Consider the following 144,179-nt stretch of genomic DNA (forward strand, 5'->3'; position numbering starts at 1 on the left):
CTGTCTTCAGAGTCTATACAAAAGATTCTACAAAAATTTCTGGAAGTAATGAGTGATTATAGGAAGGTCATAGGAGGCAAAGTCAGTTTACTATAGTCAATTTCGCTTTATATACAAGCCACAAATCATCAGAATTTGAAATAAAAATGATTATTTTATAATATTACACAAAATGAAATACTCAAGTGTAAACCTAACAAAATATGTACAATATCTGTGTCAGAAAACTATAAAACATGATTAAAATTTATTTTAAAATTAACTAACTAGAAATATATTTTGTGTTCATGAATTGTACAATTCAATGCTCTTAAGATGTCAGTCATTCATAACTTTGTCTATAGATTCAACACAATCTCTATCAAAAGGACAGCAAATTATTTTGTAAATATCAACAAATTGACTTTAAAATTTATATAAAGAGACAAAGAACTAGGAGAGCCAGCACAATACTGAATAACAAAGTTAGATGACTGACTCTATTAGATTTCAAGACTTACCATAAAACTGCAGTAAACAGGACAGCATGGTATTGATGAAAGAATAGCCACTCCAGGAAGAGCAAAAAGCCTGGAAACAGATCCACCAGACCCATACAAATGTAGTCAACTGATTTTTGACAAAGGCTCCATGGAATTTGAATGTGGAAAGGCTGGTCTTGTTAAAGTGCTAGAAAATTGTGCTAGAAAAATCGGACATCCACATGCAAAGAAGAAGAAGGGGGAGGAGGACAAGGAGAAGCAGAAGGAAGAAGAAGGAGGAAAAGAGAAGAAGAAGGGGAAGAAGAAGAAGAAAGGAAGAGGAAGAGGAGAAGGGGGAGAAGGAGAAGAAGAAGAAGAGAAGAAGGAAGAAGAAAGGAGGAGGAGGAGGGAAGGAGGAAAGAAGGAATAAGTTAGAAGAAGGAGGAGGAAGGAGGAAGAAGAGGAAAAGGAAAAAGAAGAGGAAGAAAAGGAAGAAGAAGAGGAAGAAGAGGAAGAGGAAGAAGAAAGAAGTAGGACAAGGAGGAGGAAGGAGAGGAAGGGACCAAAAAAAAAAAAACCATGCCTAGACAACAGAGTTTTCACTTTACAGAAAATTTAAGTAAAAATAGAACATACAGATAAATGGAAAATATAAAACTACAAGACTCCTCAAGGATAGTAGTATCTGGGAAAATCTAAGTTACTGTAATTATGTTGATGACTTTTTAGACACAGCACCAAAAACATGATCCATGAAAGAAAAAATTTGATAAGTTGAACTTATTTTTAGAACTTCTAATTTTCATCTGGTAGCATGTACCTTTAGTCCCAGCTACTAGGGAGGCTGAGGTAGGAGGATCACTTGAGGCCAAGAGTTCCAGGCTGTAATGCACTAAGAGCATGCCTATTAATAGCAACTGATCTCCAACCTGGGCAACATAGGAGAACCTATCTCAAAACAAAATAAAACAAAACAAAAAGAACAAAAGAGCCTAGAATGGGAGAAAAATCTTTGTAAATCAAATATCTGATAAAGGACTATACCAAGAACCGTTAAACTGCAGTTGAGGAACATTCTACAAAATACAGTATGCCTCAGACAACTGCCAAGGTCATCAAAATAATAAATGTCTGAGAAACTGTCAGAGCCAAGAGGAACCCAATGAGCCATGGTGACTAAATTTAATGTGATCCCATGCATGGGATCTTGGTATAGAAAAATAATATTTTATAAAAAACAGATAAATTAATAAATTATGAATTTTAGATGATAATAATATAGCAATATTGTGACAAAAGTACCATATCAGTCTAAGTTGTTAATAGTATGAGAAACTGGATATGAGGTGCTATAGACTGAATTTTGTTCCCCCAAAATTTGTATGTTGAATTTGATGACATTTGGAGGTGGGGCCTCTAGGAGGTAATTAGGTTTAGATGAGGTCATGAGGGTGAATTCTCCATAAGATAATTAGCACTCTTATAAGAAGAGATCAGAGAGCTTGCCGTCCCTTTGTCTCCACTACATGAAGACACACCAAGAAGCAGGCTGTGGCAAACCAAAAAAAGGACCCACTTCAGAGAGTGATTCTATAGACACCTTTATCTTTGACTTCTGAGCCTCCAGAACTGTGAAAAATAGATACATACTGGCCATAACCATTCCTTATTCTCAAAATTCTGGAAATTTGACTTCTCTTATTCTTTCACTAAATTATTACAAAATGTTGAGTTAAGCTCTAATGATATCTGTTTTTCAAAAATAAATATATGATTCAGTGAAAAGAGCACAGATCTTATGGTTGTAGATCTTACAGCTGTAGTTGTAAAATTTAGAATTTGAATTATCAAACACCTGGTTCAAAGATGTCACTCAGGAGGGGCAACCAGGAAAAGCAGAAACCACTTATTGCTTGCTACATCTCATTCAACAATTAGATTGAGCAAGTAAGCAATTCAGTCGGGGTTTCTGAAAGAGTGGTACCTAAAGCAACTATGTCAGCATTACCTAAACATGTAGAATTGTAAATCCTCAGGCCCCACTCAAACCTACCATCTCAGAAACTGTGGAATTGGGACCCAGAAGGTGGTGTTTAAACAAACCCTCCAGGTGATTCTGATGCTTGCTCAAGTTTAAAAACTACTGAATTAGAGTAGTAAATGAGCATGTGAGCTAACAACAACGACAACAACAACGAAGGCTTTAACTTACTATGAAGGTTTGGTCAGTCACTTCTTCTCTCTGCCTTCTGTTGTCATTTACTCCAAGGCAAAATATCTGTTGATCTTTTTCTCACAAATACCCTTTACTCTAGGAAGAGCAAGAAGGTCATAGTAATCATCAGCCCTAAGCAAAATGATTTGTAGACAGCGCAGTATACTCAAAAGAGACTCCGGGAGATGGTTGTTGTTTGCAAATAAACACATCTTACATTCTTTTGTATCATCCTCATTGGTGCATTTATTCAAAAAGTGTCTATTATTTACATCCTCATTGGTGCATTTATTCGAAAACACTTATTTATCAAAAAGTGGACAGATTGAAATAAAAATACAATGAATAAACATATTTAAATGTTCACGTTATGTTTCACATAAACATATTAAACATTTCAGATTATTTAAATAAAGGCTATATACACAATGCTGTTTATCTCTAAATAAAACAGCCTGTCTTTGAGCAAAGTAGCACAATGATCCAGCAAACACATTTAGAAATTTTAGGAAAAAAATACGCTTGCCAATGTAGTAGTGTTCCCGACCAAATCGAGGGTTGGGCTGCTTTTTCTCGTGGCCGAATAATGAGATGCAGATAAACTGAAAAAGAAGGGAGTTTATTTCTGCAACCAGGTACAAGGAGAAGGCATGGAAATTATCACCAGACCAACTCAAAATTACAGTGTTTACCAGCGCTTATGTACCTTTTAATCTATATGTCTACATGTAAGTGTGCATTCATATAAAGACATAAGTGATTAAATTATTCTAATCTGTAACTAAGATATGAGTCCTGAAGACCTTCCTCTGGAGCCTCAGTAAATTTATTTAATCTTAATGGGTCCAGATGCTGGGGTGAATACCCTTATCTTGTCTCTTGTAAAATCATGGAGGTTTGGGGAGTCCCTTCAGACCCCCAATAAACTTGTTTAATCCCAAATGGGTCCTTTTAAGAATTCCTGCATTATCTTGTGATGAAAGCTCCAAGGCCCAGCAAAGCCTGGGCAAAACTCTTGGAGGGCTTTTGTTATAACCCAGCGTTTGTAAAAGGTCACTGTTTCTCTCAGCTTTTAATATTTAACTTAACCACTCAGTCAGTGCTGAAACAATTGTTACAGAGGCCTGTGTTAGTGAGACCTGGCCTGCCACAGTAGGTCACTGATAAAACACAAAGCAAATAACTAAAAGGAGATATCCTTTACATGATCTATTAATTACACATGTCACACTATATTTCCAAACTGCTCAGATTGCTTAAGCCAATATCACATTCTCCTGATCTGCCAAATGGAAATGTTAATGATCACTCTATCATTTAGCATTGATAAGAGAAATAATATAACAAAGTGCTACACACATAGTAAATAATAAATATTTAAAGGATATAATACCAGTTCCAGCTCTGCTACCAAATTTTGGAGTAATTATGGAAACTTACTTGATCTTGTGCCTTAAGTGATTTAAAAATTAGTGGGTGGATGTAATAATCCTTAGGACCATTTCTCTATAACTTTATTTGTTATACTTCAATTAAATTACAGATTCTGCTTGATTTACAATAGGCTTACATCCCGATAAACATATTGTAAGTTGGAAATATCATGTTGAAAATGTGTTTAATACACCTGACATACTAAACATCATAGCTTAGCCTAGCCTATGTTAAACAGGCCCAGAACACTTACACTAATCTGCAGTTGGACAAAATCATCAAACACAAACCCTATTTTATAATTAGGTGTTAACCTCTCATGTAATTTATTGATATTTATTGAAATTGAAAAACAGAATGGTTGTTTTTGGTACTCAAAATATGGTTCTTACTGAAAAACAGAATGGTTGTTTTTGGTACTTGAAATACGGTTCTTACTGAAAGCTGTATTGCTTTCACACAATACTAGAGTCAAAAAATCGTAAGTGGAGCCACTGGAAGTTGGGGACTGTCTGTACTAAAATCATTTCATCTATTTTGCTTTGTATGTTACCAATAACATATTTTAAAGAAGTACATAAAAATTATTTCTAACCAATATTTGCATTTTTCAAAGAATGATTAGTGACATCTTAGTTAATGAAGGTGTATGTAATGGACAGTAATCTCCAAAGCACAATTCATAAAACTTTGAAATGTGAGAATTTGAGAGCATTCAAAAGTGTCCAGTTATTCAATTCAGCATGACATTAAAAATAAAAAAAACTTTTGACATTTTCTATCAAAAAAATTAAGGTATCTATTTCTTCTTGTTTTTCTTTTTTTGTGGCATGAGTCAGTATTGGGAAGATTTTAGAACATTTGCCATTGAAAACTACATTTAAGAATTTCAGCTCAGAATGCACTGGTCAGGCTGTTATTTCAGAGCTGAAAAGCATTTAAGATTTTATACAATCTTCACTGTGACACTGACATCTAACAGCTATGTTTATTTTATATTTGAAGTGAGGATGAAGGGCAATGAGGGTATTATGGTAAGGGTGGACGGATTGGTAGAAAAACATAGTGAGTAGTATCTAACACATTCATATTTAATATTTTTTCATTCTGAAAAGCCATGATAAAAGACATCTTATTAAATATACATGCTTCTGTCCCAAGATTTTTTAAAATTCATGTTCTGTTCTATTCGTTTGGGTTATTTTGACACAGCAAAGCTGTATTGTTTCCCCAAGTTGACAATTACACTTTAATGAAGTGTAGTCTTCATTATATTTCAAGAGAGAGAATATTGCCTTTACCCTGAGAACTCAACACTTTGTCATGTTACATACTGTTTCTCAGATAGATTTCATAAGCAAATCTTACATGATATCACAGAATGCTGGTATTCAGGAGACAGTGCGTAATATTGCTTAAAGGGTCTATTACTACATTTTCACTTGCTTTATCATATCATTTTTGAACATTTTTATATACTCAAGTTATACTCTGCAGGGGAATTTATTGTTGTACTAAGGGACTGAAAGAGACTTTAAAGGGACATATATCCAATTCTTTTGCCTTCAGGCAACAGAGCGCCTTGGTTGTCCTCTTCCTTTTAAGCATATTTTTACTGAATATTTAAATTTTCCTCCATAATGTTCGTAAAATATTCACCATGCCTTGGAACATCTGGCTATGTTCCAATAACCCATGTAGAATTTGTTTAAATTTATATTATCTAGGGTGAAAAACTACCATAATGCTATTTTGAATAAATTTCTCATATATAATTTTATTCAAAAATTATCATTTTTTAAATGTGTCTGGAAAAATATTCAAAAATAGATCATTCTGGATTATCAGAGGTGTTAAGGATTTTCTACAGCCTAGGCACATTCAACAGAATGTTGATTGATAACTACAGCAAAACACTATGATGTTGGCATATTTATTTGCTTTTTATATATTAAAAACAAACAAAAAAACCTCTTGCAATTGTCCGAGAGCATTGTGACAAGGCACAGGGTGATCCTATAATCTATCATTCAAAGCAGGACACTTTTGAGAAAAGCAACACTAAAAGTATCCTGGATTGGATGAAAATAAATAGATTAAAACAGGGCACCAGGTGTAAACTGGAATGCTGTGCATACATCTAAATAAAGAGATAGTTAGAACTTCACTACAAACTTTATGGATATTTTAGGGACTCCATATCCTAGACCCCATTCTGGGACCCACGAAATCATCTGACCACTTTTCAGTAATGGAATATGAATGTGGTAATTAGTGTTACATTTGTTAGAATAAAGAAGAAGATGAGCTTTCTTACCTGTTTCTCTTTCTCTCGGCTGACTGCAAAGCACTCAAAGTAGGCCCTAGAGAATGGGAGAGCCACATGCTGCATGGTGTCAGTGGGCCTCGATACCCAGGTGGAAACCTACCAGTATTTGTTGGTGTAGGAGAGCAACAATCAACTTTAATTGGGGTAAATCTTTCAGTTTGTGAGTTGGTTTGTGATAGCAGCAGATATTATCCTAACTGATCCAATCATAAAATAGAAAAAGGTGGTGATATAATTTGGCTGTGTTCCCATCAAATCTCAACTTGAATTGTATCTCCCAGAATGCCCACGTGTTGTGGGAGGGACCCAGCGGGAGGAAATTGGCATCATGGGGACCAGTCTTTCCGGTGCTACTCTCTTGATAGTGATTAATTCTCATGAGATGTGATGGGTTTATCAAGGATTTCTGCTTTTGCTTCCTCCTAATTTTTCTCTTATTGTCACCATGTAAGAAGTGCCTGTTGCCTCCCACCATGATTCTGAGGCCTCCCCAGCTATGTGGAACTGTAAGTCCAATTAAACCTCTTTTTCTTCCCAGTTTCAGGTATGTCTTTATCAGCAGTGTGAAAATGGACTAATATGGATGGCTTATTTGAAAATCTTAGGATTGGATCTCAGCATTTTTAGATTCTGATGCAGACTTTTACAATATGTAGGACTTGAACAAATCACTTTAATGTCATGAGGTCACAATATCATTTGTGTTGTGTTAAGTGTGACAGTTGTCCCTTATCAGGGCTTCCTGAATACAGATTGAGCCCCATTCCATTTTTACATATATTTTTAAATAAGATTGGCCTACAGGTTTTTTAAAAATTTATTCCATCTTACTGGTTTGATGTTTGTAGCAGTGTTACACTAGCCTCATTTAAAAGAATAAATAAATAAAAAATAAAGGCATGTGAAGCTTCCTTCTCTTTTATCTGAAAAAATTTCTGTTAGATTATAAGTTTTTTCAGTGTTTGACAAAACTTGCTATAGAAACAATCTGTCTGAATCTTCCATATTGTAAAGAATATGTGGCCTCGCAGTTTTGAATTTATATTTTTTACAGTAAATTTTATTTTGCGTGTACAGTAAGTTCTCAATGTTGCCTTGGAAACTGCCACTTTAAGCAAAACAACTATAATTAAACTAATTTATCATAGGCTAACTGATATAAACAAGAGTTAAGTTACTATGACATATTTCTGATCACAAATGATCACCACACTTTTACATAAGGATGAAAACACTTCTAATATTACATATTCAAATAAATGTGATCTATATATATATTTAACAAAGATTAATAAAAACAAGTAAGGTATTTATTTACCTAATTATTCCAGGGTCTCAGATTGTCAAAGCCCATCCCAGCAGTTTGGGGAACCAGTTGGGAGCCCACATCAGACATGCTGGCTCACTCACCCTGGGATCCTTTAGACATGCCAATTCAGCTCTCATGCACAGCTTTGAAGTGCTCCAAGAAAACCCACGCAGACATAGGGTGAACATGTAAACTCCAGACAGACAGTGGACCTACTGGGAATCATTTTTCTTTTATCATCAACGTTATAAGGAAGTGATGTTGAATCAAAAGATGGTTATTCAAGATCTGACTGTATAGTAGTGTTCCCCTTATCTGAGGTTTTACTTTCTGAGGTTTCAGAATATTACATGAAAAATTCCAGGAATAAACCATTCATAAGTTTTAAATTGTACACACTCTGGTAGCATCATGAAATCTCACCTGGGCCATGCATCATTCCTTTGTCCAGCGTCTCCACGCTGTCTACAACTCCCCACCCATTAGTCCCTTAGTAGCCATCTTGGTTATCAGATTCACTGTGGAAGTATTGCAGGGCTTGTGTTCAAGTAACCCTTGTTTTGCTCAATAATGGTCTCAAAGTTCAAGGGTGGTGATGGTGGCAATTCAGATATGCCAAAGAGAAGCCATAAAATGCTTCCTTTAAGTGAAAAGGTGAAAGTTCTCTTAATAAAGAAAAATAATCATATGCTGAAGTTGCTAAGATTTGCTATAGGAACAAATCTTCTCTTTGTGAATTGTGAAAAAGGAAAAAGAAATTCATGCTAATTTTGCTATCGCACCTCAAACTGATAAAGTTACTGTCACAGTGCATCATAAGTGCTTAGTTAAGAAAGAAAAGGCTTTAAATTTGTGGGTGGAATACATGAACAAAAACGTGTTCTGATTGACCGCAATTGGTTTGGTACTATCCTAGGTTTCAAGCATTCCCTAGGGGTTTTGGAACACCCTTGTGGATAAGGGGGAACTATTGTATAATAAGGTAAAAAACATAAAAAGTTTGTCTTAATTGATAATCTAACATTAGATTTAAATCTATCATTTATATGATTATTTCGACTCACTAACAAAAGCAAAATATGTAGGTAGTTATTTATATCATAGAATGTTGATCAAGTCTATTTTTACAGTATGCAAGATAAACACTTTTCGGCATCACAGGAACTAAAAAGAGCTAAAACAAGGTCATTTGAATATGCAGAGAATATGCTTCTGTCCCCTATATCAATAAACATAGATACACCTCTATTTGTGGGGAGAAAATAGCCTTTGGTTGGTAGCTTCAGTGGCAGGATAAGAAATCACTTAAGTGAGGCTGCATTACTCTCCTCTGTCTCTAAGCTGCTCAACAGCAAGGGAATACCTTGGGTTATGTTAGATTTCAATGGGTCATAGTAATGAATCCCATTATTCATCTCCTGAGCAATTCACTTCCATCCCCAAGGGCACTCCAAAGCTAAAATATACTTTAGGTTAAATTTTCCAGTTTTCAAAATATATCTGTGTATTCAAGTTCCTTTATATAACTACCATGGCTGCTGACAGGAGAAACCCTTGAGATGACAAACAGAACCAAACTTTAAGAATAGAATAAAAAGGAATGCTTTTTCCCGTTGATGGTATCAGCACTCTTAGAAATAAAAGGTTCTTTAAACTCAATCACAGTCCTTTGATACTATCTTGTTGCAATAGAACACTTATCTTCAACATATTGCCTTTTTTTTTTTTTTCTTGAGGAAAACTCTACCCTCTTCCACTATGTCTTGGTCACCCTGAAAGGCTATGAGTTTCCCAGAGTCTGGTCCCAAGCACTTTTTACCATCCTCTTTCTCCAGTCTCCGCTAATCCAAACTCAGATGCACACCTGATCTCGGTATTGCACCACTTGGGCAAAGCCCTAGTTGATGTTTTCTGCATTCCTCCATCCCTGGCAACCCACAGTCTTTTCCTTTCCTTGTGAAATCCCCACCTGATTCTAAGGTGTGGTGTAGATTCTGGAGCCTACTGTGCTTGTCTTGAATGTTTATTTCCCCATTTCAATGTCACTTTTTATGTATGGATTCTGTATGATTGTAATTAGTTTCCATGTTTTCTTGCATAGTTTTTGGAGTCTGTGTAGACCGGTTCATATTTCAACATTTAGCATTATTTTATGGGAACCTGGGTGGGCAGGAGATGGGGGAATTTCAAGTAATGCAAACCATAGCAAGTTTTGCATTACAGTGGGGGAAGAATCATAATATGAGGTCAATTATAATTTTGGCTTAGTCTAGTCACTGTTCATGTGGACTTCCCAAAACATTTATGCACAGCAGCAAATTAACTGGTAAGGGCCTCAGGAAGTTCATAATCATGGTGGAAGGTGAAGAGGGAGTAGGCATATCACATGGTGAGAGAGGGAGCAAGAGAGTGAGGTGGGGATGTGCCAGACCTTTAAATAAGCAGAACTCTGAACTGAGCGAGAACTCACTTATTACCAAGCAGATGGTGCTAAATCATTCATGAGGGGTCTGCCCCCGTGATCCAGTAACCTCCCACCAGGTCCAACCTCCAACATTGGGAATCACATTTCAACATGAGATTTGGAGGGGACAAACATCCAAACCATATCAATAACCTATTAACTGATAGTTTTGTGTGTGTGATTTTGTTTTGGGCTGTCCAGTGACTGGGGACCAGAGATGTTAGTATGTTGGGGTCAAGGACAATACACAACATGCAGTGTGTGAGACAGTCCTACACAGTAAAGAATTATCCCACCTAGGACCGGGCGCAGTAGCTCACGCCTGTAATCCCAGCACTTTGGGAGGCCAAGGCGGGTGGATCACGAGGTCAGGTGATCGAGACCATCCTGGCTAACATGGTGAAACTCAGTCTCTACTAAAAATACAAAAAATTAGCTGGGTGTGGTGGTGGGCACCCAGCTACTTGGGATCCCAGCTACTTGGGAGGCTGAGGCAGGAGAATGGCGTGAACCTGGGAGGTGGAGCTTGCAGTGAGTTGAGATCGTGCCACTGCACTCCAGCCTGGGCAACAGAGGGAGACTCCATCTCAAAATAAATAAATAAATAAAAATTATCCCGCCTAAAATGCCAAAAGTGCTCTCACTAACAGATACTGATACCAACATGTAGGGTACAGTCTGTACTATGAGGGAATGACATTCCCAAGACAATAAAATGTGTTCCTGTTTCAGAGACCAAAAGTGTGTAGTTAAAGTGTAGTATGCATTATTATCCTCATTATAACACTGGGACCTCCCAGGGAACAAAGGAATTAATTGTGGAAAATGAAAAATATGTATAAAAGAAAGTTTCTCTTATACTACTGCTCCCCAGAAATTAAATTTCTTATAACTCAACCCCTGTCATGGAGGGTGCTTTGAGATTCCTGCCTGTTTATGTCACTAAGCACACTACCCGTTTCAAGTCATATTTCAGAGTGTTATGACTCAGGTCAGTGTCCTGACTGTAGTGATCCCATTTAACGTAACACATTCACACCCTCTGTGGAAGGCAGAATAAAACATCCCCCAAGTATATCTTTAGAACTTAATTCTTGGAACTGTTATCCTACATGGCAAAAGGTACTTTGAACACATAATTAAGTTTAAGGACATTGAGTAGGGAAATTATCCTGGATTATCCAGGTGGGCATAATCTAAATACATAAATTCTTAGAGGCAGAGAATCTTTCCAGGCTGTAGTCAGAGAGATGTGAAGTGAAAGGGGCTTTACTTGCCATTACTGACTCTGAAAATAGAGGTTGTGATCACTATCCACAGAAGGCAATTGAGACTTAAAGCCCAGCGTGATGGTGACTTGAGGGTAGGGCTGATGCCCTAAATTTTGATCAGGCTCTCATCTAAGTGAGAACCTGACAAAAAGGGGAGAATTGCTAAGCAAAATTTATAGGCCATTGCTTTAGACTAGGCTTTTCTGCACTAGGTTCCGGCAGACCAGACCAAACCAGAATGGAATCACTCATGCAAGGTACCACATCAAACTCAACTTTGAAATGGGCTAGTTTTCACAACAGATGCTGGTGAAGTTATAGAGAAAATGGAATGCTTTTACACTGTTTGTGGGAATGTAAATTAGTTCAACCATTGTGGAAGACAGTGCGGAGATTCCTCAAAGACATGGAGGCAGAAATACCATTTGACCCAGCAATCCCATTGCTGGGCATATACCCAAAAGAATATAAATCATTCTATTCTAAAAATACATGCATATATATGTTCACTGCAACACTATTCACAATAACAAAGACATGGAATCAACCCAAATGCCCATCAATGATAGAATAGATTAGGAAAATATGGTACATGTAAATCATGGAATACTATGCAGCCATAAAAAGGAAGGAGATCATATCCTTTGCAGGGATGTGGGTGGAGCTGGAAGCCATTATCCTCAGCAGACTAATGCAAGAACAGAAAGCCAAATACCACATGTTCTCACTTAAGAGTACAGTTGAATAATGAAAACACATGGACACATGAGGGGCAACAATACACACTAGGGCCTGTCAGAGGGTGGGGGGTGGGAGGAGGGATAGCATCAAAAAGAATAGCAAATGGATGCTGGGCTTAATACCTAAGTGATGGGATGATCTGTGTAGCAAACCATCATGGCACACATTTACCTATGTAACAAACCTGCACATCCTGCACATGTATCCCTGATCTTAAAAGTTGGAAATCAAAAAGAAAAAAGAAATGGGCCAGTTTTTCAACAAAACAAAACAAAACAAAAAAACAAAAACAGGAGATTCACAGCAACCAGACATAAGGAGACGAGTTTACCTAAGTTGGCAGGATAAGAAAGTCCTCTCTGTTTTAACACCACAAGGAAGGAAAATAACTTTGAAAGGACCTATCCCCTTTTTATTCTGTTTCTGCTTTCTTCAGCCTTTTTCTCTCTATAAAGCCAAACTTCTCTGCTCAGCTCATTGGAACACCTATTCTATTTTATAGAATAAGATGTCACCCAATTGTAGAATCGCTAATAAAAGCCAATTAGATCTTTAAGCTAAATTTGCTGTAATTTTGTCTTTTGACAGTGTAAATTACACAATAGCTCATTGCCTTCTCAAGCCTAAAAAAAACAAGGAGCCTCTGGGTTATTTGTGTGCCTTAAAACTTTCTATTCTTCCAATTAGATATAGTTATCCAAATTATAAAGTTATTCTTAGAAGGCTGCACACATTTTACTTGGAATTGGATTGTCGTATCATATTAAACACAGGGTATAACAATTCCTGTTGAATTTGCTTATATATAAATAGGAAATAAATGCCAATAATAATACACAGAGAATGTTGACAGGCATAAGTAAACCTTAAAAGCACATTATTCTTATTTGGAGGTCTTTGGCTGCTTATAATTTGAGCTGAGCAAACTTACATTATATTTTTAGTGTCTGTTATCACCAAGTACTAGCATCATACACCAAATACTGTGAGAAAATTCCTACTTCCTATAGCTAAAACTACAGATAGGAACAGGGACAATATATTTTGAGGAAGCTTTTCAGCACAGATTGCAGCAGCAGGAGTGTTTTTTCTCATTGTCATTTTATGTAACAAGATATGGTAATGTTGTCATAAATTAAAAGAAATAAAATTATTTGCATTTTATCATAAAAATTTAGTCCAAAGGAAACAAGTTGCTTTTTAATACATAGTGGAGGGCAATCTATTTATCATTAAAGGATATTTATCAAAGTGAATCTCAATTATTCTCATACGGTTGACAGTTTAAAAAATCTAGTAATTGAGACAATAATCTTTTGATATTATTTTTTAAAGTTAAGTGATTTGAAAACCTTTCTAGCAAGGTCTCCAAATGAAAAGATTATTTTTGGCTGTTCTGCCCAAGAACAATGATCAAATATTATAAAAATGCATTTTATTTACCATTCAATTTAGATAAACTTTGAGATTTGTGGAATATGATATAAACAACATGAAAAAGTATAATCTCTAGTGAGAAAGCTGCATAATTGTAGTTACTCCAACTAATCCACCATTAATGCCCACATACACTGGCAAAAGCCAAAGCATTTGGCAGCAAAAAGTAACAAGAGTCCAAGAAAGTATGGGCTTAATCCTGAAGGTTAACATTTCTGTCATTAATAGTGACATCTTACTTACCATATGATTGATTTTACACCTAACTCAATTTCTTTCACACCCACTGCAGGTTTCTACTAATCTGCATTGCTGATGATCAGTCTTTTTAATTCCAATTGAGCATTATTAGTACTTAACATTTATTACTCAATAGTGCTCTCTATCATATCTGTGAAGAGTTTCCTATTAAGCTGATATTGTGCAAACACCACTGAGTAAGATAGAGGTAAGAGAAAGTGAGTAAAACGGTGACAAAGAGAGGAAAATCAGAGAGAAAGAAGGAGAAGAGGAGCAATAGGAAGGAGAAGATATAGGAAAAGCAATATTATTTGAGGTGGAGGAAGACATTAATTTATTACAATAAATAGAGTAAAATGACACCAAGTTCCATGGAGGAGAGTGTTTTTGGGTACATCACTAAATGTTGCCTCTATAAGAATAGCGTTTGCTCATTTAGTACTTAATATGTGCCATATACTCAACTATTACGAAGGTTATTCTATTTGTTTCTCATGTTAAGAGACTTAGACTTCTCCCTGCATCCAGTGGAATGCCATATTAAATTAGATGATCAATTCAAATGTATGATTTTAAGAAGATAATTTTGCAATATGGGCATTAGATGAATGGAGAACAAAGGCAAATTGGAGAGATCAAGAAGATAGCTGTCAATAACTTACAAAGAAAGAGGTAACAGGAGTTTAGTTATGCATTTAAAGAATAGAGAAGAGGCAAATGTAACTGTAGTAAAGATAGGGAGAGAATAATAGTAAGATATAATGCGAGAAAAGAAATGGGGGAGGAGCAGGTGATCTAGGGCAATGCAGCCCATTATAAGGTTTTTGTTTTGTTTCTAACATGGAATGCAATTGATGGTTTGGTGTGGAAAAGTGTCATGATCTGACATATATTTAAAGGGGATTACTATGTATGATACGAGGATAAGTTAGTAGGGTTAATGTATTAGTCTGTTTTCGTGCTGCTGATAAAGACATAGCTGAGAATGGGCAATTTACAAAAGAAAGGTTTAATAGACTTACAGTTCCACATGTCTGGGGAGGCCTCACAATCATGGTGGAAGGTGAAAGGCACATCTCACATGGCAGCAGACAAGAGAAGAGAGAGAATTTGTGCAGAGGAACTGCCCTTTTTAAAACCATCAGATCTTATGAGACTTACCATCACGAGAACAGCACGAAGAAGACCCACTCCCATGATTCAATTACTGTCCACCAGATCTCTCCCAGGACATGTGGAAATTGTGGGAGCTACAATTCAAGATAAAATATGGGTGGGGACACAGCCAGACCATATCAGTTAAAAAAAGACAAAAGCCATTTAGGAGACTATTTCACTTAAGCTTAGAAGAGAAACTTCTGTTCTAAACTCTACTCTTGTGCCTTTCTCAGTGAGAAATCCATGAAGCAAAGAGAATACATTCCCACCAACCCAGATCCCACCTGTCCTCTTCCATTCTCTAGTCATCTGGAGCCCTGGATCTTGATCCATCATGACTCTGCTCCAGGTGTGCCTCTCCAAGAGCAGAACACACCAGTAGTGTATGCAAGGCTGGCTTGATGGGCGCACATCCTTGTAGTCACATAGGACCCCATATTCAGAAGGGACCCCAGTTGGCTGAATGCATTTGTCATCATTTTAGTAATTTTATATTTGAATTTCTGCCTTGTAAATGAGGTTCAGTGAAGTCCAATCAAGCTTATGCATAAGCAGAGGAGGTATAGGCAAGATGCGTGTAAATCATTTCTTGGTACTTATACATAAACACAGAAGTTGATATATATATATATTTGTCATTCTGATAAGTGTGTAGAATGATATTAAATAGCCAACAAAAAACATGATGACAAGGAAAAAGACCACAGAAGAAGGGACATTTGTTTATATTTAGTAACTTTACAGGCATCCTTTTTTATTCTGCCTTTTAAACAAAGGGCCCTGTTTTAATTTTGTGCTGGGCTCCACAGATTATTTAACCACCTCTGGGTATATGTATCCAAGTCTAAAGGGTGGTCAAAAACAGGTTGTTCTCAGAGGCTGGGAACTAAACTTGAATGTACAAGCCAAATGGTATGTATTTGTATGAGAGATCTCATATATGGAAGATAGCAGGGTGGGGGTGGGGGGTAAGTGGTAACAGAAGGACACAGGCTACAAACAGGCACGTGGTGCCCAAGGTCAATAACGTGGCTTTTCCTTTGCTGCCGTATTTTAATCATTTTTGGGATGTTTTATTTACACTTTTACATATTTAGATATATGATATGTCAGCTTCCATTTCTTCTCTAACCATTGGCCCCATAAATGTTCAGGGTTGGATCAATTGCTATAGTCCAGATGAGAGATGATGGTAGTATAAACTAGAGATGGGACAAAGGGCCTGGATGTATTTTCATTGTAAAACTGTGGTCTTTGTTTAGAAGTCAAATGTATAGTGCCCAAGAAAAAGTGGTGTCAACAAAGATTTTAGCCTGAAGCATGGAAGTACAAAGGCATATGAATATACCAATTTGTTTATAGACATTTAGTCTATTTCCAATTTTTGGTGATTATGAATAATGCTGCTGTAAATACATAATTTTTGTAAATTTTTTTAAAAAAATTCTTATGGGTAAATTAGAAGGAGTGAAATTGCTGGGCTATATAGTAAGTATACTTTTAACTCTATAAGAAATTACCATATTTCAAAAAGGGCTGCATTATTTTATAGTCTCACCCACAAGATGTAAGCATTCTAGTTGTTCAACATTCTTTCCAGAGCTTGGCAATGTCCAGCTTTTTATTTTATTTTTTTAATCATTTTGCCATTCTAATAGGCATGAAGTGGTACCTCAGAATGGTTTTAGTATTCTGTTATCTAATGACTAATGTGATTGAGTATATTTTTATGTGTTTATTATCCAACCATATATATTTTTTGATAAAATATCTGCCCAAATATTTTGCCTATGTTTTATTGATTTTTATTTCTGTTACTGAATTTTGTTTGAGAGTCCTTAATATATTTAGAATGCAAATTCATTGTCATAAATGAATGAACATGATGTTGCTTCACCTTCTATTTTGTGGGTTGTCTTTTCATTCTCTCTTATATGGTCTATCAAAGACCAAAAGTTTTAAATTTTGAGGAAGTCTAATTTTTTAACTTGTTCATTTATAGTTGCTCTTAGTTCACCTCTTAGGTGGATAGTGTTTTGGTTTCATATGAAACGTTAGAACTACAGATACTATTTGAGAATAGTGAACATAAAGATTGCTGTAAAAATATAATATTACATTAGGAATATTACTTAGGAAATGAGCAGGAATAAAGAATAGTATAGATCTGTTAGTTCCCTAGAATACTACAAATTTTACAGTTGAGAAAGATGAGAGATATCCAGCAGAGAGATTGGAATAGAGCCTGTAAGACAGGAACATAACTAGGAGAATACGATGAAAGCCAATTGGTGAGATTATTTCAGAGAGAAGGGAATGATCAGATGTGTCAAATCTCACCAAAAGTCAAGTGAGCTGAAGCCTAAGAGGTGACATTAGAATAGCAATGGGGTGACCATTGGTGAGTTTCAACAAAAGTAGGTTTATATAATAGTGGAAAAAAAATCCTAGTTAAGGATCAATTCAAGGAGGCAGTCAAGAGAGGTAAAGTAGAGTCAATGCATCTGAATTTTTTTTTTGCCTATTAAAACCAGAAAAAAATGCTTAGGACAGAAATTGTAGGTTGAATGGGATTGAAGAAAGTTTTGTTGTTGTTGTTTAGTTTAAGATGGAAGACATTATATCATGCTCATATGCTGATGAGGATGGTATAGTAGAGAAAAATATAATAAGGTAGATCACAGAAAATTTTGATGAGGTTCTAAAAACAAAGGCGGCAGGAAATAGGATCTATACACAAGTAGAGAGTTTGATCTTAGAAACAAGGGGACCAGTTCACTCATTGAAACATGAGGGGAAGCCGAGATTGGGGGAATAGATACACAGATAAATTGGTGGATGTATTGGTAAAGAAGCCTGTGAACAAGTTCTGTCAACAAGTTCATATAGTTTCTGATTTCTTTGGTTTTGGAGTAAAATGAGAAGCAAGTAATAAATTAAATAATCTGCTTTTAATGACTATTATTGCCATACTATTATGTATCTGTATAGACAAGTCCCCTTTTTTGTTATACTCTTTCTTGAAATCTTCAAATAGTTGAGTGCTCTGTTTTCAAATATTTTACAGTTAAGAAAAGTGCCTATCATTTCCATGCATGGTTTGGATTTTAAAGCATTCCTGAGGCTAGTTGAGGCATTATCTGGGTCCTAACTGTGCTTATTTAAAAGTAAAATAACTTAGTTTTCCCAGTCCCTTCTCACCCTTCTAGTAGATTTATTGTATGAAACTCATAAAATTTCTCCTTCCTGGTTATATCACTGTTCCAGTTCTAATAACAAAATTGCCAGTTTTCAGGAGTTATAAGCAATAGAAAATAGTGGTGCCAATCTTCAGTACCATCACTCTGTGCTAGTTTTGTCATTGTTCTGACGTTGCAGTATGCAGAAATAAATCACTGCCACTAGGATGCATGCAAACCACATCTGGAACTTCCAGATTGAATTTCTGTCTATTCCCTAGGCCACACCCCTTCAATTGCCTTGTAACAGTGATGACTAATATAGCAATATAGTACTTATTTACCTGTATACAAAACAGGTTTAGAAAACTTTTGTTATATAAAAATTTGTCCAAATGACAAAAGTGTGACTGTGAAAACAAGATAACATCACTAAGACTTTATACTATCTGCCATGCAAATTATTTGATGGCTGCTTGGAATATTGTTGCTATTTAAATATTTGCTAAATGAACTGAGTTCATCATACAAAAAATGAATTGTTAGTACAAAACCCCAAATTTTGATTCAAAATATATGAGAAATTTTTTTTTATTTCTTCTAGCAAAATGACATTATCACAATGAATCTGATTGGAGGACACAAAAACACAAAATATAGTTTTTAAAAAAATTTAAAAAGTTAAATTTCTCAGTTCTTGGGATTTGCCTTATGCTATGTTCCTATCTGGGAAATTCACAAGTCTTATAAATATATTAAAGTTCCTAATAAGATGTTTAGGAAAGAAACGTATTTGATTTGTTAACTAAGTCCTACTCCAGTTTATTAGGCTTTATTTTTCATTTGTATTATATATATATAATATTCCATATATATGTATATATATAATCCATATATATGTATATATATATTCCATATATATGTGTGTGTATATATATGTGTGTGTGTGTGTGTGTGTATATATTCCAAAGAATAGGAGTTTTTTTTGGCCTACATATTACAATTGCTGACATAAAATTGCCAATTTTGTAGGACCAGTTAAATATTTTAAGATTAGTACTTTCCATCTTTCTTAACAGTGTCTCTTGATATTTAAATGGTCTAAAATGGAAGCAAAACAGAATCATCATTTACACACAATCCATAGAATTAAAGTTGTCAATCTAAATTAGAGCGCTATCCAACTATATAGCTAGGGAATAGGAAACATTTAAAAATTGCTTTTGAGGAAGTTAATGCATTTGAAGAAACTTTAAAGGGTAAATGGAGTAAACCTTACAGTTAAAACCAAAACAATACTAGGGTTTTGCCATTTGTGATGAAAATAGACAAAAAATTGTCCCATCTAGAACTTGCCAAATACAAAACACGACGCAGAAGTTATGAGCATATAGAGAAGGTGTGGGGTGTTTTTGTTACCATTAAACTTGGTGGCCCCCCCCCAATAGCATCTTTCCCTCTTCAGTGCTGCAGAGCCAATACATGAAACTGAAAGTGAGCATCAAGCAGAGCAAGTTTTGTTCCATGAGCAGGGGATGGAGAAGTGGGAGCGTGGCTTGGAAATCCACTTCTTGACTAGTGAGAAGTGAGGCAGTTAAAATATAGGGTTTCTCTAATGAAGGGATTGGACTTTAAAAGTGAGGGGAGGAATTATTCAAGTCTTTTCTGGAAATGAGTGGTGAACTCCTCTGAACTGGTAGTGGCACCTTCCTTTAAGTCCTTCAGTGGTTTCTTCTAGTCATTGTCATGACAATTCTCAACTGTCATGGTGCTGATGGGAGTGGAAATGAGATTTTATTTTATTTTATTTTATTTTTTTGAGACGGCATCTTGCTCTGTCACCCAGGCTGGAATGCAGTGGCGCAATCTCGGCTCACTGCAAGCTCTGCCTCCCGGGTTCATGCCATTCTCCTGCCTCAGCCTCCAGAGTAGCTGGGACTACAGGCGCCCACCACCATGCCCGGCTAATTTTTTGTATTTTTAGTAGAGACGGGGTTTCACCATATTAGCCAGGATGGTCTCGATCTCCTGACCTTGTGATCTGCCTTCCTTGGCCTCCCAAAGTGCTGGGATTACAGGCTTGAGCCACCGCGCCCGGCCGGAAATGAGATTTGAATGAAGCTTTAGGTTGGCTATCCTGGTTCTAACCAGTCTCAGCTGGTCTGACTATAAAGGGAAATTCTTATAGCAGACATCCCATTTCTTAAAGATAAGCAGAAGTTGAGTGGGGTGGAAGTTCAACTATGTCATATAGGCATTACATTTGGTAACATTTTTATAATATATGATATCATGTGACACAAGGGGAAGCAGGCAGTAGAATAAGGTTCATCTCCCACTGCACTTCATAAAGTCTTCCTAGAAAACAAAGAACTATATTTGTGAATCAATGTAGTACTGTCTTGCTCTCCTCTTGCTTTTAACTTTTAAGATCTTCATCCTTTGAAATTATTAGAGATTAATACATAGATGAGGCTCTGGTATATTTTCTGGGGCACATTAACGATGACAAAGGCATATACATATACTACAACACGATGTCCAAATAATGATAAGAAAACTACGGTCATTGAAGTGTTCCTTATGAAGTAGAACTAACAGTAATCAAGAGTTTTGGAACTCTTAATTCAAAATCAAAATGAAAACAATGATTGCTTCTCTATATTGAATGGGTGGCGGGAAAATAAAGAGACAGAAATGAAAGAAGATAAAGCGGCAGAGGCAATAAACTTTCCTTATTCAGAATGTTATCTGTGCTTGATAGCCCCCAGTCTCTCTTCCATTAAATACACTATTCAATCTGGAACACAGTCATAACCTAATAAAACTAAAGTCATCTAATATATAATTGAGAAATGAAGATTGTTTCAAGGCTTTCGAATATCCTTTCTGATTTAAACTTTCAATTTTACTCAGATTGACATTGGATTTGGCATACAAAAGAGAGTAATATTAAGGACAAAAAAGAAATATTGACTTATGTCATCAGAAAAGTAATGTTCCAATCTACGTAAAAGTAATACAGAACATAAAAAAGTTTTTTTTTTTTGAGTCGAAGTAGATTGTGATGCACAAGAAATATCTTGTAAGTTAACGTCTAAAATCTTAACAGGGCTTTCAGGTCAAATTCCTCTAATTACAGAATGTATTTTTTGTCAAATTAGATAAATAGATTTAATATAATTTTTGTAGTTAATATTTTTTACTTCTTTTTATAGATAAAAAGATATATTGACAGGCACTACCAAAAACTGTAGTATCAGTAGAAAACCCAACTTTGCAACAGTGAGAGTCTTCTACAACACAAGGTAGTGTCTTCAAACAGATGTTAGATCTCTCCTGGTTGTGAGAACTTAAAAGCTCAATAAACTCACAAAGAGTTTATTGAGTGGAATGTGGCATCAGCAAAGTCATTCAACTGCTAGGCATACTGTATATTTTCTCACAAAATAGAGATTATGTATCAGGCAGTGCAGCACAAAACCTTGAAGGGCTTCATTATTGCTTTTGATTTTGCTGATTGCTTATTAACTGGCTCTCTTCAGCCACCTGGTTGTTCTAAATGAAAAGAATCCACTTGTATTCTAAGTGATTATTGGCATAGTGATTGAAAGAGGGAATCATTCCAAGAACATGTTTAATATGACCTTGACCATGTGAGAAGCAACCAATAAAGAAAATAGCTTGCTGAATAGAGCCCATTACACATGATACATCTGCATAACTGCAAATTGAAAGATTGCAAACTAATACAATGACTACAAGGGCACACTAATGAAGCATTTCTTATGTTAACTTCTCATTGGACATAAATATGGAGAAGATGCTATAGTTATTTGACACCTGTCAAATTTTTTAGATTAAGATTTCCATATCACTTAAAGTGATTTCAACTCTAGTAGAATACAGTTAAGTAATTACTGGAAAACAAAATAATTTTTACTTCCTGTAACATACCTAAACTTAAACTTGCATGCCTAAACTGTTTTTAAGTATCCTAGTGTTTCTGACAGACTTCATCCTTTTATTATTTAAATAGCTTTCAAAAACGTATTTGGATACAATAAATAATAGTCCAGAGTGATTTCTTGGATATCCTTATTTCAGCAGCACCACTGTGTCCTTCATATGTGCTCTTGCCATTTAGGTAAACACCTGGGTTGTTAAAAATTTCTCCACACCTAGCTTTTACCTATGAGGAAATATAGTCAGACTATTGCTAGGGCACTGTCAAGTCCATGTATCTTAACTTAAACCACTCCCATGACTTGCTTCCTGCCAAAGTTTTTAATGTAGGGAGGCAGAGAAGAAGGACACAAGCATTAAGATAGGAGTTTGTAACACAGTTAATTGCATGGTAATCTCTACATAGTCCGTTTGTAATTGCCCTACCCTCTTCCCAGTGAAACAAGTACCCTATTTATATGTAGGTCCTCAGTCCTCTTTTCTAGGTCCATGGTCCATGGTAATTCTTAAAAGTTAATAGTCCCATTATTGAAAATTATATCAATGAATCATCTCAATTTCAATAGGTCAGCTATGACTATATGCTGTTGCATTATCTACGAAAGCAGACTTAATGTTGCCAAAATGGCAGTCTTCCCAAAAAAGTACACTCTGCCTGCAGAGGAAAATGCCAAGCCATTGACCAAATTGCCTTTCTTACATAACCTTTAGCTTTTAATTTAAACTTTAGTCATCCTGTTTTCTGATGAGAAAATAGCCTTAAAATGAAAAAAATAAATAAAAATAAATAAATAAAAGGAAAGGTTTAAAGAGGGCAAATGAGTTTTAGATCCTTCTTATTTTGTGTTGCTTTCTATTGTAGAGGCTTGCAATTTTTAACAAGTTGTCAAAGGTAGCACATAAGTTTTAGTGTAAAATAAAAATCTCAAGAGAAAAACGTAAGGTAAGTTTAACCATATATCTTTCAGAGAGTATACTGTTTAAAATACAGATAGCATTCAAAAAGTATAGTAATTTTATAGGCTTGGGAGTAAAAGGCTATAAAAGAATGTAAAACTGCAGGTCTCAAAGTGTCATTGAAGTAAAATATGATGGATTATTCCTACCAGGATACTGGAACCTATATTCGTTTTTAGTGAATGTATATTCTTAAAGTCTGGCAATCAGACTTCCATAAGCTTCAGTGTTCAAAGGTGGACACAGTTCAGCTGAGAGCAACGATTTTGCATCATCTGCCTTTAGCCACAAAAATATTTAAGAGTTATTCTTTAGTTAAGTGACTACAAATGTGAGGGAGATGGCCTGAAAACTAAATATTAGGTTAAGTCTTCAAAAAGTTATGCAAATGTTGCAATTGGTATGTTAGGGGAAGTTTGGTCATGTGATATCTTCATTTTCCTCCAGGTTCTCATGTCTTACCAGGAATTAAGTGTGATACTATTAACATTTGTAATTTCATCTTTTCAAAGTTAGTATAAAGCAAATGGTTGATCTTTCTTCTTTATTTTCAGTAAACACTACCTTAAAGCTACAGTGTAAGAACAATCAATTGAATATGCATGTTCTACACAAGGTAATGGATTGAGAAGGTGGGCCAAATAACTAATTGATTATGAAAGATATTTTTGTAACGAAACAAGGAGAACAAAGTTTCAAATACGTAAATTACAACTTGTCTAGCCAAGAAATGAACATTCAACACGTTTTAATATGGAAATTTAACTGTGTTCTCTTTCCACCTTTAGCTACCTGTATTGTATAATAATTCATTTATCCATAAATTCAACAAGTATTTATTGAGTTACTACTACCTGACAGAAACTTCTAGGCACTGAGGATCCATTACTGAACAGAGCAGACAGTGCTCTTGTCCTAATAGGCATTATAATTTAAGAGTTAAACTCATTATAGGAGGGAAGTCTTCTCACACAGATGACACTTCCAGCATGAGTTGCATCATATCTCTCTCGTCACCCCAAGGAAGCGTTTGAAGATTCAGCACAATCGAAACTAAAACCTGTTTTTCATGTGCTGATGTTTGGGATTTTGTTTTTTAATGCATCAATTTTTATCATGAAAGAAAATGAGAATGGAATTTCTGAAGGCTCAAGGAAAAAAACCCAGGATAGAAATATGTAAAGGAAAGGAATATAGGAGTCAAGGAAGAATGGAGCGCCGGAAATCAGGGTCAATGGGAGGCTCCGGGGTGTGACCTTGGCTCCAGGACCTTATCTGTCTACCGCTAACAGCGTTGGTCTATGCCCAGGACTTTCATCTGAAACTGCTGGTAGGACCAGTATTATAATATTCTGGGTTGCTTATATGTCCTCATTTGTTATTGGATAGAGATGGACAGAATAATTTTATGAGCACTGAGTTGTAACAGTAGTTAATAATGCTTCCATTATAATTTCAGTAGAGCATAGCTGTTAAGTTGTGAGGTTCAATTTATGGCCCTGCAGATGTTTGATGAGTTACTTAACATCCAGTTCTTCAGTCTCTTCAAGTGTAAAATGGAGATAATAATATTGTCTTGCTAATAGGGTTGTCTGCTGCAAAGAATAAATGTGTTGTTATGTATACAGCACTTCCAATGGCACCTGTGCCATAGTAAAATCCAGTAGATGTTAGTATTATCTTCTTGCTTTCAAATATGTATATTGATAAAAGCATTGATTTCCAGAGGCTGATGTTTTTTATTAAAGTTCTTACCTTCATTATGCATTTCTTTTCTCCTCCAAGCTTCTGCATCTAATCCATCATTGACATTTTAAGTCTTTTTAACATTTCTAGCTCTAGAACTGCTGATAACATATCAATGGAATGAGTCATTCAGCAGTAAGTTGGAAGTTTAACAGAAGGGACAAAATTATGATTGACCATTCTCACAGATCAAAAATACACTTGTATTAATAGTGTCTTCTTAAAATCTTTTCAGGAATTTTTTCACATAAGGACATAACTTGCAAAGCTCAGTGGTTGAGTCATTTTGAGACAGAATTTCTGCATGACGTTTCATTATTTGTGCACATTTTAAGGACTCAAAGACTGATCATTATGTGCTACTTTTTATATATCAGGTATATTTCCCAGAATACTATAAACCTCTTAATTGATGATAATGCATAGGTGATGCAGATGCCATTAAAATTACTTACATTTTGAGTGTTATTTTAATAATTTGCAATTAAAAGTAGAAGTCTAAAATAATAACATTTGAAACCTGCAGTATTTCTCATTTATGGGGCCAGTACTGTTATTTATGTATATTGGCTTTGGAAGGTATACCCAGATGGAGCTGTACGATTGTATGTGTTCAGTGTTAGCATAAAATATATGTTTACAAAATCAATTGCCATTTAATGGTTTTATATTTAAAAAATGCATTCTTCTATTCGTTGTTGTAGTCAATCTCTTCAAATAAACTGAGAAATGAAATTTGTTATTTTAAAAATGAAAAACTCAATTTGTTACTTATTGTGGTAATACATGATGAAGGCTGCAATATTATGGTTTACTTCATGAGACTTACTTTTTCTGTAAAACTGAGGGTTAAAAAAATTTAAATTTAAGTATCTCTTCCAGCCATGAGGAAATAAGATGGTTTAGAATTATCCTCCCACTGTAAACAATTGGACAAATTGACAAGATACCTAAAATAAGAATTTTCACATTAGAAAACAGGCATAACAGGACTGTGATTACTGAGAGAAAGGAAACTGAGGAGGAGAGCCCTAAAATCTTCCCAGCTTTCTGACTAGGAGCAATTTCTGGAACACAGTTCAGGGAAGAGAGCTCAAATAGAACCAAGAGATGTTCATGGCTTGAGGTGACACAGATCAGGGTTTAGGGAGACAAAGTCACCTAGATTTTGTAGGGCAGAGTACAATACAGGAGCATATAGACGAAGAGCCCAGAAATTTGCATAGATTTTTCCTAAGGTCTCTGGCCAAATACCAATCTTCATAGACATGAAGTGTATATCCAGGAGGCCAGGCAAAAACAACTCAATGGAGTCTTGACTCATCAAACTTCCCAGAGTAAAAAGACCTCATTGAGGTCAGGAGATACTCAGTAAAGACAATAGAAAGGTTCTTGAGCTTCTTGCCTTTGTAGATGTATAGTTTTCACTTGATAAATCTTTATTCGTTTTTTCAATTTTGTTTCTATTCCTCTTCTTTCTCTCTTCCTGGAATTTTAAACATAACTATGTATGAAATGTTTGATGTTGTCCCTCCGTTCAATAAGGTTGTGTTTTTTTCTTTTTGAGTCTTTTCGCTCTGTGCTTCACTTTGCATAGTTTTATTTCTCTGTAAAATGTCAGTTATAAGAAAAAAAAGAAAAAAACAGAAAGCAAAATAATAATATAGCAAATCAAATGAGGATTTTCCCAAGTAATATATGGTGACAACACACATAATGTATTAACATAAATTCATGTATTAACCAATTAAAAACTATATAGTCATCACAATGGCAATCAACACAATGTAAGCATAAAAAATGATTTAGAATTTATTACCAAACATTCCATTTTAAATCTTAGCAAGATAGGTAACAAGAGAGCAGTTACTATATGCAGGCATTCGTCTACCTGCTATTGAACACAACTGAAAAGACAGAGAGCAAGCCAAATGGAAAGAAAAGCAGGAAGACATACATTTAAAAAATTAAAAAAGAAAATAAAAGAAGAAAAAAAGAAAAAGAAAGAAAGAAAAAGAAAAAGAAAGAGAAAGAGAGAAGGAGGGAGGGAGAAAGAGGGAAAAAGAAAAAGCGAGATAGAAAGTAAAGCAGAAAGAAAAGTAGAGAAGGAAGGAAAGAAAAAAGGAAGAAGGAGAAGGGAAGAAATAGATGAATTCTTGATATGAGCAACAATGTGGATAAATCTCAAATTAATTATAGTGGATAAAAGAAGCTAGACCCCCCAAAAATGTGCATACTGTATACTCAGTATAATTAATTTGAGATGTATCCATGTTGTTGCTCATGTCAAGAAACTAACATAGTGACAGGAAAGAAAATCAGTGGTTGCCCTGAGGATGAGGGGTTAAGAGGGTTGGACAGGGTTACAAAAAGGAATAAGAAAACTTACCGCTGGGCAACATTCCATTATAGATCATAGATCTATACTACAATTTGTTTATGCATTCACCTTTTGATTAATATTTAAGTTGTTTCCAGATTTGTGTTATTGCAGGTAAACTTGTGATGAACATTAATGTGCAACTTTTTGTATGCATATTTGCTTTCAGTTCCCTTGTGTAGTTAGAAGGAGAATGACTGGGTCACATGTTAGCTACATATTTAATGTTTTAAGAATGTAAGAGTTTTCAAATTGTAGCATTTTATAAGCAGTTCTTCCACATCCTGTGACACTTGTTTTTTAATTTTAGACATATTAATAAATATGTAGTTGTAATCATTGTAGTTATATTTTGCATTTTTCTAATGAATAATGATGCTTAGCATCTTTTCATTGCTTATCTGCCATCTATATATCTTCTTGGTGAAGCAGCCATTAAAATACTTTGTTCATTTTTGGGGGTTTGTTTGAAATTTTTTTTTTTTTTTTGTGATGGAGTCTTACTGTGTCGCCAGGCTGGAGTGCAGTGGCATGATCTCAGCTCACTGCAGCCTCTGCCTCCTGGGTTCAAGCAATTCTCCTGCCTCAGCCTCCCCAGTAGCTGGGACTATAGGCACTCGCCACCATGCCCAGCTAATTTTTGTATTTTTAGTAGAAACGGGGTTTCACCATGTTGGCCAGGAAGGTCTCCATCTCTTGACCATGTGATAAGCCCGCCTTGGCCTCCCAAAGGTCTGGGATTACAGGTGTGAGCTGCCACGCCCGGCCTGTTTGATTTTTTTAAATAATTGAGTCTTCAGTGTTTTCTGTATATTCCAGATAGAAATTATTTATTAAACTCTTTGATTTTCAATATTTTTTCAGTTGTAAGCTTGTCTGTTCATTCTTTTAACAGTATCTTTTGCAGATCATAAAATATTAATTTTAACAAAGTCCAATTTATCATTTTTTCTTTTATTACTTTGCTCTTTGCGTTCATATCAAAGAGAGCGTTACCTAACTCAGGCTATAAATAACTTATTTTATATTTTTTTCTACAAGTTTTATAGTTTTAGGTTTTTCATTTAGGTCTATGATGCATTTTTTCTTTATATTATTATATGGTGCAAAATATAGATTAAGTCTTATTTTACTGGATACTCAATTCAATCACCATCTGTTTAAAAGATTATCATGCTTCCACTGACTTATTACCTATATTAGTCAGAATTCTCCAGGGTTTTCCAAGAAACAAAAACAATAGAATGTGTGTGTGTGTGTGTGCGTGCGTATGTGTGTGTGTGTGTGTGAAGAGATTTACTATAAGGAATTGGTTCACATAATTACGGAGGCCAGCAAGTCTAAAATGTTTAGAGTGGGCCAGCAGGCGGGAGACCCAGGAGAACCAATGCTTCAGTTTGAGTCTGAGAATGCTCTTCTGTAGAATTCTCTCTTGCTCAAGGAAGACTGGGCTTTTTGTTATATTCGGGTCTTCAAATGATTGAGTGAGACCCATCTGCATCATGGAGAGCAACCTGCCTTACTCAGTATTCATCAATTTAAGTGTTAATCTTATCCCAAAACTACCTTGCAGAAACATCCAGAAGAATGATTGATCAAATATCGTTTAGTCAAATATTTTGACCAAAATAATATTTGACCAACTTGGGCCCCCAGTGGCGAAAGCCGAGTTGAAAGTTAAAATTGAGCTCCTTTGTTAAAAATCAAATTACCATATAGGTGTGTGTCTATTTCTAGACTCTCAGTTTTGTTCCATTAGCCTAGTAGTCTATCTCTATTTCATGATTGTATAATGGCTTAGCTTTATAATAATTATTGATATCCAAGTTGGTGTTTCTTCTTCAAAGTTGTTTTTGGTGATTCTAGGTCCTTTTGTAGCCATATTAATTTTAGGCTAAGCTTGATAAATTCTACAAAAAAGTATATGAGATTTTGATTGGTATTATATTGAATACAGACATCAAGTTGGAGATAATTGATTCTTTAACAACATCTTCATGTCAGATTTATTTCTAACCATTTTATTTTTTATGTCATTATGAATCATATTTCAATTTAAATATTCATTTATGAGTATCGGTGTGGATTTGTGGAAATACTTTGATCATTTTATATCTATCTTGAATTCTGCAATCTTGCCAAACTAGCAAATATTTGGAAATTTTCCAGAGGTTTTTTGTTGTTGTTTGTATTTTTGGAGCTGGGCGGGGGGGAAAGAGTCTCACTCTGTTGCCAGGCTGGAGTGCTTGGCACAATCTCGGCTCACTGCCACCTCAGCCTCCCGGGTTCAAGTGATTCTGCTGCCTCAGCCTCCCAAGTAGCTGGGACTGCAGGCACACACCACCACACCCGGCTATTTTTTTGTATTTTTCGTAGAGATGGGGTTTCACCATGTTGGCCAGGGTGGTCTTGATCTCTTGAACTTGTGATAAGCCTACCTCAGCCTCCCAAAGTGCTGGGATTACAGGTGTGAGCCACTGCACCCAGCCAAGATTTTTTGTAATTGATTTCCAGAGATCTTGTAGTATTCTCATTAATTCTATTTTTCTTAGGTAACATGGAGACTCATCTCATGGCCAAGATGATGGTCAATTTTGGTAAACGTTTTACATGTATCTGAAAAAAATGCATTGAGACAAAAACAAAATAACAAAAACTCTGCTGTTAGGTAGAATGTTCTATAAATATCAATCAGATCGATTTGGTTGTTAGTATAATTCACTACCCTTATGGCTTCTATCATTTAAAAAAATTTTCTACTTTTCTATCACTTATTAAGAGATGAATTTTGAAATTCTTCACTATGAATGTGAATTCATCTTTTTTTCATGCAATTCTTTTCTTTTCACTTCATGCATTATAATACTACACATTCATTGATGCTCTATACTTCTTCTTTCATTCATTTTAGAGATTCTCTCTTCTAGGTCTTTGCAAATCTTTAATCTTGCCTTGTTGAATCTGCTGTTATTCCCTTCCAGTGTATTTTTTAACCTCAGACATTGCAGTTCTCATCTATGGAAGTTGAATTTTGCCTCTTGTAAAATATCTTCCATATGTCTACTAACCATACTCCATATTTCTTCTATTTTTTTAACCTATCGAGTATCTAATAATGGCTGCTCTCATTCCTTTGTTAATTCCCTCACTGGTGTCATTTCTGGTTCAATTTTCGTGGGTTGTTTTTCCTCCTTATTTCGGGTCTATTTTTTCAGCCTTTTTTTCCCCCATGGATGGTAAGTTTTTATTAGATACAGCCATGCTTGGTTGCTGTTGAATATTTTTGTATTTCTATAAATATTCTTCAGTTTTTTTTTTTTTTTCTGGAACACAATCAGTTGGTTGGAAATAGTTTGATACTTTCAGTTCTTGCTTTCAAATTTTCTCAGGAGAGCTCATAGCAGCCTTTAGTCTATGGCTAATTTTCTTCCATTACTGAGGCAAAGTAATTCTGAGTACCCTACTTCATGTTTCATGACTTGAGTGGTTTTCTACTCTGTCTGTTGAGATCAGGAATTATTCCTCCTAGCCCTGTGTGAGTTCTGAGAATTGTTTTCACAAATTTTTCTGTGTTTTTGTTCATAGACATGGTAGTTTCCTCACATAAATACACTGATCAGAACTCAACTGAAGGCTTCAGGACTACTTTCTGCATGACTTTGGATTTTTTTTTTTCTCTCTCTCACTCTGTCTGTCTCTTTCTCTGTCTCTCTCCCTCTCTCCCTCCTTTGGTAGAACTAATGTCTCTGATGAATTTCCTCTAAACCCTAGCCAACTTGGCCTTTCCCTCCTGAACTCTCAGCCTCACTTCCTCAACTTAGAGAAACTTCTGGGTTCTGTCAAGATTCCCATTATCCACACCACATTCTGAGAACTCTAACCTGGTGTTAGAGCTAAGAAAACTGTAGGACTCACCTCTTTCATTTTCAATTTCTCAGGTATCAATGCCCTTAATTACTAGCTGTCTAATGTCTTTAAAACTGTGGTTTTATATATAGTATTTTGTACTTTAGCTGTTTAGGGGGACTGGTAAATTGGTTCCTGTTATTTCATCTTTTTTCAAAAGCCAAAGTCCTCTGAATTATCTTAACAATTTTTGACATAGATATTGATTTTGGCTTTAGATTTGCTCTATACTATAATGTAGTTTGATTTCTAATGAAGAACATATTTTTAAGATAAAAGTATAGAGCATCTGAGATGCTCCATCGTGTAGAAATGACATTAGTCACTTACTTAGGATGTAAGTTAAATGCAAATAGAAAAATTAAAACATGGCTTTTTCAGGTGAATACTCTGCTCCGCCCTGATGATAGGAGTCTCAGAAATGTCTATTTAAGCTTTATTTATATTATACAGTGGAGTACGCAATAGTAGACTGTATGGATTTAAAAAAAAAGAACACGATTCTCTTTGTGGCACAAAAGAATACTATAGTTGTTCAGCAATGTACAGGAGAATAAGAAGAAATTGTCCTTTGTCCTTCTAAGCTCTTATTTCACATTTTACAGAGAGAAAGGGAAACAACTTATTCTCAGTTGTGAGAAACACACATTCACCCATCCAAACCCAAAGAATGGACTGGGAGACACAAAGAACAGTGGAAGCAAGACTTTTAATGGTGGTCTTGCAAGATCGGGTGTCTAGTAGGCAGGCACACCTGGGGCAGTTACAGCAGGTAATTTATCTCCTAGCATGCGAGTCCCTCTCCCAGTTCGTCACTGGTCAAATACTATAGGGTTACAATCTTCCCAGACATTTCCTAAGTTTCATTATCCCCCTCACAAGGTTATATCCTGTCTCCTTCCCTGCTTAAGTTTCGATTTCCCAATAATGGAGCTTTCTTCCCTCTTATGGGCTGACCCTTCCTCTACATTCTGTTCGCTTATCATGACTTTCTAGGAGCATGAGCCCTGTGGTTTGTTACATCTGCAGGCTGGCTGGCTGCCAGTGCTCAGATTTATCATGCCTTGAAGATGGACTATTTAAAATGTTTTCTCACACAGTTAAGATGTAATAAATAAAAATATTCAAGCTCATAGTTCAAGAGATAAAATTGTATCCATCAATGAATGACAAGGGTTTTTATGCCTGACTTTATCTATATGTTTAAAGTCATGCATGTGATAACTCCTGTGCCCTCTGCCACTGAGTATCATGTCTTCCTATAGTCATGGAGTCATTCATCCTCCTGTATTATTCACCTAACACAGGCTACCAGCTAAGTAAATACTGGGGCAATCAGAGCAATTTACCATTCATTTTTTCTTTTATTTATTCATTTATTTATATATACAGTATATATTTATTTAGCACTAATGTGCCAGTCATTGTGAGAAAATGCCCCATATATTACTTAATATTTCATAAAATAACCCAAATGAAGAACAATTAATTTATAGGTTTAGAAAGGTTAGGCAATTTCCCCAAACCCCCCAACATGATATGTACTAGAGGTAAGCTTTGAATAGACTTTTGTCTAACGTTAAGTCTGACTTAACGTCAATACTGCTGCTTACAGAAATTGCCTATGAAAAGTAATCTGAAACCTAGAACAAGCTTATTAATTAGCATGTGACAATATCCTATGTGGATGATTCTGGCAAATACTTCCCCTTTACAAACTATTATGCATTGTATTATTGTATATTTTACTATATGATGGAAACATATTAATTTCCATTACAATTATAAAACTGACAAATTTGAATTTGATAGAAGAAAGAACATTTTATGTAAATAAATGTTTTATAAAACTCAGTAAGGTATAATTTATATGCTATAAAACACACTCATATTAAATGTGAAATTAACAAATGTATACATGTATACACCTGTACACCTACCACTACAAAGAAGATATACAATATTTCCACCACTCTAAAAGTTTTCCTTCTCAATAACCCCAACAGCCAGCACCAAACAGTCACTTCTGCTTTATGTCAATATATATTTGCTTTATGTTGTCCTTCTGATCTGTTATTGGATTACATATATATCATATTGGATCACATATACATCTGAAATAATATCACATATTCTCTATTGCGTTTGGCTTCTTTCACTTAGCATATGGTTTGAGATGCATCTGTGTTATCACATATATCTGCAGTTCCTCACTTTTTAATGTGAAGTAGTACTTTGTTGTATGATATATCACACTTGTTTATTCACTCTCCTTTTAATGGACGTTTGTATATTATTTCTAGTTTGGGGCTATTATGAACAAAGTCATGATGAAAATTCTATGTTGGTTTTGTGTGGTGTGATGTTTTCATGCTTGTTGTAGACTAAATGTTCATGTCCCCTCAAAATTCATATGTTGAAACCTAATCCCAAATGTGATGGGTATTTGGAGGTGAGGTCTTTGGGAGGTGACTAATCATGGGTGGTATTAGTACCGTTATAAAAGGGACCCCAGAGAATTCCCTCACCCCTTCTGCCATATGAGGACACAATAAGAAGTTGGCAGTTTGTAACCTGGAAGAGGAACCTCATTAGAACTCTAACTGCTGGCACCCTGATCTAGGACTTCCAGCCTCCAGAAGTGTGAGAAGTAAGTTTCTGTTGTTGATAAATCACCTAGTTTGTGGTATTTTGTTATAGAAAACAAAGCTAACTAAGACAATTCTCTTTGGTAAGTAATAGCGTGTTTCTCATATTTTATGGTAATCACATGTTAAAGATTTCAAGAAATTGTCAAACTTTTGCAAATTGGTTATACCAATTTACATTCCCAAGAGCCACAAAGTTGAGAGGAAGTTCAGTTACTCGACATCCTCATTGATACTTCAGTATTGTGAAACTTTTTAATTTTAGCCATTATAATGAATATGCAATGATATCCTCCTGTGGTTTTACTTGGAGTCTCTTTGATGACTAGTGATGTTGACCATCTCTTCATGTGCTTGCTGACCATCTGTATATCTTCATTGTGAAGTATTTGTTTTAAATCTCCCATCTCTTTCATATTGCAATGTCATATTTTTGAGACAACATAAATATTTTTTCATAAACTGTGTTTTTCATTCATGTTTTAACCAAACATGGTAAATGCACACTTTTGTGTACAATTATGTAAATTTTGTCAAATGCATACAATTATATTATTACCACAATCAAAGTATGGAACAGTTCCATTGTATTAATTTGCTAGGACTACCCTAACCAAGAACCACACATTGGGTGGTTAACCCTAACCCTAACCCTAATAAAACAAAAATGTATTGTCTCATGGCTTTTGGAAATAGAAGTTCAACATCAAAGTGACAGCAGGATTGATTCCTTTTGAGGCCTGAGGAATAATCTGTTCCAGGCCTCTCTTGCTGGCTTGCATCTGGTCATCTTCTCCCTATGTCTGTTTATCTTGTCTTCCCTCTCTGCATATCCCACTGACCAAACTTCCCCTTTTATCGGATTAGATCTACAGTTATATTGTTAATATGGTTTGGCTGTTTTTCCACCCAAATTTCATCTTGAATTGTAGCTCCCATAATTCCCATGTGTCATGGGAGGGACCCGATAGGAGGTAAATGAACCATGGGGGTGGATCTTTCCCATGCTGTTCTTGTGACAGTTAATAAGTCTCAAGAGATCTGATGGTTTTATAAAGGGGAGCTCCTCTGCACATGCTCTCTTGTCTGCCACCCTGTAGGATGTGACTGTGGTCCTCATTCACCTTTCTGCAATGATTGTGAGGCCTCCCTAGCCGTGTGGAACTATAAGTCAATTAAACCTCTTTCATTTATAAATTACCCAGTCTTGGGTATGTCTTTATTAGCAAAGTGAGAACAGACTAAGACATTGTATTAGAGCCCACCTTAATGATCTTGTTTTAACTTGATTACTTCTGTAAGTGAAAGACCCTATCTTCAAATAAGGTCACATTCTAAGTACTGAGTATTAAGACTTCAACATATGATTATTTTTGGTAAAAGAGGCATAATTAAATCTATAACAGCTACTAAATCAAAAAGTTTCCTTGTGCTGCTACTGTGTAGCCAATACCCTTTATAACCTCCAGCCCTTTCTAACTATTGATTTCTTTCCTTTCCCTAAAGTTTTGTCTTGTTCAGGATGTCATTTTATGAGAATCATAAAGTATGTAATCTTTTGAGTTTGTCTCCTTTCATTTATCACAATGTTATGAACATTCATCCATTTTGTTTCATGCATCTGTATTTTTTCCTTTTTATTATTGAATAGTATTATATTGTATAGGTATATAACAGTTTGTTTATCCAATAAGCAGTTGAAAGGTATTTGGCTTTTTTTATAGGTGTTTGGTGATAAAAATGAAATTGTTAAATTTTTAGTAATGTTTGATACTGGGTAAAATATCCCATTCTTATGAGTATGGTATAATAATGTAATATTTTCTGTTATCTAACTGTAGTTGTTTGTTATTTAATGATGTATTAAGTGCCAATGAAACAACCACTTACATGGAAACTAAATGTTTAAGAAAAACTTACTTTTGTGGCCCTCTATTATTCTATGCCTTGGCTTTCCACAATCTGAAGGCACTACTATGTCAGATGATCATTCCCTTGAGTAACCAGAACATTCCAACATTCTGAAATCATCCCACTACTTACCTCACAAGATATGTGATTTGCATCCCAAGACACAGCATATGTCAAATGGAATACATGCCCCACTACTACAAAACAAGACTCATCAACGTTCTAGCCTATAGTGGCAGGATTCTCATTTCCTGATATACCCTACCTATTGCATTTCCAGTTCCACCATTTAGATTCTGTTTTGTGCATAATTCCATGTCCACATAACTTATACAACTGTGCATTGTATAAGTTAACAATATACTTGCCTACCAAAATAGAAATCCCTGAAAAATATTTTAAGCAACTAAGGTTTATTTATTTCATGCAATAAAATATCTAGCAGTAGAAAGTTTGGGGCTCGACAATGCCATTAAGAAACAGAGATCCTTATATCATTTATCTCTGTTATCCTTAGAATAAAGTGTTGATTACAAGATGATCACTTCTTCAAGGTGTCAGTTTATATTCTAAGCCTGGAACAAGAGAAAGAATAAATAGCTTTTAATAAACAGCACCAGCATATTTCTGCTAAATCTTATTTGTTAGAACCATGTAATATGGACATCATTACCTACTAGATAAATTGACGAATTGAGTTCTTAGCTTTTATAGCCTCTAAGTTTCAGGCAGGAAAATAAGAATGGGGTGTGAATGACTTTTATGTAGGCACCCGAGTGATTGTCATAGTGATAAATAACTGATAATCTATTCTCTAAACTCTTAAATAACCCCAAATATTTTTCCTTATTCTTAGCAAGGAATTAATTCTTGACTGAGTATGGTTCTTGTGTTGCTGTTAAGTTTAGTGTTCTGCCGAAAGTATTCCACCATCTTCTAGCTTCCAGTGGCACAGATGAAAAGTCCAATACCAATTTGATTATAATCTGAGAGATAACTTATTCTTTCTGCCTGGAAACATATAAGAATTTTTGTTTGCCGGAAGAGTTCAATAATTCACCAATGTGTGAGTACACAAGGGTAGGCATTAGTTTTATCTCATATAACAGCTGATAAATTAGTTATTTTTTCCCTCTGCACACTTTATCTCCAAGTCAAGAAGATATTTTCTATTATGGTTAAAATATTACCTCTTTCCTTCTGTTTCATTTCTCCCTGGAATAGCTGTTGTTTATACAATGGGTCTCCTGATCACTCTTCAAAATCTATTATATTTTGCCTTTTGATTCTCTTATATTTATATGTTATCCTGTATTTCAAAATGATTCTCACTCACCAGAGATTTTATAGGTTACAAAACTGAGTCTCAATAACAATTGTTTTCTTCCTTTAATTCCTCCATAATTATTTTTGTGAATTTTTCTCCTGAATACCAGAAAATGCACATATTATTATTGTTTGTTCACAATGTCATTTATATCCCTCTGCAGCTTTATTTCACAATTTCCCATCTCTCTCTCTCTCTCTCTCTCTCTCTGTCTCTCTATTTCCTCTTTGCTGTCCTCTATGGTTGCAGAGCTTTCTGCTTTTTGGGTCAAGATTTGTTATTAAATGATGAAAAACAAAGCAATATCTGCTGTCATAGACTGGGACATAGTGCCTGGCCCTTGAAACAAGCATCTGTGTTCCAAAATTGTTTTGTATTTTTCAAACTTCAGTAGCAGGGTAGACTCAATGTATCCTTCTAGCTCTTTCTTAGACTTTAGAAGGCTAAGAAGATGTGAAGCTCATTCACATATTATTCCAGAGCTCCAAACATCTCTGGGTACCACATCTTCGAGGACTTGATACTTTCTGATCTTCTCCCAGGCTCATACCTCACTAAGCTGGATTGCAGTCTCCCTTGGAGGGGTTGGGAGTGGTAGAGTTAGGTAGGGAATAAGAGGATAGGAAGGCTAAAGGGGAAAAACTGGAGAAGAAAACCTTCCTTATATTCCTCTGTTGGAAACCCATTAGAGGTTAGCACCTCTCTTGAACTTACATGCCTGTTGTCTATATGCTACTTGGCTCATAAAGACTGTTAGCTTGGAGTTCAGATTAGAACTGGGAACTGTGTTTGGGTTGCCATGTTCCCAGCGCACCATTCTTCTACAACATCTTTATTTTAAGGTCATCCTTATCTTCTTCTACTGTTTTTATTAGATCGAAATCAGTTTACATTTTAGTTACAGTTTTTTCTTGTTATCTTTCTTAGTTTTGGCTTTTCTCTTGCAATTGTAATTTTAATTTATAGTTTAATGTTCAGTGGGAGCTTGTGTTGCTTTTGTTATTTTTGTTCGTTTCTTGTTCTCTACACTCCCCCATGCTACTCTCATGGTAAATATTCTATCCTTGAGGCTCCACTGGCTCCCAGTCCAGAAACAGATATATGACGCAACTATAATTCTTATCCTACAGTGATAATGTTGATCTCATAGATATCCCTACTAAGAGGAAGTTGTATTTTCTGGATTTCCTACAAATGTTTTCTACTTACTTTTGTTTACTTCCTTTCAAACTATTTGATGTATAGCAACAGAAAAAAATCAATTTTTTTCATTTCTTAATGTGCATATGTACGTATTAGGAAAAGAAACCTTTATGAAGCAAAACGTGCAGGTTTGCATGTGATGCACTGTAATATTCTTTATTTTAATTTTTTTATAAAAAATACTTGTTATGCCAGTCTAGATTGATTTCAAATCCAATAAAGGTTGCAACATGTAGTTTGAAAAACACTGATCCACATTCTCTGAGTATGAAGCTTTATTAAAACTTATCTCCTGAGTGTTTCACCAGTTTTTATCAAATTATTTTTTATGGCATTAGAACCGCATAAAATTTTCTGATGTCAGTCAGTGAATCCGGCTCAGGTACTTTGCTTCTCAAAGGATATGTGACTGTATACTAGACACATCTGGAGTCTAGAAAGTTTGAAGCACCAGTGCCTGCTGGTATTATATTTTTCTATTCTGCAATGTTCCATAAAAACCTTTGCCTGGTTTTTAATGTGAACCTTTGCCTGATTTTGAATGTGAACATCTTATTATTTTGTTTATTTTTGCTGTATGCTTACAGATCAGAGAGATGTTCACAGTATAAACTTAGGATATCTATCAAGATCAGAATTAATGAATTTGATTAACTTATAAAGACTTGAGAAGCCCAAATATCAATGACTGTAGTATGAAATCTATACATAATTATAAACACATAAAATGCTGACTACAAAAGCAATGTATTAATGGAAAAAATATATATTTATTATAGGGCAAGAGGTACATAAACAAAAAATAAACACACAGTTCAAATAAGTGATTGAAAAAATAATAAAAATATCTGCCATCTTAAATTTGTAAAATAATTTCTGTGCATTTTGTTTACTGTGTTTCCAAACAAAGATAACTGGAAGTTAGTCCTTTTTTTGTATTGATAAATACCTTTCTTCTCTTTTGATTATCTGCCCCGCTCCCTTGTCTATATTTTACATCTATTACTGTTACATGTACTTGTATAACACACAAGAATGTCATCAAAAGATGAATAATATCAGTTTTGTGAAAATACTTCCAGCACAGCAGAATAAATATGTAAATGTAGCATATCATTACCTTTAGCTTTATTATTTTCCATTAGAAGGCCAAATATACTTTATCTAAAAGCTATGTAAATAAATGACTCTTTAAAAAGTCATTTAATGTTTTACTTAGGCAAGCATTAAAGTTGCCCATACATATTTTTTCTATAACTATGAAATATATGAGCATCTCAGATTTTTACTTGTTTTCTCTTATCCCAAAAATGTTTCCATGTTCATTTCTCCCTTTCTATATAATGACCTAATATGTATATCTATAATGATTTTCCTTTATGAAGTGTTTCATAATCATTTATTTTAAATGTAACATTTCTTTAACATACATAATCATTTACTCAGTACATGTCAATAAGCTTTATCTGCAGATAGTGGAATAAGAGTCCTTTTCTTGGCTTACTTATAAATATACAAAATCACAAGGAATATAAGTTAGTTATTGCAGATTGCACAGTCGGTGGCAGAGCTGAAATTAGCACTCGGATTTCTAGCTTTCATCATCTGCACCAGTGCTTCTTAAACTTGGAATTTGGAAACCCTGCGGGAAATTTTTTATGCTTCAGAACTTCAACTTTTGTGGTGGTATTGAGACATAGGCTAAGGTGACAGATCAGATATAAATTAAACATGAAGAGAGTGATCATACTTTCTTCCCTGAAAACCAAAGAAATGTCTCATAGAGTCCTAATGTTCTTTCGAACATGGTTTGAAAATGATTGTTCTAAGCTAATGTATCTAAAATTGTGTTGTGGGCAAAATCTGAGTTTACTTAAAATAAAATTTTATTGGCATGAAGATAAAAAAGAAATTCATACATATTTTTAAAGTTTTTGTTTATTATGTTAACTGAAGGAAATCACAGAGACGGTGTTATGTTCATTTGCAATAGGACTATCCAGATGGTGGATTGGGTCTGTGGTATTTCCCCAAAATCTTTGGCCATAGAATTATTTCATCAAAAATCACAGAGACGGTGTTATGTTCATTTGCAATAGGACTATCCAGATGGTGGATTGGGTCTGTGGTATTTCCCCAAAACCTTTGGCCATAGAGTTATTTCATCAAAAATACATCTGTTTTACACAAATGGCTTTCAGAACACAGCTTAAACTAAAGATTGATATATACACTGTATAATACATTTGTAAGATATCAAATATATATTTCACTTAGAGTAGATTCTAATATAAAGTTATAAGTACTAAAGTTGCATTTGTCAATTGTTACATTAATTATTTTAAATATTCAAGTTCTCTTATTTTTTAGAAAAAACAACGTAAACATGTTTAGAAGTATGGTGGCTTCTGATATCCTTGCTCACAGTCTATTTCACTGACAGTGATCAGCAAAGATTCCAAGAGAGCGATCCTTTTACACATCATTTGCTGTCTTATTTGACCATTTGTTCCCAATCACAGACAGTGCACCAGAATCATCTACAGATCTAGTAAAGATAAGATCTTCTGATCTAGTGTGGTAAGAATAGAAACTAGAAATTTCTTTTTTATAAAACAAATGTCCAAGTAATTCTATTGAATTTAGAAACCACAAAATCTAAATTAAAAAAAATTATTTGTCAAAATTTATCAAGTGGAAAGCCAGACAAACTATGTTCTACTCTCTACTTCTGTCCTTTCTCTTCCATCACCCTTCAGGATTTGAAGGGTACATACAGAGGCATGTCAAATGAGAGTTGGATCATTTTCACTTTTAAAACCAGCTTTTTTTCCTACAACTTCTTCCTCAATCAGAAAGTCTTTCTTTAACTGTCTGGAAAATACTGCCTATATGATCTCAATTTTTTTGTGTGATACTGTTTGCCCTCCTGTCTCTTTATAGGGTCATAATATAAAAAATGGTTGCTAGAAATGTGACTTACACTACAGAAATGAAAATCGATAAGGTTAACGTTTTGAAGTATTATTTTCTTCACACCTTAATTTTGTTCCCACATTTATTGAACACCTACTAAGTTCTATGCTTAATTCTAGATACAATGAGGACAAATATATCTTGCCTTAAAAATTTAGGTCCCAAGAAAATAGTCATAAACACATTCTAAGGTCTAAAAAATAATTCATTTATCATGAGACTTTGACTTATTTCAGTAGATCAAGTGCAGTTGCCTAGATGTTTCCACTAAAATAGAAAGAATTTCACTTTTTAAAAAAACTAGGCTTTAAAAGTACTACCCATATTTTATTATATTCTTTGGATATTTTTGTACCTTATAACTTAATAAAATAACTAAGAATTTATTTTTAGATTAAGGTGCTTAATTTGCATAATAATAGGACCTACAATTTATTTTTTTGAAGGAAGGGATGAAGAAACTAGTATCATTATGTTTAGCTTTTCATAATTTAAAATTTGGTTATCATTGTATATGTCTCTTCTCTCTCTCTATATATATACACACACACACAGACACAGACACAGACACACACACACACACACACATACACAGACTCATGTCTTTCAATCCTAATTTTAATCAGCTGTTTCACAGAGGATTTGGAATTGTCTTCTAGATCTCTGCTTCCATTATACGATGCCTGCTTTATACTTTTAGCATGGAATATTACTAACCAAATAAACTTCTGAACATTAAGGAAACATTCCAAATATTGATTGGAAAACACAGAAAGATGTTTTCTTCTGATATAATAACAAAAAATAATAGCATGAACTCAGATTTATATATTGCTACCCATGTGCCAAAATGCAGCACTAAAAGTTTTATATTCTTTTCTCATTTAACTCTTAAAACAATCCCATATTACAGATGAGGAAACTGTTTTACATAACAATTACAGAACTACCTAACAATGTCTCATACTTGTTACGTGACAAAGCCTGAAGCCTGTATTCAAATGAGTTCTATCAGGTCACAGAATCTGCATCTTAAACAATGAGACGAATAGTCTCTTTAAAAAAATCATCAGTTGAATATGCTTTGTTTTTAACTCCTGAAAAAAATACAGCACTTTGGTTTTGCAGAATATACTCTGGTGCCATAAGTGTGTGTGTGTGTGTGTGTGTGTGTGTGTGTGTATGTGTGTGCACGCGCCTGTGTTTATGCTTTTCAAACTACGTTGTAAAATAAGTTCTAGAAAAGACTAACAGGTAAATGGACCTTTCTTTGAAAATATAATCAGGAAGAGCCTTCTTTTTCCCCCTCCAACTATTTCTTAAAAGAGTAGCTATTCTTCGCTATCAAACAAATTCAATGTCCTCTGCAAAGTCTTCCATAATCACTCTGGATATGAGTAAGTATTCATTTCCTTTGGAACCTGATAGCAAGCTGTATTTTGTTTTACCCCACATTTCACCCTCTGTAGCTATGTCACTAAATAAATGTTGAGAATCTAACCTGTATCCGTATTTAATTTTTACCTGGTTCCATATGATGTATAATTATTTTTTTATATATATCAACCACAAGAACACATGCAAATCGTTCTACTTTTAAGTGACAGTGAATGAAATTAAAATATCTCTTTTCACTTGTCTTCTTGCATCTATCCTATCTCGTTTAACTTCAAATAAGTCAATTTTTTGTAGATCTTTGTGAACCAAGTACTTCAAACCCAATATTACTTACATTCATTGATCTGAGCCTTCACTGAACATCCTAAGCAAAGAGAATAAAAATTTTTATTGTGTTTGTTGCCATAGTTTCTCTTATTGAATTCCACTTGGCTTTTCTGCCTAAAGAGATTTTCTGTGTAATGATCACAAGACCATGCCTGACATGGTTAGAAAGATAGAACATTGAGACTTAAGACATATTCAGCTTAATCTCTGACTAATTAATATTAAAGTCTTCACACTCAAACTCAAGAGTTTGAAATTCAAATAAAAAATTATTCCGTTTTTAAGTACATGAAGCATCAGCATTTGTAAATGTTGAAAAATATATATCCAAGTAACGTTCTAAAAGGAAATGCAATGTAAATTTTTATTTATAACAATATGATAATTTACTATTTAAATACATTTGATTTGCTCCATATTCACTGTATCCAGTCAGTATAAGTCCTTACATGTCGGCTCTTTACAGGGCTTTAACAGGTGCAGAGTCTGAGGTGACAGGGAATTTGGTTTATTGATCTACTAAAATATAAAACAGATGAAATATTATTCAATGAATCTTCATAATAGTTATTAATTATAATTTTATTTTGTGAGAATTAATTTTTTATGAAGGGAAAAATCCAGTACAAACATTTACTAGGTGCTAAGTAAAAATGACAGTACTTTTCTGTTACATATGTTTTCCATGTACCTCTTCTGAAACAGGACTTACTTACCCTCATTTTACAAATGAGAAAGTGAGATAGATAAAAGTGTTGAAGTACACAATTGATCAAAGATTGCAAACCAGGCCAGCCAGGATACAAAACCTACATACTGCATTGTCCCATTCAGTGCATGTACTGTTTAGTACATGGCCAGCCAGGATGCAAAAAGGTCAGCCAGGATACAAAACCTACACACTGCATTGTCCCATTCAGTGCATGTACTATTTAGTACATGGCCAGCCAGAATACAAAAAGGCCAGCCAGGATACAAAACTGACATACTGCATTGTCTCACTCAGTGCATGTACTATTTAGTACATGGCCAGCCAGGGTGCAAAAAGGCCAGCCAGGATACAAAACCTACACCCTGCATTGTACCCTTCAGTACATGGTACTAAATGGTACATGCACTGAATGTTTCAAGTGTCATTCTAAAATATTCATATAATAACATATTTATATAATATTTTGAAATTTTTATTGTATAGTTATATATTATTTACTCAATCATCTATTCTGCTATTATATCATGACTGCAATAATGCAATGTAGTGGATTCTCTGCTCATGAACTAAATAAATGTGCATTTATCTCTCCATATATGTTTCATGAACCAAGGTTAAAGCAAATTTGCTCAACTGGCAAATTATCATACCAATATGCCCTGGGATATTAGAGAGAGCTTGTATCACTTCACATGTAAGAAGGGTGAAAAAGATATCTCTAAAATGGAACACACTAACCACACATGATGTTATTCTTTCACAGTCTTTCAATCAGTGATGCAATTGGTTAGAAGTCATAATGAATAAAGCTGTGAACTTTTACAAGTTTTTTTTTTTTTTTTTTCTCACATAGCAAGCAGTTTTAAGGAGATCAGGTCAGATCTGTGGTAACTTAAGTGTATTACCAAAAACCAAGACCTCTGCCTGTGTTCTATGTATTTAGGTGTGTTTTGCGTCATCGCTCCATGGCATGAAGCTTGCAATATTGGAACTATTTAAGGCAGGAAGGAAGAAAACAGCAGTCCTATCAGGAGTAGTCTTCAACTATATTTCAATTACAAAGCCTAGGCAATTCACAACAATTTGCTGGGAAAAAAATCAATGAAATAAGCAAGTTGTGGGTTTGCCATATATGTTTAAGCATAATACAAAGATGATTTGGGGTAATTTTTCTTCAAGGCTTATAAATTACTTTTGCTTGTATGCAAAAATCAATTTTTTCTTTATTTGGATTCTTGATACTCACTAAAATCCATCCATTTTCTATATGATTACCAAAAATTATAGCTTTAGAAGCTTTAATTTAGTTGGTAGTTGCCTTAAATTCTCCTAAAGTCTAACTTTCTCTATGATCCCCGACCAGAGATCACAGTCAGCCTTTGCTACTATCCATTTACTCCCAACATTGATATTTGAACATTTGTTCTTTTCTTTCTTTATTTTTTAAATGTAATATGACAGTGTAACTTATAACTATCTGTCCAGATATAGATATTGAGATATATGTGCTGTAGTAACTCAATTGAACTTTTCATTTTCCTTTTATAGTATGTAAGCATGAAGCAGGTACTTTGCATATGCTTTCCTCATACTTTTTCGTCAGTGTCTAGTTGTGCCTGTCTCTAGGCAGGAGCTTAATAAATATTAATTGAATACATAATTATATTTTTGTTTTGATTTTTTCTTCATATATTTTTAAAGAAAGCAAATTCCATTGTGAAACCAAAATGGTTTCCTATGTTATGTTTAATATACACTTATAAAGAAAGTATACGGTTTTTTATATCAGTTTTAATTTATTTAAAAATTCACACTTAGGATATAGTTCTGTAAATGCTGAGAAGTTTGTCGTTAAATTCCTCTTCCTTTTGAAGTGAAATGTCAGGTATACAAATATGAATTAGTACTTAAAACAGAGTGATCTTTGTTTGTGTAACTATTTGAATACTAAGACTAAAATTGTTGGTTTGCTGAAAACAGATATATCTTCTCAGTTATTGGTGAAATACTCATATATTTAGCTTAAGATTCTTATTTCAGTGAACATCTGATATTTATAGGCTATAAAACAGGGTAACAAGAAAATAACTTGAAATGATGACTAGCTTTTTCTATCAGTTTTTACAAGTAATCTTGATATAATTGATAAAAGTAAATAAAGTTAATATAAATGGGATCAATTTTATAAATAAGCTTTGCATGTAATTTGAAATTTTAAAGTTATATAAGTGATAAATACTCAAATGGCTAGGTTATTTTCAAATAAGAAAAAAACATTGAAATGCAAATTATTGAATATAAACATAAGTTTGTTTTCAGCTTCTTAAATTTTACAGGAAGAGTAAAAATATTTGGGTCTATTAACATACATAAAATCGTGTTAGGGCAAAAGATGGTTCTAAAAATTAGAAACACCTAGAAGATTACCATGTAGAAAATACTGGTATGTGGCAAATCAGTTTAAAATTCCTTATTTTCTAGGTTGCCACTAGAAAGTAAGGTTACTAAGAGTTAAAATTATAATTAGTATATAATTCTGTATTGAAAGAATATCAAAAAATTAAGATGAAAAGCATAAAAATGTGTTCTCTATTAAAAAATACAAAATTTTTTTTCTAAATTTGAGGTTATTTGTATTAGTCTGTTTTCACACTGCTGATAAGGACATACCTGAGACTGGGCAATTTACAAAAGAAAGAGGTTTAAATGGACTTAACAGTTCCACATGGCTGAGGAAGCCTCACGATCATTGTGGAAGTCAATGAGGAGCAAGTCACATTTTCGTGGATGGTGGCAGGAAAAGAGAGGACCACTTGTACAGGCAAACTCCACTTTTTATAACCATCATATCTCATGAGACTTATTCACTATCACAAGAACAACATGGGCAATACCTGCTCCCAGTTACCTCCTACCAGGTCCCTCTCACAACACATGGGAATTCAAGATGAGATTTGGGTGGGAACACAGAGCCAAACCATGTCATTCTTCCCCTGGCCCCTCCCAAATCTCATGTCCTCACATTTCATAACCAGTTATGCCTTCCCAATAGTCCCCCAGTGTCTTAACTCTTTCAGCATTAACTCAAATTTGACAGTCCAAAGTCTCATTTGAGACAAGGCAAGTCCCTTCTGCCTATGAGCCTGTAAAATCAAAAGCAAGTTAGTTACTTCCTAAATACAATGCTGGTACAGGCATTTGGTAAATACAGCCATTCCAAATGGGAGAATTTGGCCAAAACAGAGGGGCTACAGGCCCCGTGCAAGTTTGAAATCTAGCAGGTGAGGCAAACCTTAAAGTTCCAAAATGATCTCCTTTGATTACATGTCTCAAATCCAGGTCATGCTGATGCAAGAGGTGGGTTCCCATGGTCTTGGGCAGCTCTGCCCCCATGGGATTGCAGAGTAGAGCCTCCCTCCTGGCTGCTTTCACAGGCTTTGAGTGTCTGCTGCTATTCCAGGCGCATGGGTCAATCTACCATTCTGAGGCCTGGAGGATGGTGGCCTTCTTCTCAAAGCTCCACTAGGTCATGCCCCAGTAGGAACTCTGTGTGGGGGCTCTGACCCTACATTTTCCTTCTGCACTGCCCTAGCAGAAGTTCTCCGTTGAGAGCCCACCCCTGCAGCAAACTTTTGCCTGGACATCCAGGCGTTTCCATACATCCTCTGAAATCTTGGCAGAGGTTCCTAAACCTCAATTGTTGACTTCTATGTACCGGCAGACTCAACACCATTTGGAAGCCGCCAAGGCTTGAGGCTTGCACCCTCTGAAGCCATGGCCCAAGCTCTAAGTTGGCCCCTTTCAGCCACGGGTGAAGTGGCTGGGAGGTAGAGCACCAAGTCCCTAGGCTGCACACAGCAGGGGGGCCCTGGGCCTGGCCCATAAAAACACTTTTTCCTCCTAGGCCCCTGGGCCTGTGATGGGAGGGACTGCTGTGAAGACCTTTGACATGTCCTGGAGACATGTTCCCCATTGTCTTTGGGATTAACATTCAGCTCCTCATTACTTATGCAAATTTCTGCCACTGGTTTAAATTTCTCCTCAGAAAATGGGCTTTTCTTTTCAATTGCATTATCAGGCTGCAAATTTTCCAAACTTTTATGCTCAGCTTCCCTTTAAATCTGAACTCCTTTAACAGCACCCAAGTCACCTCTTGAGTACTTTGCTGCTTAAAAATTTCTTCTGCCAGATAATCTAAATCATATCTCTCAAGTTCAAAGTTCCAAAAATCTCTAGGGCAAGAGCAAAATGCCTCCAGTCTCTTTGCTAAAACATAACAAGGGTCACCTTTGCTCCAGTTTGCTCCAGTTCCCAACAAGTTCTTCGTGTCCATCTGAGACCACCTCAGTCTGAACCTTATTGTCCATATTGCTATCAGGCTTTTGGTCAAAGCCATTCAACAAGTCTCTAGGAAGTTCCAAAGTTTCCCACATTTTCCTGTCTTCTTCTGAGCCCTCCAAACTGTTCCAACCTCTTCCTGTTACCCAGTTCCAAAGTTGCCTCCACATAGTCGAGTATCTTTTCAGCAGCACCTCACTGTACTGGTACCAATGTACTGTATTAGTCCATTTTCATACTGCTGATAAAGACATACCTGAGACTGGGCAATTTATAAAAGGAAGAGGTTTAATCAGACTTACAGTTTCATGTGGGTGGGTAAGTCTCACAATCGTGGTGGAAGGCAAGGAGGAGCAAGTCAAATCTTACATGGATGGTGGCAGGCAAAGAAAGGAGCACTTGTGCAGGCAAACTCCCCTTTTCATAACCATCATATCTCATGAGAGTTATTCACTATCACAAGAATAGCATGGGAAAGGCCTGCCCCCATGATTCAATTACCCCCTACCAGGTGCCTCCCACAACATGAGAGATGACATTTGGGTGCCAAACCATATCATTATTTAAAAGCCATTTCAAAAACTAAATTTAGAAAAGAAATAGAAACAAGATAGAAAGAAATCAGTAACTAAGAGGGAGAGAGATGTAAAGTAAGTTATAAGTATGAAGATGCATTTGAGTTAACAAAAGTTAAAAAGCAAAGAGCAAAAAGTAAGAAGTGAAATTTATTTTCCTTTTTTCTTGAAATGATAAGGGAAAAATAAAAGTAAATTTTGTCCAAATGTAAAATGACTGGTTTTTAAAGAAAGAGGAAATACAGGACAAAGCAGAAGGTATAAGTATGTTGTGGATGGCCTAAGTCATGAAAGATTTCTGAAGGATGAATTTATGAAAAAAAGATGTTGTGTTTGATCAAATTGAGTATAAATAGAAGGGAATCATTTATAAGTATTTTAAAATACTGAGCTCTAATATTAAAAATATACACTAATATAAAACCAGAGTTTTAGTCCTCTATGTTAGAAAAACAAGGTTTTCTTGAATTATTGATTTGCTCTTTGTAAAATTTGCAAGAGGTTTTGATTTAATTCTGAAATCACTTTCTTTAACTGTTCAACCATTTTCTAAAGCATTTTTTTCTTCTCTTTTACAGTCTCCATTTAGTCTCCCCAATTCCTGACCACAAGTGTTATCTTCTTCATTTAGAAGGGTGATTTTATTTATCAAGGTAAGGTTTTGCTCTTAAAACTTCTCAGCTTCATATCTCAGAAGTTCAACTTTTGCCATATCTCACATCATGTAATTTGCAGGTCATGCATCATTGTCTCAGGTCCTTCTTTCCTCAAGGGTATACACATTTTCCTTGGTTGGAGTAATAACGTTTTAATGTGTTTGTTTGTTTGTTTGTTTGTTTTTGTCAGCTCTTGTAACTATTTTCTTTAGTTCCAACTCTGTAGTTAGGGCCTGACACTAAAATGTTCATTCTTGAAGGAGTGGAAAAACATTTTCCTTCAGTATAATTTTATTTTGTACTCTACTTTTCTTGATTTTTGTTGTTCCATGTAACTAGAAATCTTCCTGTGGGGTTTATAAGAGCCATGTATTCCCCTGCTCAAGGTACTAGTTTTTGTGTTTAAATTCTTCTATTATTTGGTGGACACTTATAACTTTGGACACAAACTCTTCCTGTGTCTGATTAAGTTCAAGTACATTTAATCAAGTTTGACTTCCAGGTTATCTAAATGGACTTTTCATTAGAAGAATCAATTACACTTCAGGCAGTTTTTCTTTACTTTTTTTGTAACTGGTCAAGGAAACAGATATTTTACATTTTAAACAGGTAATTTCTTCTTTTCTTTATTAGAGTTTTTGATTACTTAGAAAAAATAAGCTTTGAAAGGGTTAAGGTTTTGTGTGTGTTTGTTTGTTACACCTGTGTAGCATTTTGATTGCTTTTGAAGTCTTTGATTATTGCTCTGCTTAACAGCATTACTATTATGTCATAGTGACCTGTGATCCTAGTTTGATCAAGTGTTTTGAATCCTTTGACATATTTAGTGAAATTCCCCAGAATCAAAGTCTCAATTAAGTATTCTTGACCTCAAATAACTTTGGGATTTTTTCCCAAAAGGAAAATCCAGGAAGCCCTAGAGCTTCTCAGAGGTTTCTAAAATAGAGATATTCAGCTAAAACAGCCTTATTTTAGGCTGGATGCAGTGGCTCACACCTGTAATCCCAGCACTTTGGGAGGCCAAGGCATGTGGATCATGAGGTCAGGAGTTCAAGACCAGCCTGGCCAACAGGCATTTTTGTACTAAAAATACAAAAATTAGCCAGCTGTAGTGGTGGTCACCTGTAATCCCAGCTACTTGGGAGGCTGAGGCAGGAGAATTGCTTGAACCCGGAAGGTGGAGTTTGCAGTGAGCTGAGATGCTGCCACTGCACTCCAGCCTTGGTGACAGAGCAAGACTCTGTCTCAAAGAAAAAAAAAGGGGGGGTTATTTTAGATGCTGAGTAAAATGTAAATCATTGTCAAATAATAGATGATGTTAGGTCTTTCACTTACGTTTATGGGTAAGTTAAAAAATGAATGTTCAAAAATTGCATAAAATTTCTAAAAACCTTGTAGTTACCAGTCTTGATTTTGTCTATTATTTTTTATGTCACAAAAATAGCCAAATTTCCTTGTCAGTTTTTGGTTATAATAAGCTTTCAACACATTCTTAACCATGGCTATTCTGTCTCTGCCACCTACTATTTTGATAGTTCTTTAAAAGCACTTGCAACCAGATTCATAGAAAAAGACTCTAACAAGTGCTCTTAAATACAAGTTTCTAATAACTTTAATATTAATGAACTAAATAAAGATGCTTCAAAACTCTAATGAAGAAACCGATGAATTCATTAAACTACTAATCAAGATAAAACAGGGCAAAAATTAATTACAAGAGATTAAGTATCTGATGAAAACAATGTTTCATGACTTTTTTTAGAAACATTTTTGGTTGTTCACTTCAATGCTTTGTTTTCCACATTTAGGAAGAAAAAGACTTTTTCTCTTAAGCTTTCCACAGTTTAACAGCAATTTGGTAAAGTAAACTTTTATGAGCAAATGTGAAAACATGTATATTTTACTTTATTTCTCCCCAGTCTGAAAGCTATTCATGAGTATACTTTATTTTAATGGCAATATGGTTATTTGTGTAAGTTCAATAAAAATTTGCCTTTTCTTCATAATGGGATACAATTTAAAACATTGGTTATATTACCAAAGCTTCAACATGAATATCATATTTGAGAATGTGCATAGAAACACTGGCTTTCATATTTCACAGCCTTATAGTAGGTAATTATCACTTCCTAACAGGTACAGAATCCTCAAGACTGTAGGTAAAATCTGAATTCTGCCTTGGTTTTGCTGCCTAGCCTCAAGGAGATTTTTAAAACTGAAATTACGATATGGCAAATTGGTATTCTGGATGCACGTATGTAAATAATAAGAAAAAAATTGATGAGACCTAACTGATTTTACAAACAAATTTGTCTTACTCTGATTATCTTTGGTAGAAATCAGGACTACTATGGAGAAAAAATAAATAAGTTTCTAAAGAAAAGCTATAACACCTGTTATCTACCTGTCAACTTGATTAGACCCTGAATTCTTCTAGATTCCTCCAATCCAAGTTTCTTCCATGGAATTACTAAGAATGGGAACATCTCTGTTCCTAAAGACGTATATGCTGAAACTAGATATTATATATATTAAATCATATAAATATATATTTATGTTACATTAAATTTATACTACTATATTTCCTGTACAGCCTGCAGAACCATGAGCAATTAAACCTCTTTTCTTTATAAATTACCCAGATTCAGTTATTTCTTTATAGCAACACAAGGACAGCCTATCACAGGAACTCAAACACTTCAATAGCAAGAAAAAAAAATAATTGAAAAGTGGGCAAAAAAACTGAACAGACATTTCTCAAAAGAAGACATAAAATTGGCAAATAGTTACATAAAAAAGTACTCTGCATCAATAATCATTAGGGAAATGAAAATTAAAACCACAAGATATAACTTTATACCTGTTAGAATGGCTGTCATCAAAAAGATGAAAGATAACACATATTGGAGAGGATATGAGGAAAACTCTTATATATTGTTGGTCAGAATATACATGGATACAGTCATTATGGAAAATGGTATGAAGACTCCTCAAAAAAGTGAAAACTGAAGTACCCTATAATCCAGTTATCTCACTTTTGGACACACATTCAAAGGAACTGAAATATTACGTTGAAGGTATATCTGCACTCCTATGTCCATTACAGCACTATTCACATGACTCAAAATATAGAATCAACCTATATGTCCATCAATGAATAAATGGATTAAAAATGTGATACATTATACATGAGATACTCTTCAGCCTTAAGAAATAGAAAAATTCTATCATTTGTGATGAAATGAAAGAATCTAGAGGACATTATGCTAAGAGATATAAGAACAGAAAGAAATATTGCAGAATCTCACTTATTTGTGGAATCTAATAAAGTTAAACTCATAGAAGTAAAAAGTAGAATGATGTTTACCAGAGGCTGGGGGCCTAGAGAGAGAGGAAAAGGAGAGTTGTTGATAAAAAGGTATAATATTTCAGACAGGTGAAACAGATTTTGAGATACATTTCACAGCACAGTACTGTAGTCAATAATAGTGTACTATATATTTCAAAATAACTGAGAGTAAATTTCAAATGTCTCATCATAAAAAAATCAAAGGTAAGCGAGGTGATATATGTGTTAGTTAGCTTGATTTATTCATTCCACATTGTATACATATAGCAAAACATCACATTGTATCCTATAGATGTATATAATCATAATTTGTCAATCAAAAACAATTATTTCTAATTATTTAGAAGAAATAATATGCATCACTTGGAATTATTTAAAAATAAAGTTATTTAATTTTAGAAATTACTGGCAACTGAATAAACAAACATCTGCTAATGTACATATTTCAACTTAGCCTTTCTTTTAATATCTTTCTTTACCATCATATCAAATCTGTTAGTAAAAATTGATGATATATTCAAATTAGTGTGAAGAGCAGGAAATTTTTAGGCAGGTTTCCTACCATTTATTTGATCTCAGTTTTGCTATAGACAAAGTAGTTCATGTAGACAAATGATTGCTAATGAGCTTTAATGTCTTAAAATGGCCAAGAGCTAAAAGTGTCTATTCAAATTTCAGATTTGTGATCATCATAGATTGTAAGATAGTATAAAAATATTGATTCCCAGAATACATCACATTTATTTAAAACACATGAAAGCAGAAGGGAAAAACACTCAATATTAGAAAATTAAACACTAGTACTGAATGTGTTATATCATGTATAAAAATATAGTACATTCAGTAACAAAAATACAAGACTAGCCAGTAAGATATCGAAAATGGAGAATTTATATCTTGTTAGTGAAGCTTTCAAAAGGGAGTGGGAAAAATTTATTCAGAGTCAACCACATAGAGCAACTCTTTTTCACATAAAGTTTCCTTGAGCCATTTCTAAAATCATCAATATTGTTGGCAAAGTTGAAATGGAAAGGCAATAGTGTTAATTGGTACTTAAAATATATAAATATACAGTGTATTTTAATCACAGGAGAGGTGATATTTTATTAAAAAATTAGCTGTAGTTTTATTACTTATTTGTCTTATTTTTTGCCATATTTGGAAGAAAAAATAGAATACAAATTGAAACAGGACTGAAAAAAGAGAAAAATTATAGCAGGACTGAAAACCTTTAGGAAAAGGTTAATTGAGAAATATAGCCATTTTAAGAACTATTAAAACTAAATTTATGAAATTATTGAATGTGTAGTTTTATTCATATATGTATTAAAATTATTCTGCACATAAAACAATGCAATATATATTGATGGTTCATTCTGTTTTCATTTTTTCTCTATATATCTCTTTTTTAGAGATTAATATAGAGCATACCTAAGACTGTATATATTAAAAGTATCTAGTTGATGGATTTCTACAAAGTCAATATTTATTTATATAATACCAAACTCAAGAAATAGAACATTACTAGCATTTCAGAAGCTCCACTAGATTTCTTTCCCAGTAATCCCCTCCCACTCACCAAATGGAAGCATTATCCTAACTTTCTGTATTCATTTTTTATTTCTGTGTAACAAATTACAATAAACTAATTGATGTTAAATAAGACAAATTCATTATCTCATAATCACTATGTGTTGGGAGTTTGGGTATAGTTAGTTTGATCCACTACTCAGAATCTCACCAGGTTAAAAGCAATGCTTTAGTCATGGCTGCATTCCATCTGCAGCTCAGAGTCCTCTTTCACGTGGTTGTAGGACTAAAGTTATTGTTTATTGATTGGCTGTCCACTGGAGATCACTCTTACTTTCTAGAGGCTTCCTTCAGTTGCTTGTACCATGGCCCCCTTCATAGGGAGTTCACAATATTGTTACTGGTTTCTTCTAGGGCAGTGGGAGAAACTCTACTTTCAAATCTTTCTCTACAGGGAATGTCTGGATTCTCTTTTAAAGAGCTCATCTGATTAAGGTTACCCAGTATGATCTCCTTTTTGATGAATTTGGTTCACTGCAAGCTTCGCCTCCCGTGTTCACACCATTCTCGGGCCTCAGCCTCCTGAGTAGCTGGAAGTACAGGCGCACACCACCAAGGCTGGCTAATTTTTTTGTATTTTTACTAGAGACGGGGTTTCACCGTGTTAGCCAGGAACCGTGTTAGCCAGGATGGTCTCGAACTCCTGACCTCGTGATCCGCCCACCTCAGCCTCCCAAAGTGCTGGTATTACAAGCGTGAGCCACCACGCCCAGCCAAACATATGTATGCATTTCTAATGGATATATGCCTAAGAGTTATGTTTGGCTTTAAAATAAAAAAAAAATGAATTTTCCCAAAGGTTGTAAAACACTTTGCTTTTCAGTCAACACATTATGTTAGCTCTAGTTGTTCAACGTTCCCACTGAAAAATTATAGTAACTGCCTTCTTTTTCATTTTTGCCATTCTGGGAGTATATGTTGGCATTATGTTATGAATTTGTATAACGATGAAGCAGTGCATTTTTTTTTTCCTTTTTGATGTCTGGTATAACATTTCTGTGTAAGTCACTTGCACATTTTTGTATTTGGCTTTTTCTTATTGATTTGTAGGACCTCTATATTTTTTCAATATAATATCTTTATCAGGTATATTTATTGCAAATATCTTCTACTATTTTGTGGTTTTCCATTTCATTGTCTAACTGGTGTATCTTTAGGTGAAAAGAAATTATAATCTTAATATAGTCTGTTTTTAAAATTATTATCACTTTTTGTGTCAAACACAAAACATTGCTTTTCAAAAGTGCTTTTACCACTTCACATTCCCACATGAAGTGTATGAGTTCCAATTTTCTTCACCTTATTACAACCTAATATCAACAGTCTTTTAACTTTTAGCTTCTCTAATATGTGTGCAGTACTATCTCACTTTGTGTTTAATGTGTATTTCTGTAATGACTCAGCATCTATTAATGGCTTATTTGCCATCCACCTGTCTTTATGATAAAGAGTTCATTCAAATATTTTACTCAATTTTAAAATAATTTGTTTTCTTTTTATTGAGTTTATAAAGCTGTTTTTAAATTTTGAATATCAGTTTGTAATGAGATATATTTTGAATTTTTTTTTCCAAGGTGTGGCTTTTCTTATTATTCTCCTCATGCATGTCTTTGAAAGAGCAGAAGTTTTTACTTTGATAAAGTCTAACTTATTCACTTGTACGCTCATGCTTTTATCATACTATCTATTTCTTTACCTAACAAAAATACATTTTTACCATATTTTCTCTTAGAAAATGTATAATTATGAGTTACTTTTATGTTTATGACACATCTTGCTTTAATGTTTTATGTGGTACAATGTTATGGATTCAAGCTCACTTTAAAAACATATATAGATATTTCATTGATTCAGAACCATTTGTTGAAAAAACTTTTTTCTCCACTGTGCAACCTTTGCAGTTTGTCAAAAGCCACTATTTTTAAAAAATACAATGACAGTCTCAGTTCTCTGTTATGTGTCAGATTTGTCCACTTAAGTGTCCAATGTTGTCTCTCCAGTCCCACAAGACCTTCAAATACTCTAATAAATTTTCTGATCTCCATCAATATTTCTCTGTCTAGACAAGATGTTGATCCTATAAAATCAGCAAATGACCACATTAAAGAACCCTATCACTTCACTTCTCTTATTTCTTTTACTCTCTCAAAACTCAGCAACCTTAGGCTTTGTTGCTTCAACAGGTAACAGATGCCTTAAAACAGATAACTTTTAGAAGCCGTCTGAATTTTCTAATAGTTTTCAGTAAAATTATTGGACTGCCTTTAGCTACTCCACTGTATTTCCATTTGTCTCAGTTAGGGCTGCTATAACAAATTACCATATACATAGTGGCTTAAACAATACCATTTTATTTCTTCTGGTTCTGAAGGCTGAGATTTCTGAGATCAGGGTGCCACTACGGTCAGGTTCTGATAAGAGCCCTCTGCTTTTTCTTGGTTTGTATATGGCCATCTTTTTGCTGTGTCTTCACATAGTGAAGAGCACAGACAGAAAGAGAGAGAGGGAAGGAGGGAGGGAGGGAGGGAGAGAGAGAGGGTGAGGAGTACTAATTCTATCATGAGGGTTCAACCTTCATAAATTAATTTTCCTTCTAAAGATCCCATATCCAATACCATCCCATCCTACTGGGGATTGGGGTTTCAACATAAATTTAAGGGGGAACACAAACATTCAGTCAATAGCGTAATTCTTTTGATAATTTCTGATAAAAAATTTGACAATCTTTTATTTCAATTTTAAATTTGAGTTAATTTGACAGCCTTAGTTTTGAAAAAACAAGTACAAAGTTGAAATATGTTAGATAAAATTCCCTATTTAGTGTAGACTTTTAAGAAATGCATTAAAGCTGAATCCACCTCTGGAATGGTAGTATGGAAAATTTTATGAAACTTCTCACTAGTGAAACAACCATAGAAGGTGAAAATGATATAAAAGACAGCCATTTAAAATCTCTGGAAACTATCCTGAAGTCATACAGTAAATGAAGAAACGTTTACTTCAAAAATATATTAAGCCTTGTAAAGAGAGCAAGCATCTGTGGGACTTGAGCCACAAGAAGTCCCTCTCTCAATCCCACCTCAAAGTGGCAGAAGCTCTACTCCAGTTAGGTGTGTGACCAATAAAATGTTGTGCCCTTTATCCCCAACATCTAGTAATGGGCTAATAATTAACATTTGGAGGGGCAGGTCACTAACATTTCTCATCCACCTCAGCTCTGTGTCCCACAGGTTAAATTCCAGGCAAGCAAAGCCAAAAACTCTAAAACACCTTTCCTCTCTCATACTAAAACATATAGCAAAGGCTGTACTCTAGCTTGGAGGAGTAAAATTGGTATTTGATTGACATCACTTTAATTCATTTATCAGTTGGAGAATTTACTCTGGAAGAGGCAAGTCAGGAATACCAGCGACCACCACTTTGCCCAGCACCCCGTTTATGTGCCACATGTGTCACTCTAAGAGAAGTGGGACTCTGTTCTTGACCTTAGCTTCAGATCAGTAGCTCATTTGCTTATTTTTTTTTAATGGAAAGAGTCAAGCCATTAAAACAGATAATTCCAAAGATAAGAGAGCAGACTTTTTTGTTTTAAACAGAAGGTTGGGATATTTAACCCCAAAGGAATTCTTAAAAGCAATAAAGGTTTTCGTGATGAGCAATTAAGAAAAGTCTGGAAAGTTAAATGAGAGAAACCAAATATTAGGCCAACTAGGTTACCAGAAGAATCAGGGAGATACACAGCTACGAAGTCTCCAAGGGTCAGAAAAAAAAAAAATCATAGATAGGTCTCTAAAACTACTAATGTAAGAAATACCCAATTTAGTTGGTTTGGATTTAGAGCAATTTATGCCCCAGAAGAGTCAAAAACAACAGAGCAATCATTCAGCAATTAATGGAGCCTAAAAGCTGGATATGAAACCAAAAGTGGCAGAGAGCTAACTGGAGAAATTTGAGAAGGAGTCAATTAGGAATAATTATAAAATCTGTATAGTCCCAGAGTAACTGTGCACAAGCTCAAGGCTGTGCACTATGAGAAGCACCATCAGAGGCTTCACATTATGAAGGAAATACACTTCATTAAAATATTACAGTCAAGTCAATAAACAAATAAGCAAACAACAACTATAAGAAGCCCAGGAATGGGCAGGGAGGAGAATCAATATTCAGAGTTTACAAAATATGTTATCTAAAATGTCCAGTTTTTTACTATTAATTTTAAGACCTTCAGATAAAAGAAAATGTGACGTGTAGATATGGTGAAAAAAGTAGGCAATAAAAAATGCCTATATATAGATATATGTATATGCATAGTTATATCATTATTATATACCTATATAGTTATATAACCATATAACTATATAGGTATATTATTATACTTCCATTATCTTTATAAACATATATAGGTATTATATATAGTATATATATTATTGTGTATAGTATAAATATATATAGGTATTATATATAGTATTGAAGTATATATAGGTATCTATATAGGTATATATACAGATACCTATATGTGTTTATAAAGTTAAGGAAAGGTAAAATAATAATGTCATATTAAATATAAAATATCAATGCATATATTTTTTAAAATAACAAAATTAAAATTTCAGAGTTGAAAATTGCAACAATTGAAAAATTCACTCGAGGGATTCAACAGATTTGAATTAGTAAAGAAAGAATTACGAAACTAGACAATAAGTCAGTAGACATAATGCAATGCAAATAACAGAGAAAAGGAAAAATGAGCAAAGACTTAGATAAATATGAGTATAATTCGAAGCAACAGCATATATGAAATGAGAACAACAGAGGAGACAGATAAAAAGCAACCAAAAATTTGTAGAATTAATGACCAAAAATTTCCCAAATTTGACACAACTGTTAACTTCAAAAAAGTGGAATACATAGGATTAGCACAAAAATAAAGAAATTCACACCCAAACGTATCATAGCAAATGTATTGAAAGATAAATTTTTAAAAATTTTGGAAGCTTCACGAAAGGGACTGTGTGCAATACAACCTCAATAAGATTAAAAGCTAATTTTTCATCAGATAAAATGAGTGCCAGAAGGAAGTGAGGTGACATATTCAAAGTGGTGAAGGAAAAAAAATCAACCAAGAATCTTGGTTGAAAATTATGTTTGAAAAATAAAGATAAGAAACATTAATTTCTTCTCAAGCATTTTTCAGATGAATAAAAGTGAGGGAATTATTTTTAGCAGAAAGTATAGGTCAATGAAGATTTTTCGATCTAAAATTAAAGAAAACAGAAAAAAAGAATTTAAAAAAGTGTTCTTTACGAACCTGTGAGACAAAATTTTGTACACCAACATTTGAAGTAATAGGAGTACCAAGAGAAGAGAAGAGAGAAAGGAGTGAAAAAATATTTAAGAAATAATGGCTGAACACTTCTTAAATTTGATTTAAAAACATGAATATGTGCATATAATGCTCAAATAGCACAAAGAAGGGTAAATACAAATGGATAGAAAACCAGATATATCATTGAAAAAATGATAAAAGACAACAATCCTTGAAAGCAGCAACAGAAAAAAATGGCTCACTATGAGGATAGAAAACCCAATAAAATTGACAGCTGACTTTTAATTAGAAGCAATGAAAGCCTGAGGGCAACAGGATGACATAGACAACAGAGTAAAATATAATACATTGTAAACCAGAAATCTTATATTCTTTATATTCAACAAAATGATCTGTCAGAAATGAAGGCAAACTAAAGACAGTCAAAAAATAAATAAATAAATAAAGGGAAAGTTCATTTCTAGTAGTCCTGTCTTACCACAAATAATTAAAAATGTTATACATGTTTAAAATAAGAGATAATAGGCTGGGCACAGTGGCTCATGCCTGTAATCCCAGCACTTTGGGAGGCTGAGGCGGTCGGATCACGAGGTCAGGAGATTGAGACCATCCTGGCTTACACAGTGAAACCCTGTCTCTACTAAAATTACAAAAAAATTAGCCAGATGTGGTGGCGGATGCCTGTAGTCCCAGCTACTCAGGAGACTGAGGCAGGAGAATGGCGTGAACCCTAGAGGTGGAGCTTGCAGTGAGCGGAGATTGTGCCACTGCACTCCAGCCTGGGTGACAGAGCAAGACTGCGTCTAAAAAATATAAATAAATAAAAATAAAATAAATAGATAAGAGATAATAGAGTGTCTATTCAAACTATGTAAAAACATTATTCAAGGTATTTATGTAATTATAAATGCTAAACATACATTTCTTTTCTTAGCAGATATTTAAAACAATTGTACATAAGATGTACATAATCACGTTGTTAGAACCATAACATATATAAATGTAATATAATTTACAATAATTGCACAAATGAGGTGAGAAGAGACAAAGCTATACTGAAGTAAGAAAATGGCCATACTGCCCAAGGTAATTTATAGAGTCAACGCCCTCCGCATTAAGCTACCAATGACTTTCTTCACAGAATTGGAAAAAAATACTTTAAATGTCATATGGCACCAAAAAAGAGCCCGCATTGCCAAGATAACCCTAAGCCAAAAGAACAAAGCTGGAGGCACCACACCACCTGACTTCAAACTATACTACAAGGCTACAGTAACCAAAACAGCATGGTACTGGTACCAAAACAGAGAAATAGACTAATGGAACAGAACAGAGCCCTCAGAAATAATGCCACATGTCTACAACTATCTGATCTTTGACAAACCTGAGAAAAACAAGCAATGGGGAAAGGATTCCCTATTTAATAAATTGTGCTGGGAAAACTGGCTAGCTATATGTAGAAAGCTGAAACTGTATCCCTTCCTTACACCTTATACTAAAATTAATTCAAGATGGGTTAAAGATTAAAAGGTAAGACCTAAAACCATAAAAACCCTAGAAGAAAACCTAGGCAATACCATTCAGGACATAGGCATGGGCAAGGACTTCATGTCTAAAATACCAAAAGCAATGGCAACAAAAGTCAAAATTGACAAATGGGATCTAATTAAACTAAAGAGCTTCTGCACAGCAAAAGAAACTACCATCAGAGTGAACAGGCAACCTACAGAATGGGAGAAAATTTTTGCAATCTACTCATCTGACAAAGGGCTAATATCCAGAATCTACAATGAACTCAAACAAATTTACAAGAAAAAAACAACCCCATCAACAAGTGGGCAAAGGATATGCAGAGACACTTCTCAAAAGAAGACATTTATGCAGCCAACAGACACATGAAAAAATGCTCATCATCACTGGCCATCAGAGAAATGCAAATCAAAACCACAATGAGATACCATCTCATACCAGTTAGAATGATGATCATTAAAATGTCAGGAAACAACAGGTGCTGGAGAGGATGTGGAGAAATAGGAACACTTTTTATACGTTGATGGGACTGTAAACCAGTTCAACCATTGTGGAAGTCAGTGTGGCGATTCCTCAGGGATCTAGAACTAGAAATACCATTTGACCCAGCAATCCCATTACTGAGTATGTACCCAAAGGATTATAAATCATGCTGCTATAAAGACACATGCACACGTATGTTTATTGTGGCACTATTCACAATAGGAAAGACTTGGAACCAACCCAAATGTCCAACAATGATAGACTGGATTAAGAAAATGTGGTGCATATACACCATGGAATACTATGCAGCCATAAAAAAGATGAGTTCATGTCCTTTGTAGGGACATGGATGAAGCTGGAAACCATCATTCTCAGCAAACTGTCGCAAGGACCAAAAACCAAACACTGCATGTTCTCACTCATAGGTTGGAATTGAACAATGAGAGCACATGGACACAGGAAGGGGAACATCACACACCGGGGCCTGTTGTGGGGTGAGGGGAGGGGGGAGGGATTGCATTAGGAGATATAACTAATGTTAAATAACGAGTTAATGGGTGCAGCACACCAACATAGCACATGTATATATATGTAACAAACCTGCACGTTGTGCACATGTACCCTAAAACTTAAAGTATAATAAAAAAAAATTTTAAATGTTAAAGTAAAAAATGTTCAGTTAATTCAATTGAAGGCAGTAAAAGAAAAATAGAGGGAAGAAAAGAGACATGCAGCATGAATAAAGCAAACTAAAATGGCAAATACTAATCTAATTGTATAAATAATGACCATAAATATGAATGAGTTAACACGCTAATAAAAAGTCAGAAATTGTCAGTCTACATTTAAATAAAAGTTTTGATATATGCTCTCTACAAAATATGAATTTTTGATTAAGAAATACAAGTTGAACACACAAAAAGAAAGAGTATATATCATGGAAACCTCAAGAATAAGGAAACTAAAATGCCTATTAATTGGTTATATAAATATCAGAAAAAAATAGACTTGAAAGCAAACAAATGTTCCTACAAATAAAGAGGGACACTTAATGAAAAGGTCTTCCACAAGATTATAGAGTAATTGTAAATATATATACACTTAATAAGAGTCCCAAAATATCTTAAATAAACCTCACATAAGAAAAACAGAGAAATTGGCAATTCAGAAATAATAGTTGAGGACTAAAATACTATACTTTCAATAATGGATATAATACCTGGTCAGAAGATCAGTAAGAGAATGGAAAACGGGAACAATTGTGTAAATCAACTGGTCCCAAAAGATAACTATAGACAGTTCACCCAAGGACAGCAGAATATACTTTTGTCTCAAGTACACATGGGATAGTCTTCAGGATAGAACACAGGTTTGGCCATAAAAACATTTCAATAAATACTAATGGATTAAAAGCATGCAAAGTACGTTCTCCTGTCACAATTGAATGAAGTAAATCAAAAACATAAAACTAAGACTATCACAACTTTGTCAAAATCAGTAACTACTCTAAATAATAAATCAGAGCAAAGGCACTGTGCAAAGGCACTACTAGCCAAACAGGGAATCCCACAGCCTTTTGATCCCTGAACAGCCCAGTGTTAGCTCCTGCAGCCTTGCTTTAAAGAGAGGCCAGGCATTTTATGCACCCCTAGGATAGATCCTGCAACCATGGTATGGAGGAGCAGCCAGACTACATAACCTGTGACTCTCTATCTCTGCTGCTCCCTGCCAAATGATGCTTGCTTGCTTAGACACCCAGTGTACATGCTCCATCCCCACTGTGGCTTCTTTCCTCTGAGTTCATAAATCCCAGTGGTAACTGACAAGCCTTTTGCAATGGTTGTAGTCTCTGTCCTGATGCAGTGGGCCAAGGAGGTAAAGGGGAACCTGGGTGCTTGCCTGTGCTTACAGTACAGATATCACAGCCAAGTATGGAGAAGCAGTAGGCAGACTGCGTGACCACAGCGCCAGGCCTCTGCTGCTTCCTGCCATATGAGGCTTGCAGGCTTCGGACACCCAGCACACCAGCCCTACTCCTGCCTGAACATGGCAGCCATGGCTCTACATTCCTTGGACAGCCCAACTCTCAGAGATCACTGGCAAGCCCTTTGTGATAGCCACCCGCACCACTGTTTCTGCCACCAGTCCAGGAGGGTACAAGGAGGTTGAATACTTAAACCACTTAAATGTGTCTTCAGCACATACATATAACCACAGCCTAGGTGTAGAGGAGCAGAAGGCAGACTATGTACTCCATGACTCCCTGCCTCCCTTACTCTGCCAAATGAGGCTGCTGGCTTTGGTTGACAGGTTCCCAACTCAGCCATCCTGCCCCGGCCTGAGCACTAGAGCCATGACTCAGCTTTCTTCTGTGAGTTCAATTCCAAGCAGTCACTGCCTCTGTTCCTACCACCCCTGAGTCATGGAGAGAGTGAGGAAGCCTGACCCTTTTGCATTCCCCCAACAGCAAAATCCAGTGCCACTTCAGTAGGAGGGAAATCTGAGCATGTCACTTGCCACACAGCTCCAGTCTCCATTGGTCCAGTTAAGGTGACCTGCCTTCCCCAGTGAAAGATCCACACAGTGCCGCTGCCCTGCCCTGGCCTGAACATTTCAGCTGCAGCCCAGAGCCCTTCTGATAGTCCAACCCCCACAGACCTTTGATTTTACCTTGGCCTCCCACTGCCTGAGTATTCTGCCTGTCCCTACCTGAGAGTTCTGCCAGTGACATAGGAACCAGCCTGCCCCTCCCATCGCAGCCAGCAACTGAACTCTGGGTTAGCCCTACCCCAGTCCAACCCCTTCAGGACTTGAGTATGTCATCCAGTGGGCCATTTAGTGGCCTAAGAACTAGGGAACTACCTAGCTTGGTCCAACATTACTAGCACCTAACCACATTCCCCAGGGCCTGAGGTCAGGCCAACACAACCAGCTGATGCAACCACAACTAACACCTACCCACATGGGCTGATAGTTGGAGCCCTCCCCCCACCCACCACAGTACACAGCAGCGTTACCATATCAGAGAACAGGCAAGCCATAAAGCTGTTTGTATGAGGCTGAGTGAAGAAGTTCCACCCCAATACCACTTCCACGGAGAATCACAAAACAGGTGTTTTCTGTGGCTCTCAGTAACACTGTGGTCTGTAGATAGACTGCAGTGTGCATCTGAACTAAGAGTGACAAGCCCTGGGACAGGGATGTGGTAGGGAAACAGATCATGTTCCTGCCCTTCTAGGATGTGGAGCCAGTGTAGCCCTCTTTCCCTTCATAGAGACCTCAGCTTACCTCACAAGGAGCTCCCTCCGCTATTGGGGCTGGTGCCTGTGCTCATCACTGGATGTCTGTGAGCAAGCCGGTGGGTGTAACTCTGCCAAGCTGCATCTCACCCACCCCCAATGAACAGGAAGCTAAGGGCACTGAGCACTCCACTGTCCATCCCATCACCTAACAACAGAGAGCCCCTCACAGTTAACAAAGATTAAGAACACATTGGCTTGAGTCACAGCTAGATCCTACCCATACGTGCCACCTACTGGTCTGCAGGTCCAGCCTCACAGCCCAATATAAAACTTGCCTGAAGAAATGCACAGGACAATAGAAGTAAAGCCAAATGACCGTATCCAAAATATTCTGCAGTCGCACTCCCTTGGGAGGGTGGGGAAGGAATAAGAACAAAAAAAGGAGAATAAAACATCTTATCTGAACAAAAATAATTTCAAAAATAAGAAGTGTCAGTCTCTCTGCATGAGAAGGGATCAGCTTAAGAATTTGAGCACCATGAAAAATCTGAATATTGTGTCATCTCCAAAGGATTACACTACATCTCTAGCAGTAGGCCCTAAATAAAATCGAAACTCAGAAATGACAGATTAAGAATTTGGAGTATGGAGTGCAAAAAAGCTCAGGAAGACCCAAGACAAGGTTGAAAATCAACAAAATCAAATTAAGAAAGCAATCCAGGAAATGAAGGAAGAGATGAATATTTTAAGAAATCAATCAGAACTTCTGGAAATGAAAACTTCACTCAAGAAATTTCCAAATACAATGGAAAGCTTTACTAATAGACTAGACCAAGCAGAAGAAACTCAGAGCTTGAAGACAAGTCTTTTGAACTAACCCAGTCTCACAAAAATAAAGAAACCTAATTTCAAAAACTGAACAAAGCCTTCAAGAAATATGGGATATGCAAAGCAACCAAACTTACAACTTATTGGGACTCCTGAGAGAGAATAAAAAGTAAGGAACCTGGAAAACATTTGAGGAAATAATTCAATAAAATTTTTCTAATCTTTTTAAACAGGTGAACGTTCAGATAAGAAAAATCCAGAGAACACCTATGAGATACTATATAAAATGAAAATCCCCAAAGCATATAGTCACCATACTATCCAAGGTCAAGATTTAAAAACATTTTAAATGCAGCTAGAGAAAAGGGTCAAATTACCTATAAAGGCAAACCAATCAGACTCATAACAGACTTCTCATTAGAAACCCTACAAGCCAGGAAAGATTGGTTGGAGCCCTGTTTTCAGCTCCTTAGATTCTTAGCCAGCCAAGCATTTTATATTCTGCCAAACCAGGCTTCATAAATGAAGGAAAAATAACATATTTCCCAGACAAGCAATGACTGAAAGAATATGTCACACTAAACTAGACCTACAAAAAAATGCTCACAGGGGTTCTAAACATGAAAATTAAAGGATGATACTGGCTACCAGAAAAGGATACATAAGTACAAAATTCAGAGATCCCATAAATCAACTACGAAATCAAAGTTCCAAAACAAACTAGCTAACAACTCTATGTCAGAAATAGAACCTCACATATCAACATTAACCTTGAATGTAAATGTCCTAAATGCCTAATTAAAAGGCAGAGTAGAAAATTGGATAAAAATACACGCTCAATAATCTGATGTCTATAAGAGACTCATCTACTTGCTAAATACACATTCAGACTCAAACTAAAAGGGTGGAAAAATAAATGCTACACCAATTGAAAACAAAATCAAGCAGGAGTAGTCATTCTCATATCAGATAAAATAAACTCTAAACCAACAGCAGAAAAAAAATAAAAAGAAAAAAGACAAAGAAGGATATTACATAATGATAAAGGATTGAATATAAAAAGGTTTTAACTATCCTAAATATATATGCACCCAATACTGGAGAACCAAGATTAACAAAACAAATACTACTAGGCCCAAGAAAACAGAATAATAGCAATAAAACTGTAGTGCAGGACTTCAACATGCCACTGACATCACTGGACAGATCATTGACACAGAAAGTTAACAAAGAAGTTCTGGACTTAAACTGGACTACAGACCAAATAGCCCTAATAGACATTTAATGAACATTCCACCCCACAGCATTCTCCTCATCTGCACACAAAACATTCTCCAAAATAGACAATATGCTTGGCCATAAAGCAATTCTGAATAAAATTCTTAAAAGTTAAAATTGTATCAAGAACCTTCTCAGACCACAGTGAAATAAAATTATTGATCAATACTAAAAGGAAGTCTCAAAACTACACGAGAACATGGAGACTAAACAACTTGCTTCTGAATGACTTTTGGGTCAACAATAAAATTAAAACAGAAATGAAAGAAGTTATTTTAAACAAATGAAAATAAAGATACAACATACCAAAACCTCTGACATACAGCAAAAGCACTTCTAAGAGAAAAGTTTATTGCACTAAAAATGCCTACATCAAAATTATACAAAAATCACATCTCAAGAAATTAGAAAAACAAGAAAAAAACAAACCTAAAGATAGAAGAAGAAAAGAAATCACAAACATCAGAGTGAATTAAATGAGATTAGGGAAAAATGATAAAGGTGATCAATGAAATAAAAAAGTTGGTTCTTTGAAGTCATACCAAAATTAACAGATCACTAGCTAGATTAACCAATAAAACAAGATAGAAAATTCGATTAAGCAAAATAGGAAAGTTTAAAGGTGGCATCACAATTGATATCAGAGAAATACAAAAGACCACCAGAGACTACTATGGACACCTCTATGCACAAAAACTAGAAAATATAGAGGAAATGGACAAATTTCTCAAAACATACAATCTCGCAAGATTGAACCAGGAGGAAACAGAAACCCTAAATGGACCAATAATAAGTAATGAAATCAAATCCACAATACAAAATCTTCTCACCAAAAAAACTCAGGACAAGATGGATTCACAGTCAAAATTTATGAGACATACAAAGAAGAGCTTGTGCCAATCTTAAGCTATTTCAAAAAAGCAAGGAGGACAGATCCCTCTCTAACTCATTCTACTATCTAATATTACTCTGATAAAAAATCAAGGAAAGCCACCACACAAAAAGAAAACTACAGACCAACATCCCTGATGGACATAGATGCAAAAATCCTCAACAAAATAATAGCAAACCAAATCCAACAGTACATTAACAATATAATTCATCATTATTCCAGGGATGCAAAGATGGTTTAACATCTGAAAATAATAAATAAACATGACCCACCACATAAACAGAACTAAGAACAAAAACCATAAGATCATCTCAATAGATGTAGAAAAAGCATCTGATAAAATTCATTATCCCTTCATGATAAAAACACTCAACTAGTGAGACATAGACGGAACCTACCTCAAAGTAATAAGAGCCATATATAACAAACCCACAGTGCACTTCATACTGAATGGGGAAAAATAAACAAATTTCTCCTAAGAATTGGAACAAGACAGGTCCACTGTTGCCACTCTTATTCATCATAGAACTGGAAGTCCCAGCCAGAGCAATCAGTCAAAAGAAAAAAAAATAAAAGGCACACAAATTGGAAAAAAAAATCAAAGTCAAATTACTTTTGTTCTCTGATTATATAATTGCATGTCTATAAAACCCCAAAGACTCCTTTAGAAGACTTCCAGACTTAAGCAGTTTCAGTAAAGTCACAGGATACAAAATCAACATGTAAAAATCAGTGGCATTTTTATACACCAAAAATATTCAGACTGAAAACAAAATCAAGAACTCAATCCCATTTACAATAACCACAAAAACATATATACAATACTCAGGAATACATTTAACCAAGGAGGTGAAAGATCTCTGCTAGGAGAACTACAAAACACTGATAAAAGAAATCACAGATGATACAGTTGGAAAAACATTCCACGTTTATGCATTGGAAAAGTCAATATCATTAAAATGACCATATAACCCAAATAGATCTACAGATTCAACACAATTCCTGGCAAATTACCAGTATCATTTTTCATAGATTAGAAAAAGCGATCCTAAAGTTCATATGGAACCAAAAGAAAAAAAAAAAGGCCAAAAGGCAAAGCACTTCTAAGCAAAAAGAACAAATTCAGTGGCATCACATTGCCTGACTTCAAATTATACTACAAATCTATAGTAACTAAAACAGCATGGTCCTGGTAAAAAATAGACACATACATCAGTGGAACAGCATACAGAACCCAGAAATAAAGCCACAGACATACAACCAACCAATCTTTAATAAAGTCAACAAAAAAATGTGGAAAGAACACCCTATTTAATAAACGGTGCTCAGAAAACTGGCTAACCATATGAAGAAGAATGAAACTGGACCTCTGCCTGTCACCACATACAAAAATTAACTGAAGATGGATTAAAGGCCTAAACATAAGAGCTGAAACTATCAACATCCTAGGAGAAAACCTAGGGAAAATACTTCTGGACATTGACCTAGGCAAAGAATTAATGACAAAGACCCAAAAAAGCAAATGCAACAAAACAAAAAATAGATAAATGAGACTTAATTAAAGTAAAAAGCTTCTGCACAGCAAAAGAAATAACCAAAAGAATAAGCAGATAACCTATAGGATAGGAGAAAATATTTGCAAATTATGCCTCTGACAATTGACGGATATTCAGAATCTAGAAGGAACTCAAACTAAAAGGAAAAAAATGAGCAACCCCATTAAAAATTGGGCAAAGGACATAATCAGATTTTTCTCAAAAAAAAAAAAGAAGAAGAAATACAAGTGGCCAAGAAAAATGAAAAAAAAATGCTCAACATCACTGATCATCAGAGAAATGCAAATTTAAACCACAACGACATACCATTTTACACCAGTCGGAATAGGTTTTATTAAAAAGGCAAAAAAAAAAAAAAAAGGTATTGGCATGGTTGTGGAGTAAATAGAATGCTCATACACTGTTGGTGAGAATGTAAATTAGTTCAATCTCTGTGGCAAACAGCATAAATATATCTCAAATAACTAAAAATAAAATTACCATTTAACCTAGGATTCTCATTACTGGGTTTGTATCCAAAGAAAAATTAATCATTATGTATAAAAAAGACACCTGTTAGCAGGGTGTGGTGGCATGCTCCTGTAGTCTCAGCTACTTGGGAGCTGAGCTGAGAGGGATAGCTTGCTCCCTGGGATTGAGGATGCAGTGAATTGTGATCATGCCACTGCACTCCAGCCTGAGTGACAGAGTGAGACCCTGTCTCAAAAAAAGGAAAAATATAATAAAAACTTTTATTAAAAATTCACCCGCATTGGTATGCTTATTGCAGCACTGTTTACATTAGCAAATTTGTGAAACCAACCTAAGTGCCCACAAGTAGTTGATTGGGTAAAGAAATATTAGTATATGTACACACCACAGAATACCATGTAGCCATAAAAAAGAATGAAATCATATCCTTTGCAGCAATATGGATGGAGCTGGATGCCATTATCCTAAGTGAACTAATTCAGAAACAGAAAATCAAATATTGCATGTTCTCACGTATAGGTGGGAGCTAAGTAATGGGTACACATGGACATAAAGATGGAGAGAGTAGACTCTGGAGACTCCAACTGGGGGAAGGGTGAGAAGGTAAATGAGAATTTGAAAAAATACCTATTGGGTACAATGCTCAGGATTTGGTTGATAGGTATAGTAGAAACTCAATCTTTACCATTATCCATGTAATCCCTATCTAACAACAACAAAAAAAATCATATGTACTCCCTGAATCTAAAATGTAAAAAATGATAAATAAAAACAACAAAAAAGAAAACATTGTTGAAATTAATTGAAGAGGACCTATATAAATGGTTCTGGTTTATTTTTTCTTCTGTTTTCTTTTCTCACTATATCTATTTCCTGTCACATTTTACTATAAGCAGCAAAACCAGGCCATGCCTTCCACTTTTAGATTGGAAATCTCCTCAGCTAACTATTCAAGCTTATGACTTACAAGTTCTACTTTGCATCACTGAACAGAAACACAATTTAGTCAAGTTCTATGCTACTTTATAATAAAAATAGCTCTTTCGCTTTCCAACAACATGTTCCTATTTCCATCTGAGACTTCTTCAGAAGTACCTTTGACATTCATAATTCAAGCAAGTCTGTTCTTGTATTCTCTAAGATGATAGAAGCTTTCTCTACAACTTCCCTACTTCCTACTTCTTTCTGAGCCATCACCAGAATCACCTATAAAGTCCACGTTTCCTCCAGCAATCTCTTCAAGGCTTTTGCTATCAAGTATCTCAAAATTCTTTCAGCCTCTATCCAATATCCAGTTCCAAAGACACTTCCACATTTTTAGGTATTTGTTACACTAGAGCTTCAACTCCAATACCAAAATCTGTATTCAATTTCTATGGCGGCTCTAAAAATATACCACAAATTGTTTAGCTTAAAACAATATAAAGTGTGTTGTGTAAAAGTTCTGCAGGAAGGAAATCAGAAATCAAGGTGCTAGCACAGCCATCCTTCCTCTGAGATTATGAATTGAATTATGCCTTGCCTCTTCCTAGCTTCTGGTAATGGCAAATAATATTTTGAAATCGTTGGCTTGCAGCTGCATCCCTCAGTTCTCTGTCTCTGTCATCACATGTCATGCTGTCTGTGTGCCTTTGGCTTCACATGAGGTTTTCTTCTTTTTAGAAGGACTCAAATCTATTGGATTTAGGGTTTACCCTAACTAATTGCTTCTGAAATGACCCTATTTCCAATAAAGATCATATTCTTAAGTACTTGGAGCTAAGCCTTCAATATAGCTTTTTGAGGACCCAATTCAATCCATAACAGAGCTACTCATCATGCCGTGCACAGATATTAACTTGAAACAGATTGTAGACTTACATCTTAGAGCTAAATCTAGGAAACATTTGATAAAATGTAGAAGTTAATTTTGGTAACATTGAATCAGGCAAAGCCAATCTAGATATGACACTAAAAGCACAAGTGACAAAAGAAAGAAGTATAAATTGTGCAATGTCAATATAAAAACATTTGTTCTTTGAAAGATATCAACAAGGAAGTGAAAAGACAGCCTAGAGAAACAGAGAGTGTATTGCAAATCATATAGCTCATAAGGGACTTACATCTAAACTACATAAAGAAAAAGTGTAAATCAATAATAACAAGACAAACCAATTAAAATGGCCAAAGAAAATAGATGTTTCTCCAAAAAAAATTAATGAGGAATAAGCACATGAAATAATTCTCAACATCATTAGTCATCAGGGGGATGCAAGTAAAAACCACAATGAGACATCATTTCAGATACACACTAGGCTGTCTTTTATTTGAAAAATGATAAGTTTTGGCAAGAATGTGGAGACAGTGTGACCATCATACATGGCTGGTGAAAATGTACAATGGTACTGTTGCTTTGGAAGATAGTCCAGAAGTTCCAAAAAAAGTTAAACATAGAATTACCAACTAAACCTTCAGTTATACTCCAAGGAATACACCTAAGGGAAATGAAAATATGTCCATATAAAAATTGTTCATAGCAGCATATTTTATGATAGCCAAAAAGTGGAAACGAGAAAAATGTCCATCAATTGTTAATGGATTTTAAAGATGAGGTTGATCTATACAGCATCATATTTTTCAACCATAAAAAGGAATGGCATATTGATGCATATGTAATACCAGGATAAACCTTGAAAACAGTGTAAGTGAAAGAAGCCAGTTAAAAAGGAATATATATTATTGATTCCATTTATATAAAATGCGCAGAATAGGCAAGTTTATAGAGACCTATTATAGATCACTGGCTTACTATAACTAGGGAGGTTCGGAAAAAATGGGAAGTAATTGCTTCTAGAGGCTGGGTTTCTTTCTATGGTGATTTAAATGTTCTAAAATCGATCGGATTATGGTTGCAGAATTCTGTGGATGTACTAAAAACCATTGAGTTATACACTTTAAATGGATGAATCGTATGTTATATAAATTATATCTCAATCTTTTACATAAAATTAAATTAAAAAAGGAGGTGGAATGTATGTAATTATACATAAACATAGATTATAGTATAAAATGTATATTTTAAAACAAAATTTTATAGGCATATCATATATAACATAGGCAAATACTCAACATACTCATTATTTAAACACACTTGAACACTTCCTATTAACTGAGTTGTCTTTGTATAATTTTGTTGAACCTTCCTCAGTCTACAAAATGGGAATATATTATTATTTCCTTCATTTCACAGGTAGAAAAGCTAAGACTTGTGTTATATTTTTAACTTTAGAGGTGTAATACAAAGCAAAATAAATAATTTTATGGACTGTTAAAGTTCTAAATCATATTTAATATAAAATATCAACTAAAGGTGCATTATCCTGAGAAACACAATTGATACATTAAATGATAGAAAACAATGGAAGTCATCTGGATGAAGTTTAGCTAACTATTCCATTTATCATTGTTGATATCATTGTTGATAAATGGAATAACCTGGAAAGATCTCCGAAAAGAACACTTGCCACAAACGCAGGAAACTGGGTTCTTAATTTTCAGTTTACTAGTCAGATACCTTTAGGCATGCAATTTAATGTTGCTTTGTAATAGTTTCATCAGAATCTTCAGTTTATTTCTATAATTTGATCCTAAAAAGCCTGTTAGTTTCTTCCAAAGTATTAGTTTAATCACTGTGAATGGTCACCATGCTTAATGTTAGGGGTTGAATTGTGTCCTCTAAAAAGGTATGTTGAAATAAAAAATCCAGTACCTCAGTAAAATAACTTATTTGGAAATAGGATCTCTGCAGATGTGATTAGTTAAGACGAGGTGTACTGTAGTAGGGTGAGCACTTAGCCCAAGATGACTGGTGTTCTTGTAAAACAACCAGAAAAGACACAGATGAACAAGAGGAGAGTACCATGTCACAATGGAAGAAGAAATTGAAGTGAGGCAGCTGCAAAGGATTGCTGGCAAACCACCAGAAGCTAACAAGAGGCAAGGACATATTCTCTTCTACAGGCTTCACAGGAAGCACCGCCCTGCCGACACTTTTACTTTGAATTTTTAGCTTTCAGAATTGTGACATAATATATTTCTGTTGTTTTAAGCCACCCAATTTGTGATGTTTTATTATGGCAGCACAAGGAAACTAATATACTCTCAAACCTACCCTGTCTAAATAAGCCCTTATAAATTACAACATACAGGTATGACATGCTTACTAACTTCTATGACCAATGCTTTGCATATTCCATGCATTCTCATCTATAAAACATTCAAGTTTTAAAAATCTCAACAAAGTAAACAAGCATACAAAATCCTTGAAAATATGACTCAATTTTTATCACTATTGTCAGATTCTCAGTGAAGAAACTGAGGTTAAGAAATCGGCCTCAGATGAAAAATATTTTAAGAGTGGCAAGTTAGATCCAATGCTGGATCTAACTATAATTCAATCCTTATCCTAGGTATGTGTAATAAATCACTATGCAGTTTAGTCTGCAATCAAATTTGTAATGCTTGGAACATTTTTAGATTCAGAAATGTGAATTGTGTATTTTCCCCCATTTCTACTTAATCTTCATTAAACAAAAAGCTAGCAGCAGAAATATCCTATGAAATAATGAAAAAGTTTTCAAATTGTCTAGCAATCAGTACTTTTACTGGAATACAAATCACTAAAGTTTACAATCAATTTAAAGAGTTAAATCCAGTCTTTAATTTGATAGATTTTTTTTTCTTTTATTGCTGGTATGCTATTTCTGTGTTCCAATAAAGATAAATCAATAAAGAAGTTTTCTATTGAGACTAATGCTTTCCATAAAAAAACACAAAGTATTTGGGAAGCACTACCACTTTTTTACTTCATCAGGAAAGTTTCAGAGATGACTCATTAAAGTCATATGGTTCTCTTTGTCTTTTCTCTTTTTACATTTTCTGAAAATGTTGCATAGTAATAATAAGTTATAGACAGTCTGTAATATAGACTGTCTTAATTTTTTTAACAGTATACTTAAGTTACCAATTACTATGCTCTTTAAGTTTAGAATTATTACCACAAAATTAATGGTGGATGAGTACCATAAAAAAGGAGCAATGCACAGTTTGATTATAATTTCTTAATCATGTAACATTTTGTTTAAAAGATTTTAACAAATATCTTTTATCTTTTTCATGGATGTTGCTATTCTTTGTGTGTTTTTCTCATTAAACAGCACAATGACACATAATATTCATTTACTCATTAATATGTGTCCCAAGAGAGATGAACTGGGGGATTTTACCTTATTTTCTGTGTGGAATAGTTTTATGTTTTATAATCTTGACACTTATTTTGACATGTCAGGGTTTACATTGTAGAGTTACTGAATCAAATAGTATGTTACAGTGTAACTTTTGGTGATACATATAGTTGGTAGCCACAGACAAAATATGTTCAGGGAAAAAAAGTACTTTTTTGTTTTATAAGTTGAGTTTATAAGCCAGTTCAATTTGTCAGAGAATCTTAAATAGTTGTAATGAGTACAACTCTAGTTAATCTCCTCATTAGACATATCTATTTTATTATGTATCTTTCTATCATGTCATTGCATATGTATCACAACATCAAGAACTGTACTTTCTTCCATCCTAGGAGGACTCATTCTAATTTATACTGATAAAAATGGAGCTAGAAAACATACTGTCAGAATAATGTCTAAGAAATTATTTATGGACCTAATTTATTGTAAGTACCAGGAAAAATAATCAAAACATTCATTCATTGTTTATCCTTCTGGCACTGCAAATTGCTTTACGTGAATTTTAGTCCTTCTATTGCAATTTTTTTCTTATTACAAGCAAATGTAATTATTTTAGATGGATATACCACCAAATAACTTGATAATTTGACTTTAAGTAATATGTTTTTATTGACTTAAAAAATAATCTTATCATAATCATTTATTTTTGGTCTAAACAAAGAAAAATACATATACATGGATGTGCACCTACAGACATACGTATAAAAATGTATAGCACACATACGCACAGATGTATATATGTTTATATATTTTTTTATGGGACCAAAGTTAAAAATGGCGAAGTCAAGGACTAACTGATTTGATGACCATAAGGTTACTTTTTAAATCGATAAAAATAATTATTAAATTAAAGTTAAACTTTAATTATGTACATATATACACAGATATATACATTCATTTATACATGCTTACATTTCTATCTAAAGCTATAAATATCTCTATAACTATATGTATATCTGTAACTTTTCATCTCTCTCTAGATAGCACAATATACTAATTAATACTGGAGATTCTGGAACCAACTGCCTGGGTTTGTTTACTTACCCTTCTATTTACTTCAGTGTGATGAGCATGATTTTTTTTTTTAAATCTCTGGGCCTCAGGTTTCTCAAAATGGAAATAACCATAATAACTATATCATTTTGTTGCTATGAAAATTAAATAAGTCAATTTCTGTAAATTTTGTAGAACAATTAGTTTCATAGCAAAAAAAACTATTTGTTAAAATGATATAGGGCTTATTTTGGGAAGAATGGGGACTACTTCAATATTTAATCTTTCAATCCATAAATTTATTATATTTTATTCAATTCTTTCTCTCAAAAATGCTGTATTGTTTTCTGTGTAAAAATATTGGCTATCTTTTCTTAATTTTTTTTTTCTTTTGAGACAGAGTCTCACTCTGTCGCCTAGGCTGGAGTGCAGTGGCATGATCTCGGCTCACTGCAACCTCTGCCTCCCAAGTTCAAGCAGTTTTCTGCCACAGCCTCCCAAGTAGCTGGGATTACAGGCACCCGCCACCTTACCCAGCTAATTTTATTTATTTATTTATTTATTTATTTATTTATTTGTTTGTTTGTTTATTTTTTGTATTTTTAGTAGAGACATGGCTGGTCTTGAACTCCTGACCTTGTGATCCACCTGCCTTGGCCTCCCAAAGTAAAATTCTTAAATATTTGATGTTTTAAAGGTTACTGAAAGTATTTTAAATTTTCCTTTCATTTGTTTCCACTGGATAGATATACTATTTTTATGTTGACCTTATATAAAACACTCCTGCTAAATCGATTTATTTATTCTAATAGTATATAGAATGATTTATTAAATTTTCAATGTGCTAAATCATAGGGTCTGCAAAGAATTACATTTTTGTTTCTTTCCAATAATAGTTCTATTCTACTATTATAGATACACTGATGACTAATTCTTTCAAATTTTTTTTCAAAAGTATCTTTATTTCACTTTCATTTCAAAATAATAGCTTAGCTAGGTATACAATTCTATTGCTGGAAGTTGTTTTCTTTTAGCATCATAAAGATCTCTTTCCATTATTTTCTGTTTTTTTATTGCTTCTTTTGGGAAATAGCTGTCAGTCTTGTTTATCTTTAAAGCATGATACCTCTTTTACTTTGATTTAAGGTTTGTCTTTGTTTACTTTTGAAATACATTGTGCCTAGTTATTTTTAAAATTGATCTTATTTGTCCTTTATATTCGGTTTCTTTAGCTCTGTTATTTGATGCCTTTCATCATTTTTGAATAATTTTATTTCTAAATACATCTTTTGCCCGCTCTCTTTTTGAAACATTTTGCTGTGTTTTATATCCTTTTGTCTTTTGGTGATCTATTTAGGATATTTTCCTTTTCCCATTTCCCACTTTCTACCTATCTTCTTACCATTCATGTTTAATCAGCTTTTAATTCTAGCTATTGAGTCTTTAATTTTAATTGTAATTTTGGTTCTAAAATTTCTATTTAAAAATTTCTAGTTTTCTGAAAATTATTCTAAAATGTGTGCTTTTCTATTACTGTACATACAAACTACAGGTATCTTAAACTTTGTGTCTGATAACTCTTTTATCTGAATTAGCTTTCAATTTCTATTTTTTACTTCTTTTTGTTATTCATATTGCTGTGTGTATGCCTATTTTTATTTGATTTCTTGATATTTTATATGAAAAAGTACAGAAATTATTTGTAACTCTGGATATTACATTCCCTTACAGTTTGGTTAATATTTTCTCTGGCTAGTAACTGGACACAAGCAATCCAAAATTCCTAAATTTCATCTGGATCACAAGGTTTTAAAGCTGTGCTTGGCTGGGCACAGTGGCTCAAGCCTGTAACCCCAACATTTGTGAAGTCAAGGCAGGAGGATCACTTGAGACCAGGAGTTTAAGACCAACCTGGGCACCAAGGAGAAACCCTGTCTCTACATGTATATGTGTATATATATATATATATATATATATCTCAAACAAACAAACATTTATACATACAAAGTTAGCTAGATTCACCTGCACTTGTAGTCCCAGCTACTGGGGAAGGTGAAGTAGGAGGACCCCTTGACCCCAGGAGCCTGAGGTTGCAGTGAGCTGAGATCCAGTGGGGGCACTTCAGCCCAGGTGACTGTGAGATAGTGTCTCAAACACAAATAAATAAATAAATAAATAAATAAATAGCTGTGTTTTTTCCTTTGTGAGGACTGGGCCCTGATTGGTTTACTCTTAATTCACAAATGTAGTTGTTTAGTGCTCCAATTTGTATCCTGGAGTGTTTGTTAGGAAACTTACATTACAAGAAACAAAATACAATTTTTCTTGCTATCTTCATGAATCCCTCAGGTTTTTTTTTCTATTTCTTAGCCCTTCCACTGCTGTATATAGATACTTAAAATGCCTTGAAGGTGAAAGGATGCTGAACTCATTTAAGGTTTCTGTTCTTGAAAGGAATTCAAGACATTTATTAAAAGCAGCACTGCTAATACTTACAACCTTGAAAAGTTTCTAGATTTTTCAAGCACATATTATTAATATTTTGCCCAAATTTCCTCATTTATTTTTAGCAGATTAACTGGTTTTTACAAGCTATTCCACAAATTGATCGATGTAAATTCTCAATTGAGATGAGGATACATTTTATGAATTCTGAATTTTGTAACATCCTTAGGAATTCCCAAAATGTTAAAAATTATCCTAATTTTAATATAGAATTCTAAATCTCTCTTCCTCCTTCTTTCTTTTCCTCTCTCTCTCTCACACACACATATACCTCACACATACCAACTTACATTTTGCATGTTTTAACATTTCAGAATATAGAGGACATTATACCAAACCATCAATCTGTCAAACATTGCACTTAATGAATATTTGCATTTGAAAAATTTATTTCCTCAATTTAAAACATAATAAATGTTTAAAATGTGAGTGAAGCTCTTCCTCATCGTTCCACCCAACTCCAAGATCATCATTAGCCTACAATTAATGTATATTCTTTCCATAGATGTTTTTATACTTGAATATTGCATTAGTCTGTTCTCAGACTGCTAATAAAGACATACCCAAGACTGGGTAGTTTATAAAGGAAAGAGGTTTAATTGACTCACAGTTCTACATGGCTGGGGAGGGCTCAGATTAATGGCAGAAGGCGAAGGGAAAGAAAGATATGTCTTACATGGCAACAGGCAAGAGAGTTTATGCAGGGAAACTGCTATAAAACCATCAGATCTCTTGAGACTTAATCACTACCAGGAGAACAGTATGGGAGAAAATGTCACCATGATTCAATTATCTCCACCTGGCCTCGCCCTTGACACTTGGGGATTATTAAAATTCAAGGTGAGATTTGGATGGGGACACAGCCAAACCATATCAGTTATATATAAAAATCTATACAGAGTATACAGAGTGGTTTTTATGTTGTGTTTTTAAATTTACATGTTCTTATACTCAGTAAACTACTTTTTGAACACTTCATGTTTTGTAGATTCATTCATATTGGTACCAATATAATTATTCTAATCACTAAATTTTAAAAATTTTGTTCCATTAAAAATATACAATGAATTTATTTTTATCAATCCCAGATAGGTTACTTTCAGCTTTCCACACTAATGTCCTGTAGTATGCCATGTAGCACATGCAATTTCTGATAAATGTTTCCTTATCAGAATGCATGTGGAAGGATTCCTTTAGGGAATCAGTTTTCAAACTTTTTGATCTCTAGACCCATTTATGCTCTTAAAAGGTATTGAGCATCCCAAAGATCATCTGTTTATGAGGATTATAACTATTAAGCATTCAATATATAAAAAATCAAGATTGAGAATTGTATAAAATAGTAGTTTATTTCAAAAATAACAAAACAACTATTTTATGTCAAAATAAAATTCTGTTAAAAATTACTATTTTTCTAAAAAGATGTAATAAGAAAATCCCATGGTTTTACATTTTTGCAACAGTACATGCAGTTTTAATTTTCTTATATATTGCCAATGTCTCTACAATGTGGTTTGACTTATTTATTGGCCCATTCTCAGGATCCAAGAGCTTCCACATTCTCATCAACATTTGCTAATAGTTTAATTTGCCCAGCCTATGGATATGTAATGGAGTCTATTGTAATATGGATTTCTCTGATTATCAGTGAATTTGAGCCTTTTAATATTTTATTAGGTATTAGAGGTTCAGTTTCTCAAATTGCTTATTCAAATTCCCTTTCAAAATAGAATTTCTTTAAGTAATTTGCATACTTATCTTTATCAGTTTCAAATGTTACCAGTATCTTTTCCAAATGTTATAACTTTTTATGTGATGTATTTTGTTAAACAGATTTTTAAAATATTGTCAAGTCTTTCAATGCTCTTAAATAAACTTTTTATTTTAGAATAGTTTTAGATGTAAAGAAATGTCACAGTAAACAGCTCAAGTCAGGCTGCTTGCCTCTCAGAAATGGAAAACATGAGAAGTGAGGTGTGAGTAAAAGCAAAGAGAATTTATTCAAATGCTAGCAACTGGGGAAGGGCAGGCTCTTGCCTTTAAAGGACCATACCAACTTTTCGAGCTGAGTGAAGGGGTTTAAGAAGGAAAATTTGGTGTGGGAAACATGTGGATGTGGCGCAGGAGGGTGCAGGTCTGTGTGTCTTGTTTCCATGATTATCTTGAGAACTTGCCTGGCCTGAGGCCCAGTTTGCGTCATCCTGGTTTCAGCGCTGCAGTGGTGGGCTAACTCTTCCTAACATCCCTCAGCCTGCAGGATTCTGCATCTGGGTCTCTCTGCCTGGTTTGTTTCAAAATTGGCCCTTGGAATTTTCTAAGAAAGTACATAATTAGATAAGTGAGCATTATTCACAGAGGTGGCTGGAGGAAAAGGGAAAAACAAAGAGTTTCAAAGTATGTTTCAAGGCTGAGAGCCAGAGAGGAAAAAACAATTTAAATGTATTTTGAGGCTGGGATACCCAGTTATGTCACAAAGATTCCACGGAGTTTCCACATATATCATGACCAGTTTCTCCTACTACTGACATATTATGCTAGAATATCTGTCACCATTAATGAACTAATATTAGTGTGTTATGATTATTTCATATCTATACTTTATTCAGATTTCCTTAGTTTTTTTATATAGTTATTTTTAAGTTCCTTTTCATAATGTAAAATTACATTTAGTTATGGCTCCTTAGGGTCTTCTTGGCTGCGGCAGTTTCACAGACATTTTTTGCTTTTTATAACCCTGATAGGTTTGAGCAGTGCTGTTCAAATATTTTGTAAAATTTTCCTAGATTGAGGTTTATCTAATTTTAATCTTATGATTGAACTGAGACAATGAACTTTTTAGCGGAACACCAAAGAGGTAAAGTGCCATTCTTATCAGATCATTTCAAGGATACATACTATCAACATAACATATAACTGTTGTTAACTCTGATACCTGGCTGAGGTAGTATTGTTCAGATTTCCCAACTGTAAAGTTACTCTTTTCTCCTGTTTGTAAAGTCATAAAGTGCATGTCACACCAAAAGAGAAGGCAGTTATACTTTTCCTGCTTGAGGACTAAGCATCCACATAAATCATAAATTATTTGGAATTCTTCTGCATGGGATATTTGCCTCATCTTCTACAATTATGTATTTAATTACTTTTTCAAATCGGTATAAACTCATGAATATTCAGTTTATACTTTGGTTGCAACTTTACGTATCTTGTTGCTCAAAGTATTCGTCTTTGGCCATTGGGAACTCATTTAGTTGGCTCCTGTGTTCCCTTGATATGCCCCTCATTGTAGCTATTTTAGTACCTCCATCCTTTATGGCACTACAAGAAGCTCCAGGATCACTCGATATTTTTTGTCCTGAACCTAGAAGCAGATATTTCTTCAAAGAGACCTTGTTACTTTTATTGAAGAATGATTTCAGAATCCAAGATCTGGGCACTAGGCTTGTTATGACTGCTATGGTGGCAGTGTTTTGAGGCCCATTAAGCTGCAGAACAAGACAATGTATTTGTGCATATTAATCAGTATATATACAGACAAGTATTAATATTTCTATGTGTATATAACACCACATATTTCAAGCTAATAATGGGTTTGTACTGATGTTAATTTTAATATATTGCACAAAGATCATTCAAGACTTCTCCCTTATTTGTCTGTAACCTCAGTCCAACAGTGAGAAACAAGGCCTCTCCCACCTGCTATGTATATGCTTAACTATTTGATTCTGTTATACGTGTATTATGGTTTCAGAATTGTTATCATAGGAAACAAACAGCTTTATGAGGTAAAGTACATTTTTTCCCTCTAACAGTATACTCTCCGGTTATTTCCAAAATTACCAAGTTCAGAACCTTTTATTCTCATTCCTCTTATTGAGATTATTTTATATATTTGTAATGCGTTTATACTTTTTTCACAGCTTGTCTTCCAAATAGGGATAATCAGCTATCCTAAATTATTTATTTTGTATAAATTAAGGTTTATTCTTTATGCTAGAAAGGTCCATGAGTTTTGACAAATTCAGTGTCATGTATCCACCATTACCCTATCACTCAAAATACTCTCCTTTAAAAAATCCCCTATGATTTACTCCCCAAACACTCTCCCCACCATTAATACCAGGGAACTTTTTTACTGTGTGTACAGTTTTGCTGTTTCAAAAATGTCATCTAAATGGAATCATACATTATGTACTATTTTCAAACTTGTTTTGTTTACTTAGCAATATGTATGTAAAATTCATCAATGTTCTGGCATGGCTCATTCCTTTCTATATCTGAATAGTAGCCCATCATATTAGATGTACCACAGTGTGTTTATTCATTCATCTGTTTAAAGGACAACTTGATTGCTTCTAGGTTTTGTTGATTATGAATAAATTTCTACAAACTTTTAAATGCTGGTCTTTGTATGAACATGATTTCAAATCATCTGGGTAAATACCTAGGAGGGAATTGCTGAATAATATAACACTATGTTTAGCTTTGAAAGAAACTGACAACCTGTCTTCCAAAGTAGATGTATAATTTTGTATTCCTACTAGTAGTTATTGAGTGTTCCTTTTCTCCATATTCTTGCTAAATATTTTCATTGTCACGTTTTTGGTTGTTTTTTTTTTGTTTTGTTTTGTTTTGTTTTTTTAATTTGGGCCATTCTAATTGTCATGTAGTAGTATGCCATTCTTTTGTTAGTTTACATTTTCTTAATCACAAATGATATTTACTTTCTTTTCATATGTTACCATCTGAATATCTTAGATGATACTTATTCAGATTTTCTGCCCATGTTTTGAGTGTATTGTTTTATCATTGAGTTTTTAAAGCTCTCTTTATCTTATAATAAATGTTCTTTATCAGATACATGTTGCTCTTTCAATTTGTGGCTTGATTATTGATTCTATAAATGATATCTTTCACAGAACAGAAGTCTCACAAAAGTCATTGATGTATAGTGTGCCCACCTTTTTTTTTTTATTAAAAGGCATAGAGTGAGGACTTACTAGCACTTTGCATGTCAGAACTGAAACTCTAAATCATTTTTTAAATTTTAATTGACAATATTTAAATATACTAAATAATTTTAATGAGCCTTTTTGGTTTTTTAAAATTTTTTCAATGATATATGTTGTTCTGTGTATAGTATGAGACAGAAATTAAATTATACTTTTGCACTAATTAGAAAATACAATTGTTTAGAAAATGCGTTCTGTTATTCCCTGCTCCAGAATAGAAGCTAAATAAGGACAGATTTTTATCTTTTGTTCCCTATGTTTTTCACAGCCTATAAACAGTTTCTGACTTAGCAATAACTAAATATTTGTTGAATAAGTACATATTATTGAATGAATGAATGTGAACAAGGACCTACGTCTGAGTTCTTAGGAATCTGATTTACTGCCGCTTTGGTTTATTTTCTTTCCCTATGTCAATACAATTTTTTTACCATAATTATTTCATATTATGTTAATAATTGTTAATATTTCTGCATACATTTTAGAATCAATAAAATTTCAGGGGAAACAATATATCAACTCATCTGGAAAGCACCTATACCCTTTTAATAGTAAACCTTTTCTGTAAGAGTGTATTTCCGACTTTATTTAGATCTTTATTTATGTCTTTGTTACGATAACAGTAAAGTTGCAGAAAACATAAAACATCCAAACTATTTTAAACAGAACAATTATTCAATTGTTAACAAATTATGGGAAGAGTTGGAGGAGCAATGTTTAGGCTAGATCTCCAGAAGTGGCTCTTTAGACAAAATCACATTACTGACCTGGTGAACTTCTACCCTTGCCATAATAAGAAACTTGGTACAGAGGACGTCCACAATCTCAGCCCCTGGCTTTATGTTCACTACACTTTTGCCATTTTGCCTGGATCAGCAAGGTGATACCATAAATGTTGGCTTCAGGAGAACACCAGCTTTACTGCGATTCAGAGTTCAGAAAGCTGTTTTGAGAATTCTTGACTCCAGAGCCAAACTGGGTCTAAAAGAAATGCAACAGCAAAGATAAATGCCTTGCACACTGGCAAAATCCCCAATGGAATTTGACTCCAAATTCAAGTCCAAGTTCAGTAGGGTACGATGCTCAAATCCAAGTTGGATTGATAGAGCTTAAATATCTTCTGGAATCTAAACTGCAAAGAAATGTGAGAAATGTGGTTTTCAGTTTTTTTTTAATTGATGCAATATAATAATGCACATTTACCAGAAAATTTAAAAAGTGGTGGTTGACCTAATTTATCTTTCTGCTACACTCTATCAAAGACTTTTGTAATTATCTCCATTTATGTGTTATCTTTTCTTAGATTTCCTTCTGATATTTTTACTGTTTTTGTTCCTATTCTAAAATTGAACAAAATAAAAATAACGTTTTCTAGTTTACTATAATTTGTTATCTATTTTATAACTATTTAATATCTGAAAATGGGAGAACTTACTGGTTCTGTTGTAAATCATGCTTAAAATATTTGTGTAGGTAACATTTCATTTATAAATAATGCATTTTTTTACTATTTTTATATTATTTATTATTTATATATGCATTTATTTACTTGTTTTTTTTTTTTTTTGCACTGGTTTTATAGGTAAGACCTAAAATTAAAAATCCGTATTTTGTGCTTCTTTGACATCTGGTAAAATCAAGGGGGACTTAAAATTGCCTAATTGCAAATTCTCCTCCCCATTTTTTTTCCATGGATAAGTTCCCCAAGCCAAAATATCCACCTTATTAAAGAGAACAGGTATAGTTTTTGCCTATTGCTGAATAGTAGGTTCAGTTCCCAGCAAGCCTGAAGAATTATTAAAACAAGACAATCTCATCCTTTACCAGGAACCAGAAAACATCCCAACCTACCCTCTTAATACTAAAAAGCTTGCCTTCCACATCTTCTAGTTGTTCATTCTCTTTCTGAGTGTAACACCTATGCATCTCTCTATGATATTCAGTGTCCTTTTCTCTCAGGCCCTTAGTGCAGGTGACCAGTAAACTGTCAGTCTACATCTGTATAGTGTCCAGTGGTTTCTGTCCAAGTCATCCCCACAGCACTAGGGAAGAAATACCTCCCTCAATAATAAGGGATATGGTCAAAATATGTTTTGGTTATGGTTAAAATATGTTAAAATATGTTTTGGCTTTCAATTCAACTTGTTTAAAATATGGTTAAAATATGTTTTGGCTTTCAATTCAACTTGAAAACAGGTCTTTTTACTGAAGACAATGGTCTTTTTACTGAATCAAATTTCATTTTGAGAATCTCCTTTTAATCTTAATAATTTGTTTTATTATTCATAATTTACTTGACTGCATGCTTTACTTCCTTTATTTCTTAAATTGGATGTCTATCTTGAATTTTCAAAAATTTTTATAATAGTTGACATTATAAATTTTATTATATCCCATGAAGTTGTTATTTGATAGTTTTATTATCATTCAATTCTAAGTATATTCAAATGTCCATTTTGATAACTTGACTCATGAGTTATATGGAAATATATTTTCTGCTTTTTTATACCTTCTTTTATATTTAAATCCAATCAAAATTCTACTATGAACAGAAAATATTGTATTTATAATACTGAATCTTTGAAATTTTTTGAGGCTTGCTTTAAGGCTTTGTGATTATTTACATTTTGTAATTATTTCATGTAAGCTTTGAACTTACGTCTCTTCAAGTTATTGTACACCTGCTTCTTAAATAACATATTCTGTGATTCTATACCTGCTTCTTAAATAACATATTAATTATGTTTCTCAAATGTCTTATACATTTCCTAATTATTTCTACTTTATTGGTCAATATTTTAGAAAGATATATTGAATTGTTCTATGATATATAGTTTCTTCTTATAATTCTAATCATTTGTCTTTATATATTGAGACCATAGAATTAACTGAAATTAAGTGTAAAATTATTAAATCTATCTGAATAATTGAAGCTTTCCAACTACTATAACCATATCTACTTCTAAAGACACTATTGAGTTTAATGTCTATTTTGTAATATTCATATAGTTATTCTAGCTTTATTTTGGTGAATCTACACCAGATGCATTTTTTTTCCAAATAGTTTTATATAAGCTTTCCAAGCTCTTACATTATAGATATTTCTCCTGTAAATTACATAATTCATATGGTAATTTGTTTCATTTCAAACTGATGATCTCTTCCTTTCAGCTGATGAATGTTGTACTTTAATATTTATTATCGTGATTGAAATATATGGCAGTTTTGAGAATCATCTTCATGTCTTTTCCTGTAATGATTATCTTAAGCTTTTTTCTTCCTTTTAAAAAAATTTATTGATTGAGTCTTATTCTGTTTATTGATTTTTTTCTTACATTCAACCTCTATCATTGTTGAAAAGTGCAACAATTTATATTTAATTTAAATATTTATTCGGAAATTTTACGTGGCTTAAATAGTGTAGATCAAGGTTAATCTATGCTTTAATCCTGCCACTCCTGTTTCCAAATAGGGACCTTACAACACTTTTATTTTATGATTAATTGCCCATGCTCTAATGTCTTCCACATACTACACCAAGTGTTAGTGGTATAAAAAAATGTATATTTGACCTGATCATTGACTTGTTTAAAAATTTCTAATAACTTCCCAAATTTCTTTAACTTACCTAAGCCAATGAGGGTTGATAATACCCCTAATAAGATACAGCAAAGGAGTATTTTAAGATTCAGTCAACTTTATTGTGTCCCAGCAGGTGTAATATTAATATATCTTTGCTTAGTCAAATTTTGCCTAAAGATTGTCTCAGATATCTCGAAAATCACAGAATACTAGATGAAGTTCTGCACTAGGTAATACTAAGTTTTTTTTTTTCTTTAAAAATATGGAGCTGGTGATTAGCATGCAAATTAAATGTTTATAAGTTTTAGTTACATCAGTTTGTGTTTAAAATAACACTGTGATAAAATAAATGCAAGACATCCCTAAAGTTATCATAGAAATTATAATTGATGAAAAATAGTCACTTCAGTGAGATAAAAATGTTCACTTTCACTGAATTTAAAATATTGATCATTTCATATCTTTATTCTCATTATATGTTAAGAATAAGAATATTTAGATTCAGCTAAAAGAATGTCCAGACAAAAAAGCCACTGTCCTAATTTTCTAACTCCTTGCAAATGCAGGGTCAGTGGTGCCTAGGGCGTTATTTGCATGGTTGGATAAGTTGGGAAATTATAGGGTTAATTTAATGTTTAAGTTCAATAATCAGTTTTGAATCTCTGTCCTAAAAAATTAACAACCGAAAGAATGAAAATACTTTAGAATGAAAAGTGCTTTAAAGCCCAGCTTACTCAACTATTTCTCCATTCTATGTAGAAGACCATTTATATTCAAAAGAAGTAATCACTATTAGTAATTAATAAGTCTCAATTTGTCTGTAACTCTTCTATTCTCCTAGAATATTAAATGTTGGCCGCTAGCTGAATAAAATATTTTAGGTTTAATTTAATTAGGATAAAGCAGTGAATCATAACAACCTCTCTTATTCTGTATATTATTTATATTATACACATGTACATACACACATATATAAATCCAAAAATATACTGTTCATTATAATCTGATAATATGATCTTTTTTGGTCTCAAAGTTTCAAGCAGCTATCATCCATATCCATCCTCCATACACAAAACATACATTCTGTATGTAAGAGTTGATTTTAGAGTCTCAAGTCTAGACTTCACATCAATTTCTCTTTACCTCCCTTTATTATAACAAGCTATTAATTTAATTTCTTAAGGCATATTTGCATTATGCCTTTAAAATTGAACATATTCACTATACTTTTGCTTTTTATTCCAAAGTTTAGAAACATGTAGAAGGGATAATATTACAGTTTCCATAGAATTTTTTTTTTTTATTTCTTGTAGTGATTTAAAACTCTGACTCTGAGCTGCAGTCTGTCTGAAGCTAAAATGTTAATCTGGATGCTTTCGGCCAAATTAGCTCAATTCCAGTGATTTATCAGTCACTTTAATTTAATATTTCATCAGTTCAAGGAGCTGTTCATCTGCCTCAGATATTGGGATTATGTCTGGATTCAGGATAAGTTTAACGCCATTGTGGAAGGATGCGACTGGTCTGTGCTCATGCTGATAAAAATGTATCTATGGTTGTTTGGCACAATCTGAGGTGATTGCTCCAGGAAGCCTTTGCAGTCTTTTTCCATTAATTCAGTTCTATCTTGGCTTTTGCTGGAGCTAATCCCCTGACGTCTCGTTGCATCTCCTATTTGATGTCTGCTTGGGATTCTTTCATACTAGCTTCTACAGTGACTTCGTCAAATGTTCGTCAAATGGGGAAACGCTCTGTACCCCACTCTGCTCCACCCTGTTAGACTGGAATAGTTTACTCTCAGCCACATTCTCTTGCTGAGGACACATTTCCCCCCACTGTATATCTTCTTTAGAGCATTGGGAGTATATTTTTTAACCATTAGTCTTTTATCTTCCATTTCTTTGGCCCTCTGCTGCTGAGATATATCTGAAGTCCACTTCCACTGATTTTCATATTTACATTGACAGTATAAGCACATTTATGTATAAAGCATTGTGGCTGCCTTCAGAGTCTTGGGCAAGAAAAAAGGTACAACCTATTTATTCTCAACTCTCCTAATTCAACTTTCTGTCTGCTCATTCCCTTGAAAAGCAGGGCAACTATCATGTGATTGAAAGAGGTCAGTCCTATGTTGAAGTACGAAACTTGCCAGTTGATGTTTTAGTTATTGAAGTAATTGAAGTTTAATGAAGTAAATTATTACTTCATAGGATATCCTGCTATTTATGCCTTTCTTTATCAAAAATATTCATACTACTTATTTCAGTAGATGTCCCTTCAGTGGCAAATTGGCGACATGATTTCCTCTTTCTCGGAATGTTCTCTGTATAATGAAAGTGAATATTGTAGTAATATCTAGCTAAATTGGCAGTGCCTCTCCTGTCATAGCTGAACGATCCGGAAGGAGAAAACAGGCCTGAGCTGAGACAATTGGATTCCTTCTCTTGCATAAATTTCTGTTATGGATGTATTCTGTTCTAGTTCTTGTTCATTCTTTTACCAAGATTTGTATGTTTTAAATTCTTTTACTTTTTAAAAAATATCAGATTTATTCTCTTTTATTCCTATTTTCTGTGTAACCTTCTTTAAATTGAATTTCTCTCATTTACAATGTGGTTTGTTCTGGCTAATGAAGTATGAGCAGAACTAACAATGAAAACTTCTGGACTTAGGCAAAGAAAATGCTCCACATGTGCAACCTGTTCTCTGTTTCCAGGCTGTAGCACCCTGGAAGCCATTGTTGATAAGGCAGACCCATCATATCTCTGAGTCATCACATGGGAGGGAGTTGCCATTAAGAAGTATTGAAAACACCACTGACTTGGTATATGTGAGAAATAAACCTCTGATGTATTAAATCATTAGGAATTCTTAGTTTGTTACTGCATCGTAACCTACTATATCATGACTGATAAAACCACTTTCAATACTGAAAACAGTATATTTCTTCTGCCTCTCTGTTGTTATATATGTAATACTCTTTACAAAGATTCTCTCTTTGACCAAATTTTAGCCAGGCTCCTCTGAGCCCTCTTCTCAGTTAGGCTGTAACCTTGACATGTAAAGACCTGAACAAAAAACAAACATTGTTTCTAACACCTGAAGGCTACATCCCTAGAATGACCCTCGGCCCCCTTAAAGTGCCTGTGTGAGAAAACTCAAGACTGCCAGAGGACTTGAGTGTTTGTCAGTCAACACCTAAAGACAGGGCCCATGTCTCCCAGCCTGTATGAGAAGGTAGGAGCCTAACTCTGATAACTCTCAGTTAACAAACCCAAAAGGGGTTTCACATTGACTAAACCCCCACTCCTCATTTGAATAACTTTTTTATTTCCCTGACTTTAGTGAGCCGATGTTCATTACCTTTATTCCCTCATACTCTTTCTAAAATGCCGTTACCTCTATGAAAATCAAGTTGAAGTCAGTTCATGCTGGACTCTTTCCTACCACACTAATATATTACTGATTACAATCTGTCCTTACCACTTTAGTGTTCAGCTTTATCTTTGACACTTTCTCACTGGAGTACTTTTCTATTCTCTGTCCCCATCCTCACATCACTCATCTGGCTAACTAGCTATATATGAACTAGAGTTGACCCTTGAACTACATGGGGGTTGGGGTGTTGACCCCCACACAGTTAAAAATCCGTGTATAACTTTAACTTCTCAAATCTTAACTATTAATAACCTACTTTTACCAGAAGCCTTGCCAATAACATATGCGGTTGATTAACACATTTTATATATGGTATATGTATTATATACTGTATTCGTACAAGAAAGTACGAAAGAGAAAATAAAATGTTATTAAGAAAATCATAAGGAAGAGAAAACTTATTTATCCTTTATTAAGTGGAAGTGAATTATCATAAAGGTCTTCAACCTCATCATGTCATCTTCATATTGAGTAGGTTGAGGAGGTGGAGGAAGGGCAGGGCTGGTCTTGCTTTCTCAGGGGTGGCAGAGGTGAAATAAAATGTCTTTATAAGTGGACTTGCACAGCTAAATCCTGTGTTGTTCAAGAGTCAACTGTTTATCTAAGGTCATGACTTTGAAGCTAGTCTTTGATAAAGCTCTGCGTGTCTCCCCACTCACCCAGGATGGGCTAGGTGACTTCTTGTATTTCCACTAAAGTGAATATTTGTCCCAACTGCTATTGTTTGAATGTATGTGTCCCTCCAAAATTTGTATATTGCATCTTATACCCCAAGTTAATGGCATGAAGAGGGACCTTTTGGGAAGTGATTAAGTCATTAGGTTTCCACCATTATGAATTGGATTTATGCCCTCATAAATGAGGCTTCCAGAGAACTGCTTCACCCTTCCATCTCTTCTGCCACATAAGGACACAACATTTGTCTCTACTTTGTGTCTTTTTTTTGCCATTTGAGGAGGAATAGAAGATGCCATCACCAGACACCAATTCTTCTGGTGCTGTAACTCCAGTCTCCAGAACTGTGAGAAATACATTTCTATTATTTACCAATTACCAAGCCTAAGGTATTATCTGCAGCAGCAAATGGACTAAGGCACCTTTTGTTGCATTAATTTCACAATATTGCAATTTTCCCATTTCTTTACTATTTCCACTACTAGACGGTGAACTCGATGTCACAAAGGATTTATTATTCTGAGAAACTAGCATAGAGCTTGTTGATTACTGAATAGCTCTTAAACAAGCATAGGTTTGTAGCTAGTCATAAATGAAATAATGATTAGAACAATAAGAGCATAAAAATTATTTACTGAATGAATAAATATATAATGACTATAAATTAGTACCACAATAGACTATCAACCTCTTCTAACATTTACCAAAATTCCATTATTAGATGGAAATAAAATCATCTAATTGAACCAAAGATACTTTCAGATATACCTGTGAAAGCCCTTAAAAATTAAAAGTATAGTAAAATTTTGCTGAAAATAATGTTAAATGGCAAAGCATGCTGCTGTATTGGGGATGGGAAGATTTTAAGTAGTTTTATTCAGGAAAGGAGAATCATGTTGTATTTGCTCCAAGAAGAAGGTGCTTTTTTTTTTTTCTTTTCTTTTCTTTTTTTATTTTTTCGAGATGGAGTCTCACTTTGTTGCCAGGCTGGAGTGCAGTGGCACGATCTCGGCTCACTGCAACCTCTGCCTCCCAGGTTCAAGTGATTCTCCTCCCTCAACCTCCTGAGTAGCTGGGATTATAGGCGCCCGCTACCATATCCGGCTAATTTTTATATTTTTAGTAGAGATGGGGTTTTGCCATATAGGCCAGGGTGGTCTCCAGCTCCTTACCTCAAGTGATCTGCCCGTCTCGGCCTCTCAAAGTGCTGGGATTACAGGAGTGAGCCACTGTGTCTGGCCAGAAGATGCTTTTAACTCAGAATTAATTACGAAATGACTGTTCTCGGCAGGGCGCGGTGGCTCACGCCTGTAATCCCAGCACTTTGGGAGGCCGAGGCGAGCGGATCACGAGGTCAGGAGATCGAGACCATCCTGGCTAACACGGTGAAACCCCGTCTGTACTAAAAATACAAAAAAAAATTAGGCGGGCGTGGTGGCGGGCGCCTGTAGTCCCACTTACTCGGGAGGCTGAGGCCGGAATGGCGTGAACCCGGTAGACGGAGCTTGCAGTGAGCCTAGATCGCGCCACTGCACTCCAGCCTGGGCAACAGAGCGAGACTCAGTCTCAAAAAAAAAAAAAAAAAAAGAAAGAAAAGAAAAGAAATGACTCTTCTCCTTACATCGCTTCAGAATGTTGACCCTCCCTACTTAACAATTATTATGTAACTACTGTGTTCCAAGCACTGTTTGATTTCTAGATTTGGTGGGGAACAGAGAAAAAATATGGCTTTAGGTAAATGATATGGTTTGGCTCTGTGCCCTTACCCAAATCTCATCTTTAATTATACTCCCATAATTCCCACGTGTTGTGGGAGGGACGCAGTGGGAGATCATTTGAATCATGGGGGCGGTTTCCCCCATACTGTTCCCCTGACAGTGAATAAGTCTCACGAGATCTGATGGTTTTATCAGGGGTTTTCGCTTTTGCGTCGTCCTCATTTTCTCTTGCTGCTGCCATATAAGAAGTGCCTTTTGCCTCCTGCTATGATTCTGAGGCCTCCCCAGCCATGTGGAACTCTTAAGTCCAGTTAAACCTCTTTTTTCCCCGAGTCTCAAGTATGACTTTATCAGCAGCGTGAACACGGACTAATAGAGTAAAGCAAGAGGTTCACTGATGAATTATCACTAAGCAAAGAAAAAGAAGCCTTTCTTAGCGAGTTAAGGGCAGGGAGCCAGTATTTTACAGCATACTGAATGGAGGTATCCACTTCAAAAGATAAGTAATAATAATAAAGCTTATGTAAAAATAAAAAGCAATTAGAGAAGAAAGTACAAGAATGTTTTACTACACTATATGGTCCCTAATATTACAGAGTGGATTCAATAAAAATGTAGAGCACGCATGTTCAAGATGTAAAGATTAGCACTATATGGGAGAGAAAAACAGGGATTGGAATGAAACATTCCCCTTGCAAAGAGTTTTCATTATTGGAAAGAAGTTGATTTCAAATATTTTCAATTATAAACACATTCATTCACATGTGCAAGAGTTTCCAGGTATGCTTAAATTAATGGTCTTTGTATACCGAAGTGTGCATAGTTCTCATTATATAGTATGTACTACCTTTTAAAAATTATTTTGTAAAGAAAATTGTAATGCCCTTGATAGAGCTTGGTAGATAAAACCAAGTTTATTTCTGCTTGGATATACTATGATATTTGAAATACACATAAAACCACACACACATACATGGACTCACACACACATACACATACACATTATATATATAATATATATATTAAAGTATTTTAAATATTATTAAGGATATTTTTATTTATGAGGAATATGGAATAGATCTGTAGTTTTCTTGTTGAGTCTTATTTTCATGGTGTATATTGGCTTCTAAAAGTGACTTGGAGACTGTTTTCTTTTCATATAATGACTGACATACTTGTACTGTATTTTCTGCCTCTAAAACACCCTGGTATTTATCATATGAGCTGATTCTGAGCCATAATTTCACTAACCTATTCTGCTGCTAGAATGGAATGTCCAATATTTATGTACAGAAAGTTCATGTTTAATTGAAGTAGAGTCATATAAAAGCATTATGACAAATTCTCACATAAAGATTCTTCAAAAAGAAGAAAAAATATAGATTATTAAAACACTTAAAAATAAGATATTGTATTTAAGACACCAACACACATCTTTGAAGAATCTCCAACCAGCAATTTAGGTCATTTAGCATGAGTTTATTGCCATATCATTTCTTGAACTTAAAACGTCAAATTTCTAAGTAAATTCATACACCATTATTATTCAGGTGTGAACTGTTCTACTATATATTCTAAGGTGCCCTGTACGTTTTAAAGTTCTATAAAATAGAAATCTATACTTAACCAGTTTGTATATACTATTTTATATAATTCATAGTCATCGCTGCCAACAGGTTATTAGCTCTGTGAATATAAGTGTGAGAAATTAAGGTGGTTCACTTTTATGACTTAAATAATTAACAGTGAAGAATACTCCCCACCCAATGTCTTATTTAAGTTTTTATGAAAACAAACTTTAAGAGAAAGTCTTGAGTACTGGTCTTGGGAGGTGACACCAGGAGGAACAAGTGAGGCAATGAGAAATATGAAAGAGGGAAGGGGAAAAGCCAATAAAATGTGCATTCGTGATTGGATTGTTCTGTCTTATATTGCCTCAAAATTGTCCCACCAGAATACGGTGAATCCAGGTTATTCACATATTGTCCTTCAGGAGCTGAGGATTACTTTGGAGTCATTAATTCCATCTTAAGTTTGTTTTTTTCAAGGAAGCTGCAATGTTTCTGGAAAAAGTCCTTAAAGGAGTAGTGGGAAAGTGTAAGCATGAAAGCTGCACTGGCTGCAGGCAAACTCAGAGGTAGAAATGAATGTGACCTTCCACATTTTGTACAAATCCTGGGTGTTTCAATAGGTGAATGACATGAAAATATAATGATGCATATCAAATCCAAATCAACACAATAGCTTTCAAATTGCATTAAAGGCAAATCCAAATTCCTGCAGATTAACTATCTTGAATCACTATTTTCAACCAATATCACGTTGATTTGTGATAGTCTTTCTGAATATTATTAAGCACTTCATAAGTATTACTTGATTCAACTAAGTGGTTATGCTGTAGTCCCTAAGTAAACTAGTTCAGGACAGAATATTTAAATGTATTTAATAAAGAAGCACAAGTTATTATGTGCAGACTAATCAGTAAAAGTTGTGATTAACATTGAAGAACTCCTATATCAGTTTGCTCTTGACAAGATTTTGTTTATCCTATTTTAGTGAAAAATAAGTTGACTTTTCAAAAGGTAATGTAGTTTAGCAGAAAACACTCAACAGGTACTCAAGAATCGGATTTATCTTCTAGATTCTAAAGTAGAGGCACAGTTTATAAATCACAAATGGCTGTGATGATAGGGTTGGGAGCAAGTGGGATTATTTTTCCTCCCCATGAAATGAAAAAAAAAAATGTTGAATTAGAAAAACTTAGGTTTGTTTCCAACTCTCTTATCCCATGTTTATGAATGAATGTTTGCAAAATAATACATTCCTCTGTTTCTGCAAATGAGTAGATATCTTCTTCCTTTCTTATCTTACACTATCATTGTGAACTTTAACGAGAAGTTCTGGATCTGAAGCAAATTTCCAGTGGTACAACAAACTGTGCTTGGTAGATATTGTTGAAGTACGTAAAAAAAGATACCTAAACAATTATATTGCTTCTTTATGACTTGTTTTTGTTAAAATAATAATTTAAAATACATTTTATTTCTGATATATTTTTCCTTGACTAAATTAGAGTTAGAAGTAAGTAGTTTACTAGTTAAGATTCCAACAGAATCCCACTATGTTACATAGACAAAAGCATATACAAATTTAGTTTTTAGAAAGATGGAAAGTGAAATTTGATTAACAATAAAATAATAACTTTTAGCATCATTTTAGTAAATCAGTACTTAGTTTTGTTGTTGATTGCATAAAAAAGATTCACACAGTAGGATATAATTTTGAAAGTGTTAAAATTTGCATTCATTAGAGTTGCAGTGGCTAATCAAGAAATTTCCAATTAAACACCACTTCAGCTACATTTTCATCAACTATGAGAACTGTCTACATAGTTAATGATAAAATTTCAGACTGCACCAAACTATTCTTGATCTGCTCTGGTCTGAATATTTCTGTCTTATAATTTTGTTATCTATCTTTGAGGGTAGGATCTTTGCCTTTTGTATTTTTGAATAATTGTTATATCTTCACATATAAACAAGAAACTGCAGAAAATATATATTTTTTGTTTCAAAGAAATTTATGGTATAAATTTCCTTATATTTGACAAGCAAATTGTGTTGATTGGAATGACTGTTAAAGGTGTTCTACCCAAATTTTCATTTTTTTCTGAGAAACTTGAGACCTGGAATGGTGAAATTATTTTTCAAGAAAGAAGAAAGGAGAGCTCAACTAGAACCTAGCTCTCCTCAGTATCATTCAATTATCAGTTTATTGCAACGCATTTCAGTTGCAGTCATTAGTCAATAAATACATTTTGTCTACATTCTCCTAAGTAACAAAGTAGATACCAATAAATTGTGTTAAAGATAAATTACAATGAGCCTGTATAAAGAAGTGATAATTCTGCCTTATTCTGCTCAGTATTAATCTACTCATGTTCCAACTATTAGCCCATTTGCTTTGGAATTTTTGTTAATGAGCTATCAATTTATTATTCCTATATCTTAAATTGGTACATACTTAAAATTTAGAAATGTACACTTAGTCTATATCAGATTTAATGACAAAATTGTGAAGTAGGAAAATATTTTGTTCAACTAGTGCTTTATGAAAAGCTCTGTGTCACCCTTAAGGTGAGACTTCCAGATGGCTAGGAACCTGCAATGCTTATTTATCCATGGGTCAGGGATGTCTAAGCCATTATATTCTATATGAGGAACATTAAGTATTATGACCATGGTCATGGACTCCACAATATGAGGGCCTCATCCTAGCCTTGACTCTCTCACTTGGTAAATACGGACTTCGATCAAATTATCTTTTCTGTCTGTGCCTCGCTTTTCTCTTTGGGCTTCAATTTCCTTATATAGTTACTGTAAGCAGTAAGTTAGTTAATTTTTGCAAAGATGATACTGTGTACTAAACATCATTTGGTAAGTAATCCACAAAAATAAACTTTTCAAACCTGATATATGGATTAAGACTGCTTTCCAATTTTTAATTGCAATAATATGAATCCAAAAGTGTGTCAAAACATTCAACTTTTATAAGCTACCTTTAAGTATTTTATTGTTAGATTAAGTTGGCTTCCCATTCTCCGATTATGGGTTGTATTCACTGTTTATTAGAGCACAATACTATAATATAAAGTTTCCCACTACTATAACGGTGGAGTAAGAACTTCTGAAAACTAGCTTTTTAATAAAAACTATGAGATCATGGTGAGAGCTGTCACTATCAACTTTTTCAGAACTTGTTAAATTAATTTCAACCAGCCAAAATGATTGAATTAAAGAAAAATGACTGAATCCTGATAAGAACAGTGAGTCTTTAGCTTTTTAATTTGCCCTAATCCTATCCTTTTCTGATCACTCCATCATAGTCTTGAAAATCAAGAATTTCACAAGTACGGTACCTATTAAAACTAGTACCTTAGTAGCATCTGGAGGGGGTAGATGGATTTAGAGCTCTCCAGGACCCCCATTATTAGAGAATTATCATTTTCTAACTTTGCAGCTTGTTGAAGAGCTCTATTCTTAGAGCTTGTTGTTATTTTATCTAACTTTGAGTTAACTTTGTTCAAATAGCCTTATCCTCAGGGAATTTGTCAAAACCAAGAAACAAGAAGTATTTAATATGAAAACTGTCTGTGACAATATTACTAGTTAATTGAAGAAGACATTGGCCAGAAAAAAGTTTGGAAATGGCTGTACCTGGGAAATTTTTATAGACTCAACAAATTCCTGGGAACATAAAAGGCCATGAACATTTGAAGTGTTGTGTACAAGCCAAGAAAATACCTGAGAAGGCCTTAATTTCTCAATTCTGGTTGACCTTAAGGTATTGCTCAAGTGGGAAATAGAGGCTAAAACAGAGTAATAAACTGCCTTTCAGAGCACAGAGACTTGTCTCAACATACACGCAGAATCACTCAGCTGGCTAAAATACATACTGGCCTGAGATATTTAACAGAAATTTTTGTCCAATAATTTAATGATTACTAGGCTAATTAAGCAAAGGAATCAGTGCTTGCACATGAAAAACAATATAGATATTACAGAATTAGCCCAACAAATTCACTGAGCAACAAACACACATGATAATGAAAACCACTATACTCAACCACAAGAAGAAACCCTGTGAGAAAATTTGATTTAAAATGTTATCCATTAGATTATTAAAATGGCAACTTTTAAAACAACAACAAAAAGTTAAACAAAAAATAGAAAAGTGTGTCCTGTACACATGGTAGAAAGCAGTTGATGGAATTATCCCCAAGGAAGCCCAAATGTTGAATGAACCAAACAAAGAATTTAAAATATCCTTAAAACAGCAACCAGGCAAAATGATTAAAGTATAACAATGATTTCTCACTCAATAGAGAATATGAATACAGGAATAGAATTGTAAAAAAATATTGTTCAATTCCCACCTATGAGTGAGAATATGCAGTGTTTGGGTTTTGTTCTTGCGATAGTTTACTGAGAATGATGATTTCCAATTTCATCCATGTCCCTACAAAGGACATGAACTCATCATTTTTTATGGCTACATAGTATTCCATGGTGTATATGTGCCACATTTTCTTAATCCAGTCTATCATTGTTGGACATTTGGGTTGGTTTCAAGTCTTTGCTATTGTGAATAGTGCCACAATAAACATACGTGTGCATGTGTCTTTATAGCAGCATTATTTATAGTCCGTTGGGTATATACCCAGTAATGGGATGGCCTGGTCAAATGGTATTTCTAGTTCTACATCCCTGAGGAATCGCCACACTGACTTCCACAATGGTTGAACTAGTTTACAGTCCCACCAACAGTGTAAAAGTGTTCCTATTTCTCCACATCCTCTCCAGCACCTGTTGTTTCCTGACTTTTTAATGATTGCCATTCTAACTGGTGTGAGATGGTATCTCATTGTGGTTTTGATTTGCATTTCTCTGATGGCCAGTGATGATGAGCATTTTTTCATGTGTTTTTTGGCTGCATAAATGTCTTCTTTTGAGAAATGTCTGTTCATGTCCTTCACCCACTTTTTGATGGGGTTGTTTGTTTTCTTCTTGTAAATTTGTTTGAGTTCATTGTAGATTCTGGATATTAGCCCTTTGTCAGATGAGTAGGTTGCAAAAATGTTCTCCCATTTTGTGGGTTGCCTGTTCACTCTGATGGTAGTTTCTTTTGCTGTGCAGAAGCTCTTTAGTTTAATTAGATCCCATTTGTCAATTTTGACTTTTGTTGCCATTGCTTTTGGTGTTTTAGACATGACGTCCTTGCCCATGCCTATGTCCTGAATGGTAATGCCTAGGTTTTCTTCTAGGGTTTTTATGGTTTTAGGTCTAACGTTTTAAGTCTTTAAGGGGAACATCACACTCTGGGGACTGTTGTGGGGTGGGGGGAGGGGGAAGGGATAGCATTGGGAGATATACCTAATGCTAGATAACGAGTTAGTGGGTGCAGCACACCAGCATGGCACATGTATACATATGTAACTAACCTGCACATTGTGCACATGTACCCTAAAACTTAAAGTATAATAATAATAAAAAAATAAAAAATAAAAAAAAAATAAAAAATAAGCAAACATAAATTCTAGAGGTGAAAAGTTCAGTAATTGAAATGAAAAATTTCCTAGAATGTCTCAACAGAAAAATAACAGAAAAGTTTGAAGTTAGTTGAAGTTGGTTCATGAGGTTTAAGGAAAGAAGCCATCTCCTTAAGATAAAAGTGTAAGATGAAACAGCAAGTGCCTATCTTGGTGTTGCAGCAAGTTATCCAGATCTACCTAAGATAACTGATGAAGGTGACTTACTAAACAACAGATTTTTCAATATAGTAATACATGAAGCAGCATTATATTGGAAAAATATGTCATCTAAGACTTTCATAACTAGAGAGAGGAAGTCAATATTTGGTTCAAAGTTTAAAATGATAAGCTGGCTGTCTTGGTAGGGGCTAATGCAGCTTCAGACTTTAAGTTAAAACCAATGCTCATTTACAATTCCAAAAATTATTGGGCTCTTAAAAATTATGTTAAATCTACAATGCCTGTGCTCTATACATGGAACAACAAAGTCTGGGTGACAGCATATCTGTTTACATCATAGGGTTTACTGAATATTTTAAGCCCACGATTGTGACCTACTGCTCAGAAAAAAAAATGACTTATTTTAAAGTATTACTGCTCATTGACAATGCATCTGGTTACCCAAGAGCACTGGTGAAAATGTACAAATTGTTTAGTATTTTCATGCCTTCTAACACAACATCCGTCTTGCAGTCAATGGATCAAGAATTAATTTAGACTTTCAAGTCTTATTATTTAAGAAAAATAGGTTGAAAGATGGTAGCTGCCATCGATTATAATTCATCTGATCAATCTGAGAAAAGCACATTGAAAATTCTCTGGAAAGGATTTACATTGTAAATGCTGGACACAGTGGCTCATGCCTTCGTCCCAAAGTAATCCCAACACTTTGGGAGGCCGTGGCAGGTGGATCACGAGGTCAGCAGTTTGAGACCAGCCTGGCCAATATGATGAAACCCTGTCTCTACTAAAAATACAAAAATTAAACTAAACTAAAAATAAAAATACAAAAATTAGCCAGGTGTGGTGGACCTGTAGTCCCAGCTACTTGGGAGGCTGAGGCAGAATAATTGCTTGAACTGGGGAGGCAGAGGTTGCAGTGAACCGAGATTGCGCCACTGCATTCCAGCCTAGGTGACAGAGCAAGACTCTGTAAAAAAAATAAAAAATAAAAACATTTGAGATTCATGAAAGGAGATCAAAATATGAACATTCAAATGAGTTTGGAAGAAACTGATTCCAGTCTACATCAATGACTTTGAAGGGTTCAGCACTTCAGTAGAGGATGTAACTGCAGATATGAAAAAAACAGCAATATAAGTTGATTTAAAAAGTGGAGCCTGAAGGTGTTCCTGCACTGCTACAATTTTGTGACAAAACTTGAACAGATGCAAAATTGCTTCTTAGGGATAAGCAAGCAAAGTAGTTTCTTTATTTGATGTAAAACTTAAGTAGTACATTCAAGAAGCTTAATAAACTCAAAGTAGTATAAACTTAGAGATCAACACCTAGACACAATCAGAGTCAAGTTGTGGAAATTCAGTGACACAGAGTGAATCATAAAAGATTCAATAAAAAGTATCAGGGCATGCTCGTAAGATTAGCAGCTAACTTCTTGTCAGAAACCGTGGAGACCAGAAGGCTGTGGAATTAGCCCAAGTACTGAAACAAAACAAAACAAAACAACTATGAAGCACTGGTTCTATATCTATTGTAACTATCCTTTAAAACAAAAAATAAATCAAGACATACATCGATAAACAAAAGCTATGAAATCTTATAAGTTGTAGAATTGGCCTAGAAGAAATATTAAAGGGATTCCTCAGGCTCAATTGAAAAGACCCTAAACAATAACTCAATTCACATAGAGAAGAAAATTACATGAGTAAATGTAACTAAACTGTTAATAAAAATGTGTTTTCTTTATAATTTTTTCTACTTTTATCTGATATAAGAGACAATGGCACCAAGCAATAATTATATAACTGTTGATGCTCACAACAATGTATAAAAATTTAGTTTACATGGCAATAACAGAACAAAAGGACCTGGAAGGAATGTAGTTGACGTGGAGCAAAATTATTAGGTAGTATTTAAAATTAGTTGATATTAATCAGAACTATATTGTTGTAAGTTAAAATATTATTCACAATCCCCAGGACAACCACTAAGAAAATAGAACAAAAGAGAGCAATATATCAAATGAAACAATAATGAAATTAATTGAAGAGTGAATTATGAAGTAAAAATACTTCCTATAAAAAAATTCCAGGCCTAGATGGCTTTTTTGGTGAATTCTAATACTTTTAACAAAAAAAATGCCAATCATTACATAAACTTTTAGAATATAAAAGAGAGGTGCGAACTTTTAAAAATTTGTTGTATGAGGCTAGTGTTACATTTCCCTGATACCAAACTTGAGAAACACATCACAGAAAGAGAAAGATGTATGCCAAGTTTATTAATATTATGCAAAAATCCTTATCTGAATGCGATCAAACTGAATTCACACAGTGTAAAATGGATTATAGGCTAAGATCGAGTAGAATATACCTGAGAAAGGCAAGCATTATTTAACATTAAAAAACAATTAATGTAATACAAAATATTAAATAAATTTTTAAAAACCCGGCATGATTATCTCAGTAGATTTAGAAAAAGCATTTTAAAAATCCAGTATGCTTTTATGATAAAAGCATTCAACAAACCAGGAATAAGTGAAAACTTGTTCAACCTAATAAAGGCAAAGCTTATTGACTAGTATACTTATTGGTGAAATACTCAAAGCTTACCAAAAGATCAGTAATAAAACTTTATGTCAACATTTTACTGGAGGTTCTATTCAGGGAAATGAGGCATAAAAATGAAATAATAGGCACACAGATTAGAAAAAATATAAAACCATATTTATTTCCAGATGGTATGATCCTGTATATGAAAAATCTGAAGTAATCCACTAAAGTACTTATTATTAAACAAGTTCAGCAAGTTTAAAGGGCATAGGATCAATATACAAAAATCTGTTGGAAGGTTTTGCATATAAGAAGCTTGAAATTTGCTACTCTTATCCCAACAAGTAAGAGACTGAACAGACTGAAAAATCGACTTCTTTTTGGATCCATAAGAGAGGGACAGACAAAAGGCAAACTGCTGTCCCCATGACTGAAGAAAAAGACAGGCAAACAAATGGAGTCATGGCCAATCAGAGTAGAGAATCACAAGCAGAAACAACCACAGGAACTAGTGCCAGGGTAGGAAAACCTAAATTGTAATTAAGAAATTGTTGGACGATCTTTGGATAATCTGAGTATTAAAAATTTCAAGAGAACCAGTCATAGTGAGGCTACTACACTTTTGTGAATTCTACCTCCAGAATAACAACCAGGTTCTCAGAGTAAATATTGGACAAAAAACCTGGTTGTTTCTGGCAGCAGGGATGGGGTTGGTGGAGGTTTTATTGTGAAACATGCTAGATCATTCTGTTCTTCTTAATAAGACCTAGCATGAGCCACCGTGCCTGGCCAGCAATAACCTTTTATGTGGTAGAAGAAATACCCAACTTCAGTCCACTCTAGCCCCCTACTTGGCAAAGAGGAAATATCCAACTCTAGTCCACACTAACCATTCTGCTGCACCTAAGAAGGAAAACCCAGAAGTACATGTGAAGTTCATTGTCAAGAGGCATAGGCTCCTTAAAAGACGGGGACCTAATCATAGGATCCCCTCATTGCACACCTTACCATCACATTACTAGAGGTCTGTTAGCGGCAGTTCCTTTTACACATTATATTATATTCAGCTAGCAGGAAATAAATGCAAGGCATACTAAAAGAAAAAAAAACATACAATTTGAAGAGACAGAGCAAGCATCAGAACCAGACATGGTAGAAATGTTGACATCAGACTGAGAATTTAAAATCACTGTAATTAATATGCTACGGGCTCTGGGGATGAAATAGACAGCATGCAAAAACAGGTAGAAAATATAAGTAGAGACATGAAAATGTTAAGAAAGGACCACACAGAAATGCTAGAGATCAAAAACACTATAACAGGAATAAAGAATGCCTTTGATGACCATATTAGTAAATGGGACAAAACTAAGAAGTGAATCTACAAAACTGAGGATACTTTAATAGAAAATTGAGGGTAATTTACACATAATAAGAGTACTTGAAAGGGGGGTAAGGGACAAAATAGAAGAAATATTTGAAACAATAATGGCTGAGAATATATCCAAATTATTATCAGCCATCAACAAAGATCCAGGAAACTCAGAAAACATCAAGCAGGATACATAAACCAAAACAAAACATACAAACAAACAAAAAATTTTACATCTAGATATGGCATTTTCAAGATAAAAAAAAAAATCTAAAACAAGCCAGAGTGGAAAAAAAAAAACAACAACCCACCTTATCTATAATGGAATGAAGATAAGAATTATATATGACTTTTCTTCAGAAACCATGCAAGGCAGAAGAGAATGGAGTGAAAAACTTAAAAGTATTGAAAGAAAACCCCACTAACTTAGAATTCTGTATCTTCTGCATTTATTCTTTAAAAATGAAAGAAAAATAATTTCTCAGACAAAGATTGAGGAAACTTGTTGCCACTATACCTGCCTTGCTAGTAATGTGAGTAGAAGTTATTTTGAGATACGGAAAATAATATAGGTCAGAAACTCTGATCTACATAAAGAAAGGAAGAGCATCAAAGGAGAAACAAGTAAAGTGAAACTGAAAACTTTTATTTTTCTTATTTTTAAGTAATCTAACAGATAACAGATTAAAATAATAGCAAAAGTGTATTTGATTATGTGTGCATATGTACGCATCATTTATATATCATATACATTGTTCATATGCTCACATAAGTGAAATAAATGACAGTAATAATAAAAGGGTAGAGAAGGGAGAAATTAGGATGATTTTGTTATAAAATATTCACACTACCTTTGAAGCAATACAGAGTAACTTAAAGTATACTTCAGTGAGTTTTTTTTTTAAGTTTTTTTTCTTTTATTATTATGCTTAAAGTTTTAGGGTACATGTGCACATTGTGCAGGTTAGTTACATATGTATACATGTGCCATGCTGGTGTGCTGCACCCACTAACTTGTCATCTAGCATTAGGTATATCTCCCAATGCTATCCTTCCCCCCTCCCCCGACCCCACAACAGTCCCGAGAGTGTGATGTTCCCCTTCCTGTGTCCATGTGATCTCATTCAATTCCCACCTATGAGTGAGAATATCGGTGTTTGGTTATTCGTACTTGCGATAGTTTACTGAGAATGATGATTTCCAAATTCATCCATGTCCCTACAAAGGACATGAACTCATCATTTTTTATGGCTACATAGTATTCCATGTTGTATATGTGCCACATTTTCTTAATCCAGTCTATCATTGTTGGACATCTGGGTTGGTTCCAAGTCTTTGCTATTGTGAATAATGCCGCAATAAACATACGTGTGCATGTGTCTTTATAGCAGCATGATTTATAGTCCTTTGGGTATATACCCAGTAATGGGATGGCCTGGTCAAATGGTATTTCTAGTTCTAGATCCCTGAGGAATCGCCACACTGACTTCCACAATGGTTGAACTAGTTTACAGTCCCACCAACAGTGTAAAAGTGTTCCTATTTCTCCACATCCTCTCCAGCACCTGTTGTTTCCTGACTTTTTAATGATCGCCATTCTAACTGGTGTGAGATGGTATCTCATTGTGGTTTTGATTTGCATTTCTCTGATGGCCAGTGATGGTGAGCATTTTTTCATGTGTTTTATGGCTGCATGAATGTCTTCTTTTGAGAAGTGTCTGTTCATGTCCTTCACCCACTTTTTGATGGGGTTGTTTCTTTCTTGTAAATTTGTTTGAGTTCTTTGTAGATTCTGGATATTAGCCCTTTGTCAGATGAGTAGGTTGCAAAAATTTTCTCCCATTTTGTAGGTTGCCTGTTCACTCTGATGGTAGTTTCTTTTGCTGTGCAGAAGCTCTTTAGTTTAATTAGATCCCATTTGTCAATTTTGACTTTTGTTGCCATTGCTTTTGGTGTTTTAGACATGAAGTCTTTGCCCATGCCTATGTCCTGAATGGTAATGCCTAGGTTTTCTTCTAGGGTTTTTATGGTTTTAGGTCTAACGTTTAAGTCTTTAATCCATCTTGAATTGATTTTTGTATAAGGTGTAAGGAAGGGATCCAGTTTCAGCTTTCTACATATGGCTAGCCAATTTTCCCAGCACCATTTATTAAACAGGGAATCCTTTCCCCATTGCTTGTTTTTCTCAGGTTTGTCAAAGATCAGATAGTTGTAGATAAGCGGCGTTATTTCTGAGGGCTCTGTTCTGTTCCATTGATCTATATCTCTGTTTTGGTACCAGTACCATGCTGTTTTGGTTACTGTAGCCTTATAGTATAGTTTGAAGTCAGGTAGTGTGATGCCTCCAGCTTTGTTCTTTTGGCTTAGGATTGACTTGGCGATGCAGGCTCTTTTTTGGTTCCATATGAACTTTAAAGTAGTTTTTTCCAATTCCGTGAAGAAAAGCATTGGTAGCTAGATGGGGATGGCATTGAATCTGTAAATTACCTTGGGCAGTATGGCCATTTTCATGATATTGATTCTTCCTACCCGTGAGCATGGAATGTTCTTCCATTTGTTTGTATCCTCTTTTATTTCCTTGAGCAGTGGTTTGTAGTTCTCCTTGAAGAGGTCCTTCGCATCCCTTGTAAGTTGGATTCCTAGGTATTTTATTCTCTTTGAAGCAATTGTGAATGGGAGTTCACTCATAATTTGGCTCTCTGTTTGTCTGTTGTTGGTGTATAAGAATGCTTGTGATTTTTGTACCTTGATTTTGTATCCTGAGACTTTGCTGAAGTTGCTTATCAGCTTAAGGAGATTTTGGGCTGAGACAATGGGGTTTTCTAGATATACAATCATGTCGTCTGCAAACAGGGACAATTTGACTTTCTCTTTTCCTAATTGAATACCCTTTATTTCCTTCTCCTGCCTAATTGCCCTGGCCAGAACTTCCAACACTATGTTGAATAGGAGTGGTGAGAGAGGGCATCCCTGTCTTGTGCCAGTTTTCAAAGGGAATGCTTCCAGTTTTTGCCCATTCAGTATGATATTGGCTGTGGGTTTGTCATAGATACCTCTTATTATTTTGAAATACGTCCCATCATACCTAATTTATTGAGAGTTTTTAGCATGAAGGGTTGTTGAATTTTGTCAAAGGCCTTTTCTGCATCTGTTGAGATAATCATGTGGTTTTTGTCTTTGGCTCTGTTTATATGCTGGATTACATTTATTGATTTGCGTATATTGAACCAGCCTTGCATCCCAGGGATGAAGCCCACTTGATCATGGTGGATAAGCTTTTTGATGTGCTGCTGGATTCAGTTTGCCAGTATTTTATTGAGGATTTTTGCATCAATGTTCATCAAGGATATTGGTCTAAAATTCTCTTTTTTGGTTGTGTCTCTGCCCGGCTTTGGTATCAGAATGATGCTGGCCTCATAAAATGTGTTAGGGAGGATTCCCTCTTTTTCTATTGATTGGAATAGTTTCAGAAGGAATGGTACCAGTTCCTCCTTGTACCTCTGGTAGAATTTGGCTGTGAATCCATCTGGTCCTTGACTCTTTTTGGTTGGTAAGCTATTGATTATTGCCACAATTTCAGATCCTGTTATTGGTCTATTCAAAGATTCAACTTCTTCCTGGTTTAGTCTTGGGAGAGTGTATGTGTCAAGGAATTTATCCATTTCTTCTAGATTTTCTAGTTTATTTGCGTAGAGGTGTTTGTAGTATTCTCTGATGGTACTTTGTATTTCTGTGGGATCGGTGGTGATATCCCCTTTATCATTTTTTATTGCGTCTATTTGATTCTTCTCTCTTTTTTTCTTTATTAGTCTTGCTAGCAGTCTATCAATTTTGTTGATCCTTTCAAAAAACCAGCTCCTGGATTCATTAATTTTTTGAAGGGTTTTTTGTGTCTCTATTTCCTTCAGTTCTGCTCTGATTTTAGTTATTTCTTGCCTTCTGCTAGCTTTTGAATGTGTTTGCTCTTGCTTTTCTAGTTCTTTTAATTGTGATGTTAGGGTGTCAATTTTGGATCTTTCCTGCTTTCTCTTGTGGGCCTTTAGTGCTACAAATTTCCCTCTACACACTGCTTTGAATGCGTCCCAGAGATTCTGGTATGTTGTGTCTTTGTTCTAGTTGGTTTCAAAGAACATCTTTATTTCTGCCTTCATTTCGTTATGTACCCAGTAGTCATTCAGGAGCAGGTTGTTCAGTTTCCATGTAGTTGAGCGGTTTTGAGTGAGATTATTAATCCTGAGTTCTAGTTTGATTGCACTGTGGTCTGAGAGACAGTTTGTTATAATTTCTGTTCTTTTACATTTGCTGAGGAGAGCTTTACTTCCAACTATGTGGTCAATTTTGGAATAGGTGTGGTGTGGTGCTGAAAAGAATGTATATTCTGTTGATTTGGGGTGGAGAGTTCTGTAGATGTCTATTAGGCCATCTTGGTGCAGAGCTGAGTTCAATTCCTGGGTATCCTTGTTGACTTTCTGTCTCGTTGATCTGTCTAATGTTGACAGTGGGGTGTTAAAGTCTCCCATTATTAATGTGTGGGAGTCTAAGTCTCTTTGTAGGTCACTCAGGATTTGCTTTATGAATCTGGGTGCTCCTGTGTTGGGTGCATATATATTTAGGATAGTTAGCTCTTCTTCTTGAATTGATCCCTTTACCATTATGTAATGGCCTTCTTTGTCTCTTTTGATCTTTGTTGGTTTAAAGTCTGTTTTATCAGAGACTAGGATTGCAACCCCTGCCTTTTTTGTTTTCCATTTGCTTGGTAGATTTTCCTCCATCCTTTTATTTTGAGCCTATGTGTGTCTCTGCATGTGAGATGGGTTTCCTGAATACAGCACACTGATGGGTCTTGACTCTTTATGCAATTTGCCAGTCTGTGTCTTTTAATTGGAGCATTTAGTCCATTTACATTTAAAGTTAATATTGTTATGTGTGAATTTGATCCTGTCATTATGATGTTAGCTGGTTATTTTGCTCGTTAGTTGATGCAGTTTCTTCCTCGTCTCGACGGTCTTTACATTTTGGCATGATTTTGCAGCGGCTGGTACCGGTTGTTCCTTTCCATGTTTAGCGCTTCCTTCAGGAGCTCTTTTAGGGCAGGCCTGTTGGTGACAAAATCTCTCAGCATTTGCTTGTCTGTAAAGTATTTTATTTCTCCTTCACTTATGAAGTTTAGTTTGGCTGTATATGAAATTCTGGGTTGAAAATTCTTTTCTTTAAGAATGTTGAATATTGGCCCCCACTCTCTTCTGGCTTGTAGGGTTTCTGCCGAGAGATCCGCTGTTAGTCTGATGGGCTTCCCTTTGAGGGTAACCCGACCTTTCTCTCTGGTTGCCCTTAACATTTTTCCCTTCATTTCAACTTTGGTGAATCTGACAATTACGTGTCTTGGAGTTGCTCTTCTCAAGGAGTATCTTTGTGGCGTTCTCTGTATTTCCTGAATCTGAATGTTGGCCTGCCTTGCTAGATTGGGGAAGTTCTCCTGGGTAATATCCTGCAGAGTGTTTTCCAACTTGGTTCCATTCTCCCCATCACTTTCAGGTACACCAATCAGACGTAGATTTGGTCTTTTCACATAGTCCCATATTTCTTGGAGGCTTTGCTCATTTCTTTTTATTCTTTTTTCTCTAAACTTCCCTTCTCACTTCATTTCATTCATTTCATCTTCCATCGCTGATACCCTTTCTTCCAGTTGATCGCATTGGCTCCTGAGGCTTCTGCATTCTTCACGTAGTTCTCGAGCTTTGGTTTTCAGCTCCATCAGCTCCTTTAAGCACTTCTCTGTATTGGTTATTCTAGTTATACATTCTTCTAAATTTTTTTCAAAGTTTTCAACTTCTTTGCCTTTGGTTTGAATGTCCTCCTGTAGCTCGGAGTAATTTGATCGTCTGAAGCCTTCTCTCAGCTCATCAAAGTCATTCTCCATCCAGCTTTGTTCCATTGCTGCTGAGGAACTGCATTCCTTTGGAGGAGGAGAGGCACTCTGCTTTTTAGAATTTCCAGTTTTTCTGCTCTGTTTTTTCCCCATCTTTGTGGTTTTATTTACTTTTGGTCTTTGATGGTGATGTACAGATGGGTTTTTGGTGCGGATGTCCTTTTTGTTTGTTAGTTTTCCTTCTAACAGACAGGACCCTCAGCTGCAGGTCTGTTGGAGTACCCTGCCATGTGAGATGTCAGTGTGCCCCTGCTGGGGGGTGCCTCCCAGTTAGGCTGCTCGGGGGTCAGGGGTCAGGGACCCACTTGAGGAGGCAGTCTGCCTCTTCTCAGATCTCCAGCTGCGTACTGGGAGAACCACTGCTCTCTTCAAAACTGTCAGACAGGGACATTTAAGTCTGCAGAGGTTACTGCTGTCTTTTTGTTTGTCTGTGCCCTGCCCCCAGAGGTGGAGCCTACAGAGGCAGGCAGGCCTCCTTGAGCTGTGGTGGGCTCTACCCAGTTCGAGCTTCCTGGCTGCTTTGTTAACCTAAGCAAGCCTGGGCAATGGCGGGCACCCCTCCCCCAGCCTCGCTGCCGCCTTGCAGTTTGATCTCAGACTGCTGTGCTAGCAATCAGCGAGACTCCGTGGGCGTAGGATCCTCCGAGCCAGGTGCGGGATATAATCTCATGGTGCACCGTTTTTTAAGCCCATCGGAAAAGCGCAGTATTCGGGTGGGAGTGATCTGATTTTCCAGGTGCTGTCTGTCACCCCTTTCTTTGACTAGGAAAGGGAACTCCCTGACCCCTTGCACTTCCCAAGTGAGGCAATGCCTCGTCCTGCTTCAGCTTGCGCACGGTGCGTGCACCCACTGACCTGCGCCCACTGTCTGGCACTCCCTAGTGAGATGAACCTGGTACCTCAGATGGAAATGCAGAAATCACCCGTCTTCTGCGTCGCTCACCCTGGGAGCTGTAGACCGGAGCTGTTCCTATTCGGCCATCTTGGCTCCTCTGAGTGAGTTTTAAATGTATATGGCAAACTCTAGGGCAACCACTAAAAATAAATTTAAAAAGCAAAACCAATATACTAAAAAAGGAGAGAAAATAGAATCATATCAAATGCTCAATTAAAACCATATAATGCAGAAAAAATATGGAAGATAAAAATAGGAATCAAAAACAAGGGCAAGAAATAGAAAAACAATGATGTAATGCACCTATTAAAAGACAGAAATTGTTCAAGTGGATCAAAAAATAAGACCTAACTGTATGTTTTCTACAAAACCCACTTTAAATATAATACACTACTTTTTAAAAATTTATTCTTTATTTTTATTTTTATTTTATTTTACTTTAAGTTTCAGGATGCAAGTGCAAAATGTGTAGGTTTGTTACATAGGTATACATTTGCCATAATGGTTTGCTGCACCTATCAACCTGTAATCTAGGTTTTAAGCCCCGCATACATTACTTATTTGTCCTAATTATTTTTCTCCTCTCATCTCTGAACCCCTGTCTGGCCCCTTTGTGTGTTGTTCCCCTCCCTGTGTCTATGTGTTCTCATTGTTCAACTCCCACTTATGACTGAGAACATGCAGTGTTTGGTTTTCTGTTCCTGTGTTAGTTTGCTGACAATGATGACTTCCAGCTTCATCCGTTTTGCTGCAAAGGAAATGATCTCATTCCTTGTGGTGGCTGCATAGTATTCCATGGTGTATATGTACCACATATTTTTTATCCAGTCTGTCATTGATGGGCATCTGTGTTGGTTCCATGTCATTGCTTTTGTAAATAGTGCTGCAATAAACATACGTGTGCATGTGTCTTTATAGCAGAATGATATATATTCCTCTGGGTATATACCCAGTAAGGGGAATGCTGTGTCAAATGGCATTTCTGGTTCTAGATCTTTGAGGAATCATCACACTGTCTTCTGCAATGGTTGAACTAATTTACATCCCCACCAACAGTGTAAAAGTGTTCCTATTTCTCCACAGCCTCACTGGCATCTGTTATTTCTTGACCCTTTAATAATGCCCATTCCGACTGGTGTGAGATGGTATCTCATTGTGATTTTGATTTGCATTTTTCTAATGATCAGTGATGTTAAGCTTTTCTTTATATGTTTGTTGGACATATAAGCATCTTCTTTTAAAAAGTGTCTGTTCGTATCCTTTGCCCACTTTTTCATAGGGTCTTTTTTATCTTGTAGATTTGTTTAAGTTTCTTGTAGATTCTGGATATTAGATCTTTGTCACATGGGTAGATTGCAAAAACTTTTTCCCATTCTGTAGGTTGCCTGTTCACCCTGATCATAGTTTATTTTGCTGTGCAGAAGCTCTTTAGTTTAATTAGATCCCATTTATCAATTTTGGCTTTTGTTGCAATTGCTTTTGGTGTTTTAGTCATGAAGTCTTTGCCCATGCCTATGTCCTGAATTGTATTGCCTAGGTTTTCTTCTAAGGTTTTTATGGTTTTGGGTTTTACATTTAAGTCTTTAATCTATCTTGAGTTAATTTTTGTATAAAGTGTAGGGAAGGGTTCCACTTGCAGTTTTCTGCATATGGCTAGCTGGTTTTCCCAGCACCATTTATTCAATAGGGAATCTTTTTCCATTGCTTGTTTCTGTCAAGTTTGTCAAATGTTCGATGGTTGTAGATGTGTGGTGTTAATAAAGGCACTATTCCTAATGGCAAAAACCACACTTTCTTTTGGACCAACCTAATAGATTAAAAGAAAAGGGATAGAAAGTTTTACCATAATAACAATAATAAAAAAATCAAGAGTAGCTATATTAATTTTAGACAAAGCAGGCATGAAATCAAGGGAAGTTACTGTGGTTAAAAAAGATATTATATTTTAATAAAGAAGTCAATTATTTAGAAAGACTTAACAATCCTTAATGTGTATACACCTAACAAAAGAATACCAAATTATGACAGGCAAAATCTCTTAGAAACATAAGAAGAAATGTATGAATCCATTACTGTAGTTGGAAACTTAACAGCCTATCAAAAATAGACAGTTTCAGTAGGCAGAAAATTAGTAAGGATATACAACACCATCAATCATTTAGTTATAATTGACTATAAACTATTTCATCTAACAACAGCAGAATACACTTTTAAACTCAAGTAGAAGATTCACCCAAGAAAGGCTATATTCTGTGCCATAAAACACACTATAACAATTTAAAAGCATAGAAATCGTACAAAGTCTTCTATCAGACCACAGTGGAATTAAACTAGAAGTCAATAACAGAAGGAAAATTGTAAAATTCCAAAATAAATGGTGATTAAAGAACACACTTCTAAATAATACACGGGTCAAAAAAAAAATCTCAAGAGAAATTTGAAAAAATATTTGTATCTAAATAGAAATGAAAACGCAACTTATCAAAATTTGTGGGATGTAGAAAAACATAACTCACAGGGAACTTTGTATCACTGGATGTATATATTAGAAAAGACTAAAGATCTAAAATAAATAACTTAAATTTCTACCATAGAAAGCTAGAAAAAAGAAAAACAAGATCAATCCAAAGAGAAAGAAAATAAATTTTAAAAATTAGAGAAGAAATTAATGAAATTCAAAACAGGAGATAAAAGTTAACAAAACTCAAACCTGTTTTTTTTGAAAAGATCAATAAAATTGATAAACCTCTAGCCAGGCTACCAAAAAACAAACAAACAAAAACAAAAGAGAGAGAAAGAGCTGGAGGTAAGAGGATGCACAAATTACAAATATCAGAAATTAAATAGAGAATATCACTATGATTCCATGTCAGGTCCATTTAATGGATAGAAAAGATACACGATGAACATCTCTGTAGCCACAAAGTTGATAACCTAGATAAAATGAACTGATTGCTTGCAAGACACAACCAGTCAAAACTCACATAATAAGAAATAGACAATCTGAACGTGCCTTTACCTATTTATGAACTATGATACACAAAAAAGAAAGCATCAGGCTCAGATCCATTCACTGGTGAATTGTACCAAATATTTAAGGAAGAAAGTATACCAATTCTCTAAAATATTTTTCAAAAGATGGAAGCAGAGAGAATAATTTCTAACTCATTATGAGGACAAAAATATAATACCAAAGCCAGAAAAATAACTTATAAGAAAAATAAACTACAGACCCGTATCACTCATTTAAATAGATGCAAAAATCCTCAACAAAATACTAGCAAACCAAATCCAACAATACATAAAAAGAATTATACACTGAAACCAAGAACAATTTATTCTATATATGAAAATATCATTCAACATTTGAATATCAACTAATGCAATTTATCATATCAACAGGCTGAAAAAAAATCACATGGTCACATTGAGATGCCCAAACAAAACAAAACAAGCAGAAAACCCCACACATTTTGCATGATCCCAAATGTGTACATGATAAAAAACAAAACAAAACAAAAAATAACTAAAAAACAAAACCTCTCAGCAAACCAGGAATGAGAAATAGCAAATATTTCTCAACTTGGTAAAATAATATCTAGCTACAAAAAATAAATGCAACTAACATTGTACTTAATTATGAAGAACTAGAAGCTTTTTCACTAAAATCGTAAACAGGGCAAGAATGTCCCCTCTCCATGTTTTTAAACATTGTACTGGTAGTTCTATCTAATGCAATAAGACAAGAAAAAGAAATAAAATTTGTACATTGGAAAAAAAAGAAATAAAACTCTGCATGCAGTGTCATGATAGTCTATGTAGAAAATATGAAAGAAACAACAATAAGAAAAAGATCTCCTGAAACTAGTAAGCAATTATAGCAGAATACAAGGTTGCAGAATACAAGGCAAATATGTTAAAGTCAAGTGCTTTCCTATGTATTAGCAATAAACAAGTAAAATCTGACATTGAAAATACAATGCTATTTAAATTTTCACCTCAAAAATGAAATACTCACATATAAATTTAACAAAATATGTGCAAGATCTATATTAGGAAAATTATAGAAATCTGATAAAAAATTAAAGAACTAAACAAATGAAGAAAGATTCCATTTTTATTGATAGGAAAATTTGATATTGTAAAGATATGTTCTTCTACAACTGATCTATGAGTTTAATGCAATTGCAATCAAAATCTAGTTACATTGTGGACATCAACAAACTGATTCTAATGTTTACAGAGAGAGGCAAAAGTTCCAGAAGAGCCAACACAATATTGAAGAAGAAAAACAAAAGTGGAGGACTGACATTGCCCAACTTAAAGAATCACTATAAAGCTAGAGTAATCAAGACATCTGGCTGAAAGAAATACAAAACGATCAATAGAGTAGAGTGGAGGGCCCAGAAATATATCCCATAATATAGTCAACTAATCTTTTTATAAAGGAGCAAAGGCAATACAATGAAGTAAATGGTCTTTTTTTCAAATTGTTCTAGAACAACTATGCATTCATATGAAAAAGAAGCTGGAAACAGACTTATACCATTCAAAAAATAAGCTCAAAATGGATTATAGATCTAAATGTATAACACAAAACTATAAAACTTCTAGAAGATAGCAGGGGACAATGTAGATGAGCTAGATTAGGTATGACAATGACTTTTTACAACATCAAAGACACTATGAAAGAAATAATTGACAATCTGGACATCATTAATATTAAAAGTTTCTGCCTGTAAAAGACAATGTTATGGGAATAAAAAGCAAAGTACAGACAATGGGAAAATATTTGCAAAAGATATTTCTAAAAAAAGACTGTTATCTAAAATACACAACTCTTAAAACTTAAGAATAAGAAAGCAATCTGATTAAGAAATTTTTAATTGCCAGGGGTTGGAGAAAAGAAACGATATATAGGCAGAGTACAGAGGACTTTTAAGGCAACTAAAATACTTTATGGGATACTATAACAATAACTACATGTCATTATACATTTGTGCAAACTCACATAATGTACAATGCCAAGAAGGAACTCTCAAGTAAATTATGAATTTTGGGTGGTTATGATGTGTAATTGTGGGTTTATCCATTGTTACAACTCAATCATTCTGTTGGGCGGTGATATTGATCATAGTGGAAGCTATGCATATGTGGAGGGTAAGGGATATATAGAAAATATCTGTAACTTCCTCTCAATTTTGCTGTACTCTTAAAATTGCTGCAATCTTAAAAAATAGTCTTAAAAAATCTATTGTATTTCTGTCCAATAACAGTAAACAATCTAAAAATAAAATTTATAAAACTATTATATTACAAAAGCTTAAATAAAAATAAAACGAACAAAAGTACAAAATGTGTGCAAGGAAAACTCAAAACATCATTAATTAAATTAGAAAAGATATAAATAATATTTTTAAAAACATTCTATGTTCATGGTCTAGAAAGCTTGTTAAAAGTGCAGTACTCCCACAAATCATCTACAGAGCCAACCCAATACCTATCAGCGTGCTAAAGTACCAGGTGCATTTTTTTGAGAAATTGTCAAATTGGTTCTAATATTCACATAGAAATGCAAAGTTCATGTTTTGGAGTACTCTTTTTGGGGTTAATTCTGATTAGTAATTTTTTAAAACATTTTTGTACTTGAATATTTACATATTTTTCTAGATTTGAAAAGTTTTCTGCTATTATTTTCTTAAATAAGCTGTCTATGCATTTATCTGTCTCTTCTTTAACTTCATAAATCAAATATCTAATTTTTGTTGCTGTCTCATAAATCCCATAAGCTTTCTCCATTATTGTGTATTCTTTTTTCTCTTCAGACTGTCCATTTTAAAATAACTTTTATTCAAGTTCACACAGGTTTTCTTATGCTTGATCAGTTCTATTAATGCTTTCTATTGCATTTTTGATTTTGTTAATTGTGTTTTCTGCTCAGGATTCATATTCTATTGTTTTTTAAGTATTTCAATCTGTTAAATTTTCTTTTCTGGTCATTTATTTTCAAACTTTATTAAATCGTTTCTCTGTATTTTCTTAAATTTCACTGAACTTCCATAAAATAGTTATTTTGAAATTTTGTCAGACAGTTCATGCATCTCCATTTCTTTAGGGTTGTTACTGGCATTTTATTTTATTTCTTCGGTTATGTCATGTTTTTAGATTGTTTTTGATCCTCGTGGTTGTGCATCTATGTCTGCACGTTTAAGGAAGTCAGTATTTATTCCAGTCTTTGCAGACTGGCTTTGTCTTTGCAGATTTTAGGCAGACCATTTGAAGTGGTTTTGATGCCTGAGGCCACTGTATTTTTTGTGGTGCTAGGGCACGCCCAGAACCTGGAGGCTAGCATGGCACTGGGACAGGCTGGAAACTTGGGGTCATTGAGGCCTGCCAGCCACTGAGGGATGTTTTGAACACAGAGCTACTGAGTGTGAACCAGAGATTGAGTCCGCTTCACAAGCATGAAACCTGGGGCAACAGAATCTGGCTTAGTGCTAGCTAGTCTGAAGGCTCAATTGATGGATACTGGCCTGGAGTTTGAGGTTATTGGGGCCTATTCAATTCTGAGTTTTATTGTTGTGTGCTCAGTTTGGGAGCTCAAAGCAAAGTCCTATATGCACTTACCTCTCTCCTTCAAGTGGATTGTATTTCTGTCTGGGTTATGCTGACTGGGGTCGGGGAAAGGATAACAGTGGGTATTGTAAAACCCTCCTTCCTATCTTCTTCAATGCTTCTTTTCTCATTATTTTGCCTCAACCAGTTCTGGTATCACTCACCTGGTATTTATAGCTCTTGTTTAGGCATGTTTGTGGATAGTAGTTCAAATTGAGATTTCTGTGAGGGGACAATTCCTGGGAATCCTGTTCTATCTTGCTCCACTTTTCTCTCAGAATAGAATATGTATTCAGGAATCATTATAATATACACAATATTTAGAGCCAAAAAAACTGGCTAAAGCGCTAAGAAATAAGATTAGACAAGGAAAATAAAGAGGCATGAGTACTGAGTCCTGGGCATTTTAGTATTTAGAGATTATTTAACAACAGAAAGGCCACCAAATAGAGACTTACAAAAGAGCCAGTGAGATAGAAATAAAATATTTTAAAAATATTTTCTCTGAGGCAAATAAAGAGAGGGGATAAATTTGGGTCAAATAAAATCAGTGTAGTGTAGGATACAAGTAGAAGAAAGAGGGCTAATGAGTATAGTAAAAGTAGAAATAAACAAGGGAGTTGAGAGTGTGTGCAAGAGGTTGATATAAATCCTCTATCACACACTCTCCTTTTAGTTACCTGGGGATGAGTAAGAAAAAGCAGTGATGAGAAAGGTCTTTTAGAGTATTAACTGTATCAACTATAAACTATGGAAGAGCACATGGAAGGCACTTCAGATTAATTGTAATTATTTTTCAGTAAACATGATCTAACAAAGAAAACAAAGTGGGCATATAAAAATTTCCTTCAAATGTTCCAATAGTGTCTAAGATCTCATTAGAAAAAATGTAGCTTATTTCTTCTTCAAGCTTCTCAACTAGATATTCACCTGCTGTCACAAGGTTTAAATCATAGGCATGTCAAACAGAAGAGCAGACTGAACTGTCTCTTCCATATTTAATAATAGCAATGAGATAATGTTTTTGTGCTGTGAGGAACTAGTGGTCAGAGAAAGAGAACCCAATCTACTGATGTTCAAGACCACCAAGGGCAGCTCCAGGTGAACAACAGTGATGTCAAAGCACAGTGTTTGGGATACCTTCATTATACCAACAGTGTTTGGAGGAAGTATCAGTACACAGTTCTGGCTGATGATAACAAGGGAACAATACCTATTAAAAAGTTACAGAAAAGGATATGACAATCTCACCTGGCTTAACATATTATTATACAGGTGTTTTTTTCTATAATTTATGTAACTCTCAAAAATGCATCTGTTTGAAGCCATTTCCATCCACCACTGTAATATATTATTTTGTCTAATAAGTGACAATTATTTTAATAAATTCTTAAATGAAATCGAACATCCAGTAGATGTGATCTCTTGTTCTTGTTTCCTCAAGTGTTCATAATTTTGCTTTATTCTCACAGCTTATCCCAAACCTTTGATAATCCTCCTTAGTATTTGTTCATGTATTTTAGCAATAAAACTTCATTTATATTTCTAAAGATGAATAGTATTATTAACCAAGAATTATTTCTTGGGAGGCCGAGGAGGGTGGATTCCTTGAGGTCAGGAGTTCAAGACCAGCCTGACCAACATGGTGAAACCCTGTCTCTACTAAAACTACAAAAATTAGCTGGGCGTGGTGGTGGGTGCCTCTAATCCCAGTTACTCCAGAGGCTGAGGCTGGAGAATTGCTTGGACCCACGAGGCAGAGGTTGCAGTGAGCCAACATCATGCCATTGCACTCCAGCCTGGGCGACAAAGCCAGACTCCGTCTCAAAAAAACAAGAAAGAATTATTTCTTGTTTACTGTCATTTGTTTGAAAAGTTATATATAAATGAGAACTATTTGCTGAAATCTTCTATCTAGTTTTATAGGTGAAAATAAATTTTTTCTACTTTTACGTCAATATAAAAGTAGACAAAAATGTTCCTTCTCTGTTTCTGCTTTGCATTAATTAGACTGGGTTCTGCCTCCTTAAGATTAGGGTAAAACCCAAGCAAGAAAAAGCAAGTATACATTTTTAACTGTCATAAACTATTAAAAACTGTAATTCATGTAAAAATTATAAATACTAGAGGCCAAACTATTATATCAAAACAAAGTTAACACATATAGTTTATAGCATGATTTTTGGAAGGTAAATTTGGAGAATGTTACCAACATCTGTTTCTCTTCAGTTCAAGCTGATTGCATTAAATTAATTTAGGAAATAAAAAGTTTCCTGAGCTCATGATTTCACTAAATATCATTTCCTTAATATCTGTATGCTTAAATTATATTTCTTTAGAACTCAACAGAGAGGACATATTTTCCATTATGAGTGCATGTGTTCTTCAGTGCTGTATAGAATTTCTTCAGTTGAAATGTTTATTAATTCTCTATAACCCAGCTAATGCATACATTTTATGCATCAAATTCTGTGATTTGATTTATAAGCTGATAGTTTGTTTTATACATGGAGTACAAAATTTGTAATATAAATATCATTATAAAGCATATTTAACCAAGTACATGTCATTGTTACAAATTATAAATTGATATTCATTTTTAATAAAATGATTGTTTCACAAAGGTCATCTTTTAATTAATGTAATATTAAAATTAAATATACAGTAAAATAATTGTTATTGTTAATAATTCTAATTTAATATTTGGTCTTCTTTTTCTAAAATGAAATACTTTTTGTTTTGCACTAAATACTTTATTGTAATTATCATTACAAGTGATTACTAATACTCTGTAAGTCCATTCTCCTTTATTATACATATTGACACTATAGGTCAGCTGTAGATCTCTTACAAATATGTTATTTTATGGTCAAAGGGAGGTTTCTAAATTAAGTTGCAGTTGAGAAATCACAAATAAAACCAGGCTGTCTCCACCCACCTTTCAAAAATTATAGACAGAAAGTGACAGGTAGAAGATGCTTCAGGTCTTAGAATTCCACAGAGACAGGCAAGCCTGTCTCCCTAAAGATTTGTAGTACAGCGACATTCAGTCACAGTGAAACATATACTGACACTGAAATGTGCTAAAGGATATTATGAAAAATAGCCCTGATGATTGCCAATATTGCAGTGTATTTGAAGAATGAGTGGAGATCAACAAACAGAATAATTCATGCTCAGGATGTCACTTTAAATCTAAGTCTATTCTTAATACCAAACTCTTACTATACCAAGAGTTTAACACCTTTAGTTCATCTATATATAAAAAAATACTCACTCATATCATTGGCAAATTTTATCTTCTGATTAAGAACTTCTTGATGTCCAGTTCAGACAATTCTGAAGAATAAGAACGTTGAGTGATTGCCTTGACCTCATCCTACACAACCAGTCAAAAGTTGATGAATGACTCTTAGTCTATTAATCATGCAAAGGGGACAACATGAGGTATTATTTTCTCTTGAGTACAAAATTAGGAGTGCTGTCAAAAGCACTGACACAGCCAACAATTACTGCAGTGTTTTCCAGTTATTCCATTAATAATATAATGTTAATTAGAATGCCCCCAAAAATAAATTTGTGACTTTCAAGAGAGTCTAGATATATTATTCCAGGCATTATTTATAACAAATCATTGAACAACAAACTTAAAAATAAGCAAGTCAAGCTTAGGTCAACTTTACCTTCTGGGGCTAAGTAAAATAATTTACCTCATGTAATCTTCTATATTTGTAACATGCAAATTTACATATGGAAATTACTACAAGATGTTTTGTAGTGTAGTTGCTAATCTTTGGCCCCATGAAATTCTTCCTTTATTAAAAAGTATATTGTTATTTACATGCCTGCTACAAGAAGATAACCAACAAATCCAATTAGAAAATAAAATTAAAATATTTTTGATATTTAAATTAAATATCCTATTATTTATGTCAAAATTTTTAAATAGACAAGGTAAATTTATGTTACAATGTACTTATCTTGTCAATAACTAGGGTCATAGAAACATAAAGTAATGTTCCTGATATTAAATAAATAATTAAAATTTTGAGCTACCTCATTTCATAATTGAAAAAATGATTGAATCACACTGTCAAAATTATTTATCTTTTCTAAGCAATATGAGACTTCTTAAAGAACATGTGTCTTTCATATCAATGGAAATTCTTGAAAATAATTGAAATAGACCATCAGAACCCTGAGGTACCTTCTTCTCTACGTTGAAATATTTTCCTTTGAAATTAACAATAATTAAAATTTCCAAGAATTTTTTCTTATATTTTCTCATTTATTAAATTATTGATTCATCCAGCGAATGTTAATGGACACAGACTATATTTCAGGCTTTTTGCTTAGGCTGAGGATAGAAGATAAAGAAATAAGTTAATCATGGATATGTACCTCTAGCCTGATCTTTAGAATGCATTCTTAGTATGTATACCTAAAGAACTCATGGATGTCAGATAGGATCCTTAAGCTACATATTTTAAAGTCATGCTTCTCATATTCTCTCTCTCACACACACAAACTATTTCTCCTTGGGATAATAAACACTTCATCCTTCTAGACTGTTAGGTCAAAAATCTATAGTGTAAACCTTCACTCTACTTTTTTGCATACCTTACACCCTCTCTATCAGCTAATGCTCTTGAATCTACCATCACAATATGCCTGTAGAGTGAAATACATTAATGTCTGCAACTTACAATGAAGGCATAAAAAAGAAGATAGCTAGATAAAAAATGAATAGATAGATGTGTCATAAATCAAATATAGCAAAATGTTAATTGTCAATCTAGCTGGGTTTTGTATTTTCTCTGTGTAATTCTGATAATTTTTCTATATATTTGAACATTTCATAATAAAATATTCAGAAGGAAAACATCTATGACACATTATTTTTCCTAAAGTTGCAGAGGACTAAATTCCTTCTCAATAACAATTACACATTTTTGACAAATATAAAAATTTTAAAAATATGAACATTGTGAAGTGACCAAAAATAGGTAGAAGCTGAAAGGTATATGACTTTTTAAAACAATAAATCACATTACGAATATCGCTATGTGAGATCCATATTTAACAGGCTTTTCTGCTTAGAGCATATGATTTAAGTCTTAAAGTTAAGTTCCAATATTATAAACTGCTTCAAAATCTGGTAACGTTGGGAGGGCCTCCAGTGGGCTCACCACCAGTTGCCTTCCCACCTCTGCTCCTACAGATAAGTTACCCTAGCCAAACCACCATAAGGGGGAAAATGACAGTTCCTGCTTATTGTTGAGTAATGGGTTTCCAGCCAGCCTGCATAATTTTTCAAACAAGCCAATTACATTCTCTTTTGGGCACCAGAGATACCCTGTCCTCTTGATATTATGAAGTTTACCTGCCACTGCTTCTGGTTGGTAATTCTAAGTACAATCCCTATGTGGCTGTGCAGGACACGTAGTATGTTCCTTCCCCAGGTTGTGAGTATATGTGACTAATAAACTGCTGTCCATCCCATCTGTCCAGGGCTGGGTGTCATCTGTTAAACTATCCCCATAACAATAGGTTAGAAATCTTTTCCTTGCTAATGGGGTGAACAAAAGATAATTAAAGCAGAGAATCTCCCCAGCCTTCAGTCTTACAGTGCAGAGGGTGAGATGCACAATGCAAGTAAAAACTAGCAGCAATGTCACAGGAGTAGTAAGTCAAAGTTTCTAATTTGGGATGCCAGAATACTTAGAAATGGTTTGGGAAATATCACGATTAAGGAACCTTAAGAATTTACAAACAAACTCACCCTGAAATATCTTGCCATTAGATTACACACACACCTGGAGAAACTGCAGGAATGCAGAGATAAGTAAAAGCTGTAAGATTAAAGATCTGAGAAGATAATGTATAAGCTACCCAGTTGTGAAAATAAAGAGTTCAAGTCCCCCAAGTTACACGGCATTGTAAACATCTTGGGCTTCCACCGAACTTCAGATGCAACAAACATTAGAAATAAAACAGCTATAGCATTATGCGCTATATTCCAAGGTACGGGTAGAAATAATAGACTTAACATAAGGTCTAAAACCAAGCCTCCATTGGATCAAGGTGATTTGACAGTAGCTGCCAATTACTACCTGCTAGAACAAAATCCAACATTCCCTAGAGGAAGATGACAAAATCCCATGTCACTGCAATATGGCACCCACTGCAATATATATTGTTCACTATATAATTTAAAAATGAGGCAAGAAGAGAAGGAAGATAGGAAACATAATCCAGAGAAAATCATAGTCAACAGAAACAGACTCATTATACAGATGTTAGAATCAGGAAAAAAATTAAATAACTTATAAACATGTTAAATAATTTAAGAAGTATATAGAAGAGTAAATTTGAGATAAGAATCAGTTATGAAATATGGAACTAAGAAATACAATGTCTTAAAGAGTTAATTGCTTCACCTAAAGATAGGGCTCTTCAGAAGCATGTAAACTGAAGCATAGAGAAACAAAAGATTGAAAAAAAATTAACAGAGCCTGAAATACATGTTGGGCAATGTCAATTGTAATCAAAATGTGCACTATATAATGTTAAAACTAGGCAAGAATAGAAAAAATACAGGAAACATAGTCTGGAGAAAAGGAAAGAGTAGAAAAGACAAAATGAGAGAAAAGACAAAAATGTTTTTAAAAAATGTTTAAACGTTTTAGATTTGGTTAAAACATTAATCTCAAGCTTCTATAAAATCAGCAAAAAGCTAAATTTAGTAAGTAAATTTAGAAGGACTAAGTAAATAAAATTACAATTAAAAAAATTACAGATTAAATACTATAAAAATTGAAAATAAAATTAAAATATATTTTTAGGATTTTACTTCTGATTGGGACATGGAAAGCCACAAGAGAATGTTCTTTCCATCTTTACCAACAGCAACAAAAATAATAAAACACATAACACATAAAATTCCAACTTTTTGTTGAACCCATAAGAAAATTTAGGAAATAAGGCAACCAGATGAATGAAATTCCAAAATATGACAAACCCCTTTGGTAAAAATCATCAATTGTTTCCCTATACGAGGGTACTGAAAGAATAGAAGTAAACCAAAAAAGGGATAAGAAAAAAAATCTGAAAATATAATGAATGTTTAAAGTCAGTTTTGGCTAACAAGGCAGATCAGATATAACAGGAGGCCATCCTGACTTGCTAACTCTTTTTCCATAGACCTCCACTGTATGTTCAAGTGAAAAATTGGAGGTCAGATGTGTGACATGAGAGAGCATCTTCAGTGGAGCAGCTGTGCTGCTGATGATTAGCTGTTACTGAAAAGTAGGCATAAATATCGTTAGCTTCTCATTTCTTCTTCTGTGGTACAATAGTGAAGGACCTGTAGAAAGCTGAGGATGGAAAAATAGCACAGAGAAAAAAATCCGGCATTCCAGACCTCACACCAAGTAGGATGAATCAGTAGTTCACCACTGGAGAGATAGAAAGTCAGTGGTATGTTGAAGGTAACTATAACAACAACCTAACTTCACTTTGGCCTAATTACTAAATTGATTTAATTACTCATACTAAAGGAATAACAGGAAAAAGGGGCAAACAATTTGGGGAAATAGATAATATTTATCACAGTCTCTGCTAGTCTTTCAATTACAATGTACAACAATCCTAAGAAAGGCAGAAACAGAGAAAAACAAAAACAAAAAACGAAAAGGTCAAATACGAAAAAATAAGACTCTTATACCTAACCATGTAAATTGGAAATAGTCTAGGCACTTTTATTAAAGGAAGAATCTGTCAGATTGGATATAAAAATGATACCTGAAAACATGATTTGTACACTAAATCCACCAAAACATTTATAATTTGAAAGTAAAAAGATGAGGAAATATTTCATATACACAGTAATCAAAGGAAAGCTTCATGGCTCTATCAATCACTGTAGACTTTAGAACAAGAAAAATTAGTAATGATATGACCCTTAAATATATTTCAAGAATGGGCCAGGCACAGTGGCTCACGCCTGTAATCTCAGAACTTTGGAATCACCTGAGGTCAGGAGTTTAAGACCAGCCTGAACAATATGGTGAAACCCTGTCTCTACTAAAAATATAAAAATTAGCCAGGTGTGGTGGCAGGTGCCTGTAATTCCTGCTTCTTGGGAGGCTGAGGCAGAAGAATCGCTTGAACCCAGGAGGTGGAGGTTGCAGTGAGCCGAGATCATGGCATTGCACTCCAGTCTGGGCAACAAGAGTGAAACTCCATCTCAAAAAAAATATTATTTTGAGAACAGTTACAGGATAAATTCATCAAGAACCTGTTACAATACTAAAACTGTATGTACCTAATAATGTCATCAAAATCCATAATGCAAATGAATTGTTAAAATAAGAATTCCAGTTGCATTTGGAGATGTCAGCCTTTTTCTCTCTGTAACTGAGAGATTATAGAGAAAAAAATAGATAAAATATTGTATTAGCTCATTCTCACACTGCTATAAAGGTACTACCCAAGACTGACTTATTTATAAATAAAATAGATTTAATTGACTTACAGTACCACATGGCTTGGGAGGCCTCAGGAAACTTACAATCATGGTGTATGGTGAAGAGGAAGCAAGGTCCTTCTTCACATGGTGGCAAGAAATAGAAGAGTGAGGAGTGAAGGAGAAAGAGCCCTTTATAAAACATCAGATCTTATGAGAACTCACTCACTATCATGAAAACAGCATGGGGGAACTGCCCTCATGATCCAATCACCTCCCATGAGGCCTTTCCCTAGACACATGGGGATTACAAGGATTATAACTGAGGATGAAATTTAGGTGGGGACACAGCCAAATCATATCGTTCTGACCCTAGCCCCTCCCAAATCTTGTTCTCTCTTTTCAAAGCACAGTCATGCCTTTCCAACAGTCCCACAAACTCTTAGCTCATTTCAGCATTAACGCAAAAGTCTAAGTCCAAAGTTTCATGAGACAAAGCAAGTTGCTTCCACGTAGGAGCCTGTAAAGTCAAAAGCAAGTTAGTTCCTTCCTAGATACACTTGGGTAGAGGCATTGGTTGAATACACCCATTCCAAATGGGAGAAATTGGTCAAAACAAATGGCTGCAGGCCCCATGCATGTCCAAAATCCAGTGGGGGCAGTCATTAAATCTTAAAACTCCTAAATAATGTCTTTTTACTCCATGTCTTGTATCCAGGTCATGCTGATGCAAGAGGTGGGCTTCCCCAGTCTCGGGCAGCTCTGCCCTTGTGGCTTTGCAGGGCACTGTCCTCTTCTCAGCTGTTTTCACAAGCTGGCATTGAGTGTCTGGAGCTTTTCCAGACACACTTTGCAAGCTGTCAGTGGATCTACCATTCCGGGATCTGGAGGATGATTACCCTCTTCTCACAGTTCTCCTATGCAGTGGTGGACTCTGTTTGGGGGCTCCAACCCCACATTTCCCTTCTGCACTGCCCTAGCAGGGGTTCTCCCTGAGGGCTCCACCTCTGCAGCAAACCTCTGCCTGAACATCCAGGTGTTATCATAGGTTCTCTGAAATCTAGGCAAGGTTCCCAAACCTCAATTCTTGACTTCTGAGGACCTGCAGGCCCAACACCACATGGAGGCTTCCAAGGCTTGGGACTTGCACCCTCTGAAGCAACAGCTTGAGCTGTACATTGTCCCCTTTTAGCAATGGCTGGGAGGCAGTGTACCAAATCCTGAGACTGCACAAAGCAGCAAGGTCCTGGGCTTGGCTCACAAAACCATTTTTTCCTCCTTGGCCTCTAGACCTATGATGGGAGGGGCTGCCATGAAAACCTCTGACATTCCCTGAAGACATTTTCCCAATTGTATGTGTGATTAATATTTGGCTCCTTGATACTTATGAACATTTCTGCAGCTGGCTTGAATTTCTCCCCATATAATGGGTTTTTCTTTTTTATCACATCATCAAGCTGCAAATTTTCCAAACTTCTATTCTCTGCTTCCGTTTTAAACACAAGTTCCCATTTCAAGCCATCTCATTGTGAATGCAGATAACTGTGATTTTAAGAACACCCAGGTCACATCTTAAATGTTTTGCTGCTTAGATATTTCTTCCACCAGATCCCCTAAATTATCTCTCTCAAGTTCAAAGTTCCACAGATCTCTAGGCAGAGGCAAAATGCTGTCAGTCTCTTTGCTAAAGCATAGCAAGAGTGACATTTTCTCCAGTTCCCAGTAATTTTCCCATCTCCGTCTGAGACCACCTCAGCATGGACTTCGTTGTTCACATCACTATCAGCATTTTGATCAAAATCATTCAACAAGTGTCTAGGAACCACCAAACTTCCCCACATCTTCCTGTCTTCTTCTGAGCCCTCCAAACTGTTCTAACCTCTGCCTGCTACCCACTTCCAAAGTTACTTCACATTTTTGGGTATGTTTATAGCTGTGCCCCACTCTCTGTGGTTTCAATGGACTATGTTAGTCTGTTCTCATACTGCTATAAAGATATGACCTGAGACTGGGTAATTTATAAAGGAAAAATGTTTAATTGACTCACAGTTCCGCATGGCTCTGGAGGCCTCAGGAAACTTACAATCATGGTGGAAGGCAAAGAGGAAGCAAGAACCTTCTTCACAATGCAGCAGGAGAGAAAAGTGTGAGGAGCAAATGAGAAAGATCCCTTTATAAAACCATCAGATCTCATGAGAACTCACCCACTATCCTGAGAACAGCATAGGGGAACCAACCCTTATGATCCAATCACCTCCCACCAGGTCTCTCCCTAGACATGTGGCGGTTGTGATTACAATTCAACATGAAATTTGGGTAAGAACACAGTCATATGAAACATTAAAGACTTAAACAACACTATCAAAAAAATTGACCTATTTGACATTTTTACAACACTTCACATGACAAAAAGAGTATACATATTAATTAAGTACAAATGTGATATTTAACAAAATAGACAAAATTCTGGCCTATGTAACAAGTGTTACCAAATTTAGAGACCAAAATAATATGAAATGTGTTATCTGAAAACTAAAATGTTAAATGAATCAGTCAAAGAAATGTAGCATATATTTTGAAATTAATGAAAATGAAAATCAATGTATCAAAATTGTAAGATACAGCTACACATTTTTTCTACAGTGCTTAGAAAAAATATATAGCATTTAATGCTTATAAAATATGTGAACAGAAATCTCAAGTCAATAATATAAACTCCTACTTTAATAAATAACAAAGGAAGAGAATAATAAGCCCAAATACATCAAAAGGAAGAAAATAATAAAGATAAAATGAAATACGAAGTAGAAGAGCAACAGAGAAAAATTAATAAAACAAAAAGTTGATTTTTATAAAATTTCTAATCTCCAGGTTAATAAATAAAATAAAAACATAATCAATATTGTTCATATGGGAATGAAAGAAAGGTAATGTATATAGTAAAATAGAAAAAATCAAAGTATTTTATTTTTGATAACTTTTATGAAAATTTCCCTGAGAAGCTGCAACTAATCCAAACTCAATTAAAAAGAAATAGGTAATCTGGCTTTTATAGATATTAGATAAAATAATTTCACAAGTATAACATAAAAAATAAACTTTCTGCATTACATATTTCAGGCTCAAATGACTTCAATGTTAAATTCTACCATAAATTTAAAAAGATGTATTACATATTGTCTTCCACAATATAGAAGAGGAAGGGGAGTATCATTAAGCCATTTTTGTACTAATACATAATAAATGTGCATATTTTTAGGGTACTAGTGATAATTTGATACATTCATATAATATGTGTCAAGATCTATTCAAGACAATTGGCATATCTATCACCTTAAATATTTATATTTTATTTGTCAGGAATATTCAAATTATTATCTGTTTTTCCCTGTCATTTTGATAAAAGCCATTTTAACTGGGGTGCTATCATCGTGGTTTTGAATCACATTTGTTGGGTGATTCGTGATGTTGAGCATTTTTCCATATACCTGTTGGCTATTTGTATGTCTTCTTTTGAGAAATGTCTATTGAGATCTTTTGCCCATTTTTAAATCATTTTTTGTTTGTTTATTTGAGCTCCTTATGCATTCTGGTTATTAATTCCTTATCAGATGGATAACTTGAAATATGTTTTCTCATTCTGTGTGTATCTCTTCACTTTTTTATTGTTTTCTTTGTTGTACAGAAGCTTTTTAGCTTGATGTAACCCATTTTGCCTAGTTTTGCTTTTCTTGCATATGCCTTTGAGGTCTTACACACAGAAAAAAATCTTTGTCTAGATCAGCATCTTGGTGCATTTCTAGTAGATTTTTCTGGTAATTTCTTAGTTTCACGTCTTAGGATTCAGTATGTAATCCATATTGATTTGATTTCTGTATATGGCAAGAGATTCTTCTGCATATGGTTATCCGTTTTTCCCAGCACAATTTATTGAAGAGGGTTTTTCTCATTCTGTGTTATTGGTGCCTTGTCAAAAAAAAGTTGACTGTAAATGTATGGATTTTTCTCTGGGTTCTCCATTTCGTATCATTGGTCTATGTATCTGTTTTATGCCATTACCATGTTGATTTGCTTACTATATCTTTGTAATATTTTGAAGTAAGGTGGTATAATGCCTCCAGCTTTGTTCTGTTTGCTCAGGATTGCTTTGGCTATTCAGGATCCTTTGTGATTCCCTATAAATATTAAGATTAAAAAATTCTATAAAGAAAGTCATTGGTATGTTGATAGGGATTGCATTGAATCTGAAAATTGCTTTGGGTAATATTGTCATTGTTTATTATACATTGATATAATAACGGTATTATTTCTTCCAATACATAAACATGAAATATCTTTTTATTTTTGTGTATTCTTTTCAACTTTTTCCTCCGTGTGTTATAGTTTTTCTTGTATAGATCTTTTGCTTTTTCGTTAAACTGATTCCCACATATTTTACATTTTTGTAGTTATCATAAATTGTGTTACATTTTTATTTCTTTTTTAGATTGATTGATGTTTGCAGATATAAATGCTACTGATATTGTATGTTGATTTTGTATGTTGATTTTCTAATCTGAAAACTTACTAAATGTGATAATCAGTTTTAATAGTTTTTAGTGGAGTCTTTAGCATTTCTTAAATACAAGATCATGTCATCTGTGAACAATAGTAATTTTTCTTCTTTCTTTTCAGTTTTGGTTGCCCTCATTTCTTTCTCTTGCCTAATTGCTCTAGCTAGGCCTTCAGGTATTTGCTATATTTAATAACAGTGGCAAAAGTGGACATCATTGCCTTCTTGCAAATCGTAGAGAAAAGGCTTCAATTATTCGCTATTCAGTATGAGGCACTATGGGTTTGTCATACACTGTCCTAATTATTTTGAGGTATGTTCCTTCCATACCCAGTCTTTTGAGGGTTTTTCTCATAAAGAGATGTTGAATTGTATTGAGTGCTTCTTCAACACCTGTTGAACTGATCACATAGTTTTTTTTTTGTTTGTTTTTGGTTCTATTAATGTGATGTATAACATCTATCGATTTGCATATTCTTGTATCCCTGGATAAATCTCACTTGATCATGGAGATTTTTAAAACATTTTTGAATTAAGTTTGCTTGTATTTTGTTGAGGACTTTTCCATTCATGTTTATCAGTGATATTGGTCTGTAATTCTTTTGTTGAGTCCTTGTCTGCTTTTGGTATCAGGGTAATGCTAACCTTATAGAATGAATTTGGTAGTATCCTTCCTTTCCTTTTTTTTTTTTTTTTTTTGAAAAGAGTGAGTATAATTGATGTTAAATCTTCTTTAAAAGTTTGCTAGAATGGACCAATGAAGCCATCAGGCCATGAGATTTTCTTTGCTGGGAGACTTTTTATGACAGCTTCAATCTCATTACTCTTTATTGGTTTGTTTAGATTTTCTATTTTTTTATAATTCAACCTTGGTAGATTGTGTGTGTCCAGTAATTAATCCATTTCTTCTATTTTTTCCAATGGGTCGATTTAGAATTCTTCATAATCACGTCTAATGATTCTTTGTATTTCTGTGGCCTTGGTCGTTACGTCTTCTATTTTGTTTCTGATTTTATTTGTATCTTCTCTCATTCTTGCTATTCTAAGACAAAATTTGTCAATTTTGTTAATCTTTACAAAATACAAATTTCTTGTTTTGTTGACTCCTGTATTGTTTTCTTAGTCTCAATGTCATTTATTTCTACGCTGCTCTTTATTCTTGCTTTCATTTTATTAATTTTGATTTTTTTGTTATTGCTTTTTTAGTTCCTTGAGGTGCATCATTAAGTTTTTTAGTTGCAGTCCTTCTACTTTTTTATTTAAATGTATATTGCTAAAAACTTCCCTCTCACTACTACTTTGTGGTATCCCATAGTTTTGGTATGTTGTTATTTCCATTTTCATTTATTTAGAAAATTTTTTTAATTTTCTTCTTAATTTATTCATCAATCCATTGGTTGTTTGGGATTATTTTGCTTAATTTCTGTGAGTTTGTACAGATTCTGAGATTTTTCTTGTTATTGACTTCTAGTTTTATTCCTTTGTGTTTGAAAAAGATACTTGATATATTTTCTACATTTTTGAATTTGTTGAACCTTGTTTTGTGGCATAATATATGGTGTATTCTGAAGAATGTTTCATGTGCTCATGAAAAGAATGTATTCCATGTGCTGATGAAAAGAATGGTGAATTGATTTTTAAGTGTCAGTTAGGTGTATTTGGTCTAGTATGTAGTTGAACTCCAATATATCTTTGTGTATTTTCTGCCTGGATCATCTGTCTATTACTAAGAGTGGAAACAGTGGACTGATGAAGTCCCCTACTGTTATTTTATTTCACTCTAGCTCCCCTTTTGGATCTACTAAGGTTTGCTTCATATATCTGAGCTCTCCACTGTGGGATTTATAGTTGTTTATAATTGTTGTATCCTCTTGATACAGCAGTTTGGCACTAATTGGAACCTTAAATCCCGGTTTGCTTTGGCTCTGGTAAATGATTAAAGGGTTTCTGGTCCTGAATGGGACAAGTCCCAAAGGTGATATCCTCAGTGTGAGAAAGCTGGCTAGCGGTTTGTGCCTAGTGAACTTACAGAAATCAGAAATAAATATAAGAAAATATGTGTAAGTTCTATGACTGAAAACTACAACGTAGGCCAATGGAAATTAAAAGAAGAGCAAATATATTAACAGATTTTACAGATTAACAAATCAGAAGATTCATTATTTTTAAATACCAATTTAAATTTATCTCCAGTGACATATAGATTCAATGAAATTCTAGTCAAAGTCTCAGCAATTTGTTTTAGAAATTGATAATCATAAAATTTATATGGAAATGAAAAAGAACTAGAATAGTCAATTTTAAAAAATTAGAGCCACCACTAATTGATTTAAAACTTTCTAGTAAGATAGAGTAATAAAATAGTATGTTATAGTCCTTACATATATAGGAAACAGAATAGGAAGTTCATTAATTGACCCACGCATATATGGTCAATAGACATTCATCAAAGATGTCAAGAAAATCCACTGAAAAAAAAATCCTTTCAACACATAGTCCTCAAAACTAGAGATTATATATATATATATATGTACATATGTGTGTACACATGTGTGTGCATATATATACATATATACATATTTCACATATGTATACACATATACGTATTTCACATATATATGTGAACTAAATGAAGAATCATACAATCTTAGTTTAAATCATGTATAAAAATTAACTAAAAATCAATCTTAAGACTCTAAATCTAAATATAAGAATTTAAACTTTAACACTTCCAGAACAAAATATCAGAGAAAAATTTTGTGACCTTGTGTTAAACAGGGATTTTCAAAATAAGACACAAAAAACATGAGATATAAAAAAATAACGATTAATAAGACTCCATTAATATTAAAACTTTCTAATCTTCGCAAAACATAGTTAAGAAAAATATTTACAAAACGTGTCGTTAATAAAGAACTTTTTTGAGTCAAATAAAGAAATTTCACATTCAATATTGAAAAGAGAAGCAATCCAATAAAAATGGGCAAAAAGGTGATATATAAATGTTTGATACACACATTTAAAGATGCACAATATCCTTATACAACATGGAAATGTAAATAAAGTCACAGCGTGATCCTAATTGAAAACTTATATATTGTTGGTAAAATTAACATAAACGATGCACCAACAATGCCATACCAACAATTTGGGAAAATACTTTGTCTGTTTAAAAAAATATGTAAAGTTAAGCATACCCTAACCATACTACCCAACAATACTATTCCTATGTATTTACCCCAGACTAACAAAAGCAAAGGTTCTCACTAATACATGCACGCAAATTTTCCAAACTGTTCTGTTCATAATTATAAAAAACCAGTCTCCATCAACTACTCAGTAAAAAATTATGGTACATCCGCACAATGGAATACAACTCAGTAATGAAAATAATAAGACTAATATACAAACAACATAGTTAATTCCCTTAAGATTCTTAATAGTCTGCATAATTTAAGGTTCCAGTCATACTAAAACTCTAGAAAATATAAAACTATGGTGACGATAAGCAGAGCCATTTTTATGTGCTGGGGACTGGAGAAGAAAACTGGCTTCAAAGGGACTTAAAGAATCTTTTGAGAGTGATGTAAATATTCATTTTCTTGATTTTGTTCCTAACTACAGGGCTTTTTACATGTTTCAAAACTCATTAAATAGTATACTTTTAAAAGGATGAAGTTTAGGGCACATAATTTGTATTTAAATAAACATGAAAAAACAAATTTTAATAGCATAAAAGTAAAATATTTAGTAATAAATTTAGCCAACGGTGTGTAAAGGGAAACTCAGTGCTGAAAATGACATACAATTGCAGATACAGAAGAAAGAAAACCTTAAAATTAGAGAACTATATCATGTTTATGTATTGGAAAACAATATTAAAGGGCTAGAGCTGTCCAAAACATTTTATTGATGCAATTCATTTATCATCAATATCCATCAGAGGTCCCAAAGGATTCAATACAGAAAAGAATATCATTTCAACTGCTGGTGCTGGAACAATGAGATCTCTGCATAGAAAAAGTAAACCCCACATGCAAACAAAATTAATTCAGGACAAATCACAGATTTAAATTAAAATCTTAAAATATTAATGCTTCTGAAATAAAGCATAAAGTATATTTTATGGCATTTGGGTTGGTGAGGTTATCTTATGAGGTATTTCTAATCATCATTAATTCATTAAAATTAATGTCTTAATGGGTGAGGGTTATCCAGAAACTCTCTATGCTGTCTTTGCAGTTTTTATGTAAAGATAAAATTATTCCTAAAAAATAAATTTACTAAAAAAATAGCGATCATGAAAAACACCTCATATCTTTTACTTAATCAAAAGTCATCCTTAAAAATGAAAAAGCAAGGCATCACCTAGAAGAAAATATTTATGATACCTATATCTGACATAGGACTTACATCCATAATGTTGAACAACTTCTATAAATCAACAGCCAATAAAGAAACAATCCAATAAAAATGTACAAAAGACTGAACTGAACTCTACCCACTGAATATATATGAATATCTAAAAGCAAATGAACATGTGCCTAACATCATTTAGCTTCTAGGAAATGCAAACTAAAACCACAATGTGATACCAGTGCACTATCAATAGAATTATAAACATTAAAACAAACAAACAAAGGCTGAATACTAAGTTTTAGTGAGGATGGGTAGCAACTGAAAACCTCACACACTAACATTTTACATGGAATTTGGAAAAGTGTTTGGCACCTTCTCATATAGTGACACATACATGTACTCCATGACGTAGAAATAAAATTTGAGGGATATCAAACATATGTTAAAAAAAGACCTATACACCAAAAGTAATAGTTTTATATATAATAGCCCCAACCTGTAAACAACCACATGTTCATCACCAAAGTAATGTATCAACAAATCGTGCTACATTTATACAATGGGAAACTTCTTTGAAGTTAAAGGGACAATCCTCTGTAACATACAATGATATAGATGAATCTCAGCAACGATATAGTGTTATTGACGGCAGATACAAGAGAGCATGCTACACAGTTCTATTTATATGAGGTTCAGGTATAGAAAATGCTAATGAATTGTGATGACAAAAATTACAACAATGATTTTCTGTATTGTTGAAAGATGGGTAGTAGTGATCACCATGCATAAATAGAAAGAGAACTTTTTGGGTGATACAGAGTTTTCCTTGATGGGGATGTTGTTTAGAAGACTGCATATATTTTAGAAATGTATTGAACTTTTAACAAAATATCTGTGCTTTTATTGTAGATTCTTCAATATGTGAATGTACTTGAAAAAATATATGTCCATTACCTAACCACTAGTCAACACCTCTACTCCTGTCATCATTTATCTCCTAAACAATTGAAATTATGTCTTAACTCATGCCCAGGTAACCCCAATATTGAGAACAATTCCTGACTCATAGTAAGTTCTTAATTAATATTTAACAGACTATTCAATAACAAATTACTTAAATAAATTTTGATAGTGGCTTTCAAAGCATTAGTATGTAGATATCATATGAATGCAAGGCACATTAAAAATTTAAAATTAATTTCCAAGGTTCTAGATTTGCACATTAATTACCAATGCCAAAACAGCACATAATAAATTAACATGGCTCCCTTAGTTATTGTTGGCTTAACCAGGATAATTTTAGGCATAATATTTTAAATTTTTACATGAAAAGCAGAATAAATAATATACAGTCGTGCATCACTTAACAGTGGGAATGTATTCTGAGAAATGCATCATTAGGTAATTTTGTCATTATGCTGACATTATAGAGTATATCTACGCAAACCTAGATGGTATAGCCTACTACACACCTAGGATATATGATATACCTTATTGCTCCTAGACTATAAAGCTTTACAGCATGTTACTGTAGTGACTACTGTAGGCAACTATAATGCAATGATAACATAAAAGGTAGAGTAAAAATATGGTAATATAATTTTATGGGACCACTATCTTATACATGGTCCATCGTTGACCAAAACATTGTTATGCAGTAAATGTATAACTTCTTTTGTCACACATATGCACACAAACACATACACTCTTAAATGTTTATTAAGAATGTACACTGAAATGTTAATATAGATATCTCTGAAAGATATATAGGTGCTTTTGTTTTATTTTTAATGTATTATTTTACTTCATAAATATTTTTACAAATATATATTTATAATATATAATTTCGTAGATATTATTTCATATCTATGAAATATTTCATATTATGAAATAATATATTATATATTTGAATTATTATATATCATTAACAATAATGATATATAATAATATCATTATTATTATATATTTGAAATAATATATTATTTCATAAATATTAATTTCATAAACACTTTATTATTAAATATATTCATGATATATTTAAGAAAAATTATTTCATTTCCTATTTAATAAACCCATATTTGTACAAATACATTCTTTGCTGTCATTCTTAATTTGTTACTTTTTGAGAGAAGTCGTTATTTAACATAATACTAAATAAAGACAGAATGTACTGTACAGAATAGATGCTTAACAAACATTGTAAATTCAATAAAAATAGCACATTCTAAGGCACAAACATAAGTTCTATTAAGTTTTATCTTGGAGCACACATCTATATACTCTATGGCTATTGATTCCTTAGTATAATTAAAGATCAATATTTTTGATGTTATTTTTAAGTTCAGGGAAATGATCAATGACATAAACAGCCCAAAAAATCTTAAATGTATGCTTATGCAAAAATATAATCAAAGGTTAACACCAATATTTGATAAAGGAAACATTTGTTATCACATTTATCATTAAGTATATCTGAGAGGTGATGTTTAAATACTCAGAAAAATAATAATTTGCTAAGGTATCACAGAATAATGTTGAATTGGCAGCCACTCCAGCTTCTTTCAAGTTTTTTTACTTATTTTTGTACCCATTTTAATACACATATTCTGAATTCTTTTTTTTTTCTTCTGAGCATTCAAGTGGTATAGTGGTACCAGATTTTCCCCGTTATGTTAAATATTTATGTATTAAAGTGATGAAAATAAAATCACTGATGAGTTGATGAACTGAAAAAAAAAGTCAGCTATAAAACTAGTTTTGTCATCATTGTGTCATAGCTATGATGAAAAGGCTGTGGCAGTGGGTGGACAAAAATGAAAATGAGAAGAAAAATTAACTCCTTTGATACTAGCCATGGTGGTAGGCTTCTGACTGAATAGTAACAGAATTTGCAAAGCTAATTCTGATTCTTTAAATTGCAATTTTAAAATTTCTAGTAACTTGAATTCAATAGGTTTATACATGAACTTTTCACAAGTTAGTTGTCTTAAACTTCTTAGAAGAAAGCAACTGACAGATTGGCAAAATTAATTGATTTTCTTTAAATAAACACTGGTGAAATGCTGTTTTTTATTTCAAGTGACTAAGCACCCTAATCAACTGCAAATTTCTAATAATTAAATTAACTTTAAAAATATACAAACTTGTAAAAGGCCTTATTCAAGACATTTATCCAAATCCTCTCCTGGTTTTAAGATAATTAAGTATTAGCATTGAAATTGACTAGAAAAAATTTTGAACTTTGTCGGGGAGTGTATTGTTGGGTCATCATTTCTAGATTCCCTGAATAATATGAATTATCTCCCTATGTGGTAGGAACATCTGGGTAATGTGCAAGCACTTGAGTCTAGAACTAGGAAATATAACCTTGATAGTGAAAAGTCAAATGGACCAAATTTAGTGGCAGAATTCCAGATACTGTCACATGCATAACAATGCCTTAAATTGGAAAAGCAACAGTTTTCTCATGTTCATTAAAATACTTGGCCAACACTTTGAATATTTGACCAAATAAAATAGATTCATAAAAGAAACATAAACATTCGATATGAAATAATTTTACTCAGATTGCAGAAGAAACAATTTCCTCCTCAGATCAAAATAAAACTCATATATATTACCCATTCCACATTACCTTTTTAAAAAGACATTCACAAGCTGTACATTACATAAAATGTATAGGTAATATAGTAGACAATTCCAGCAATGTTTGTCATTTGATTAATTATAGAATATTAATCACTTGGTATAGTATGATTATTTTGTTTTAATATGGCAATTGAAAATTTCCTATAATTACCACTTAAAGGTGGAGTCAAATTTGAATTTGAAATAGAACATATGTCATTAAAGAGAATATAACATGACTATTTACATTAAAATGTTAGTATACATCAACAAATTTTTTTATTTATTATGAGATAAATACTAGAAATTATATTTTTAAATTTTTAAGCCAGACTTCTTTTGACTATTATATATATACATATACACACACACACATATATACACACATATATATACACACACACACATATATACACATATATATACACACACACACATATATGTGTGTGTGTGTGTATATTGTGTGTGTGCGTGTATGTATACATTTTTTTTTTTTTTGAGATGGAGTTCCACCCTGTCACCCAGGCTGGAGTGCAATGGCCTAATCTTGGCCCACTGCAACCTCCGCCCCCGCCGGGTTCAAGTGATTCTCCGGCCTCAGCCTCTCGAGTAGCTCTGACTATAGGCATGCACCACCACGCCCAGCTAATTTTTTGTATCTTTAGTAGAGATGGGGTTTCACCATGTTGGCCAGGCTGGTCTTGAACTCCTGACCTCATGATCCACCCACTTCAGCCTCCCAAAATGCTGGGATTATAGGTGTGAGCCACCACACCCAGCTGACTATTATATTTTTTAAAACTTCAAGATTTCCTTTTTGAATATTGATTTTCAATTATACTATGTAGGGATTACTTTGCAGATATCTGTTTCATTCTCAATTTCTTCACTTCCAATCAAAGACAGTTACACTACTAATAGACAATTATTTTCCATAGTAAAAAAATAAGTTTTAAAAGTTGAAGTGGCAAGCAGTTGTCAAAATATAATTTATATATATTTTTCCATATTGCAAATTGTGAGTTACTATTATTATTAAACCTCAAAATATAGATTTCTTAGTATCCTCTAAGAAGTGATATAGCTTTACTTTTGAAATGTTTTCAGGACTGAACATTTAATCCTTTCTTATCTCATGTGAGCACTGATGTTTTCAGAAAGTGAAACTGAGCATATTAAGATTACACATATGCACACACGTGCTTATGCTCACAAACATACAAGGAAAATAGCATTTGTTTAAAGTTTTGTCCAGTTGAAAAAAAATCTATACAATCTTTCATATTTAAAGTTTATATTTTATCTCTTGGTTTTATAGGCAAAATATTACCACTTAAGTGTTAAGATATTAGATCTTAATCTCTGAATTTTTTTCATCTCTACCTGAAAACTCTGTTGGACTCCTTTTTATAAAAAGCTCTCTGCCAGTCGGTGGTGGCTCATGCCTGTAATCCCAGCACTTTGGGAGACCCAGGCGGGCAAATCATGAGGTCAGGAGTTCGAGACCAGCCTCACAAACATGGTGAAACCCCGTCTGTACTAAAAATACAAAAATTAGCCGGGCATGGTGGCAGCATCTGTAATCCCAGCTACTTGGGAGGCTGAGGCAGGAGAATCTCTTGAACCCGGGAGGCAGAGGTTGCAGTGAGCTGAGATCACACCACTACACTCCAGCCTGGGTGACAGAACGAGACTCCATCTCACAAAAAAAAAAAAAAAAAAAAAAAAAAAAAAAAAAAAAATTCTCATATTTAGGTTTGCTGGGTTTAGCAAACAAAAATACAAGGTATTCAGTTAAATTTGAATTTCAGATCAACAGCTGACTTTTTTAGTATAAATATTTCCCCCAATACTGGATTGGATATCCAGATCAATGTGTTAATGATTTGGGGACACGCTTATACTAAAAATTGTAAATTGTTGATCTGAAATTTAAATTTAACTGGGTGCTCTACAATTTATCTGACAGCCTACTGATAATAGAACATATATGTTGAAACCATTAAGGCCATCATGTATGCTTAATGATCAGTATGTAATTTCTTGTGGCTGAGAAAGATTACACTTTAAATTCAGGGCTGGACCCTATTTATCTAAGGGGCTGGCAAAAGAAGAGCATTATTATTATCTGAGCACCTCTCCAAATTTATCCCCTATGCTGTAATTCAAATCCTAGCCTGGTCCCAAAGTTTGTATTCCATTACTATATAAAACATTTTCCTGCAGTGGAATTAGTCCCTGGAATACAGATTTCCTGTTTATAGAGCCAATTCTACATATTTGCTATGTAATCTTTGGTCAGAAGAGAATATTTGTGTAATTCTTATATTTAATAACATTTGAAGGCTTAAAAATCAGAGTATACAAAAGATTTACTCAAATTTAAAAATAGAGTGGAATAAAATGAATTAGGCACCTTTCAGCTTCTGCATGTAAAACAGCAGTAGCGGTGTTGTAATACAGCAGAACACATTGTTTTTTTTTTTTTTAAAGCACAGCTTTTGTCTTCTTTGCATCTCTCAAAACAAAAACCATTTTGGGGGAGTGAAAATCACTGTCATCTTTGTCAGGTAATTATCCAACTTCTGGCAAAATGGATATTATCCTTTCTCCATTTAGAAATAAAATTAAAATATTCCTGGCTTTGAAAGAAGTGTTTTCTCTCATCACAAGTTAGAAATTATCTCAGTATACTTTCTGCAGAATATTTTTAAACAAATATCTTAGAATGAAGCAAGCATTCCACTCAACCCATTTTGGGGTCCTTTGTGTTAGGCAATTTACTTGATTCTATGAGGAATGATGGGTCTAATTTGAGTGCCTACTATGTGCCAGGAATTAAACAAGATGCTAGAAATTAATAAAACTGAACATAAATTCAAATCAGAAATACATGAGCTTAATATAGACCCCAAATATTTCTGCTTCTTAAGAATTTAGAAAATTATCCCCTGTGTGACTGAGGCTGCTAATCTTTAAACAGATTTTAATAACTGATACCTCACAGAGGTGTTGAGGATTTTATAAGTATATAGATGATATAAATATGAGCATATATTATAAGAATAGAAGAACATTTTATACTTATATAGAAGTACTGTATTTAGCAGACCATATGTCACATAGAAAGTACTCAATACGTCTGGGCATGGTGACTCATGCCTGTAATCCCAGCACTTTGGGAGGCCAAGGCAGGCGGATCACGAGGTCAGGAGATCGAGACCATCCTGGCTAACACAGTGAAACCCCGTCTCTACTAAAAATACAAAAAATTAGCCGGGCGTGGTGGCAGGCATCTGTAGGCCCAGCTACACGGGAGGCTGAGGCAGGAGAATGGCGTGAACCTGGGAGGCAGAGCTTGCAGTGAGCCGAGATCGCGCCACTGCACTCCAACCTGGGCGACAGAGCAAGACTCTGTCTCAAAAAAAATAAATAAATAAAAAGAAAGTACTCAATACTCTCAGCTGTTACTAAATAGATAGGGGATATTTATTTCTGATATATGCACTAAATAGTAATTATCGTAATAGCTTTAAGGCTTGTCAAAGCAAACAAGATGGGGCAGATTGAAATTGCCTACTTGAAGCTAAATGTTAGGCAAGATATTAAAAATTGCTAAGCCCCTGTTCCATTTTGGGGGGGAAAAGGTGGCTAAATTATAAAAGTAATATAATTGTGAAGGCTAATGGGACACATTGTGTCTGGAATCGGTTCCTTCCGGTGGGTTCTTGGTCTCGCTGACTTCAAGAATGAAGCCGTGGACCATCACAGTGAGTGTTACAGTTCTTAAAGATGGTGCGTCTGGAGTTTGTTCCTTCAGATGTTCTGATACATCCAGAGTTTCTTCCTTCTGGTGGGTTCGTGGTCTTGCTGACTTCAGGACAAAGCTACAGATCTTCGTGGTGAGTGTTACAGCTCATAAAGGTAGTGCAGACCCAAAGAGTGAGCAGCAGCAAGATTTATTGCGAAGAGAGGAAGAACAAAGCTTCCACAGCATGGAAGGGGACCTCAGTGGGTTGCCACTGCTTGCTGGGGTGGCCAGCTTTTATTCCCTTATTTGGCCCTGCCCATGTCCTGCTGATTGGTCCATTTTACAGAGTGCTGATTGGTGCGTTTACAAACCTTTAGCTAGACACAGAGTGCTGATTGGTGCGTTTACAATCCTTTAGCTAGACAGAAAATTTCTCCAAGTCCCCACCAGACCCAGAAGGCCAGCCGGCTTCACCTCTCAATATCATGTGAAAATTCTTAACATACCTAATTCACACATTTTGTGTGGTACAAAATAGAAAAAAATTTAAATATAAGATCAAAAACAACTTAAAAGAAACAGAGTTTTACCTCCATCTTGGTTATACAGGATTTAGATCTAAACCAAGAGGGTCCCTCTGAGAAAAGTCATTCATTCACCTCGACAACAACATAGTCAAATAAATAAATAAATAAAAGAAGAAAGAAAGAAAAAGGAAAGAAGCAAGGAAGGAAGGAAGAGAGAAAGAAAAGAAAGGAAAGAAGGAAAAGGAAGCAAAGAAAGGAAGGAAAAAACGTTGTTGTTACTAAGATGGATCTGGAATTGAAATGTTTCCTCTAATTAGCTGACATATGTAGGGGCTTTACTTTCCTAAATATAAAATATCAGTTAGGGAGACACGTGAAAAAAAAAAAAAAAACGTAGATGTCTTTGTTCATAACTTTTGGGCTAGGGTAATGAAGCAGTGATTAAGTTTCTAAAATTTTTCTAAGAAAGATAACCTATTTCAAGAATAATGTTGCTTTTGGACCCTTCTGCTGTTAAAGCTTGAAACTTATATTTGTTTTATCTGAGTTCCTTCTTGGGGGAAACAACCCTCAGGCCTCTCACAAAAAGAATCAAAGATCTGAAACCAGATCACCATATCTGATTCTGGACCCCTCATTCACTTTAATTGCTTCCTTGCCCCTCCCAAGCTCCTGTTTCCTTACACATTGTTACATTTCTTCCCTGCTACATAAACCCCTGGTTCTAGTCGATCAGGGAGATTGAGATCCCATCTTCTCCACTGCAGCACCTGGTGACAGCCTTCTTTCTTGGCGATACTTGTTATCTTAGTGATTGGCTTTCTGTACAGTGAGCAACAGGACCTAGACCAAATCCCTGGTGTTTCGGTAACAGGGTTAGTTTTAAATTCTCTAACAAGTGCTTGTTCAGACTAAAGTCCACCTAAAAAGACTGATGCATAATAAATATTCAATAAATTTACATTAAATGAAAGAACACTGAGCCTGGCTCTAGGCCTGGTTTTGGCTTTCAATGGATTTTAGATTTTGTCGTATTAATTTGACTAGTACTTAAGATTGCAGCAGCAAAGTAATACTCCATTCTATCCTAAAGAGACCAGGATGTCAAAGGTTTAACATCTCCCTGTTTTGTATGGGAATTTACCTTCTTGGTCAATTCTTCCCTCAAGTTACCAGAACACTTATAAAGAAAACTTACATTGTATATATCGAGAGCCAAAACCTTACATGAAGCATTTATTTTTAATAGAGC

At 34.3% G+C, this 144,179-nt stretch overlaps 1 long non-coding RNA gene across 1 annotated transcript; it reads right to left on the reverse strand.

The window, feature by feature from the left end:
• Positions 1 to 36,146: 36,146 nt before the first annotated feature.
• On the reverse strand, positions 36,147 to 85,583 carry LOC129527638 (uncharacterized). Its single transcript, XR_010133704.1, has 2 exons — positions 85,450 to 85,583; positions 36,147 to 36,327 (listed from the first exon to the last, which is right to left on the reverse strand). It is a non-coding gene; the product is annotated as an uncharacterized lncRNA (long non-coding RNA).
• Positions 85,584 to 144,179: the final 58,596 nt, after the last annotated feature.

Source organism: Gorilla gorilla, chromosome 1 (assembly GCF_029281585.2).
Source record: "Gorilla gorilla gorilla isolate KB3781 chromosome 1, NHGRI_mGorGor1-v2.1_pri, whole genome shotgun sequence".
NCBI lineage: Eukaryota > Metazoa > Chordata > Mammalia > Primates > Hominidae > Gorilla > Gorilla gorilla.